This window comes from Mesoplodon mirus, assembly GCF_964341445.2.
Source record: "Mesoplodon mirus genome assembly, chromosome: 11".
Lineage (NCBI taxonomy): Eukaryota > Metazoa > Chordata > Mammalia > Artiodactyla > Ziphiidae > Mesoplodon > Mesoplodon mirus.
Genome location: NC_138987.1, coordinates 92,928,307 through 93,072,485, shown reverse-complemented (window position 1 = coordinate 93,072,485; position 144,179 = coordinate 92,928,307). Strand labels below are relative to the sequence as shown.

The following is a 144,179-nucleotide window of genomic DNA, read 5'->3' as shown; positions in this document are numbered from 1 at the left end:
CACGGGCCTTGTACCTGGTGTTGATTATGGACATGTTCCAGCCTTCAGGAGACGCCCCCTCCCTGCCCATCACAGTAGTGCTGGTCTCACCTCTGTCTCCTCTTAGAGAACAGTGTGTGATCAGTTCCACAGACATGCATTCTCCAGGGAATCACCTCCTTTCATTTTTCCTTCCAGATTACAAGATGAAAGTCATCTCCTTTAATTTTCAATGCTTCTTCAGGTCTGGTTTGTGTAGTCTTAAATTCATTTCACATGTTTGTTTGCTTGTTTATTTTTAAAATTGAAGTATAGTGGATTTACGGTGTATTAGTTTCAAGTGTACAACAAAATGTTATACATATGTATATGTCTATTCATCTTTAGATTCTTTTCCATTATAGGTTATTACAAGATATTGAATATAGTTCCTTGTGCTATACAGTAGGTCCTAGTTGTTTATCTATTTTATATATAGTGTGTGTATCTGTTTTTATAACACTATAAAATAGTGTTTGGTACACACTATTTTATATATAGTGTGTACCAAACTCCTAATTTATCCCTCCCCCAACCTTACCCTTTAGTACCATAAGTTTGTTTTCTATATCTGTGAGTCCGTTTCTGTTTTGGAAATTAGTTCATTTGTATCATTTTTTTTAGATTCTACATATAAGCTAAATCATGTGATATTTGTCTTTCACTTAGTATGATAATCTCTAGGTCCATCCATGTTGCTGCAGATGGCATTATTTCATTTTTTTTAATGGCTGAGTAGTATTCCATTGTGTATATATATCACATCTTCTTTATCTGTTCATCTACTGGAAGCAACTTATGTTGCTTCCATGTCTTGGCTATTGTAAATAGTGCTGCTATAAACATTGGGGTGTATGTATCTTTTCAAGTAAGAGTTTTCGTCTTTTCTGGGTATATGCCCAGGAGTGGGATTGCTGGATCATATAGTAGCTCTATTTTTAGTTTTTTAAGGAACCTTCATACTGTTCTCCATAGTGGCTGTACTAATTTACATTCCCACCAGCAGCATTTAAGAGGGCTCCCTTTTCTCCACACCCTCTCCAGCATTTATTATTTGTAGACTTTTTGATGATGGCCATTCTGACTGCTGTGAGGTGGCACCTCACTGTGGTTTTGATTTGCATTTCTCTAATAATTAGCAATATTAAGCACCTTTTCATGTGCCTGTTGGCCCTCTGTAGACACGTTTATTTAATACCTGCTATGTTCTCAGGTAGGCTCTGGGGTTATAAACTGTAGCAATGAGCAAAACAGACAAAAATCCTTGCTTTCTTGGAGTTGACATTTCAGTGCAGGAGACAGGCAGGACATAAGTACACTAATAAATATATAATAGGTCAGGAGGTGTGGGTAGAGACACAGGTGTGCCAGCATATGCCACTTTAGTTGGAGAGGTGACATCTGAACCCAGACCTGAAGAAATGAGGGTATAATCAAGGAGATAGTTGGGGGAGAAGTTTTCAAGTCAGTGAGAAGTGCATGTGCAAGGTCTTGTGGCGGGAGGATACTGGTATGCTGAGGAAAGTGGGGAGGCTGGTGTGGCTGACGTGACAGAGAGGGAGAAGGTAGTAGCAAGGATGGCTAAGCCTGGACCCTGGAGCCTAGCTGCCCGGGAGCCAAGCCCCAGTTCTACTGCTTATGAATCGGGAGACCTCAGGCAAGTTACTTGCCTTCTCTGTGCCTCAGTGTTGTCATCTGTAAATGAGGATAATGATAATATCTTCCTCATGGGCTTGTTACGAGGCTGAATACTTGTAAAGCCCTTGGAACAGTGCCTGGCACATCATAAGTCAAGGAAGATCTGTAGATATCTATGTATCTCATGTGGGTTCATTTCTCCAGAGAGCCCTGGCTAATACAGATGGGGTGCAGGGCGGATCTTGTAGGACCTTGTGGGTGTGAAAGGAAAATAAACATGGAGTTGGTATTGCTAAGAGAGCTCTCTCTCTAAAATGGAGCCAGGAGGCCATAGAGGAAGTATGACTTATGCACGTCAGCCTGCATGGAATCTGGCCTTTTGACCACTTATTGTCCCAAGGCAGGCATCCAGAACAGCTGGAAAATGTTCCAGAAGCTCAAGATACCTATCAGACCCTTACCCTAAAGTAACTTGTGAACTGTCACAAGTCCTTATGACAACTTATGACAACTGTCATAAGTACCTGCTTATTAGACCCTAAAACAGCTCGTGACAGCCTATCCCTTAGGACAAATATTTCTTTTTTTATGTCAGGCTATAGCTTTGTGGCTTAATAGGCCCCCGACTCTTCTCTTCCCTGGAACACTCTTTCAGTTTTACCCTAATCTGTGTCTCCTGAATTGCAATTCTTAAGACCCCAAATAAACGCTTTTCTTATTTGCAGCTTTCTGTGGGTTTTGGTTTGTTCGTTTCGTGGTTTTTTTTGTTTTTTTGTTTTGGTTCACATAGGTCATTCATAAGGACTTTGGCTTTATTCTGAGCAAGATAGGAAACCACTGGAGGGTTTAAAAGGGCCTCCCTTACCCGCTAGGTGGTCGGGGCAAGGGCAGAAACAGAGAGACCAGGAAGCCGGCCCTTGGGTGATGCAGTGAGAGACACTGATGCTCCGACAAGGGTGGGGTCTGTGGGGATGGTGAGGAGTGGTTTTGCTCTGGATGAACCGGGAGGAAGAGCTAATAGGCTATTGCTGGCGAAATGGGCTGTGAGGTGTTGCGGGTGACTCCAAGGTGTTTGACCTGAGCACCTGGAAGAATGAAGAACTTTAAAAATCCAGCAGGTGGGACAGCAGCGGTGGGTGATCTTTACAGCCCTTCCTCAGGAGTGGGTGCCGGTGCTGTCTGTCCATCTGCCTCTCCTGAATTCTTCTTTGCCTCCCATATTCACCTCTGGGTTGCAATTGTTCAAATAAGGACAAATAGATCTCCCTCAAATAGCCATTAGTTCTTAGCTACAGTACAGTCTAAAGGGACACTTTTTCCCCCCCAAAGAGATGGCCTGCAGAGCCAGCCTCGGCTCACACACCAACCCATGCATTTTGTCAGTGCTCTCACCTCTGGTTCCTGGGAGTCGCAGACCCTCAAACACTGTCATTTCCCACCACGGTTTCTGCTTCACATTTGCTAATCTAAGTTGCCCATTTGAGCAGTTTTCCCCAACATAACAGTCTGCACCAGGAAGGCATTTGAGCCTCTAAGGTAACACACACACACACACACACACACACACACACGCACGTTTGCACTGTTTGTAGTGAGTCTTTCAGTACGTACCATTCCTGACAATGGTATTTAAATATTTTATAGTCAGATTTCAGCCAGCGTTCAGTCTCTGCTCCACACCAGCGGTCATAGCAAGGAGCACTTTGTCGTGAGTAGCTCAGCCCTGAGGTAATGACTGAGAAGGCCACTTCCTCCCTGCCACTCCCTCTCCATTTTACATCTTTGCCCCCTGAGTCGGTGGCTTGGATACTTCGTGCCGTGAGCAGGCTCAGCCCAGGACTTTGGCTGACTCGTGTTCTGGAAGTCTGCCCAAGCTCTAGTCCTCACTCAGGGGTGACATTTCTGAGTCTGGAGGGAACACAGCACAGCCACGACCTGCTGCAGAGGGAGACGATGTGCGTACATGGTTGGAAGTGAGGACCCAACAATTCGAGAAAAGTCGGTGAGCTCCATGTGCCAGGTGCTGGAGTAGAATCACCAGCCTGCATGTGTGTCCAGGAAGCTTCTCGATCCCGGAATTTCATGCTTGTAAGAACTGGCGAGGATTTATGTTCCCTCGTCATAGACTGAAAGAGACATGGCAGCCAAATGCATTGTAAATACTGTCTTTGGACCCTGATTTAAACAAAAAGTTTGAACATTTCCCCAAATAACCCAGAAAATCGAACCCAGGAATTACTGTCTGTTTTGTTGGGTATAAATTAATGTGTTTATGTTTAAAGGGCTCCTTTGATGAGGAGTAAGATATCCACATGCTCTCAAAGTATCATTCCACAAAGAGTAACAAGGCGGTGGAGAAACTAACAATACCTTCCCACAAATAATCACAATTAACATTACCAACACGGGATAGCATGCCTCTGGATTGATGCTCTGAGAACACAAAATCACCCATGGGACTTTCCAGCCATAGATTTGTAACCTGAATCTAACCATAAAGACATCAGAAAAACCCACATAGAAGCAATGAACTTACTTACCAAACAAACAGAGTTACAGTTGTATCAGTAGAAAACAAACTTATGGTTACCAAGGGGGAAAGGGGCAGGGGGAAGGATAAACTGGGAGATTGGGATTGACATATACACACTACTGTATATAAAATAGATAACTAATAAGGACCTACTGTATAGTTTAGGGAACTCCATTTAATACTCTGTAATGGCCTATATGGGAAAAGAATCTAAAAAAGAGTGGATATAGGTATATGTAAAAAAAAATTTAATAAACCCAATCTGAGATAAGCTAAAAAAAGCAAATTCTATGAAATTACTGACCTGTATTCTTTTAAAATGCCAATATCTTAAAAAACAACTGAAGGCTGAGGAATTGATTCAGGGGGAAGGAGCCTAAAGAGACGTGACAACTAAATGCTGTCTGTGATTTTGGACTGGACCTTGGACCAGAAAAAATGCTATAAAGAACCTAGTGGAATAGTTGTTTACATTGGAATAAGGACTGTGGATTAGAGAAATTATCAACGTTAAAGTTCCTCCTATTGATTACTGTATTGTGGTTGTGTAAGAGAATATCTTTGTTCTTAGGAAATACACACAGAAGTATTAAGGGGTAAGAGGGCATGATACCTGTAAACTACAATGCAATGGTGTAGAGGTGAGTTATAGTACATATATACACACGCAGCCGCCTTCTTTTATCTAATATTTTAGTATCCTCCTCCTAGTTTACTGTACTCCACCCGTACTGATCTTTGCACTCCTCAAGAACGTAAGCATGCTCGAGATCAGAGCCTTTGCACTCACCCTTCCTCTGCTTGGAATGTTCTTCCCCCAGAAATTCACGCGGTTAGCTCCTCGTCATTTCAGGTCTCAGGTCACCTCTTCAGAGAGACTTTCCTTGACTACCCAACCTAAAGTGTTCCGTCTCCCCCAGAGCACGTATTACTATCTGAAAATATATAATTTATTTCTATGCTGTTTTCTTTTGTTTGCCCCCTTCCACTAGAATGTACACATCATGGGAGGAGGGACCTTGATCAGGACTCTGTCCCTGGTAACTAGAAGAGCGCCAGAAACATAAGTTCTTGGTATATGCTCGTTGAATGAATGAAGGCGGGACAGGATGGGATGGTGTGGGAGAAGCAGGACGCTAGGAGGAAAGTTAGCACCATGTACTAACATGGTTATTGGAGAGACTCTGTGTGTGTGTGTGTGTGTGTGTGGTGTGTGTGCCGGTGTCTACCACTCCATCCTACACCAAGTACAGTTTTTAGAAGGGAGAAGGAAAAAAGTTGTGCACAGTTCTTATTTGAATCTTAAAGGTTGATCGTCATCAGCAATTTTGGAGAAAAAGAGGAATCCAAAGAGAGGAGCTCTGTTGACATGTCTGTAACTTAATTTGTCACATCAGCCATTTCTTTCTGATGACACAGTCTATATTAAAATTGCAATCAGAATGGAGAAAGGATCTAGTTCTCATTTACATCTGCCTGGATGGATTGTCCTTTATTTTGGAAAATTCCCCTTCCATCTTATCCTATTGAGGACAAGGTTATAATTTCCCCATTCTGAGGGACCAGAGCCTGGAGGTCATCTTTGGCTCTCTTCATCCTCTTTTCCTTGTGCTTCCCCTTTTATAATAATTTTATACGTGGACCTGTGAGGTGGATTTATGTTACTCACAGTGTGCTCCTTGCATCTCCTGTATCACTTGGGAAACCCGTTAATAATGCAGATTCCTTGGCCCCAAATCAGAATCTCTGGGAGGGGACAACAGGGAAACTAACTTTTAAAATTCCATATATTTTTGGAGTAAAATATATATTTAAAAAATTAAAAACATAGTGAAGGAGGTGTAGTAAAGAATTTCCATCTAGCCTCTGTTTTCAACCACCCATTTCCCTTTCTCAGAGGTATGTCTTGTTATGTTAGTTTCATATATATTTTTCCGAAGATTTTTTTGTACATAGACAAGCAAATACATGCATATGTTCTTCTCCCCTCTCCCTATTACACAGATGGTAGCCTACTATACTCATGGTTTCTGTACATTGTTTTCTTTCCATGTGCCTATATGTCTTAGAAATTATTCCATATTGGTATATGAGAACAGTCCTCATTTTTTCTGCAGCTGTATAGATTCGCATGTGTGGATGTGCCATACCTTCCTGAACAAGTAGTCACTCAATGGACATTTACATTGTTTTCAGTCTTTTGATAATAAGAACAATGCTGTAATGAATAACCTACTACATATATCATTTCCCTTGTTTGCAGGTTTATATAAATAAAAAATTTCCTGGGCTAAAGGATAGGGACATTCTAAGTTTTGATAGATCTTGCTAAATTATCTTCCATATAGGTTGTTAAATTCACCAATGAAGCCATCTGGGCCTTGTGATTTATTTTTTGGAAGGCTACTAACTATTGATTCAATGTCTTTGAGATAGGACTCTTCAGGTTATTTATTTTTTCTTGTGTGAGTTTTGGTAGTCTGTGTCTTTCAAGGCATTGGTCCATTTCACCTAAATTATCAAATTTGTTGGCACACAGTTGTTCATCGTCTTCTTTTATTATCCTTTTAATGTCTATGGAATCAATAGTGATGACCTCTCTTTCATTTCATTTTTAAAAAATTTTTATTGAAGTATAATTTATTTACAATGTTGTGTAGTTTCAGGTGTACAGCAAAGTGATTTAGTTATACATATACATCTATCCACTCTTTTTGAGATTCTTTTCCCATGTAGGTCATTACAGAGTACTGAGTAGAGTTCCCTGTGCTATATAGTAGGTCCTTGTTGGTTATTTTATATATAGTAGTGTGTATATGTCAATCCCAATCTCCCAATTTATCCCTCTCCCGCTTCCCCCCTGGTAACCATAAGATTGTTTTCTATATCTGTAACTATTTCTGTTTTGTAAATAAGTATGTACCATTACTTATATGGTATGTACCATACCAATAAGTATGTACCATTTTTTTAGATTCCACATATAAGTGGTATCACATGATATTTGTCCTTCTCTTTCTGACTTACTTCACTCAGTATGACAATCTCTAGGTCCATCCATGTTCCTGCAAAAAGCATTATTTCATTTTTTATGGCTGCGTAATATTCCATTGTATATATGTGCCACATCTTCTTTATCCATTCCTCTGTCGATGGACATTTAGGTTACTTCCATGTCCTGGCTATTGTAAATAGTACTGCAGTGCACATTGGGGTGTGTGTATCTTTTTCTTTCGTTTCTGGCATTGGTAATTTGTGTCTTTTTTCCGTAGGTTGGCTAGAGGATTATCAATTTTACTAATCTTTCAAAAGAACTGGTCTTTGGTCTTGTTGATTCCCTCTATTGATTTCCTGTGTTCAGTATTATTTCTTTCAGTGTTCGTATTCAGTATTATTTCTTTCTGCTTTGTGATCAAATTGCTCTTCTTTCCCTAGTTTCCTAAGGTGGAAGTTCAACTTACTGGTTTTAGAGCTTTCTGCTTTTCCAACATGGGTGTTCCATTTCCCTATAAGCACTGTTTTTGTTGCATCTCTTAAATTTTGATAAGTTGCAATTTTATTTTCATTTAGTTCAAAATATTTAAAAATTTCTCTTGAGGCTTTGTCTTTGACTCATGTGTTATTTAGAAGTGTGTTTAATTTCCAAGTATCTGGGGGATTTTTCAGCTATCTTCCTATTGTTAATTGCTAGTTTAATTCCACTGTGATCTGAGAAATTCTTTTGTGTGATTTTTAGTCTTTTAAATTTGCTAAGATGTGTCTTAGGGCCCAGAACGTGTTCTTTTGAGGTGAATGTTCTTTGTGGGCTTGAGAAAAATGTCTGTTCCTGCTGTTTTTGAAGGCAATGGTCTATAATGTTAATTAGATCAAGTGATCGATAGTGCTGCTCAGGTCAACTATCTCCTTATTAATATTCTGCCAGCTTGATCTACCAATTGCTAACAGGAAGATGTTGAAGTCTCTGACTATAATAGGCAATTTGTCTGTTTCTCTCTTCAGCTTGGAGTTGAACAGCTTTATGATTGGTATATCTTCTTGGAGAATTGATCCCTTTATCATTATGCAGTACCCCTCTTTATTGCTGAAAATTTTCCTTGCTCTGAAATCTGTTTGTCTGAAATGAATAAGCTCTTCTAACATTCTTTTGGTTAATGTTAGCATTATCTATATAAATATATCTTTCTCCATCCCTTTACAGTTTTTTTTTTTTTTTTTTTTTTTTTTTTGTGGTACGCGGGCCTCTCACTGTTGTGGCCTCTCCCGTTGCGGAGCACAGGCTCCGGACGCGCAGGCTCAGCGGCCATGGCTCACGGGCCTAGTTGCTCCGCGGCATGTGGGATCTTCCCAGACCGGGGCACGAACCCGTGTCCCCTGCATCGGCAGGCGGGCTCTCAACCACTGTGCCACCAGGGAAGCCCCCCTACAGCCTATATTTTTATGAATCAACCTGTACATCCCATTCCCCACTGTTGTAAACTAATTATTTTGATTTTGCACTTCAGTGTGTTCCCTTAATCTTGGTAAAACGCCTTTGCCAACTCTTTCTGAAACCTGTAGCCCAGGGTGATCTCTCCCTCTCTGAATTTTCTTGAATCCTTGCTTAATCCTTTCTACTTTTGGCATTCTTTGGCCTATTTAGAGGTTCACGGTTTCAACTATTTCTTAATTTTATTGAATATTATGTTTGTGTTTGTGTTTCTCCTTCTCCTTGCTGTTTTGGGGTAATTTTCTGAGAGTCGATGGATAAATTCTGCTTTTACACCATCATATTTAATTAAAAAGTTGGTGTCCAGGGACTTCCCTGGTGGCGCAGTGGTTAAGAACATGCCTGCCAATGCAGGGGACATGAGTTTGATCCCTGGTCTGGGTCTGGGAAGATCCCACATGCCGCAGAGCAACTAAGCACGAGCACCACGACTAGTGAGCCTGTGCTCTGGAGCCTGCGAGCCACAATTACTGAGGCTGTGTGCCACAACTACTGAAGCCCGCGCACCTAGAGCCCATACTGTGCAACAAGAGAAGCCACTGCAATGAGAAGCCCGCGCACCACAACGATGAGTAGCCCTTGCTCGCTGCAACTAGGGAAAGCCTGCGTGCAGCAACGGAGACCCAATGCAGCCAAAAATAAATAAATAAATAAATAAATAATAAAAAACATGAGCAGTAGCTTCTAGCATTCATAAAAGCTGTTTTAAAAAAATAATAAAATAAAAAATAAAAGTTGGAGTCTGCATTTTGAAAGCTCCTCCAGTGTTAAAGCTTTAAAGATGACCACAGATTCTTTGATAGTCTTCCCACTGAGAGGTGAGGTCTAATTTGCCTTCCCCTTGAATCTGGAATGGCTTTAGTCAGTCACATAGAGTAACCCACTTTTAATAGAATTAAGCAGAAGTGACACTACATGACTTCTGAGGTAGGACAAAGAGCTTCTGCCTTGTTTGCTGGAGCACTTGCCCTTGGATCCCTGAGCCACCGTGTAAGAAGGTTGACTACTTGAAGCTGCCATGCTATGAGGAAGCCCACACCACATGGAAAGGCTCCATGAGAAAAACTGGCTTGATGATCCCAGTTGAGCTCAGCCTTTGAGTCATCCCAGCCCAGGTAGCAGACATGTTGGTGAAGAAGACTCCAGCTTATTCCAGCCTCCAGCCATTTGCGACATCCCCAGCTATAAGGCTTTTCAACTGAGTGACCCAGACATTGTGAAGTAGAGACAAGTTATCCTCACTGTGCTCTGAATTCTTGATCCATAGAAGCCCTGAGAATAATAAAATGGCTGTTGTTTTATGTCACTAATTTGGGGGAATTTTAGTCTGTAGAAGTAGACAATCAGAATGCCTTATGATACTTTTGCACAATAAAACTTGAGGACTATTGTTTATAATTTACATGGAACTCAAGAAAGTTGGTGGGGGTGTTTGAACCTAGCTAAGCTAGAACTGCATTTCTTAGAATTTCTTTCCCTGTGTGGTTCCAGGTTGGGGTTGGTGACAAAAGGAACTTGTGCAAGTTTCTGAAAGGTGGAAGGGAAGAAGCAGCCATTTTTTAATGCTCTCAAGGTCAGTGTAGGGCATCAGTTGCTACTGCAACTCAGATGTGTTATCACTGATCTGCTGGTTTACCTTGTTGGCCTGGAGCAGAAACCTGTAGCTCCTTCACCTTCTGATGGACCTTTTCCTTTGACTTCTTTGTGTTTTGGGCAAAGGAAAAAATGCAGCTCCATGATGAAAGATGCCAGAAGCTGGGAGAGTGAGCATACCCCTGGGACAAAACAGTGAATGAGTACTGCTGTCCATCCCACATTAAAAAAAAAAAAAGCTTTTGGTCCTCTTTATTGCTAGGAATTGAAACAAATGTGCTTGCCAGGTCAGTAGTGTATACCAAGTGACAGAAACTGTGTTGTTCTGGGACTACCCCTTGCTTAAGTTTATATCAGTTTATGGTAGTGAACCAGCAGCTGTCAATCTTTTTTCTTTTTCTCTTTTCAGGATTAGAAAGGTAAATTAAACTGGGATGTGATGGGGACCACCATCTCTGCTTTCTTTAATACTTTGAAGGTGGTACTCATTTCTGTAATTCTTCCCAGTATGTGGTATTCCTTCTGATATACTATCATGGTGTTAAGAGGAAGCAGGTAATTTCAGAGGCGTTCACTTGGCCCTTTCTACCATAATGACTCTTACTGAACAAGTCAAGGAATAAATATGAGGGGTTTTCCTGTTTTTAAGTATATCCATCCCAAGGATGCACTCAGGGACCTGACAACGTTCATGCCCACATTGTACCCACCCGAGATGAACTTGGGCTAAGACACCATTTCTCTCCTCGCTTTCATAAGCTTCACTCTCACTTGGGAACTATGATGGCATCACTGTCAGTCCAGACTGTGTATCCAGTAGGTCTGGGTATTCCCCTTTCCCTAGTGTGTCTAGAAAGTGGCTGCAGATTCCTTTGGGGAAGGAATAGGGACGTGCTTATGTATGTACTTGACGTGGCATTGCAAGGTGTTTTATCCAGGGGATTAGGCATCCTTTTCAGTCAGTAGGCTCTAGGTCTCAGAACTGTCCTAGAACTGATAAATGAGATTGGAAGTAACTATTGTAGTGACTGATAGCAACCTTTTTCTCATTAGCTTTCAATTTCCGTGTGGTTACATAAACCAAGTAATATTCTAATCTGTTGTCCATCTGTAGTGTTCCTAGTAACACCCTGGTCTATTAGCCATTGCCACAGGTCGTGGTAGGTCAAGGGACCTTGACTATCATCCCAAGCTTGGTCTGTATTACAATAATCGTGTTCATCTTGACTCTTCAGTTTAGGTGTCATCATCTGGCCTCTGCTGGTCTGGAATCCCGTCACCCCATTTGATAATAGAGAGTTTGACTCCACGGCAGAATCTCCTGCAATCAGTGGTGTCTTACAGAGGCCACTTATTGCTGGACTTCTCGAAGATGCTGGCGCCCCATGACCAGTGTCATCTCTTGTTGCTCTTGTGATGGGAGTGCCCTCTGGGACTTCCTGGGGGACCTAGTTAGGTATCAGGTTCTCCGAGTCATATAGCAACCATTCTAACATTTCTACTTTCCTGAACCTTCCTCCACACTCTGTCAAGGCAGTTCTAGCATTTCTATCTCATGGCCAACCAACATTGTGTTCAAGCTTGAAGGAGTCATCCCAACAGCACTTGAGGACTGATTCAGGTGTCTTTGTCAGGACAGTAAGCCCCAGGTCATGAAAGAGTGCTCCCATGTCAACAATTGCTCCCTCATCCTGCCTTTTACTTTTCCCTCTCTGTCTAACACCCTTGAGTTCCATTTCCATACATGCCCCAGCTCCTGTTGCTATATGCTGGCCAGGTATTCATGTTCACAGAGTGCATATACAATATGCTTCCAGAGGAGTAATTCCCCACTTGGGTTCCACTCTGACCTGCCCCTAGTCATTGGTTTGAAGGCAGGTAGGGAAGATGGAGCCAGATCTAGAAGAGAACAAGCATCATTTTGTGAACTACCTGTCTCAGGTGTGGTCTTTTGGGAGTCTCCGTTTTAATGGAGGCTGTTCTCCTTTAGCAAGGGGGGAGGAAGTTGCTTTTGCCAACCTGGAAGATTAAGAGGTATCTGGGTTCAAGGTGGTTAGGCTTATGCACCCAGACATCCCCATGGTAGGTCTCTGATTCTCAGCATCATGATATCAGGTCCTTGAGCTTGATGTGAGACCTGTTTAGACTGTTGTTCAGTATTCTTTGAGCTCTGCTAGCCTAGCAGTTAAATCCTGGACTTGATTTTCAGGCCCCTGTGAAAAAGGGTAAGAACCTCTTTAAACACTGCCATGGAGGCTTTCTCACTTTCACAGTATGTCTAGAGCTGTCTGGTTAACCTGAGCCCATCTTTTTTTATTTTTTATTTTTTTTCTTCAAGGCCTTTAAGGCCATGAAAAAAAGTCAGCCAAATCCATAGTCTTTCTTACTTATCACCAGTAGTGGAGTCATTACTGATGTTTGACCTATCAGTGACCCAGTTCCAGAATCTCTTCCTGAGGGAACAACTTTTGAAGAACCCTAGGTTCTTCAAAAAGGCAGAGCCTGCGACAAGGACTTGCATGATGGTCATTGTTTTGGAAAATGCTCCTCCAAGGAGCAGAAGAAGGGAGAATGAAGCAGGAAAGGAGGAAAAGATAACCTGAGAGCACCTCACTGAGTTGATCTTGCTGTGGGGAACTAGAAGTTCATCCTGCTAGGGACACCCTGGGAAGTCATGTAGAGTGCCCGTGAAGAACTGTTGCTTGAAAGACAAGAAAGGGGTATTTACACTGACTCCTGTCCTTGTAGGAGGCTTGCTTCGTGGAGTATTAATTCTCTTGCATTTCCAGTTTTTAGAAAAATTATTTGGTTCTTTTGTATCCTCTAAAGGTGATCAATGAGGCTTTTAAAAAAGTATCATTATAAACTTGTGGATTTTAACATATTTTATATGTTTCACTCTACTATGATCATTATTCTTATTGATAATGTTGCATCTTTGGCTATTGGGAGCCCCTGCAAATTGTTTCAGTTTTGACCATTGGCAACTCCTTCAAACTGGTTCCCGTGGACTTTTTTACATGACCCCAGTGAACTTTAATAGCTTCCTTGTTTTCTAGTATGACTAGGTATTCCAGGCTCATTCCTGCTTCTGACAGGAATTCATCCATTTTCCCAAGGAGCCCGGGTTCCTTTTCATGGGAAAAGGTATTTAGAGAATACAGTCTGGGCACTAGGGGTCCTCATTGGGCTGGTCATTGCTTCTAGGTCGTTTCCTTGGGCAGAGCTGGAAACATTTATTCTTGTATTCTAAGTTAATACTTGAATTTCCAATTCAAATAAAATATCACATTGTCAAAACCTAACTTCTTTGATTTTGTATTTGTGTCTCTTTATGCTTACTCATTAGCATAATTACTTAATTTGCCTTAGTTTATTCTATGTGTATATATAATAGTTTCAAACATCATTAATGGATTACTTGTTTTATCCTATTATATATATGTGTGTGTTTAACAGTTTCATACTTTTGTTATTAGCAATATGACTCCTGAATACAATTTAAGATTACTTTGCAATTCTATTTTTCCTTTAGACTACACCTTACAAGGAAGGTACAAATCGCTGTGTTTTGAAGTTATTGAATTAATTCTTCTCTGTATAGTTAAGCCATCAACTTGATATATTTGATTTTTTTTGTTTTCAATTTTCAGGATTAATATTTTCCTATCTTGATTTATTTTGGTTTTATAATTACCTAAACCATTTACATGGTTTCTAAGTTAAAAGCTATAAAACAAAGTATATTCAGAGAAGTTTATCTTCTAACCCTGTTTCCTCAAACCTGCTTCTTCCTTCCTCTTAAAAGTAGTCATTTCCATTACATTTTTTTTTTTTTTTTTTTTTTTTTTTGCGGTATGCGCCTCCCACCGCTGCGGCCTCTCCCGTTGCGGAGCACAGGCTCCAGACGTGCAGGCTCAGCGGCCATGGCTCATGGGCCCAGCCACTCCGCGGCATGTGGGATCTTCCCGGACCAGGGCACGAACCCATGTCCCCTGCATCGGCAGGCGGACTCTCAACCACTGCGCCACCAGGGAAGCCCCTCCATTACATTTTAATTTGTTCTTCCATTTTTGAAAATATATGCACTTTCTCATTTTGCCTCCCTTTTTAGGTAAAGGTACACTGCTATACACTTTATCCTGCACCTTGCTTTTTTCACTTAGCTATGCATCATGGAATCACTCCATAGTGGTACATAGGAATCATATTTTTTCCCCCACAGCTGCGTAGTTCTCCATTGTATGAATTTATCCAGGTATAAATGGAGGACAGCACCAAGAGATTTGGAATCAGTATCTAGAAGAATAGAATTATCGCTTACTGTAATGGGGAAGACAGCAAAAAGAAGAGGTTTTGGGGGGGATATCAAGAGTTTGGTTGAGGGCACATTTTGTTTGAGGTGCCTATTAGACATCCAAGGAGAGTTATGAGTAGACTGTTTTGGATAGACAAGTCTGGAGTTCAAGGGCAAGGTACAGGCTGGACATATAATTTGGAAGTTAATAGCCAGGGATTATGGTGAAGTGGTGGAGGAATAAATGCTCCAGGCTGGTCACTTCACCCCTGTTTTTGTTAACTCCTAACTCTAGCTGAGATCTTGGTTGCCTGATTTTACCCCCTGGACCCCTATTTCACTGATTTCCCTGACGGACAAGAAGGCAGTCATTGCCTCAAAACAGAGTATGGAAGAGGCAGGAGGGAATGTCAACTTGTTTTCTCTAACGTATTTCTCCCAGCCAGTCTTCTGCCCCAGGCTCTAGCCAACCCATATGTCCCCACCCCTTTCAGGTAGATAAACCACGTAAGTGGTTTATGTAATTATAAAACAAAATTAAATCAAGATAGGAAAATATTAATCCTGAAAATTGAAAACAAAAAAATCAAATATATCAAGTTGATAGCTTAACTATACAGAGAAGAATTAATTCGATAACTTCAAAATACAGCAACTTATACCTTCCTTGTAAGGTATAGTCTAGAGGAAAAATAGAATTCCCTTTCAGGGGCACTGCTTGTACCTCCCCAGAGGTTTCTTACTGTCGATGTCATTAGTTCCTGGAATTCATGTTCTCTTGAAGCTTTTCCTTGTTTGACTCTGGGGAAGAGAGCCAGCCATCTGTGCCAGTTTACCATCTTTGCAGGAACCAGAAATTCTATTTGAGTTTTAAAATTAAGCAAAGGAAAAGAATATTTTTTTAAGAGGAAAAAATATGGGGGAACTCTAGTTTATCACCTCTTTTCAAATAGCCTGTGAAAACATCCCAAAGAGATTGAACCTGATTAGAGTCAGGTTCAGGAAAACAAGGATTCAACAAACCTAGGAACTGCAAACTGAGTGAAAATATAAAAAATTGACTCTTTATGAAGAAATGTTATAATATAAGAACTCTGAAGTTCTACTATGGGTAAAGGTGTAATGTCTCCTTAAGAAGTATTTCCCTGATCTATAGTATGCATGGGAAAGATGTCGAAGTTCATCACTGACTACTTCATAGAAAAGTTACAATCAACCTTAAATATGATCACCATTAAAATAACAAGATGTAGATTATGAAATTAAACTAGATGACATAATTTGAGGTTAATAAAATGTAAATAGTTATTAGAAAAGAATTTCAATGGAAATTAACATCTACATTTTATATAATTTCTCTTGATTGATTCTAGGTTCTTAGTATATTTTCTTTTTTCTGTTCTATTCTGGTGGCAACTTTAACATTTTTTAGAAGAAATATATGCTTATTATCCACTTATACAAGTGAATATGGAGTCCAAAGTGAAAGTTCTCCTATTACACTTCTCTCCTTTCATGGATGCAATGCAACACACCTCCCATAGATAATCATTCTTGACAGTTTTGTGTTTATCTTTCCTTAGTCCATTTAGGCTGTTCTAACAAAAATACCATAGATTGGGTAGCTTATAAACAACAGAAATTTATTTCTCACGGTTCTGGAGGCTGGGAAGTCCAAGAACAAGGCGCCAGCAGATTTGGTGTCTGGTGAGGGCCCGCTTCCTGGTTCATAGAAGGCCGTCTACTTGCCATGTCCTCATGTAGCAAAGAGGCAAGGGAGCTCTGTAGGGCTCTTTTTTTTTTTTTTGTGGTACACTGGGCCTCTTACTATTGTGGCCTCTCCCGTTGCGGAGCACAGGCTCCGGACGTGCAGGCCCAGCGGCCATGGCTCACGGGCCCAGCCTCTCCGCGGCATGTGGGATCTTCCCGGACCGGGGCATGAACCCGTGTCCCCTGCATCGGCAGGCAGACTCTCAACCACTGCACCACCACGGAAGCCCTGTAGGGCTCTTTTATAAGGGCACTAAGACCTTTCAAGGCCTCACCTCCAAATAACATCACATTGGGGATTATGTTTCAACATATGAATTTCAGGGGGACACAAATATTCAGCCCATTGCACCTTTTATACACATTAATCATTTTTACACGCACACACACATACACATGATAGAGCATTATAGATTTATTTCTGAAATTTATGATGGGCATGTTCTCATATTAGTACATTTAGATCTATGTCATTAGTTTGAGTAGCTAAAATTAATTTTGTACACATATTAATAAATTATATTGTTATTTCATTGAAATGATATACACAAAAATCAAATTGAAATGAATTATACCTTCTTTTATTCTTTAAAATTAAAACATTGTAAATATAAACTGAAGTAGTGGGACTTCCCTGGTGGCGCAGTGGTTAAGAATCTGCCTAATAATACAGGGGACACAGGTTCGAGCCCTGGTCTGGGAAGATCCCACATGCCGCGGAGCAACTAAGCCCATGTGCCACAACTACTGAGCCCCTGTGCCACAGCTATTGAAGCCCATGCACCTAGAGCCCGTGCTCTGCAACAAGAGAAGCCACCACAATGAGAAGCCCGTGCACCACAATGAAGAGTAGCCCCTGCTCGCCCCAACTAGAGAAAGCCTGTGCACAGCAATGAAGACCCAGCGCAGTCAAAAATAAATAAATAAATATATAGTTATTTAAAATAAATAAATAAATAAATAAACTGAAGCAGTTCCTGGTCATTGGTGCCAGTTGTATCACTTTTTCTCTAAGTTGCCAGTTTGTAACTTTCGTCCCTTCATTAAAAGGGATAACAAATCCACAGATCTATAAGGCTAAGGTGTGGAAAGCAATACTTTTGTAACGGAAGCAAATAGACTCTTGCATCCCTGATCTTTAAGACTGGGGAGTGGAAGAAAATATATTCAACAATTTTTCAGATAAGAAAAAAGAGATGCAGGATTAAAATTAAGGTTAAAAAAATTTTGTAAGGTTAAAAAAATAGTTTGTAAACAGAATTTATATGGACTAGGCAGAAAAAAGAATTCATATGGACCAGGCAGAAAAACTTCCTGCAAAACCCCTTTCTCTAAGGTGCTTTCTCTTATTTAAGGTTGGTCTAGTAAAGAAGAAAAAGAGCTTCATTCTTAGACATGAGAACAAAACCTCAGGTCTTTATGGTTAACTCAGAAAAAGAAACAAAGAGAGAGTTCTCTGATGTCATAGGTAGCAGTAGCTCCAGGTACATTCTCCTCTCTAAATAATCCATTCTTGCTCTTCACTGGGCATTTTCAGCTTTTAGAATACATGTCTAATGTCTAATGTCTTTAAAGATTTAAAGCCCAAGCAGTGAGAGAAAACATTTCTGAGGGGAAGGAGGAATTAAGTCCATAAAAAAACCTTCTCTCTAAGGAATGTGAGTGTTGACTACTGAAGGAGAAATTAATGTCAAAGGAAGCCTCTTGCGTTGGGAGACAAAACTTCATGTGCTTAAGAGAAAGAGCAAGGAGTGGGGAGAGACAATATTTTTGATAGAAAGGAGGAAATAACTTCCAGCAAACGTGCTTCAGTATTTCAGGCCTCTTAAGGGTCGCCATATGGAGCAGGGATTAGGCCTTGTTCGTTGCGGCTTTGGGAGGGAAAATTAGCTTGCAGGCTGGTGAGCATGGGCAGCAGTCACATCATCCAGCAGTGGATTTCGGCTGCATATCACGAGCTCTCGGGAGCTGATGTTGTCCAAGCAGGGGGGAGGTGCCGGAGGATTACAGAAGCCATTCCTACTCAGCGGGGATTAGATTTGCAGACCTCTGAGATCCTGTCCAACATTGAGATCCAGCGCTATTAAAAGGAACAAAACACCCACTCTCAAATCCCCTTCAGCCAGGCAGACACTGGACACCGGGGTGGGAGTGACATAGGATGGCTCTGTTGCCATGGAGAGACTGTTGGCGGATGGGGGCAGAGGGATGACCTCGGGGAAATATTTCTAGCAGGGCTTCAGCAATATAAAGAGTTTAATTTAAAACGAATGGCAGGGGCTTCCCTGGTGGTGCAGTGGTTGAGAATCTGCCTGCTAATGCAGGGGACACGGGTTCGAGCCCTGGGCTGGGAGGATCCCACATGCCGCGGAGCAACTGGGCCTGTGAGCCACAACGACTGAGCCTGCGCGTCTGGAGCCTGTGCTCCACAACAAGAGAGGCCGCGATAGTGAGAGGCCCACACACTGCGATGACGAGTGGCCCCCACTTGCCACAACTAGAGAAAGCCCTCCCACAGAAATGAAAACCCAACACAGCAAAAAAAAAATAATAATAATAATTAATAAACTCCTATCCCCAACATCTTAAAAAAAATAAAACGAATGGCAGAATTCGTGGACATGTGGGTGGAGGCAGGGTCAGAGAGCTCCCCTAAGGACGGAAACCGGAGCTGGCACGGGCAGCTGGGCCTGAATGGCCCACATGCTGGAGGAGATTTAGAGCATTTCTACACAAAGACACTTCAAAGCCTGAGGTATAAAGCTCCCAACAGAAGCCCCCTTTGCCCCCATGTGAAGGCTGTACTGTCCTTTCCTCTGAAATCGCCATTCTGGATTTGCATAGCAGGCATGAAATTAAAGTTGGTCAATGGGGAATTCCCTGGCGGTCCAGTGGTTAGGACTCCGTGCTTTCACTGCTGAGGACCCGGGTTGGAGGACCCGGGTTGGATCCCTGGTCCTAAGATCCCACAAGCCGTGAAGTGTGGCCAAATAAATAAATAAATAAATAACAAATAAATAAATTTGGTCGATGAACAGCATCTGAGGCAAATATATTGAGTGTGATAGTGATAAAGATTTTTATTTATCATTCCAGTTTAAACTAAATTTTTTGACACATTTTTTTCCTTTAAATTAATACTTACGAATATCTAGTTTCCCATGTACTAGAAACTGGAAGAGACGGTGTGTCATCAATGAGATTAATATTTTAAAACCTGGATAATGATGTAATGGAAGACAGATTGGAAATTAAATTGTCACTCCACTGGGAAAGGATTACATAATATAAAGCCAAAGGTAATAAAATGAAATTCTTCAGCATCTAATATTTCTATCCCTAGTTTCAAGGTGAAAGAGAAAAGATGTACACAGATTTTCTCAGTAAGAGAACTCGATCATTATGTATTGAAGGCTAAAGAAGAAAGAAATTTGTCTTCTGAAAGAACAAGTTAATATTGTGTGAAATGTCTTCTATCAGAAATCTACTTGTCTTTAAAGATTTTGTTAGTGAAGGAGAGAGTAGTTTTGTGTAAATAAAAATCTCTGGAATAAGACAACAGAGTTTCACAACTTTAAGGCCAAGGTATTAAAGGGAGACATAAAAATAAACATTTTTCACAGGAATGAGAAAGTCTAAAATAATCATATCTTACCTCTGAGGGTGGTAGAATGAAAATGAAGTGTATGTAATGGTAATAAGAAAACAGCTTCCTGTAAATCTCCCTAAGAATACTACTAATAGTCTTTAAAGCTACTGACAAGGCAAAAAGTACGACAGAAATGCCCAAGGTCTGTAACTCCAAGGAGAAAGAGAGAATGAAGAAGAAATACGTCTAATGTCGTGGACGAGTAACCCCATGCCATATCATCTCTCCAAAAACTCCTCCTTGGTTTTATTTTTAGCCTCTTCCCAAATTAGGACAAGTGCTCTTTCTCAGCTGGACTGTACCTTGATGCTTTTGATCTTGAGATGGAAATTTCAGACCCTAAGAGCCAGAGGCCATCAGAGGATTTCTCATCATCTTTGTGAGCTTTGTGGCTCCTGTCCTCTGCCTGAGGTTGTCTTCCTTAAAGTTCCCCGTGGTCCTCTGCCCAGACTCAGTGTCTTTGTCCATCAGGATGTGAACGAGAGAGGGCAACTGTCTGCAGGCATGACCCGGTGACATTTCCAAGGACTTAGATTGTTTTTCACTCCATGTGTTACTGTGCTCAGAGCAGATCCTGTGGGCATGGAGATACCCATATTCTCTACTTCATTTGGGTCACCAAGGGGCAAGTTTATTCCTATCCTCTGAGAAACATGAAAACATACACACATGGTTTTTCCATAAAGAGAGGCTTTTAATGGCGCAGTTGTAAAAAAATTCTGATGCTTGTGTCAGATGTTCAGCCTGGCTTCTGGGAAGAGGTTTATGAATCCTGTTGTACCTTGTTTAAGAACAATAATTAGGAATTATTAGGTCTGTTAATCCCATCTGCTTCCCATGAGAAGAAAGAATCACTATGGGGCTGGATTAGGGTCCCTGGCTTCACACTGAGGTATCACTACCTCCTACGGTGGGTGTTAAAAGCCGGACTAGAGAAGAAGAAAGTAGCTTGGGGGAGAATCTTTCTAAGACAGGGCAGAAAGAAGAGAAAATAATATTTTGGAAAACTACTATATATAACAAAACTTCACATCTATCAAGCAGAGATACACAAAAATAATATTTGAGATCGTTGAAGCTTTGGGGGGCCAATAAATTAATACCCATCTTCCCTGCATAGCTCCCACTGACGGGAGAGTAGACCAAAGAGATACGCAGATGAAGATAAAAATATCAGCTTCACTATCGAAAGCGAGACTGAATAACGTGGCTTAGATTTGTGGCCAAGAGGGCTTGCGGCTTCTTTCTTTGAATTAGAGAGGCTTACTCAGTCTGGCATAGCAGGAAACCTGCAGGCTCCTTAAGCCACAGCAGAGGAGACCGAAATGCACGCGCTGAAAGCATGCAGATCACTCCTAGTCTTTCCTTCCTCGACCTCTCTGTAGCATTTAAACAATTGATTAAATACCGCCCCCCTCATCCCCAAACACTTTTTTCTCTTGGTTTCCCGGCCACCAAGTTCCCCCGGTCATTCTTTGATCTCACTGGCTACTCCTGCTGGTTTCCTGCTGGTTCTCCCTCTTCCCTGTGACCTGTGAATGCTGATGCTTCACGGCTCACCCTCCCCTCCCCTCCCCTCCCCTCCCCTCCCCTCCCCTCCTCTCCTCTCCTTTTAGTGACCTCATTCAAATGTGGACTATATGCTAATACCTCCCAAATTTGCATCTTCCCCTAGGACTTCTCCCTGAACTCGAGGTTCTTATAGCCAGCTGCCTAGTTCCCACTTCCACTTGCACGTCCGATTGGATGTCCACTTTAGCACATCCCAACCCAAACCCCTGACCTCCCTTTCTAGCCTGCTTCTCCTCCAACTCCCCTTTTCCAGTTTTCCAGGTGCTCAGGCCAAAGCCTCAAAGCCTCCTTGGTTCCTTTTTCTCTCACATTCAGTTCATCAGCAATTCCCATGGGGTCTAACTTCAAAATAAATTAAGAATCTTACCACTTCTCCCCACCTCCAAAGCCACCACCCACGTCTGAGCCACCATCAGTTCTCGGCTGGATTATTGCAGTGGCCAAAAGCTATTCATCACCGCTACCATCCTGATCCAAAGGGATCCCTTTAAAATCTAAGTCTTACTTATTTGTTTGTTTGTTAATTAATTAATTAATTAACTTCTATTGGAGGAGTACAGTTGATTTACAATGTTGTGTGAGTTTCTGCTGTACAGCAAAGTGCATCAGCTATACATATACATATATCCACTCTTGTTTAGATTCTTTTCCCATATAGGTCATTACAGAGTATTGAGTAGAGTTCCCTGTGCTCTACAGTAGGTCCTTATTAGTTATCTATTTCATATACAGTAGTGTGTATATGTCAATCCCAATCTCCCAATTTATCCCTCCCCCTGCCCCTGTCCCCTTTGGTAACCATAAGTTCATTTTCTATCTGTGACTCAATTTCTGTTTTGTAAATAGGTTCATTTGTTCCATTTTTTTTAGATTCCACATATAAGTGATAAAATCTAAGCCTTTTAAAATCAACACTTCTGTGTTCTCAAACTTTAAATAGCTCCGTATTTAACATAGACTAAAAGCCAAAGTTTTTGCTTATACCTGCAAAGTCTACATAACCTGTTTCTGCTCTGGCCATATCTGAGCTCATCTTTTGCTAATTTCCCCCTAGAACCATCCTTTCTAGCCACATTCTTGTTGGTCTTCAAACAGTCCAGGCATGCTTCTGCCTCAGAGGCTTTTCGTTTGCTATTCATGCCCCCTCCATAAATCTTTGTTCAAGGGTCACCCTCTTACTGAGGCTTTCTCTAGACATCAAATTTAAAATTGGGGGCTTCCCTGGTGGCGCAGTGGTTGAGAATCCGCCTGCCAATGCAGGGGACATGGGTTCGAGCCCTGGTCTGGGAGGAGCCCACATGCCGCGGAGCAACTGGGCCCGTGAGCCACAACTACTGAGCCTGCGCGTCTGGAGCCTGTGCTCCACAACAAGAGAGGCCGCGACAGTGAGAGGCCCGCGCACTGCAATGAAGAGTGGCCCCCGCTCGCCGCAACTAGAGAAAGTCCTCGCACAGAAACGAAGACCCAACACAGCCGAAAATAAATAAATAAATAAATAAATAAATAAATAAATGGGAATTCCCCTCCCCCATTGCCAGCAACTTTCACACTTCATTCCCCCTTCCCTATTCTATTTTTCTCCATGAGATTTATCACCACCTGATACACTATATATTTTATTTATTTATCTATCTTCTCCCCGACCTGGCTCCACTATTTTGTTTGATCTTACATCCCAGCATCTAGAATAGAGCCCAGAAAGTAGCAGTCACTCAAATATTTGTTGAATGAATAATTTAAAAAGTAAATGAATGAATGAATGAATGAGTCCCAAAGAGGAAGCAGCTATGCTAACATGCCCTCCTTCCTTCTTCTGATCTCACCAATCAGAAAACTCACTTCTTCCATGGTGCTGTAGCAGAAATGCCTCCATGTGGAAATATGGGACTGGGAAATAAGTGTTCCCCAAAAAGTGATGGGGGAAAATATAGAAACCCATTACAAAACATCTCCTCAAATCAGACCAGTGCTGGCTTTTAAGACTGGGGAAGTGGAGGAAAGATTAGCCTCATGCAAAATCTTCCAAGTGAAGAACAAAATTCAGGTTTTTTAAGATTAACTCAGAGAAAGAAATAAAACGAGACAGTTGTGTTGGGAAGGAGGAAACAGCTTTATGCAAAATCTCATCTAAGTGCCCACCTGTGGTCTTTAAGACTGGGGTAAAGGAATTTAAAAAAAGTAATTACTTAGATGAAAGAATAAAATTTACAGGTTTTGATGACTAAAATAAAAAAGAATATTTATGAGAAGGAAGAAGTAAAATAAATGAATGAGATCTGAAGAACTGGATAAATAAAAGGCAGCTTTATATACACAGTTTCTGGAAATTTTCTCAGAGCCTTTAGTTCTTTAAGGACAAGCACTTGGAAGGAAAACAAAGTAAAAGAAAAAAGAATGAATGAAAATATTTGTGGAGGCAAATGTCGAGTAGATTTATTTGTCTCACAACCTCCGACCAGTCTGTGGTTACATACATCCTCTCGACTCTGCCACTGCTCCTCTCAGAACCTCAGATAACATCCTAGTGATGAACTAAGCATCACATCAAGTACTGTGTTACATTAAACCCCAGGCTGATGAACCAGGCTTGCTGCCAAACCTAGAAGGATGGCCAGAAGTACATGGTGCTCAGGTTTTGTTAGTTTATTTTAGAGGCACTATTATCATAAAAATATTTAAGAAATAATTAGATGATGAAAAGTATGAAATAATTTTTAGGTCAAATATTTGAGAAATAATTTTTATTCAAAAGTTACATTATTATAATGTGCTTCAAATAAGGAAAACAAAGTGTTAATTGTACAGGAATGTGAACAATGGCTAGTATTTAACATGATTGTATGTTAGGGAGAACTTACTTTTTATATAGTATATCTCATAGGATGGCCCTTCACCTTCCTTTTGTGACAGATTTCCATACGTTGTGTGTTGGGCTGTAATCTAAGGCGATAGTTCCACCTAGCCGGGAGCATCCCTCAGGGCAGAGAGGTCCAGGGAGCCTCAGTGTCTGTGTGTTATTAGGTCCAGTCCTCCAAGGGATAAGAGCCACCTGTGGCTGCAGGGAGCCTGGCTGTTGGAGCCGCAGGTATGCGTCAGACTGGGGGTAGGTAACTGTCCCATCTACAGCCAGGCTCACAGGAGAAGGAATGTGAGTTCTGTAAGCTTCAACAGGGTGTATGATAAGAGGAAGATAAACAGCACCCATATTTTCTTTTTTGCCAGAACAGGAAAGCAGGTGAAAAGTCAGAATTTGTGCATACACTGTGTCTGAGAGACAAAGCATGAGTAACTGAATCCACCATGATCTCTTTTCTTGTAGGTGGTCTCCCCATTTCCACTTTTGGTTTCTTTCAGTTTATTCTCCACATAGCAGCCAACTAGATCATATCCCTTTTTGATCAGAGTCTTTCTAGGTCAAGGCCTGGAGGTCGCTTGCATGATCTGGCTGCTGTTACCTCTTGTTTCTCACCATCAGCTCTCTGCACAGCTGTCCTCCAGGCCCGCTGGTTCCCGCCACAGAACCAAGCTCTTTTCTGACCCGGGTCTTCCCACAGCCAACTTCTGCCCATTCTCCGGGCCTCAGGTTCTCAGAGAGCCATCTCCTCGCCCCCTCTGCCCCCCGCCTAAGCTATGTTCTCCCCGTAATTGTCTCTCATGGTACTGGCTTCCTCTCAGTCATAGTGGTATTGCCATTCGTAATACTACGCTATTCATAACTTGCTTCGTATCTGTCTCCCCCACTAGATTGCAAGGTCTTTGAAGGCAAGAATCTTGTTGGGTTTGTTCACTATTTTATACGCAGCTCTGCGGAAACAACTGGCCAGGAATAGCCCTTGAGAAGGATATAACCAGCGGACTCCAGGGCCCTTGATATCAAGTGTCAGTGTTGCTTATTCTGTGTTCTGATGCCCATGGAGACACAGAGATGAGGTGACCAGAGGAAATTATCAGAAAAGCTGAGTCCATCTAACTGGAGGGCAACCAGGAGGCATGTGTGGAGTGTATAAGCATTCCTGGGGGATAAACATTCAGAGGGACTGGGTTTCCTGAGGTCAAGTAGTCTGGGTGCTTGGACCATGGCACTGGTATGAAGAGGTGCAGCGAAAGAACTTGAGAACATTTGGATTACAGGAAGCAAGGAATGTGACCTTAGAAAAAGAAAGTCTTATAATTATAAAAAGGTCTCCCCCCTGTTTAAAAATTTTTTTTTTCTAAATGATTTTATTCTTCTCTCATAATGTGATAGTCATTCATTTATGAATTCAAATTTATCCAACAGACATCTGGGGCAATGTGCTTTGCATCAGATAGGGTTAAAAAAGATACAAAAATCTCACTTTTTTTTTTTTTTTTTTTTTTGGCCATGCCAGCATGGCTTGTGGGATCTTAGTTCCCAACCAGGGATTGAAACCATCTCCACAGCAGTGAAAGTGTGGAGTCCTAACCACTGGACCGCCAGGGAACTCCCTCACTTGTATTCTTAAAGAACTCAGCATTTAGTGTGGGAGTTTTAATATGGTAGACATATCTTCAAATCATTACAACACACAGCTGCCTATGACAAGTTCTCTAAGAAGGGCAGAAAAATCAGGTGTTCTAATAGTATGTCGGTTACACAGTCAGCAGTACCCTAATTTATTGACTTTCAGAGCATTACTTAGGACTTAACCAGTGAACTAGAACTGCAGAACCAAAAAGACTCAACCAGGGCTTCCCTCGTGGCACAGTGGTTAAGAATCCGCCTGCCAATGCAGGGGACACAGGTTCGAGCCCTGGTCCGGGAAGATCCCACATGCCGCGGAGCAACTAAGCCCGTGCACCACAGTTACTGAGCCTGCACTCTAGAGCCCGTGAGCCACAACTACCGAGCTCGCGTGCCTAGAGCCCGTGCTCCGCAGCAAGAGAAGCCACCACGATGAGAAGCCCGTGCACTGCAAAGAAGAGTAGCCCCTGCTCGCCACAACTAGAGAAAGCCCACGCACAGCAACGAAGACCCAACGCAGCCAAAAATAAATAAAAATAAAATAAATTTTAAAAAAAGTCTAAAAAAACAGAAAAAGACTCAACCAGGGTTGTAATCCAAATATTAACAAATCAGTACATGTCCTGGCCAATCAGAACATGTCTGACTAATCATCTAGGACTCCCAACCAATTAGAACAAATGTTGGCCAAATATCAGCCACACTCAAACACTGAACACCTATCATGAATCAAGTACCGTCTTTTTAAAAAAATAAATTTATTTATTTATTTTGGGGGGCTGCGTTGCTGCACGCAGGCTTTCTCTAGTTGCGGCGAGTGGGGGCTACTCTTCCTTGCGGTGCGCGGGCTTCTCATTGCGGTGGCTTCTCTTGTTGTGGAGCATGGGCTCTAGAGTGCAGGCTCAGTAGTTGTGCCTTGCGGGCTCTAGAGCGCAGGCTCAGTAGTTGTGGCTAGTGGGCTCTAGAGCGCAGGCTCAGTAGTTGTGCCTCGCAGGCTCTAGAGCGCAGGCTCAGTAGTTGTGGCTCACGGGCTCTAGAGTGCAGGCTCAGTAGTTGTGGCGCACAGGCTTAGTTGCTACGGGGCATGTGGGATCTTCCCGGGCCAGGGCTGGAAGCTGTGTCCCCTGCATTGGCAGGCGGATTCTTAACCACTGCGCCACCAGGGAAGTCCGTCTTGAAGGGGTTTTTAGTCTGGTTAGTATGCTATAAGTGAAGCAGGGATTACAAACAGTTTTAAAATTTTAGGCTGAATCAAATTGATAGATAGTGGCTCCCGGGAAAGCTGGGTTAAGGATTCTAAAGCTGTGTGTAGGTTCACGGTGCAGGGTGTGTGATTGACATGTGCCATGGATGAAGAAAGCACAAATTGTATCACATGTGCCATGTTCTTTCTTATGATGAAACAAACCTGCATTCAAATCCTCCTTCAAGCACTTAGCAACCCTGTGCCTTTGGGCAAGTGGCTTATTCTATCCATGCTCACATATCCTCATTGTAAGAATCGGGTGGTAATACCCACCTTGTAGGATAGTTGTGAGTATAAACCAACATTGTGTGAGAATCCCCTTGTATGAAGTGACAGCTTCCATGAACAGATTTTGCCCACTGGAGGATGGGGGTGAGATTCCAGCCTCCTGTGGAGGCGAAAGGCAGCAGGAGGCAGGAAAGGGAAGGGGGGAAGGCCTAAAAGTGGGATAGACCCAAGAGGGTCCTCGTGGAGGAAGACATGGTGGTGGAGTGGCAGCAGAGACCTGGGAGAAGAGACGCGCCTAATGGTGTTTTCGGTGAAATGCTATGCGCCCTGTGACCCCTTCTCTCCCCCCTCGAATCTTCAGGAAAACGACACAAGTCACAATATGCTTGGTCCACTGGATTGTTTTTTGGAAGCTGGTGAAGGGCTGGGTTTTGGATCAAGTTTGGCAAGGGTCCAAAACAGTGTCTTCTCTGTAGGTGATAAGTGCTCAGTAAATGGAACACATAGGGACAAACTATGATGAGGGCCTAGAGGAAGGAGGGCTACAGTGGCCTGGGTAAGTCTGTCCTTAATTACACTGTCATTCATTCATTTTTTTTTTTTACATCTTTATTGGAGTATAATTGCTTTACAATGGTGTGTTAGTTTCTGCTTTATAACAAAGTGAATCAGTTGTACATATACATCTGTTCCCATATCTCTTCATTCATTCTTAAATATACATTCCAGTCAGAGACTTGTTAAGCAGCATCTGTTTCAATCTCAGGGCCCGGAAGACGTTTTATAGTCTAGGCTAGACTAGTCTAGCAAGTTTTATAGACTGGAAGTCTGTATGAGTCTAATCTGGATGAGCCCTTGTGTTTTATGAGAGGATGCTCTGGGAACATAAACCCGTTTGTCTTCGTGATAAGCCACGCCACTCCTGGTGGTAGAGTCAGGTTCTCTGTGATGAGAAGTGAATATGCCTCTTGTACCTGCCCTTTTCGAACTTCCTGATCCAAATGCAAGGCTGATGTCATAGGATCCTTGACATTTGCATCTCACCCCCAAATCTTTGCTAAGCTCCTCTTTTGCTTTTCTCCATCTCCCTGCTGTCATTGCTATTTGCTACAGTATTTTCGTTTTGCTTTTTGATCTCATACGTAGTGCTCCCTGATTCAATCTCTTTGGCACCCCTGTAGCAGAGGGTACCACTCTGAGCCTGAGGTGGGTCTACCAGTGAGTTCAGACTTGTCCAGGCCCTGCTGACTGATAGAGGAACGGCCACCCTCGGAGGGGCTGAGGAGCCTCCCGGGAGAGCTTAACTTTAGACACATGGCAAGTCCTAACTCAGGACAACAAGCTCAGCTCAGGAGCTGAAGAGGTCCCTAGAAGAGGAGGGCAGTTCCAAGTAGAGCCGAGCCTGAGGCCCCTCCCCTTCACCAAGAACTTAGGTCTGTATCCTATAAATATGTGGGGTGACTAGTGTAGCAGAGACTGGCTTGATGCTTACCAAACTTTTCCTTTTCTTCCTGGGCCCATACCTCCCTGGCACACATATTTTGTGTCTAAGTTCTGGCCAAATAAGTGTGGGTAGAAGTCACATATACCACCTCCAGGCCTGGCCCGTAAAACTTCCAGCATGATCAGGAGATGCAATGATCCAGTGGGGGAGTTGAAGGCCCTGGGATGAAGAAGCGCCAGGCAGAAGGAGCTGGGCCCCTGAAGGAACTGGAGGAATAGAGAGTCTCAGGGCTGCCTGTCCCTGCCCTCGCCTTGACCGTGACATGAGCAGAAATGAACTCTTATTCTTTAAAACCACTGAACTTTTGAGGTTGTTGATAACAGCAATAACCTTGCCCCGATTGACTCACTGGGTAAAAATAAATAGCACTGTTTAATGAAAATACTGCATTTGACCTTGAAGAACAGGCAGCACAGCATTTATTTTTCTAATCAAGTGTAACTTAAAAAGAAGAAAGAGACAGTCTTCCCCAGTTGTCACTGCACTGAACAGCTCTGACATTTCAACAGCACTCAAATAGGAAGTGGCAGTGACTGGTGGGAGATACAGGAAGAAGTAACGGTTTTTGAAAGGAGGCAGAAATGCCCATGAGGCTTGGCGGTTATGGCAGTGCTGGGAGGGAGGGGTGGCCGCTGTTGTGCACACAGTGGTACTTGTTCCAAGAGGAAGTGGTAAAAGCTAGTGGGAGGGGCCGGACCAGCAGAAGAGGCCACGGTGTCTGGGGAATGGGAAGTACCAGATGATCAGATTTGCTTATGAACCCATGTAGGACATTTGGAGATTTTTGAGCAATAATTGGGGCATCACAAAGGTCATAAGAACCAGCAAATATGGCTTCCCACCACAAAGCATCGGAAGCTTGGAAGGTTAGGGAAGAACCATCCCACTGCAGATCCTTGTAGGGAGAAGAGGCTCTTCTGGCTTCAGCTGTGATCTTCAGATATAGAGTTTCTTCTCTTCATGGCAGGCACAGCGGTCAGGCAGGGTAGGCTGTCCACAGGCTTGTCTCCCCAGCCCACCCTTGTTTCACTCCTCTGGGAGGTAAGCCAAGTTGGGAAGTCAGGAAGCCTGGGCGTCCTCAGCGGGTGTCTGTGCAGCAAGGCACTCAGTCAGCCAGGAGACTAGAGAGGATGTCACAGCTTTTCTTTAGGTTAAAGGCTAGGATTCTGATTTGTTGGGTGGCTGCTTTGAATTTTTTCCTTTAATTGAAGAAAAGGACATCAAATGTGAGAATCACTGTTTTAAGCTGTGGTCCCCGTGTTAAAATGGAAAAAAAAATGTGGAGGGGATGGGAGAGATTTCTGGAGGGGGCCAGAGTGTCAAAGAGGAGGAAAGGTCAGGGAGCCAGAGGGAGGGATTCCTGGCATCTGCTTCCCCCTGAAAATCATTTGGGCAAAACTGGGGTGATGATTGGGGGCGGGGAGAGGAAATGCCATAAAGATTAGGCATAAAAAGGGGCTAGAGATGTCACATCTAGGGGATGCATATACCCTTACACATGTTTATGTGCACACATGTAGGTGTGTGTACTACCCACACGGGTGCTTTGGGTGACGATACAGTTTGCAGCAAAGTTTTTTTTTTTTTTTTTTTTTGCGGTACGCGGGCCTCTCACTGTTGTGGCCTCTCCCATTGCGGAGCACAGGTTCCAGACGCGCAGGCTCAACGGCCATGGCTCACAGGCCCAGCCGCTCCGCGGCATGTGGGACCTTCCCAGACCGGGGCACGAACCTGCGTCCCCTGCATTGGCAGGCGGACTCTCAACCACTGCGCCACCAGGGAAGCCCTGCAGCAAAGTTTTAATCAGACTTTGTACAATTTTATTTTACTTTCGTCACATAAGAAGGGACTTTCCCTAAGAAAAGTGGACAGATTTTTCTCCTTTCCTTCTCTCCTGTGTAACCTGGCTGTTTCAGTCCACCTGCACCCTCTCCTAGAAACCCAAGTTCCTAGCCTACAGCAAAAACGGATCCTACTCACCTTAAAGGTTATTTTTCTCAGGCTTCATATCTCAAGAATGTGTTCCACTTAGCTAATCTGATTTAGACAAGCCTCTACTGGTTTATTGTGACCTGTAATGGTGCTTCTCTTAGATGACCCTCATAGATATAAAATGTGTTTGTTTTTTTTTTTGCGGTACGCGGGCCTCTCCCTGTTGTGGCCTCTCCCGTTGCAGAGCACAGGCTCTGGACACGCAGGCTCAGTGGCCATGGCTCACGGGCCCAGCCGCTCCGCGGCATGTGGGATCTTCCCGGACCAGGGCACGAACCCGTGTCCCCTGCATCGGCAGGCGGACTCTGAACCACTGCGCCACCAGGGAAGCCCGTAAAATGTGTTTTTAATCATACCTCCAGAGAAGTGCAAAACAGCAGAAGCTTCAGGTATTGTAGTATGCAGAAAGAATAAACAAATAGAATATTAACCCATTAAAGTGTTATTAAATTTATTATTAAGTTATTAAATTGTCAAAAATAATAAATTGTTAATAAAAAGAAGTGCTAACACTTATAAAACACGAGGTGCCACACACTGTTCTAAGTGCTTTGCATGTGTCCATTTAATTCTCAAGACTACTCTGTGGAATAGCAACTATTTCATCCCCAATTTGCAGATGAGGAAATCGAGGCAGAGAGAGATTAAGCAACTAGCCCAGATCTGGCAGCTAGGAAATGGTGGAGTCCATTTGAACTCATGTGGCCTGGCTCCAGAAATCTGCGCTCAGTCGGAGTGAGTGACATTTTTGCGTGGGGAAAAGGGTGGTGAGGGTCGCTGTTAGAATCTCTGGGACTGTAACTGCGGCACTGTCCTAGGACAGTTTCTCACGGGAATGAAGCGGTCCAAGTGACAGGTATCTTAGAATTTTTGTTTGACACTGAGAAGTCACATCACCTTTATAGATCTCAGTTTTCTCTTTAGTAAAACAAGGAGCCTCTAAGGTCCTTTTCAGTTCTAAGATGAGTAATATCTTCAGCATTCCTGGAGTAAAATGCCGATCTCCTGGTGCCTGCGGGGAAGAAGCAGGTCTGTTCTTGCTTCCTTAGACCCTTCAAGCTAGAAGCTGCGGGGTAGGGTGCTGTGTGGATTACCTGGAAAGAACTGGTAACCAGAAATGAGGCTTAGAGCTCCAGGAAACCTCGACTTTTACCTAAGAAACATAGAGAAACACATTTACTAGGTGCCTACTGTGTGCTGCGTGTTTTAAACAGATTATATAATATCATCCTCACAATACGCTCATGAAGTAGGTGGTACTATCTCCATTTAAAAAATGAAGCTGAAGCTTAGCGATACCGAGTGACTTTCCCAAGATGGCCCAGCGAGTGATGGATGCAGGCAGGATTCAAATCCCGTCTGACTCCAAAGCCCACACGCATTTCACAACCCGGCCCTACTTTACTATCTATTATCTCATTCCATGCTCACTGCAAGCCTTTGCGATGTATTATTTCCCCATTTCACTGAGGAGGAGAGTGAGGCTCCGAGTGACCTGCCCAGTAAGGGGTCTGTCCCCGAGGAGGCTGAGTAAAGCGGAAGGAGTGCTCACGTGGGCGCGGATGCCGCAGCCCGGCCCCTCCTCCCGGCCCCGCCTCGCGGTCCGGCTCCCACCTTTCCAGGTCCTGACCCCGCGCACACCGACTGCGAACTACACTTCCCGGCAGGCCGTGAGGGCGCGCACGCGCACCGGGGCCTCCGCCATGGCGACCGTGCTGTCCAGGGCGCTCAAGCTCCCGGGTAAGTAACCGCAGCCCCGCGACCACCCCGCCCCTGCCAGGCCTGGGGAGATGGGGCGGCGAGACTCCGGGGGCGAAGCCGATCGGGGTCTGGCCCCAACCCGGGCGCAGCTGCCGGCGCGGGGAGGCGAGGCGGTGCAGCCCCCCGCGGGCTGGGGTCCACGCGCCACCAGGGGGCAAATGAGGCGTTCGGCGGTTTGGGGGTCGCCGGCGCTGGGCGAGCCTGGGAAACACGGAGGGAGGGACGCTGGAGGCGCGTGTGGATGGTGGCTCGGCGCTGCGGCGGCGGCGAATGTCAGGGCGCGCGTCGCCACTGTCCTCAGGGCAGGGCGGTGAGGTTAGCATCCTTTCCCGAGCTACGCGAAGGAGGTACCGCAGGGTCTCCAACTCCTTCCGTCTTGGGCTGGACTTGGGCGGGGTCAGGGAGCGGCAGGATGGCGAGTGACCCCTTGGAGCAGCCTCTGCACTTAATGACAACATTGATGCTGCCTTGAGGTAGGTGGGACAGGCATTTCCCCTCCTAAAAAATGAGTTATTTGGCAAATTGACCTGTCCAGGGTCGCACAAGCAGTGTTGGCAAAGCTTGGACTTGAACATGGGGGGGTCTTCTGACTCTAGATACTGGGCTTTTGGTTCCACTTGTTCGGCCTCTGGCTCTCGAGCCTGAGCATTTATGAGGGAAATTATTTGGCACCTGCAAGTTGCACATAATGGATGGAATATTCTTTCAGGAGGCACTCATGGTGATGTCAACTTCCAGAGCTAATTCAGTACTTTGGGCAGCAGCTCCAAGTTTTTTGTTTTTGTTTTTCCTCTTAAACCTCCAGCATGGGACTGTGCTACTAGAAACGTGCTATTTTAATAAAAGTATATTTATTCTGCCCAAATAAATTTTAGACGTTAAGGCTTTAGAAAAATTTATGGTTTAACCTAAATAAGTTTTAAATATTAAGCTATAAACATTTGTTTGTTGGTAACTTAAGATGTTAGTGGGAAAAACAGTTGTTTTCCCAGCTTGGGTAGAAAGTGCTAGTTGGGTTTCTGGCGGACATCCAGCATAAGGCTTCAGGGGGATTACCGGGTCCTGTTTCTCAAGGATTTCCCAGTCTGCTACATTGTGCCACGGATGACACTGGGTTGCTATGAATTTGGTATGAATTTTCATTTCTGTTCCCAGATTTCATGACCTCAGACACCTTTTTTTTTTTTTTTCCACATGTGCTCATTAGAACATCGGAAGGAACACTGATAATATCTCGCTTGGAATGTGTATGTAACATTGGAATGGAATGGGGGACATGTCCCTCTGCCTGCAGGATTAACTTTGAAGAGAGTAGCCTTGTGTATCCTTAGTGTAGGATGATATCCTCCCAAGGGGTAATGGGATGTCAGACATATTTAGCTTTATTTCTTGTTTTCTTTTAGATTCCTTGCCCGCCTGCTTCCCCTCCAGCATAGGTAATTGTCATTCTCAAAGACTGGGAATGCAGACAGAATCCTGCTTTCGAAACTCTTGAGCTCTTTTGCATGCGGAGGCTTTGGTATGATTACTCCTGGAGTATTCAGTTGCAGTAACTTGGTCAGCCGACAGGGTAGGGGAAGCACAGTCTGGTCGTTGGGCCTGAGTTTTGGTGGCAGCAAGGCCCTGAGCACTCAGAAGCGTTTGATACTTTTAGGCCCAGGTACAAAGGCCATATGTTCTTTTATGTGATGTGGGTTTTTTTTGTATTTTGCTTGTGCTTTTGCTTTTCTCCCTCTTGCCCTTTTCTCCCCTCCACCCCAAATACAATTTTTAGGTAGAAGTTGCTTTCTTATAGCTCTTTTTGGATCCCCTGTAATTGGGTCTGTGAAGCTACGGTCCTGTTTGGGCTACTGTGTCATGTTACCTTCGTTAACATTCTCACTATTTTTTTTTTAATTGAGTATCATTGACATATAACATTATACTAGTTTCAGGTATACAGCCTCATGATTTGATATTTGTAGATATTGCAGAATGATCACCACAATGACATCCTCACTATTTTTACGTGTAGGGAAGCAGAGTAGAATGGTGGTGAAGAGCATGCAACAGACTTGGGTTAAATCCACTCTTATCAGATTAGTTACTTATTCTCTTTAACCTTTAGTTTCTTCATATGTAATAATGTTATTGTGGAACATTCACTGTATGCCACACAGTAGGGTTATTTGGCATAGTAAAAGAGATGGATGTCCTTAAGAAGTTTGTTGACATTTGACATGTGTTAAGTATTCAGTAAGTGTTAATTAACCATTCTTATCTTCGTCATTAGCACCATGATCTTTACAAATGTGTCACCTTGAGGAAGACCTGATGTAATGTGCATATGACAGATGTCCATCAACCTGGTGAAGAAAGAAAAGTTGCTGGGGACGTATTTCAGTCTCGTAGCCTTTCACCAAGCTCAAGATGGAAAGATGTTTGGTCCACATGCATAGAATGAGGTTAATTAGTAACAGAAGGGCAGTGTGACAGTCATAAAGCAGGGGGTGGGGTAACTTATCTCTTAAGAATATATATTTTTAGTCCATTTAAAAGTTTAACGGTCAGGGCTTCCCTGGTGGCGCAGTGGCTGAGAGTCCGCCTGCCGATGCAGGGGATGTGAGTTCGTGCCCCGGTCCGGGAGGATCCCACGTGCCGCGGAGCGACTGGGTCCGTGAGCCATGGCCGCTGAGCCTGCGCGTCTGGAGACTGTGCTCCGCAACGGGAGAGGCCACAACAGGGAGAGGCCCGCGTACCGCAAAAAAAAAAAAAAAAAGTTTAAAGGTCAAACACTGAAGGGAGTATAAGAGCATAATGTTATTGTAATGGTTTGTTTCATTATATGTAACTTGGAAAGATTATGTGCCCTGGATAAACTAATTCATGATGCGAATGATTTACCTTTAGTTGCAGTAGAGTGTATAGGATAGTCTATGTAAAGTGTAGTGTCTTGGAATAGTATATATTATAGTATGTTTTCCTGAAAACACTTGGGGGTGGTACAGTTGCATGTCTTTCCTACTGATGTTTTCCTCTATCCCATTTTGGGAATGCTATTTACCTAGTAACCCCAGTCTTCCTATAAGGAAAAGTGACAACCGTGGAAAGCTCATTTACGTTGATTTATTCTGAAATCAGTGTCCTCTCTTTATTCTTTGAAAACCTTTCATTGACTAAAAATGTGAGTGGTAGCTGAAATCAGCAGACGAGAGGGTGGGAAAGTTGAAGCAAGGATTTGGTGTCTACTCCTCAGCCTGAATATAATTTTAGGCAAGTCAGCGTACCGTATACCTCTTTTTCTGTGAATAGACAGAAAAAAAAATATTTACTTAGGACTTCTCTTATTAAAACTTGCAGTCTAATAATTAAGCTGAGGCTTGTCTTTGCAGTTTCTGGAAAAATATATATTAATAGTGTTAAAGTCAATATTTATCTTCCTCTGTAATTTGGGCACGAACATGTAGCAATCTTCTGTGATCCCTTAAAGAAAGCCTCTGCGTTCTTGCATGCTTGCCTTTGTACTTCAGAAGTGTCGTGTGTGGGTCAGTTCTTGGACTTTGTGGCCCCCTCTTCTTTCTCTGAGGATTTTTCTGTTTTGCCACAGTGTCGTTTAGAAACGTATGTTACTGTGGAGAAGGCAGCCTGATTTTTGTCCCATCATTAGTGACTTGATTCTTTTTCCCTTGGCCTGCCTGCTCATATGATTCCGTCTTTGTCCTTGAAGTTCAGTGCCTTTACTAGGATATGTTTCAATATTGATTATTCTGTATCAGTTTTTCTTGGGACTCCGTGGACCCCTTATTCTGCAATTTTAGGTCTTGCTTTACTGCAGAACCTTTTTGGTATATCTTTTAAATGTCATTTTTGGTTCCATTTTCTTTTCTGTTCTCTTCTTTAGTTATGCATATATTGGATCACTTTTGTTCTTTATATCTATCCCTTTCTCTCTAGTCCTTTTTTTTTTTTTTTTTTTTTTTGTATTACGTGGGCTTCTCACTGCTGTGGCCTCTCCCGTTGCGGAGCACAGGCTCCGGACGTGCAGGCCCAGCAGCCATGGCTCACGGGCCTAGCCACTCCGCAGAATGTGGGATCCTCCCAGACCGGGGCACGAACCCGTGTCCCCTGCATCGGCAGGCGGACTCTCAACCACTGTGCCACCAGGGAAGCCCCCTCTCTCTAGTCCTTTTAAAAGCTTTGATCTTTCCCATGGGAAGCACAGAGATAGTTAGTCCCGGCTTCAGGCCAGACTGCCTGGGTTTGAATCCTTGTACTATCACTTACTTGCTATTTAACTATGGGCCAGGTACTTAAACTTCCAAACCTCAGTTTCCTCATCTTTAAAATGGAGATAGTACTGTGTCTACCTTTAAGAGTTGCTATGAAGATTTACTGAGCTAAGACAGTAAAAGGGTTTGGAAGAGAGCATAGTAAGTGCTCAAAACTGCCAGCCACTGTTGTTATTTCCATTTCATCCTGCTTGATTTTCACAGTCTATTCTTTAAGTCTCTGACGCTGTTTTTAGCCATGTCGGTTCTTTTTGCTGATCCCAGTAAGGATATCCTTTCTAAAATTGTTTTTTAAAATATTTATTTATTTATTTAGACTCTGCCACGTCTTAGTTGCGGCACACGGGACTTCGCTGTGGCACGCACGTGGGATAGAGTTCCCCGACCAGGGATTGAACCCGGGCCCCCTGCATTGGGAGCGCGGAGTCTTACCCACTGGACCACTAGGGAAGTCCCTAAAATTGCTTTATTTTCTTCCATCGTTTTCCTGAGCTCTCCTTGTTTACTTTTCACCTTCTCTATTGCATTGTCATTTCTTCTTAGAACTACTATGTTTTTCTTATGAGCCCTTATTTCAGAGAAGACTATTTCTTGAATTTCTTGGATCCCAGGGGGAAGTATAGGTTCATTACCTCTTCCGTTTCGTGGTATAATTTGTCCAGCATTCATTCTGTAGCCGGTTTCGTTCACTAGGTTTTGCTGTAACTTCTTTCTTAGGTATTTGTAGAACTTTGCAGTAGCTTATGGACCAAGTACTAGCGATGGCTCCTTTCTGATTTCTCTTCATGTCTAAATGGGTGGCTCTTTTACAGCCAGCCATTGGCTGACCCGTGGGCAGAAGCTGAGGGAGCTGGGGCAACTGGAGGCTGGAACCTAATTTAGGCTGTCAACTCAGATCCCTTTCCCGTCGGTGCTCTTCCTTTGCAGATGTTTCTCTCCTGGCTGGCGTTCGTCACAGGGCCTTAGAGTGCTGACTTAGTGTTTACTTCTCTTTGCTTCTTGTACCAGTTATCAATTTATTGCCCCTGAGCTGCACATTCAGTTTTGTTGCCTGATCTGTGAAAGTGGATCTGGACCCTTTAAATACCAAGTTTGTCCTTCCCGGGATACAGTCTCCCCATCCTAGGATACCTTTTGGATTTCTCTTCCCATATTTATATTTACTCTCCTATCACTGTCTAATAATTCTTTATATGAAACTGCCCTCTTTGAATGACTGTCTGCTTTCTGTCTCCCTGTTGGACCCACACTGTCCAAAAAATCCTCCTCTCGAGAACTGACAGTGCTCCAGCGCTTTTTCTAACCTGCCGTGCTGCCAGCCTGCTTCTCATAGAGACAGAAGCTTGTGCTTTTTCTCCTTCAGTCTTAACCTCGCTTTGACTCTGTGGTGTTGAATGGGGCTCATTGGTGCTTCTGGGACCCCAAACTTTGTCTTTCTGAGCAAGAGATTATTTGGTTTGGCTTCATATCCGTGGAACAAGGGAAGCAGCATAACTGATTGGTTAGGACTGTGGACTCTAATCAAATTGCCTGAGGTTGAATCCCGGCTTTTCTTGTTAATTCTGTGATCTTAGGCAACTTACCTCTCTATATTTTCATCTTTTTGATGAAAATGGGAATAATAATAATACCTACCTCTTAGAGTTGTTGTGGGGATTAAATGAGCTAATCCCTGTAAATGCTTGGACCCGTGCCTGGCATAGTAGCTCTCAGTACATTTGCAGTTGTCATCCGCGTCATCACCATTATTAATTCTGTGAACTCTGCTCATTGCTGGAGACTTGAAATGTATGTCCCTATTCTTACTGTACTTACTCAGTTGGATACAAGTTTCACTGCCTTTGGCAACGGTTTTTCATAAATTCTAGTTTGGGAATGTGGCTGTTTCCCTTTTTCTTTTTTTCATCCCCCTAATTTTATTTTTTTTTATCCCCCCGCCCCCTGGTTTTAGGAAGAGACAGACAGAAAGGCCTTCCTTTGCCATCATTAACTAGAAGCACATAATTTTGTTAGAGGGGTCAGTTCAACAGTGGCTTTGTTTTTCAAAGAATGACAAAGTGAGAGAGTGGCATGGACATATATACACTACCAAATGTAAAATAGATAGCTAGTGGGAAGCAGCCGCATAGCACAGGGAGATAGCTCAGTGGTTTGTGACCACCTAGAGGGGTGGGATAGGGAGGGTGGGAGGGAGGGAGACGCAAGAGGGAAGAGATATGGGAACATATGTATATGTATAACTGATTCACTTTGTTATAAAGCAGAAACTAACACACCATTGTAAAGCAATTATACCCCAATAAAGATGTTAAAGAAAAAGAAAGAAAAGAAGAATGCTTGCAATTTATTTTTATAGATTTATTCAAGAATTTACAGATTTCTGCAGCGTGTGCAGTCGAGCTTTCTTCCTGCCTGTGATAGTATATCATATAATAAAAGTGCATTTCCTTTAAACCGTTTTGTTCGCCAGTATTTCATTCATGATTTCACTTTGGCAAAGGGGCTGTTGTAGGCTGTGTTTGTTGCAGGGTGGAAACTGACTAGCAAGATTGACTAGCAAGACTGAATTCAGTAAGTGTCGATGCTGAATTTTTCACTAAAAATTGTGCAATTATAGGACAGCTTGAGTGTGTGTAGAAAGTGCGTGGGAGCTTTAGTTCAGTCAGTTGTGTGATGGGGCTACCAAGGAAGCTGGCCTGATCCTAGGTTACAGGAATTGAACTGTAGTGTCCTCTCTGACTAGGGAGGACGCCGTGCTGCTCTTCTCTGCCCTGGTCACACTGCACCCTGGGGACTGTATTCACGTCTGGGAACCATCTTTTTTTTTTTTTTTTTTTTCCTGTACGTGGGCCTCTCACTGCTGTGGCCTCTCCCGTTGCAGAGCACAGGCTCCGGACGCGCAGGCTCAGCGGGCATGGCTCACAGGCCCAGCCGCTCCACGGCATGTGGGATCTTCCCAGACTGGGGCACGAACCTGTGTCCCCTGCATCGGCAGGCGGACTCTCAACCACTGCACCATCAGGGAAACCCCTATATGTCTTCTTAGCAAAGGATTTAACAATAGAGTTTACATTAGTGATAGCTTACCAGGTAATTTCCAAAACCAGAAACTTTTTCTTGGTTTTTATTTGGCTATAGCCTAAAATAAAGGCATAAACTCATCTAGTCGCTGGCTGCAAGGGCCAGGGGTGGCTCAGGAAGAGGTGGGCTTAAGCCTCCCGTAATGTCCGCCTCTTGCCACCCCTGCAAAGATATGGTCTAAGTCAAACCATGGTGCTTATTGTGTAAACCAGCCTCAAGACAAGTCCTCCACCTCCTTGTGCCGCCGGATCCCAGTCCTCTCGGCATGCAGGCTCAGAATAGCAATTTTAAGATAACCACTGTTTACTGAAACATGTACTGAAAGGGCGATAGACTTGCAGGAAGTAAGTTTTTGGTAAGACATCTCCAGATGACTTTCAGCATTTGACTTTCTATGTGGTTTCCATAGCGACAACAGGGAAGCCACACATATTGGCCTGTGAGGAGCCATGTACAGAGAACAGTTGTTCTAAAGGTTTAGTGGAGGGAATTACCTGGTGGTCCAGTGGTTAAGACTTCGCCTTCCAATGCAGGGGGTGTGGATTCAATCCTTGATCAGGGAGCTAAGATCCCACATGCCTGGGGGTCAAAAAACGGAAACATAAAACAGAAACAATATTGTAACAAATCAATAAAGACTTTAAAGAGGGACTTCCCTGGTGGCGCAGTGGTTGGGAGTCTGCCTGCCAATGCAGGGGGCACGGGTTGGAACTCTGGTCCGGGAAGATCCCATGTGCGATGGAGCAACTAAGCCCGTGCGCCACAACTACTGAGCCTGCACTCTAGAGCCCGTGAGCCACAGTTACTGAGCCTACGTGCCACAACTACTGAAGCCCGCATGCTTAGAACCTGTTGTCTGCAACAAGAGAAGCCACCGCAATGAGAAGCCCGCGCACTGCAGCGAAGAGTAGTCCCTGCTCACCACAACTAGAGAAAGCCCATGTGCAACAATGAAGACCCAATGCAGCCAAAAATAAATAAATTCATTCATTTAAAAAACTGTTAAAAAAAAGTTTAGAGGAGTCGCAGGAAAGATCGGCATATCACCAATCTAAGGTAATCGAAGGAAATATGCACATCAGGTGTATGGAAGAGCTTTGATCTTTTTCGTTAGTGAGAGTCACACAAATTAAGAGAGGGCTTTTTAAAAAAAAACAGCTAAAATGTATTTGAAATTTGCTACTTTCTCTGTTTCTTTTCCAATGTTCTTAAGCTCATGAAAGCAATAATTCTAGAGCACTGATTTTCTTTTTTTCCCCCATTCTTTCCCCCTTTTCGCTGGAATCTATTTTATAGACGGCTCCAAGGTTCAGGCTTGTCAACGTAGATTTGTTCTGTTCTGTTCTGTGTGTTCTCCTAGGTGTTTACTGTTGCTGTGGGTTTGCCGAAGGTCCCTCCTTCCAGGTTCTCCTTGACCGGCTGGCTTTCTGTGTTTTCAGGGAAGAAGAGCCCGGACTTGGGGGAGTATGACCCCCTCACGCAGGCCGACAGCGATGAGAGTGAAGATGATCTCGTACTTAATCTGCAGCAGAAGAACGGAGGGGTCAAGAACGGGAAAAGTCCGCTGGGAGAAGCACCAGAGCCCGACTCGGATGCTGAGGTCACAGGGGCTGGGAAGCCCCATCTCTCGGAGGTCACCACAGAGGGGTACCCCTTGGAGCCCCTGGGGGGCCTGGAGCAGAAGGCGGCCTCCTCCATCGTGTCCTACATGCGCACATCCGTCTTTCTGCTGATGCTGGTGATCTCCATGGTCCTGGTGCTCGTGTGTGCCTTCCTGATCCCCTGTCCCCCCCGAGACCTGCACAGCACGTGGAGCCGCCACTTGGGTCCCCAAGGAGGTGAGCTGCGGGATTTTTAGCTCTAAGTCTGTAAAACTTCATGATTGCATGTCATTCCGGCAAGCTTCTGATTATGTTGAAAATTTCCTCCAAGTCTTTACAGATTAACGTGTGTGTCATCTAGCATTTCTCCTCCTGTGTGTGGAGGTGGTTAGGAGGTTAGGATTTGAAATGAGACAGAAAGATGGATCTGTATGGCTCCAAAAACTTGGGAGGATCGCTGCGCTGTGTGTCTCTGGGGAAGGTCTTAATTGGGCTCAGGGAGGAGAGAACCCTGGTTTGCTGAGTCCTGCTGTGCAGCCGAGGCTACATCAAGGGAGAGCAAAGCTGTGGGAAGGGCGGTTTACAGAGAAAAGTGAAGCTCCAATCCTGGCCAGGCCAGAGGCCACAGCTCCTGTAGGGCCCTTGGGGTTTTGTTGATTGTAGAAGCCTGATCTAAATTGAATTTTCAAATAATTTCTTTTTATTTTTTATCGAAGTATAGTTGATTTACAGTGTTGTGTTAGTTTCTGGTGTACAGCAAAGTGATTCAGTTCTGTACACATCTTCTTTTTCATATTCTTTTCCACTATGGAAAAGATTTATTACAGGATATTGAATATAGGTCCCTGTGCTAGACAGTGGGACCTTGTTGTTTATCAAATAATTTCTTTTCAAGGAAAAGAGAGTTGCTTCCTTGCTGCAACTTTTCTTTCTTGCTCCTAACGGTTGGGATGGTGCTACCCAAGTCATTTTGGCTATTTTGTCTCATTTTGGAGCAGGTTTCTTTATTTTTTATTATTATTCTTTTTATTGAATGAAAGAGTCTTTAAATTTTACCGTGCTTTCCAATTTTCAAAAGTTTCACACACGTAATTTCTTGTAAACCCTTTTTTTTAAATCCCCTACCCCTACATTGCCCCTCCTCCTTCCCTCTCCCCACTGGTAACCACTAGTTTGTTCTCTGTATCTGTGAGCCTGCTTCTTTTTGTTATATTCAGTAGTATGTTGTACTTTTGAGATTCCACATATAAGTGATGTACAGTATTTGTCTTTCTCTGTCTGAGTTAGTTCACTTCGGATAACACCCTCCAAATCCATCCATGTTGCTGCAAATGGCAAAATTTCTTTCTTTTTTATGGCTGAGTAATATTCCACTGTATATGTGTACTGTATCTTCTTTATCCATTCATCTGTTGATGGACATGTAGGTTGTGGAGCAGGTTTCTTTAAAACAGCTTGCTCTGGGTCAAGATAGGGGATCTCATCTAACTGTCGGTGCTGCATGGTCCTGTCCCTCGAAAACTGCACCAGGCTGAAGGGGCTCAGAACACACCAGCCCACCGTGGTGCTTTGGTGTATTGACTATTTTGAGTTAAAGGCATTTGACCAATAGCAGGTGCAAGAGGGCCACTCTGACCTTCGATTCTTCCTGAAAGCAGGAGATGAAACTCCCAGGTGAAAGATGCCCTCCCTATTCCAGGAGGAAAGAACACTGTTATCACCAGAGACAGGGGGTTGAGGCAGAGAGACATTTGTACAAACAGACCTTGTTAGAATAACTCTCATCTTCCTGTAGTTCCCTCATACATTTTAGTTACTTTTCCAGTCTCCACTCTTCGTGCTATGCGGGATATAAACACTGCGGCCTAGCCACTTCTTTGGGTCTTCATTTAACTGTGGGAACTCCCATGCACATGCACAATTTTATTAAATAAAGTTTGAGTGCTTTTCCCTTGTTCATCTGTCTTATGTCAGTCTCAGCTAGAAACCTTAAGAAGGCAGAGGAAAAATTTTCCCTTCCCTACAGTATGCCCACACCCCTGCATCATCTTGATCTAGAAACATTTTCTCTCTGACCCTTCTCTGATCCCAGCTGAATTAGCTTCTGATGAGTTCTTTGTTCTCATCTTTACTTTCTCTTAAGGCAGAACTGGGTGGATATGTCTTACGATATGTTCCTACACATAGAATGTCTCTCCCTCTCTTCCTTCCTTTTTTGTGTTTTCTAAGTTAGCTCTTGTAATATTTACATACAGCGTAAAGACTAGTAATGAATTCTTGGTGTATCCACCACCGAGTTTGAGAAATAAGACCTTGTAAAGATCTTTGCAATTCCCCATGTGTCGCTACTCACCGTATCTCCCTCTCGCTGCCAGAGGGTTCTCCTCTCCTGAGTTTTGTGTCGTTATTCCTTTACTTGTGTTTAAAGTTTTACCACATAGATATGCATCTCTAAATGATATATTCTTTAATTTTGCCTGTTTTTGAATTTCATATAAATATTGATATAATCATGTAGTTGTCTGTGACTTGCTTTTTTGTTCAGCATATTTAAATAATATGTCTGAGGCTTATCCGTATCAATGTACTGTCACTGGAGTTTATTTTCACCACTAACTTTCCATGGTATGAATGTCCTATGATTTATCGATCCACTTTACTGTCGATGAGCATTTAGGTGACTTCTGTTTTCTAAAAAACAAGTAATGCCACTAAGAAGATTCTTGTGCATGTTTCCTGTTGGAGTGTGTAAGGATTTCTCTAGGGCATAAACCTGGGGGTGAAATGGCTGGGTTACAGGGTATGTGCACGTCCAGCCCTAGGAGTTTCTGTTCAATTATTTTCTGTGGTGGTTGTACCAGTTTACACTTCCACTAGCCACGTGTGAGTTCTCTCCAAATTTGGCAAGCATCCTCTGACTCCACACTGTTTGGAGGTGTGTGGGGGCATGACACTACCTACCTTGTCACTGCCGGGTGGAGATGGAGGTCCAGGCTCCCATCAGGCCTCTGCTGACACCAGGGCTGGGCGGCTGCCCCGTTTATGCTTGGTGGAGATAGAACCATAGGCTTCCCTCATGTGTGGAAGCCTGAGTGCTGCTAGGTGGGGATGGGAGTCCAGCCTCCCCACCCGGCCTTCTCTGACCTGACCCTGGTGGGGTGAGGGGGACCTTGTTACAGCCCGGCAAGGGTTTCCTCTTGGCCTTTGCTATGGGGCTGTCTGGGACCACAGTTTTATCTGTGGCGTTTGGTTGGACTAGAGCAGTTCTTGTGGAAAACTTTTCTGTCTTGCTAGGCTGTGCCTTTCCTGTCCTTTGGCTGGGGACCAGCTCTTCTGGGGCCTTCTGTGTGTCCCTGTTGTCTGGGTTGCCAGCTTCTGCAGCACCCTGTCTGGGATATGAGGCCAAAGAAAACCCAGGGGAGCCACCAGCTTGTCCTTCCTTGGGTCTCGCCATCCCCAGCCGGTCTGCCTTCTCTCTGCCTTCCAGAGTCTTCTCATGTTGGTTTTATGTTTAATGCCCAGGGATTCTAGCTGTCCTTGCACAGGCAGAAGTGGGTATCTTAGCTAGGACCCAGAAGTCTGCCTGGTTTTTATGGAGTGGGTCTGTGTATCTTATCTAGGACCCAGAAGTCTGCCTGGTTTTTATGGATCATTCCCTTTCCAGCCTGGAGCAGGGGGCTGGTCTGTGTAACTTGCTGCGGACCCTGTGTTTCTCATGTGTCCATCAGGTGGGGACCTGTCTCCACTGGACCTGGCGGACGTGAACGGAGACGGCCTGCGTGACGTGCTTCTCTCCTTCGTGACGTCAGGGAACGGGAGCACCGCTGGTAAGAGGGTGTCTTGGGAGGCCTCGGCGGGAGAAGCTGGTTGACTGGAGGGTGTGAGCTCAGAGGATGCACTGGGGCTGCCTCCTGAGCGGGCTGCAGTGAGGAGAAAGCCCTCGGGGACCCGGCACACACGATGGGCCTCGTCGGGAGGCTCCTGCATGTCCATAACGCCTGGTTCAGGGAATCACAGAGCACGAGAGCTGGAGGGCGCCCCGGTCCAGGGACCAACCTGAGACCCAGGGAGGAGGTTCCTTGGCCGCACGCCTGCCCTGAACAGCACCAGCACTTAGGTTGCTTGAGTTTTCTCTGAGTCGGTTCTCCCTGGCCTCTTAGATGATGATAAACATAGACTCTATTTACCTTCCCCTCCCTGGCAGAAAGCTTTTGCTCACGTTCTAACATATCTTTATACACATACCTCTTGGCTGGGTGTTTTCCTTTGACTCCGTCTGTTTGCTCTTCCATCTCCGCTCTCCATCCTGCTCCCTGCGGGACGGGAGGCTGACCCATACGCATCACGTCAGGTCCCAGGCCTGCAGACTTCCACTGGGTTTGGCCAATGGGGAGCACAGGCCAGAAGCTGGAGGAGAGGAAGAGAGTGACCAGAGGGTATTTATTCCCCTGGCTCCCCTCTGCCCGGGCCACCTCAGGCTGGCTACATCCTTGATCAGAGGTCACAGCCTCTCTCAAGGTGGTCCTCTTACAGGACTTTCTTTTTCTGGTTTCCAGGAAATGCTTCCTCCCCCTGTCTCTTTGGGCCTGGGCGTGGCAACAGTTCTGAGGGGCTGTACTGTCTCTTGTGGTTTCCCTACACCTCGACCACATCTTTGTAAACAGTCTCTTTATTAAACCTCCACAGCTTACCCTAATTGAGTGAGCTGGGGTTTTTTGGGACCCCAGCCGATACATGTCAACTGCAAAAAAAAACAGTTGCATTTTCATTATAGGTACATGGGGGCTTTGGGTTTGTCCTTCAGCCTCCATGTAAGTGCATTCGAACTGAAGTCTGTAAACTGATACAGGAACTCTGGTTTGAGGCTGAGGATGGCCTACCAACTGTTTTTTAATCATTCAGGCCTTGGAATAAACATTTAGGTATGTTATAGAGAATTCTAGGCTGCATGCCTCTCTGACGTGATTAGAAATACCTTTCTGGGGCTTGTGCAATATGCAGAAGCAATTTGGGCATAGATTTGTTTATGGGAAGAACCTCCAGCCTAGAAATTGACTTTTATATGATTCAACCTTAATTATGTTTTTTTTCTGCCTAGGACTCATTAGCCTTTGAAGTAAAAATTTCCCCTGTCCACTTTTAGAGATTTTTTTTCAGTCATTTGGTATTTTACATGGTTTGCTACATATCAGGACTCAGGATGGCAAGGCCATGAGTTTGGACACAATATGGACCAGCCTGATTTGGTTATAGATTATAAAAATAATAATAGCGCTAACTAACTGTACTAACATGGTACTTTGTATGTGCTATGCACTGTTGTAAGTACATAACATATTATGAATGAATTTATCCCTCAATGTACCTATAATGTGGACTAATACTATTATCCCCTTTTGCAGTTGGGGAAACTAAGGGATAGTGAGGTTAAGGAACTTGATCAGTCTCACAGCTGGTAGCGGTAGAGCTGGGATCCAAATGGTATAGCCGGTAGACTCTGGAGTTCCTGCCCTTGACCCTTGTGTGAAATTGCTGTGCCCATAGCCCCAGCCAGTGGGTCCAAAGATCTGTGCCACTGAACATGAGGATTGTGTTTCTTATTTGTTCATTTGTTCATTCATCCAACAACCTGCTGTGCACCTTACATAGAGCTGCACTGGTTCTTTTGAGCTAAACCAGAGGAGTGTGGTCTCTGCCTCAAGGAGTCGTGGCGTGAAGGGAAAGGGATGACCCGTCACCACCGGGAAAAAGACGAGTCACGCAGTTGATGTGGAGTCGATAGGGTCATGAAGGAGGAAGGACAGCACAGTCTATTAATCAGAACATCCCTGGGAAGTCCGGGGGGTAACATACATCGCTGAGATTTGTCATGTAAACCGCTGCTTCTGGCAACAAGGTCTGAAAGGGCAAACCAGTTTGTCACTTGTTTTTAGGTTGTATGTTTAATTAGCAGTTCTGAGGAATAGGTACAATGAAGCTCTAAAACCTACATGTCCTTATCCTTATTAGCTGTTGCTAGAAGTGAAAAGCGGAGGTGTGTGAGGTGGGCTGTATCCCTATCCTGATAGTGAATGTGAAACTGGCAAGAGAGAAAGTTATTATTCTGATAGGTTAATTGAGTGACATAAAGGATTGTTTGTTAAAGAGGTGAGCTGCTCGGATCCTTTGCCAGCTAGGTATTAAGTTTGCACAAGTATTCTTTCTTGACTGGTGCCAGATCAGCTGATTCTCTGGAACTCTAGACCAGGAGGACCTCCTGATCTTTGCTAGGTATAATCGTCAGGGATTTTGTTTGCTTGTTTCACTTTTTTGGCTGTGCCACTCGGCTTGTGGGATCTTAATTCCCTGACTAGGGATCGAACCCATGCCCACTGCATTGGAAGTGTGGAGTCTTAACCTCTGGACTGCCAGGGAAGTCCTCAGGTTTATTTTATTTATTTATTTATTTATTTTAACATCTTTATTGGAGTATAATTGCTCTACAATGGTGTGTTAGTTTCTGCAAAGTGAATCAGTTATACATGTACATACGTTCCCATATCTCTTCCCTGTTGCGTCTCCCTCCCTCTCACCCTCCCTATCCCACCCCTCCAGGTGGTCACAAAGCACCGATCTGATCTCCCTGTGCGATGCAGCTGCTTCCCACTAGCTATCTATTTTACATTTGGTAGTGTATATGTGTCCATGCCATTCTCTCACTTCGTCCCAGCATACCCTTCCCCCTCCTCATGTCCTCAAGTCCATTCTCTAGTAGGTCTGTGTCTTTATTCCTGTCCTGCCCCTAGGTTCTTCATCACCTTTTTTATTCCCCAGGTTTACTTTTTAAAGAGATTGTTTTCTGCTCTCAGGGAGCATTTGCTAGCGATGATTAGAATTCAGGTACTTTGCTTCCTGCTCTATACATATTCTAGATCAGTGTCAATTTTCTGAGCCTAGCTTTGCTTCCCATTTTTTTTTTGTTTGTTTGTTTCCAACCACTCCTTTTCCATATTCTTTTTTTTGTTGTTTGTTTGTTTTTTTTTGTTTTTTTACGCGGGCCTCTCACTGTTGTGGCCTCTCCCGTTGCGGAGCACAGGCTCCAGACGCGCAGGCTCAGCGGCCATGGCTCACAGGCCCGGCCGCTCCGCGGCATGTGGGATCTTCCCAGACTGGGGCACGAACCCGTGTCCCCTGCATTGGCAGGCGGACTCTCAACCACTGCGCCACCAGGGAAGCCCTCCATATTCTTGATTTTGCTCCTTTTATTCAGAAAGCACTTGGCTGCTAGATGTGCTCGGCGCTTTGCAGAGCACGGAGGATGCAGAAGTGAACGTGACAGGCTTTAGCCTGAAGGATGTCCCTGTTCAGCGGGGGCTAAGGTGACAGACACGACAAGTGTGTTGGGAGAGTAGAGGTGCACACGGGTTGCCTGGAGGATGTCGTCCTACATGCGAGATGTGTTGAACAGGTGTGACAAGTACTCTGTTTGCAGACCTCGTTGCCAGAAATACAGGAGGGAGCTGAGCACACAGGTCTAAGCTGCTGCCTTACCTCTGTTTCCTTTTGGTTTTCGAGCCCCGCCTCCCGCTCATCTCTCCTCCTTATCTCCTCTGCCTCCTGCCCTTTCTTGTCTCTTATGTGCTTTTAGGTGTCTCAAGGCCACCTGCTGTCCTCGTGTGCCTTTCGGGGATGAATGGCAGTACGCTCTGGTCTAGTCCCCTCCCCGAGGAGGCCCGAGATATTACCTGTCTGGATCTAATGCCAGGGAGAGTGGCCGAAACCATCTGCCTTGTGACGGGGACACACAAGATGTTCAGCGCATTCAACGCGACATCAGGTAAACATCACTGACTGCGGGGCTTCCCTGGTGGCACAGTGGTTGAGAATCCGCCTGCCAGTGTAGGGGACACGGGTTCGTGCCTGGTCTGGGAAGATCCCATGTGCCGTGGAGCAACTAAGCCCGTGTGCCACAACTAGTGAGCCTGTGCTCTAGAGCCCACGAGCCACAACTACTGAGTCCGTGTGCCACAGCTACTGAATCTGCGTGCCACAACTACTGAAGCCTGTGCGCCTGGAGCCCGTGCTCCGCAACAAGAGAAGCCACCGCAATGAGAAGCCCGCGCATTACAACGAAGAGTAACCCCGCTCGCTGCAACTAGAGAAAAGCCCACGCGCAGCAACGAAGACCCAACACAGCCAAAAAAAAAAAAAAAAAAAAAAAAAAAAATTACTGACCACGAGAGATCCCTGTTCCTGGGAGGCCTAATCTCAGGTTAGAACAGTCTGGTAGGGAAGGGACCGTTCCACTCTCCCATGGTGGGAGGTCTGATTTCCTCTCTGCAAGGTGGATATTAAGGGAAATAAGGAGAAAGGGTTTGAGCAGCGTGAGTAATAGATCCATGGTTCAACCTGCTTGGTGATAGGATGGGGCTAAACTCAGTTATCCAAACAGAACCTATCCCAAGGCTTTCAGTTTCTAAGTAATCTCCCTTCTCTGTTCTTTGTATAGAAGACCATGGAGCTTTTTCTCTTTGTATTCAATATTTGACACACAAGGGTTCATATGTAAACTTGGGCGTTAACCACTGAAAAATATGCCAGTGAAGAAACTAAGGTTTGTGGAGGCATGTTGATTTGGCCTCTTTTATCTTTTTATCACATTCAGACATACGTGACAAAAGGAATGGAAGAGAATCAAATATAATGAAGGCTCCTTACAGAGTCTTATACTTCCAGTATGCTCATTAACCTTCGACTTGAGTGAAGCTGAGTAAAATAGCCTCCTTCCTAGTTGTAAAGGTTGGAATTTGGGAGTGGGGTTCTTCTGAGTGAAAAAAAATTGCGTGTGAGTTAGCTCCAGCACTGAATTCATCTTGAAACCCTTTTATGATTTCTCTACTTATATGAACATATGGTAGAAGCAGCGAGTTGAGCTTCTGTTTGGCTGCCCAAACAGAACCCTGGATGGTTCCTTAGGAGTTGGAATCATCTCTAACAGATCAATTCCTCCACCCCAGACAAGTGGGCTCTTCTTTCTTAGAGAGTCTTCAGCATGTCCATGTTACCTAAAAAATTCAGGTGTGAAGTTATTACATGGGCTTGTTAGCCAGATACTTGAGGATTTCAGTTCATACTCCCTGCTCCATTTCTCCCCAGTAAGATAAAAATGAAAGGAAAAAGTATGTAGGAGTTGCTGTCTGTCATTCAGCCTGTTGAGTCTCTTTTCTGGCCTGGGAGCATTGCATCTGCCTTTTGCAGAGGCAGAAATCCCTAATTGTGATGAGTGTACTTATCTTTCCCCAGGGAAAGCCATTTGGACTTTAGACCCACACTACTTACCCAACGGTACCCTGGCTGCCCCAGGCGTGGTGCTGCCAGACCTGGATGAAGATGGCATTAGAGATCTCGCAGTTCTGGTCATTGGGGAATTGCAGGTATGCTCCATGTTAGGTGGTCCTTGTCTCTTACAGGGAAAGTGTCAACTTTGGTCATTTCCTAGTATCATCATTAGAAATGCTGCTTGAAACCTTCCCATTACAAGGGCTTAGGTTTAAATAAATTCTCTTTGTGAAATTAAGTGAATAAATTACCATTATGAACCCATTTTCCAGGTTCCATTGACCGACATGGCAGAGCTTGGGAGCCAGATAGGTCTATGTTTGAATTCCTGCTCTACTGCCCTTTGGCCTTGGGCAAGCCATAGAGCCTACCCCAGCCCTGGTTACTTCGTATGTAAAGCAGGGATGTTATTCTACTTGCAGGATGGTTATGAAAATTAGAACTAACATATATGAAATGCCCAGAGTGGCGCCTGTTTTTCACCAAGTGTACACATTGTTGGTTTTACTATATATATTTAACTTTTATTGCAATTATAAAACAATGAGACAGACGGATAGAAAGCTCATAAGATATATATAGAAAAAAAAATATAAGTCAAACAAGTAACAACTACAGCAACCAAAGAAAGAGTTGTCGTTTAAGCTGTGCCTGCAGATTTTGGTTCTGGTACAGTGGTCCCTAAATCATGCTTCTCAGTTAGGCTTTGCTGGAACTCCAGTGACCTGGAACTAGTTATTCTCTGCACAGATAAAATAATAGTAGGTTTTTTTTTCCCCCATAAATCACAGGAAAGAATATATTAATGGACAGAATTATCTCAATTTTAAGTTTTTATTCCTGAAGCTTTCCTCAGAGCTTCTGTCAAACTTTCTCTTAGACTTTTTCTCAGACTGTCTAGTGTGAGTCTGCCAGGAAAGGCTCGTGGACAACGATCAGCCAGGAATATTTGTGGGAAAATGTGGCTCCCGATCGTTGTGCCTCATTTGATAGCTTATTTTAATGTTAGTAGACCTTGTTGTGATGTTTGTAGTGTATATATGGAGTGGAGTTACAAAATCTGCAAGTAAAATTATTTAGAATGGAATTAAATCTATCAGTACTTTATGGTTTTCTGTCAAGAGCACCACCAGAGAGCTCCACCAGTCACAGGTGTCAGGAGCCCTGCTCTAGTACCTCAGATGAGGCTTTACGTTTGTGAGGTGAGAGAAAAGAAGATAGACAGTGAGCGACATTTCTGAAGGCTAGTCACCTTTAGGGGTCCTTTCTGTTTGTTTTTCTTCAACTGGTCTCAAAGTAGACCGAACCAAAATGTCAGGAATTCTTCACATAATCTTTTTGCATTCCAGTCACTGTGAATAAAGAGACCTGGGAGTAGGGAACATTTTAATGATGACATCCATCAGGGAGTGATTCTCAGAAGGTCCCAAAGTGGAAAGTATGGGGAGTTTCTTTTTTTTTTTAATTTAATTTTTATTTTATATTGGAGTATAGTTAATTTCCAATGTTGTGTTAGTTTCAGATGTACAGCAGAGTGATTCAGTTATACATATATATTATATCCATTCTTTTTCAGATTCTTTTCCCATATAGGTTATTATTATTTTTTTTAATCTTTATTGGAGTATAATTGCTTTACAATGGTGTGTTAGTTTCTGCTGTATAACAAAGTGCATCAGCTATACATGTACATATATCCCCATATCTCCTCCCTCTTGCGTCTCCCTCCCACCCTCCCTATCCCACCCCTCTAGGTGGTCACAAAGCACCAAGCCGATCTCCCTGTGCTATGCAGCTGCTTCCCACTAGCTATCTATTTTACATTTGGTAGTGTATATATGTCCATGCCACTCTCTCACTTCGTCCCAGCTTACCCTTCCCCCTCCCCGTGTCCTCAAGTCCATTCTCTATGTCTGCGTCTTTATTTCTCTCCTGTCCCTAGGTTCTTCAGAACTTTTTTTTTTTTTTTTTTTTAAGATTCCATATATATGTGTTAGCATACGGTATTTGTTTTTCTCTTTCTGACTTACTTCACTCTGCATGAGAGACTCTAGGTTCATCCACCTCACTACAAATAGAGGAGTTTCTTTTTTTTTTTTTTTTTTTTTGCGGTATGCGGGCCTCTCACTGTTGTGGCCTCCCCTGTTGCGGAGCACAGGCTCCGGATGCACAGGCTCCGGATGCACAGGCTCCGGATGCACAGGCTCCGGATGCGCAGGCCCAGCGGCCATGGCTCACGGGCCCAGCCGCTCCGCGGCATATGGGATCCTCCCAGACCGGGGCACGAACCCGTATCCCCTGCATCGGCAGGCGGACTCTCAACCACTGCGCCACCAGGGAGGCCCGAGGAGTTTCTTTTTAAAGGAATTATGGTTTTTAGCAGAAGCGTAGCAAGACAGTGAACAGGTTTATGTGTCCCGAACAAGTTTAAAAATCTTGGCCTTGACATCACTCTGTCTTCTAGCCAGCGATGGTGGACGGGATGACAGTTCAGGTCTGACTGAGGGACCCTCCCTAGCAAGGGGGCTCTGTTACAGGAATGGCTTCTCACCTGCTTCTACTCTGTGCCTTTTTTGGTGGTGGAGGGAGGGGATATGGTGGTGCAGGGAGGGGATATGGACTAGTCTCCATTCTGCCTGGAAAATGATAGGCAAGACTGGAAAAATCTTGGAGAAGTGGTGGGTTCAGAGCAGTAGCTTCACCTTCATACTGACTTTTCTGACCTCTATACCAGCAAAAAAGAACCTGAGGAACGTGTTTGCTCTGAGCTGCAGATGTGGAAGGAGGAATGAGATGTATTAGGTCTATGATATAGAGGGGCGGCATTCTTAGATCTGGGGCTGGAGTGAGGTGGGCTTGGGACACCTGGACATGGTTGGGGTTAGAGAACGGATCTGGGCTAGCATGTCAGTGGGAAGGGACCTTAGAGGCCGTGAAGTTAACCCTCTCACACTGCGCTACAGTCGCTGATACACTGTTCCAAATACATTGGCACCCATTCCCTCTGAGTCCTCAGGCTGATGGCAATAGTGCTCATTTGTGAGACAGTCCAGTTTGTTCTTGGCCCACTCTAGAAAATTCTTATTGGTGAGAAATTTGCTTTCTCATAGCTTCCATTCATGGTGCCGGCTTCAGCTCCATAGAATACTCTGAATCTAATCCTCTTTCTACATGAAAGCCCTTTTGCTGGAAGCCTGGTCTCTCTAAAGCCTGCTATTCTCAAGGCTAAACAGTCCCAATTTCTCACACTGTTCCTCATGCAAAATGATCCAGACCCCTCTCTTTCTTGATTTCTTTTTTCACTACACTTTGTCTGTATCTCTTTTATAATATGGTACCCATAAATGAAAACAGTATTCTATTTGTAATATAACCAGTTATATCAACATAAGGACATTGTTGCTTCTTTTGATATAGACTCTGTATATCTATAAATGCAGCCAAAGGCTGTGATAGCCTTTCTAAGAATCAGTTTTTGTTTATAACCTGTTAAAATGCCGTCTTTTTTCCCTACTTCTTTCATTTTTTCCTTCCAGTTTTATTGAGATATAATTGGCATACAGCACTGTATAAGTTTAAGGTGTGCAGTATCATGATCTGACTTATGTACATCATGAAATGGTGACCACAGTAAGTTTAGTGAACATCCATCATCTCGTATTGATACAAAATTAAAGAAATAGAAAAACATTTTTCCTTGTGGTGAGAACTCTTAGGATTTACTCTCTTAACTTTTGTATATAACGTACAGCAGTGTTAATTATGTTTACCATGCTGTGCATTATATCCCTAGTACTTATTTATCTTATAAGTGGAAGTTTGTACCTTTTGGCTGCCTTCATCCCATCCTCTCTCCTACCATCCCTCCCTCTAGTAACCACAAATCTGATCTCTTTTTCTATGAGTTTATTTGTTTTTGAAGTATAACTGACCTACAACACTGTGTTGGTTCCTGGCGAACAACTTACTGATTTGATATTTCTATACATTTCAAAATGACCACCACGATAAGTCTTGTTACCATAAAATACCCACGTCTTAATTAACGGCCTAATCTTTTCTTCCAGATTTTGACCCATCTTCCAGTCTAAGACTTTTGGGAATTTTGAGTTTGTCAAACAGCATATTACCTATCGCTCTCAGCTTTGTGATAAACTTGAATTCTGTTCATTCAGGTCTTTGATAAGAATGATTAATAGGAATGAGATAATAGCTGGGTGCTGTGACATTCCACTGAAACCTCCGTCTGGGTTGGCATTGGCCCTTTCTCAGGGTACACTGAGAACCACATTTCTTTATCTTGTCCATAAGAATTCATGATGATAAACTCTGTCAAAAGCTTTACTGAAGTCAAGATATCGATGTAGTCCTTATATGTCCCAACCAGTGACTCTATTCCCAAGAGAAAATCCTCTAGTGCAGGGGTTGGCAAACTATGGCCTGCAGTTTGTTTTCATTAAGTTTTATTGGGACGCAGTCACGCCTGCTCATTCATGTATTATCTATGGCTGCTCTCACGCTAGAGTGGCAGAATAGAGTAACTGCTACGGAAACCATCTGGCTGGCAAAACATAAAATATTTACTGTCTGGCACTTCGCAGAAGAGGTTTGCTGATCTCTGCTTGATAGTGAGGTTGATAGTGGCCGGGCCAGACGTGTGTGTCATGATGGGGGCACACTGCCTGCGCTGATTCTGCTGGGACCAAATGTTACTGGGGATTTCTGGGTATGGGGGTAGAGACCGGGGGTCGGCTGTACTCTGTTCAGCTCTAGGCTAGAGTTCTTTGCCTCAGGAGACTGCTTGTCAGCAACAACTGTGCTTTGGAGAACTTGCCCGAGCTACCGTCTAACAAGGGAATGGGGCATTTGCCCCACTTTCCAACTTCCAGGGAAATAGAACGAAGTGGGCTTGGCTTTGGGTTTTCCAGCTTTGGGAGGTGTTTCTGACCTCTTAGCTAATAAGGAAGCAATGACTATCTAGAGAAATGATTTGATTCGGAAACGATAAGGCTTCTATGGATTCAACACGTGTCTTTTACTTCGTCAGCCAGATCTGTGCTTTCTGCTGGTGTCTGGCCGGACAGGGAGTCCCATGGGCCGACCCGTGAAGTACAACATCGTCGGAGTGGGGAACCTGATCGGCCCTCAGGTTTACATCACCACCAGCGGGGCTGCCTACGTCCTGTTTGGCTTTGGTAAGAAGCAAGGCTCATTTTTGCTACTGTCCGCATGGGTGTATGGTGAGGCCTCCCTGTGTGACGTAGAGAAAGGCTGGAGTCACTGACACCGGCCCTCTGTCACCTTCTCTGCCCGGGCCCCCTGCCGCAGGGCATTCACTCTTCTCCAATGAGAAGCTCTGCCCAGCGTCCACTTAAGCACTTCCCCACTCATCCCCTGCTGGGCCGGGCGGGCTGTGTTGGACCCATCCACCTGCCCAGGCTCTGGGTCTCTCGCTCCCATCCTCACCCTGGGAGAGTGCTGTAAAGTTCACCTTCTCCGTGTTGGTTCTTCTGTGCTGCTAGGAAATATCCAGGCTGTCGCCCTGCGGGACATTTTTGTTCAGGCCCAAAATCGAGACCGCTTACCACCTTCCCTGCAGATAGACGAGCCCGAGTGGGAGAGGCGGAGATCCACCAACCTGTCTGAGCTCATTGACATTTACAGGTGGGCAGCCGTCTGGCCCCGTCCCAGTGAGACCAAGTCATTGTCTGGTTGGGCTGGTGAACACGTGGGCAGAGGTTTGGGGGGAAAACAGTGCTGGCCTTCATATACCACCTTCTGATCTGGTTAAGGGGAGTTACTCTTCTCTTGGTGAGATAAAGCATTGACGTCTACCTGTGGGTGACCATGGCGTGTGATCACTTCGCACCTGGGCGGCGAAGAAGGATATATGTTTGGCGTGGCAGTCAGAGCAGGTCAGGGTGAGACTGGGGAACCTCAGGTAGGGAGATAGATTTATTTAACACAGCTGCTTGTAAAACTGTGCTGAAGGATCGGCCTTACTTTTCTCTTAGTTGAAGAATCACTTTGGCAGAAGCAAGGGCAGCATCCATGAAATCTTATTTTTTTTTCTTGTTTATTTCTTAACTAAAAGCATGTTGTTTGTTATCTACCGTGGATTTTACTCATTTCACCCCGGGCCTGGGTAATAATTGTCTTCGTTCTTTTCCTCCCAGAAGCTTCAGATCATTTTCTAGCATTTTCTTAGGCAGTATCACATTGTGTCAGTGCATTTGACAGATGTTAAATAGAGTAGTCCCGGTTGTACAGAGGGAGAAGTGATTGGATGCAGTGTAGAGCCTGAGCAGCTGTCCGAGCTTAATGACAGTTTCAGGCATCCTGTCCCGACCTCCGTCTCCTTCCCTGCCCCTGTCCTCAGCTCTGTTATCTTTCCCAGAGCATCCAGTGTGAGATGCACTTCTCCTGTCAGTTCCTTCTGAACTTGCCTGAATTTTCTAGGGCTCCTTGGTTTCTAAAGAAACCAAGAAAAGCAGATTCAACCGGAATGACTGAGTGCCCTGCTTGACAAGACACGGGTGGAAGACACATGCAAGGGTCTATGCAAACATGTACGCTGAGAGCAAAAGCCAGAATAAGCAGGGCAGGAATCTCATCCAAGCCTGAGACTAACTGTCGGGGTCTTGTTTAACTCAGTGATGGAGTGGAGCTCCTCCAGATAGTGAAGGTGCCGGATTCCAACAGCAGCAACCTCCTGATCACAACCAGACAAGGCCTTGTCCTGCTTCAGGGGCAAAATCTCACACCTTCCTGGACCTTGAGCCTCCAAGGCCTGCGCAGGTTGGCAGTGTGCTCCTCCTCATGTCTGCTTTTTTGTTCCACTTGCCCACGTTTCAAAGTCACCCAGAATGCTTGCTTGATATCCGGGGCTAGTGCAAGGGAAGGGGGCGGGAAGGAGTTCGGTTCTCCTCTTTTCCTCCTTTGCTTCTGATCACTCACGTTGTTCTCACTTGCAGCCAGCCTACTCCTGGGTATTTCACGGATGATGAGACGTTAGACTTCCTGCTGCAGATACCGAATGGAGTTGGGCTGAAAAAGGTAAAACCTGGGGACTCAAGATCAGTCAAAACATATATCCAGTATAAACTTGGTGTCCAGCCCTGCGCTAGGCATCGTGAGAGATAAAAGGAACCTAAAATATGGTCTCTTCCTTCAAAGAGCTCCAAGTCTAGCTGAATGGATAAAATGAAAAGTCACAATGCAGTGCTAAACTCTACAGCATCAGAAGCTTTTCTAGTTGCCCTCCTTCCTATGCAGGCATTCCTCCTGGATTCTCAATGTACAGGAGCCTTCTGAAGTCTCTTGATGGGGAAAGGCAGGTATAAATAAATGTACTACTTCAGTACACATACTCCTAGATTTCACAGAAGGTGGGCTAGCCGGGGTGGCTAGGCTGTTACGGAGGACTTCATAAAGGCAGGAAAGGTGAGCAGAGCCTTGCAGCTGAACTGTGTTTCTGGAGGAGGGTGGGCAGGCAGGCAGGCAGGCAGGGGCTCCAGCTTCCTGAGATAGACGGTAGGGTGTGTTCCAAGGACACAAGTAGGTCATTCTGATTTTATGTCAGGTTGTACATTGTGAGGATTTAATGACTGGATAGACAGTTTTCATTCCTTTAACATTACAGGCAGAATTCGAGTTTTTAAAATTTCTTTTTTTTTATAATCGACTGAGCGTTTTGGTTCATCTTCAGCATGAAATATGTGTTTATATACGATCGTACCCTGTTCCCTGAGAGTGACTTCAACAAACTCTTAATCACTGCCTCTCACGTATGCGAGATTCTGTGCCAGGGGCGCAGATGATGGCTGTGGAGACACAGCATCAATGAGAACAAGCCACTGCCTCGTGTGGTTCAGTCACCGGGGGGCCTGTGCCGCATATGTCGTGGTAAGTGCTGGAACGGAAGTTCGCACGACGCCACAGGGATGTGGGGAGCAGGTGGAGGGAAGGGTGTCGAGAGATGCTTCCCGTCGGTTGGGCGTTAGATGTGCAGAGTCACGAGAGGAGAGAAGAGGTTTGCTGGATGGATATAGGAGGCTGGGCGGAGGGGCCTTGCTAACAGAGCGGTCAGGACGCGCTCAGCTGCTGGAGGGCCTGAAGGCCAGGCTGCGGAATTCAGATGAGGCGTAGAGCCTAGGGTTATTTAGTCCTGAGTAGGGGACAGATCTGAGGACACAAGTACCGCTTCGGGGAGAGCCTTCCAGCAGTGCTGGACAGGAGGGAAGCAGTGCCTGAGTGTGTTTCAAAGATAATTCAGGTAGAGACTGAAATGTCCGTTGGCTTTCCCAGCAGGATGAAGGAAGAAGGGTACATACGGGTTGGTTTAGAGCTGAGATGCTGAGGGTTCAGGCTTGGGTGTTAGTCCCTGATCCACTACTAATTGGTGACCTTGGGCAGATGACACAGTCTCACCCAGCTGTAGTTTCCGCATCTGTGAAACGGGAGTAATAAGGGTTGTCTTGCCTTCATAGGGTTGTCGTGACAGTTAAATGGAATAATATGTGTCACTGGCTAAAGTGTTTTAGTGCAGTGTCTCTAGACTTCTTTTCTCCCCGAGACTAATGAAGGGAATCGTGGACTGCTGGCCTGCTTCCCCTCTGCTTGCTCGCGGCGAAGCAGGGTCTGATCCTGGGCAGAGAACGGCAGGCCCAGGACACTGGGGGCACAGGGAGGGGACTGTCGAAGGAGGTGCAAGGCAGAGACACTGAGGAGAGAGGCCGTGGAGATGCTGGGGCTGGAGGTGGTGGGGGAGTTTCTTGGGGAGTTTGGCAAAGGAGAGGCTGTTTTGTTCTAGAACTGTTCGGTGTGAGGTATTTGGAGTGACAGGAGACACAAGTGTTGCCAGGGATTATAAATCTAATCCCCTTAATTATCCCTTGAGAGATGCAACTAAGGAGTGAATGTTTCTCTTAATTTTATGTTTTTGTGCCTGTTCAGACTATGCTCTTTTAAATTTGAGACTCCCTTTAGGCTGAGCTGCACCTGCCAGGACGCACACGACAGAGTCAAACTTGTAAATCTTTTAGCCCAGGGGACGGGACAGAGCTGTCACCGAATCATGTTCCCCGTAATCATAATCGTGGCAGCTGCATCGCTGGAGGGAAGGGATGAGGGTCGGGTTTCAGCCCCTCCACGGTGGGATGGCTGCTCCATCCAGGACTGTCCCGAATGCAGAATAATCAGCGTCAATTCCTGTCCCTGAGCCTCCATCTCCTCATCTGAGGACACGAGGAGGCCTAGATGACTTATAATGTCCCTTCTCACCTGGGAAGGCTGCAGTCCTTTAGACTCTATCTAGGGTCCTGGGCTTAGCTGCTATTTAGCGCTCTCTGAACACCCCGTTGTTTGCATCTGGTAAGCTCCGCCTGTTAACATATGTGGTATTTGCATGTCCGTGGGTTTTTGTTTGGGTGCGCCTGTGTTTTCCGCTGTCTCTCTGAGGATGGCCTGTGCTCACCGTCTTCTCTTCTGCAGGTGATGGTGGTGGATGGGGACTCTGGCATGGTTGCTTGGAGTTACAGCATTCCATGTCACATGGAAGAAACCCCGGCCACCTCAGCCGCCGCTGTGGACCAGAAGTCTGTCTTCCTCTTCTGGGCTGAAGGGCTGTCAGCTGCATCGCCCAATCCTGTGAGTGAGCCTGGGAGGGTCCCTCTGTCACTTAATCAGATGGCAGCAGCTGTCGGGGCTGACTGGGTCCGGAGGTGCTATTAGACCAGCCGCGCTTCCAAGCAGTTGTGGGTAGAGACGAAACAGCCCTCCCGTGGGCAGGACAGGAACCTGCTTCCTTCTGAGCTGTGCTCCGTCTGCTTTGCCTTTCCGCTGAGCAGCGAAAGCTGACAACGGCTCCCAGCTACTGGCTCCTGACGGTGGGAGGCGTAGGTAGAGGGTGAAGTCTAGACTCATATTTACAGATGATTCCTATGTGCTGCAGCTGTTGAAGAGAAATCACCATGCCTGGTCCGCAGTGGGCAGGGAGGGTTTCATGGGGGCTGAGGCTGGGCTTTGAGGTGAATCAGCTGAGATTTCAGAAATGGGCGGGGCCGCAGGGTGGCAAAGCAGAGGTGGTGGGGGACGCTGGGCTGAAGGTGAGGGTTCACCTGGGGGATCACGGGAGAGAAGCTCCGATACACGGAAGGCAGGTTTGAGAATGTCTTAAATACTGTCCTGCAGCACTTTAACGGGGTTGAGGAGGCACGGGGCCACCTCTACAAGGTGCCTGGGGATTTTGAGTAAGACTCATCCTGATTTAGTCCAGTTAAACACAGCTGACCAGCACCTACTGTGTACCAGGGACCTCGAGGTAAACTAGGAACAGTGCTGCCCTCTGCAGGAGAAGACGGATGGTCCCTGGCGATCCGGTAGCCTGACAGAAGGAGAGTCCTGCGTTCATTAGCCCTGTGCTCGAGGACTTAACTATTTTGAGTCTCATGCTCTTTATTCGTTAATGAAGATGCTAACATGGTCCCTTGCTTTCGGATCAGATTTCCATAAATGGTTGTCCTAACTCTGCAGTTCCCTGACATGTGAATGTGGGCAATCTACCTAACATTTAACTTCCCGGTTTCCTCCTTTAATAAAATGAGGGGCTCGGATCAGAGGACTGTCAAATGTAAGTGTCTATACATGACCACAAAACAAAGGCATGTTTCCAGTGCTGTAATAGAGGTGCACATAGGAAGTTTAGATGGACGCACAAAGGGAGGGGGGTAGTCATTTTGTTGGGGGCGATTAGGGAGCTTTTCTTGAAAGAGGTGGCATCGAGTTGGGGACCTCCGGACAAGAAGTGTTTTCATGTGTGGAAATGGGCTCACGAGGAAGACGTCTAAGGGGGAATAAGATTGGCCAAGGTCAGGTAAAGTCAAGTGAAGCATGTGTTTGTTTCACAGACGTTCTTAGAGCATGGGGTGCATAGGCATATAATCGTAGGAGGCCAAGAAAGGCAGATTGGGGTTGAAAGGCATTAGACCTTGGTTTTCACGCTAAGGAGTTCGGGCTCCGTGCCACGGGCAGTGAGGAGGGCGTTGGGCTATTTCCTTGTCGTGTTAGCTGAGCCGGTGCTGGGATCCTGAGGTGTGTGGGAAAGCCCTCTTCTGCTCTGTGACAGCGGTGGGAGCGCACCGCGAGCTTCCCGCACACATGTCCCCTCCCCTGCTGACAGTGTGGAAGCAGGGCTGACACTCACTTCAGTTGTGTCGAGCGGGGGCTACTCTTCGTTGCGGTGCACGGGCTTCTCACTGTGGTGGCTTCTCTTGTTGCGGAGCACGGGCTCTAGGCGCGCGGGCTTCAGTAGCTGTGGCTCGTGGGCTCAGTAGTTGTGACTCACGGGCTCTAGAGCGCAGGCTCAGTAGTTGTGGTGCACGGGTTTAGTTACTCTGCAGCATGTGGGATCTTCCCGGACCAGGGCTCGAACCCATGTCCCCTGCATTGGCATGTGGATTCTTAACCACTGCACCACCAGGGAAGTCCCTGATGTGCATTTTTTTCTGCCGTCGGGGGTCAGGAGATTGACACTCAGGCCTTGGAATTTTTATTTTATGATTAGTGAGTTCTGTTTGGTCCATTCCTGTTTATTTCAGGAACAGATAAGATTTTTGTGATTTTTTTTAACCTGACTCTTGCGATTGGCTTCAATATCCAGTGAAAGCAAATGTCTTTGGCTCAATATATTTTTTTTAATATGCAGAGTTTGCCTCCACGAAGCCCCCCTGCCTGCTGTCAGGGAAGAACCTGTTCCTAACACTCCGTTGGCACCAGACTGCGAGGGCCCCCATCAGTTTCTCTCCTGGGGCATGCCCATTTTCTTTCTTCCTTTCTTTTTCTTATAAGCGAGAAAGCATTTTCTAGCTCTAGTGGTTTGAAGAAGTTAGTGTTTAATCGGTGTTTTCTGCTCTTGGAAATGACATGTCTCTGGTATGTGGGAGTTTCTCTCAAACACACCCTCATAGCTGGGATCGCAGGGGATGAGTAATCACCACCGTCTCCACCACCCTTTCATCTGAGGGACATCGTACGCCGGTGTGTGGACTGACCTTTGCTCTCACTGTTGCTCGTTTTCAGGATGTCGTCCTAGGAACCGAGCCACCCAGCCTTCACCACCTGTACCTCCTGCATCCAGCCTTCCCCTCCATTCTTCTGGATCTGGCCAATGCCACCGGCACCGTGACGGCTTCAGAGGGTAAGTCCCGGGGACGGTGGGGTCTGTGTACACAGAGGAGGGGGAGGGGATGTGCTGGCCGTGGTGAGGGTGATACCATCATCCCACCAAGGGGAGGGTGTGTGCCTGCAGGTGACAGCAGGATGAGTGTGCCGAGCTGCTCCCATGCATTTCCCCTGGTGGCCCTGGTGCCCGGGGCAGTCGCCTGAGAGCGCCCTCTGGGGGGAGCACCCGGCTCACGGGGTGAGGGCCCACAGCCTCCAAACATGCTGGAAGCTGCGGGGCAGTGTTATCCCATCCCCAAGGGTCCACGGAGCTACTGTTTCAGCAGATGTTTACCGAGCATCAGCCATACACCAGGCACTGTGCCCGGTGCTGGGAATACAAATCAGACTAGTTTCTCGACCTTGTAGAAGCTTAGGACCTGGAATTCACTGCAAAGGATAAAGCAGAGGCAGGATGTTTCCTCAGGGCATTCTTTTAGGCTCAGTAGAGACTTTCTTTGGACTAAAGTGCACATGACCATCGCATAGAAACCGGCGCCAGGAGAAAAAGGGAAAAAGAAAAATCACCCATAATCTGATCACTCATAACCGCCGTTAACATTTGGAAGTGTTCTGCGTTATATGTGCATCTAAATAATATCACAGAGCAAAACTGGGATCACATATTAGAGACCTGTAATGCAAAGCCCCGGAAAGTCGGCCACCGCAGCTGGTCTGGGATCGTCCGATGGTCCCTTCCTTGGAGGGTCCCGTCCCACGCTGGCCTCTGGGAGTCTGCAGTCCTGCTGGGGCCGGCCAGGCTGGCCATGGTTCCTTTCTTTACTTCTTTTCCGTATTCGCTTGCCATTCAGAGACTTGCTGTCTCCTTACAAACTCGTTTGCCTTGAAAGTGAGGTTGGTGCTGTGACTCTGGGCCCACTGGGCTGCACTGGGAAGAACAGCTCATCTGGAACTTGCAAGTACTCCTGCCCACCGGCTTTGTGCTCAGCAGGGCCGCGGCGGGGAGGTGTGAGTTTGCAAAATCCTGTGACTGGATCTAAATGACCTCTTTTTCAATAGTAGCATAAATTGTTATTCAGTGAACGTTTCGTAATGGTAATTAAGAATCAAGACCATTTTTATTACAATACCTGGTTTATAGATGAGGCACAATAAACACAGGCTATGTCCATAGCTTATGCCGCCAGGTACTGACAGTCTAGGAATTCTCAGAATTTCTAGTTTGTTGTGCTCACTTTTCTACCAAATTGTCGCCACAGTTGGCCATTCCTCTCACTTCCTGATCTGGGGCTTTCTTAGAAGTAGCTTCAGAGAAGCACAGGTACAGAGGCTGAGAATTTGCTGCTTTGCACCCCTGGGCACCCATGGTCTAGTCAGTGCCTTGCGTTGATTAAGTGCTCAGTCAACTTCTTCTATGAATTAGCGAAGGAGGAAATGAGTGAATGAATCCAGTTGCCGAACCAAACCAGTCTCCTGTCCTTGTTAACTGCTCTTGCTTTTGTCTTTCCTCAGTTGGGATCAACGACCTCTGGAAAGATGCCTTTTATGTTACCAGGACAACAGGGCCAAGCTCTGAAGGGCATCCAGCACCCCTGGTGGTCAGCAAGCTTAGTCTGCGGTGGGCACTGATGGAGGGCCAAGTGGTCCAGCTAAAGGAGACGGCCCCCAAAATTGGCCGCGGGGAGCTGCGAAGATTCCTCTCTAGGATAAAGTTCGTTGACTCTCCCTACCAGGTGAAGAGCTTGTGAAAGAAATGTTTGGTTACTACTGAGGGTTGAAGGCAGATAATACCAACCCCGAGTCTGCTCTTTAGAAGATGTGGGGAGTGGGAGCCTTCTTGAGTAGCTGGGTATCAGGAAACAGTTATTTTCAACCAGTGTTATTTTGTAAGGGTACCTCATGACCATGAACTACTACTCAGTTGTTTTGAGCTGGAAATGGTACCGTCTCTCTTAGGAGACATTTGGAGGTGTGGGATCCTGGCTTTTACCGTTAACCCCTGGCCTTTTCCGGGTGAGGGCTCGTTGCGCCAGCATTGTGCAGGGCTTGTGACAGTTACATACCACGAAGAATTATCTTGCTCAAAATGTAGCGCTCCCTCCCACCCCTCTGAAAATACTACGGTCTAGTTCAGTGTTCAAGGGCGTATCATGGCAAAAGGTAAAGTCTCTGGGCCTCTCTGGAGGGACACTTACAAACCACTGAGGCTAGACAAAAGGACAGGAAAATAGAGGGATATTCTGACATTTAGGGTCCCTCCATGTCTCTCCCGTGAAAAAAATTAAAGTCATTGGATATGGGGAGGGGGAAGGGTAAGCTGTGACAAAGCGAGAGAGTGGCATGGACATATATACACTACCAAACGTAAGGTAGATAGCTAGTGGGAAGCAGCCGCATAGCACAGGGAGATCAGCTCGGTGCTTTGTGACCGCCTGGAGGGGTGGGATAGGGAGGGTGGGAGGGAGGGAGACGCAAGAGGGAAGAGATATGGGGACATATGTATATGTATAACTGATTCACTTTGTTATAAAGCAGAAACTAACCACTGTGAAGCAATTATACTCTAATAAAGTTGTAAAAAAAAAAGAAAACTTGAGTTAGGGCACAGGTTCAGCCACCTACTGGTTATCCAAAGTTATACCTATCAACTTCCCTCTTAGTGCCAGCGTTTCCTCATCTATAACATGGAAAGCATACCTTTCTCTCATGGTGTGAAGATTAAATAAAAGTCCTACCACAAAGTCAAAAAAAAAAATTAAGGTCATTGCTACTTGCAATCTTCTCCCTAGATCTAGGCTGCTGGACTCTGCAGTTTCAGAAGAAGTGAACTGAATGGTACCGTCTCTGTCCAGCCGGGGACGATGACTTCTGTCAGCCACTCCACCACGTCTGCGTGAATGTTGCCGAGCACTTGGGAAGGCACGTGGAGGGTCTTGGATAACAGCACGATCCGTTCGGCTGGGGTGCTGCCCTGCCAACCCACCAATGAACCCCTTCTAGGTGTTCTGTGTGGATAGTTTGGAAATGTGAATCTTGTGTTATTTTTTGTGTGTCTAATTTATGAACCCTTGCTGGGAAATTCCAGTGAAGTCCTTCCCTGGAACATTTTGTCGTGCGTTACGCCCTGAGTGTGTATCTGTTGGTGTGGTGACGAAACCTTCTCTAGATAAGTATGTCCTAAGCTCCAGGGACCCAGGTTCTCATCCGTCCGAAACACATCTGGTTGGTTTGGGCCTCTTGAGACTCCCAGATAGCCTACCTCTGACTTGGAGGGCCCCTTGGCATTTCTCCTGTTCGTCTCCCCCTACCTGTACCTTGGCTGCAGTAGCGAGAGAGGCTGACACGGGGATGGTGCGAGCCACCCAGAATCCTCCTCTCTTCCTTGCTTTGTGGCTCCTGTCTCCTCTCTCCTCACATGTTTCTTTGCTCTGTATTCAGTGACCATAACAACGACCCTGTTCCTATCAGAAGGGGAACAGGAGAAGTTTAAACGCCCCACCTCTGACAAGGTCCATAGGTTATGACGTGGTTCGGGTATTTCCTCCAGTCACGGCCATTTTACCGTGGTCACTTCGGACGTGCTCAGGTGTGCACCGTCCACAGCTTAGAGGAAAACTCAAGTCAGGAACGCCTGCGGCTGGCAGCCTCAGCCCCTTTATCTCCACCCTGCTTTCTCAGCATCTTCTGGTGGGCCTCCTCCTTTCTGCCTCTCATTTTGCTCTTTTTATTCAGGGATGTTTTTGCTTTGATCGCATGAGAGCAAAGCTGTTTCTGGACTTTGGCTCCTTGAGTCCAGCATGCAACCATTCTGCCCTGTAGCCCCCCTTCCTTGTAGAGCCTTTGAAGCAGAGTATTTTGAGAATATGGCTGTGTAAATACTATAGCTTTTATGAATGGAGAAGTTCTTTGCGATTATCCCCAGAGCTTGCTTCTTCCTTCTTCTGTGTGGATATGTTACTTTATCAGGTTCTCCCCTAAACTTCTAGGTCATTGTTTCTATTTTGAGAAAATGTCTATGTAAATACTATAGCTTTTATAAATGGAGAAGTTCTTTAGAATTACCTCCAGAGCTTATTTCTTCCTTCTTCTGTATGAATCTGTTACTTTATCAGGTTCTCCCCTAAACTTCTAGGTCATTGTTTATATAGCAGAGAATCCCACGTTAGCTGGGGGAGAACCGCTGTTCTTCTCGAACAGTTTTGATAGGTCATCCCTGAGTGCACTCGGTTTCTCTCCTTACTTGAGCCTGTGTCTTTTAAGCTTGTGTTACTAAAGAGATTCCAGAAAATCGGGGTGCCAGATTTAAAGGGGTATGTCTGAATTGCCCACTGGTAGGTGTTGTGACGTAACCGAAGGTTGGTAGCCAGAGCTGTAAGCAGGCACGTTGCCTGGCCTGTAGACTGGCCTCGCCAGGTTTCTGCCCCCTTCCCACCCCCCTCCCCACCTGAAGTCCCTGAAAGCAAATTTGGTTTCAACACTTTGGAAGGCACGTGTGGGTCCAGCTTATTCTGAACTTGGGAGAACAATCAGGAGACACCCAAGAGTCTGGGATTGATTCCGGATTCACTTCTAGGGTTTGAATCTGCCTGGCTAGAAGGGCATAGGATCTAGTTTAGTCTAATAGAGAATTCTAAGGACTGATTCACAGTCCACCGAATACCTGAAGCCTGAGTGGCGGCCTGGGCTGGGCCACCTCGTTCTCTACCACGTGGAGGCTTTCAGGGCTGCCAGCCACTTCAGGCAGGAGTCAAATGCAAAGTTGTTTACGGAAGATCTGGTTTCGGAGGACTGTTTGGGGCAGGAGACTATATTTATGCTGGGCGAGTCCCAGAAACACCTAAGCAGCAGCCAGGGAGAACAGCGGCGCTACATTCTTTGTGGTGTGTTTGCAGACTGACTTCACATAGGTTGTCTGGACTCTGATCAGTTTGAATCTCTCTTGCTAAACACAGGACACAAGCTCTAGGTTTTCCTTCTTCCTCCTGCAGCCAGTACAGGGGGAGTAAATGGTGGCTGAAGATCGAGGAAGCTTCACCGGATCGGTGTGCGTGCTGGTCTCTTGTCAAATGTGTCCCTAAACTTCCTTCTCCTCGCAGGCAACCCCCCAGCCAGACTTCAGAGATAGGAAGTGCGCCTCTCTTTTGGGGTTGCCAGCAGAGCCAATCAAGCACTACTTAGAAAGCGTATTGACTTCAGTGAATGCCAGGGTGTTCCTTCTCCCAGTCTCTCCTCTCTCCTTCCCGTACAAGCCCTCTACCCTAGACGACATCCTCCCCACCCCCAGAGGGACTTTGCTCCCCTTCTAGTGCGGTTCCCCCCACCTCGAATGTGAATGGCCGCCCTTACTGCCTGTGTTAAATAAGAGCCAGCTGGTACATTGTCAGGAAGCGCTGTTTAAAATGTGAATCGTTACAGAACAAATAAACACTGTGTATAGGAGCATACGTGTGTGCTGTTCTCATTCTTCTCAGCCATCAAGGATGGTGGCTTTTCCCTGACGGAAAAGAGGAAGGGCGAGTGGATGGATGCAAGGTGGGGCTCAGAGGGGAGGGTAGGCTGCAGCCTGGTCGCTGGGGAGCCGCCATCCTGTCCGCATGGCCTCAGTGGGCCGTTCTGGGGCTGGCCTGTCCCCGCAGGCTGCAGGAGCCTTGTCATGTGTCCTAGTCTGATGGCTCTGAGGATAATGTGTAATTAACGTGATGTGATATGTTCCCTATCGCGGGGATGCAGGACACCGTGGTAGGCAGTGCGGAGGATTCCCGTTCTACAGGTCAGGGCTCCTAGGAGAGACTTCCAGTGTGTGGCTTCCAGGAAAAGTCAAGTGCACCACGGAAAGCTGAGCCACCACCAACCACCCACCTCCATTCTTCCAAATCCAGGGCAGATGAGCAAGTTGGTTGGCCTCTAAAGGGCAGGAACTATATTTTACTCCTCTTTTTATCTCCCAGAACCTGGCATATAACCGACAATCAGGCGAGAAGGGACTTCTGAATGAGTGACACGGGGGGTGGGGGTGGGAGGTGGGAGTGAGACCAAGCTGTGACAGAAAAGGGAGCGAGGGCACCGGGCACCCGGGCACACACCCCCTGGACTTGGACTTGAAATACCCTTGTTCTTAACCTCTGAAAATCATGCTCAAGAAACAGCCTTTGGCTGAAGCGCATGTTGATAACAAAGCAACATGTAAGGTAGGGCTCAGCCTGTCTCCAAACCCACCAACCCCTAACACTGTTCTTCCTCTACAGATAACCCGGCCGCCTCTTCCTGAGGCTCCCAGCTGGTCCCGTGTTGAAATTCCTTGTGTGTAGCTCTGAGGAGAAGTCCACTCCTCCAGAGACGGAGCGGACGGGCTGATGGTGGTACTGGGGGTAGCTGGTCAAAGGCCCCTCGGGTGGGCTGTGCACGCCAGCTCCTGAAGGAAACACAGGTGGTGATGCAGTAGGCAGCTCAGCGGGGCTCCTCTGAAGCTCTTACTGTGCTTGCACTTGAACCGCAGCACCAGCTGGGTGTATGTGTTGAAGGTGGTGACAGCTGACGCCATGCAGCAGGTGAAGGAAACCCAGGCCGTGCTAGGGACAAACATACAAAGAAAAAACCTGGAATGTAAGACTCTGACTTTCTTACGGGTTTGAAAGAAAAATACCGGGATCCCTTCCTACTAGTCAGCTAGGCCGATGCCGCCTTAGGGATTTAAGGATCTCATGGTGTTGCCTTCCACCACGTTGCAGGTAAAGAGCTGTGGGCAAGAGGACTGAATTTGGTCTGTCTTAGGGTAGGTTCTGGATGTTTCCTAGTAAAAGACAATGACTCGTATAGTGTTAAAGTCAGGCTAGGAGTTTAACGGATTCATTTTCACTGCACTGATGAGTGTAAGTGCTGTGTTCTTTTATGCCTGGTGGCTTATTTTATGTGTTTGTGTACACACACACACACACACACACACTCCCGCCCTGCCACACAATTTTTTGGATGGTTGTTTCCCAAGCTACAGTTACCCTTGTATAATCTCCAAGATTCCATAGAGCTGTAGCTCAGCTGGACACAGTGGACACAGCCCAAGGCACGACATCCCTCCTTTCCCTGACACACATACTTCCTGCCAGGTACCTCTTCCATCTTCCTTGGCTTTGCACCTAGCTGTCTTAGGGCCCACAAAGTTGAGCCTCTGAGAGGCATTCAGGAAACACTGACCACACATCTCGAGGTATTATTATAGGCTGCTCTAGTGGAATTTGCCTACTATGAAAACAGTGTGGTTCTTGGCTTACGGGAGTTTGTAAAGGATGGAAGAGATGCTGGAGATGAAGAGAAGCTGGATGGATTCAACAAAGAGAAAAAGACACCAGGGAACTGTATCAAACACATTCCTAAAAACTGGGGAAGTCAAACCCCTAAGTCTTCCATGATCATGGGAAGCCCAGGACACCAGGAGTGGTTTAGGTTGTGTGTGGGGGGTATTTCGCGAGGCCAAGTGATGCTTAGAGGCTACGTGCTGCTACTGCGTGTTCCTCTCTGCTGCCTCTGATGGACTAGACTCAGGCTGAGGATGCTTCTGATGGGAGTTTTGAAGTCTGAGCTCTGCAGTTGAAATGCCCAGAATGGCTTGAAAATGGATAAAAGGTGAGAAACGACGAGTCTGGAAAATGAGCTAAACTGATTGGGTGGCTGATGGAGAGATCAAAGACCCCTGAATCCAATAGCACAAATCACACCATGAGAAAAGGGGATGAGATCCTGTGACGGACACATATAGGCTTCCATATGCCTCTTCGGCACGGACCGTCTTTCCAGCGCTGTTAAGTGCTTAGCACTCAGCCCAGACGGTTCATGTAGGTCCAAGTCGGCACCTGTGCAGTGAGTGGAGAGCGTTCCTCAAGGGAGAAGGTAAGGAACCCAAACAAAGGGGGTGTTTCCCTTGAATGTGTGTGTTTCATCATGGTTGCTGCTTCCCTCTTTTTTAACAGAAATCTAAACTAACCGAGCCCTTAGTTCTTTAAGGGTTAGAGAGAGACTGGTAGGGGAAGTTTCATTTCTAACACAGTTCGATGGAATAAGAATGGAAGCAGGATGAAGCCACTCTTCGTCCCAGGAGAAGAGTGAGCCCCTCACAGGAATGGACTCCAATCCAGATTGCAAGGCTAATTCTTCATTTCTCTGTCTCCCAATACCTTGAATCATATAAAACAGACAGCATCATTTCCGTAAGCCATGCAAAAGTAGTTTCATTTCCCAAGGGCGTCATACATACCAGGTGAAGAAGCACTTGTTACAGCTTTATCAGCAGAAAAAACAAGCCCGAGGAATCCACTCTGTACCTCCTCAGAAGGTGGGGAGAGAATGGGCGTGGCCTGCTGGTCCAGCCCTCTGGGTGACGAATGGACATCTGGGATGAGGGATGAAGAGAAAGCAGAAGGACACAGAGCCAGCATCTAGTGGAGGTGGACCAGGGAAGGAAGAAAGGTGGAGGAGCACCTACTAAAAGGCCCAGCCATCATTCCAAGCATGGGACCTCCAGTCTTCTGGACCCAAGTTGGCCGTTGCTTGGAAGACTTGTGAATACATCATATGGCCCACCATCCCCAGAAGTCCTACAGAGGAAACAGGAAGGCAGTTCCCTTAGAGACAGGCTGGCATTGCCATGTACAGGGAATACGGTTTGGGAGCAACCTCCTCATCTGGCATCAGGTACAACCTGTGTCGAGGCGTTCCATTACCCCGATGCCACCACATTCCAGGGGGACTACTCTGCAATGGGGGCTTCTCCTTGAAGGCATATTTGCGATCGCTTCCCCAGATGTTTGGTTTCAACCTGTGGGAACATTTCTGAGTCAATGCTGCACACAGGCTGCTGCTCCCTTTACTTCTTTCCCAGCTGTATCCCCAGTATGGGCCCTATCCTTCGTCTACACGCATCTCTCACTTTATCCAACAGAGTGTGGAAAGGCTGTGTGTATGTCACGACTCAAAAGTGAGCCAAACTGTATTGTACATAATGAGAAAACTTGCAAATGAAAAGAACCTAGAGAGGAATCATTTAGCAAAGGACATAATGATCTAATATAACATTTCGCATGTTATTTCAACTTAAAATTAAGGACGCCGGTGCTGTTATCCCCTGGCTCCAGTCTCTAGACTGCCTTGGGGCTCCTTCTTCCCTTGGGACAGAGACTCCAGCCTTCCCGCTAGTGCTTCAAAGGCAGCAGAGGACACCCACCCTCCTCTCCAGCTCTGGAGATGCTCACCTGACAAGACGGAGAAGATGGCGGTGAAGGTGCTCAGCTTGAGGCCACAGCTGGGGTTCCCCGTGAATAGCAAGTCCATCAGTAGGAGGAGGAGGCTGATGAGTTCAAGTCGGATGTAGGCGAATCGGACTCCCAGTGGTAACCTTAGGATCTCTGTCAGAAACCAGAGGAAGAAGAACCCTCACCCTGACAGTTAACTAACTGAACGGGCGGTGAACAAATGCCCATGAGAAGTGGAGAGCCTCGTAGTACCAGAGGAGAAGACAGAGCTGAAAGCAGCTGGGACAGCCCTTGACCTGGGGCTCTTTGTTCTCACTCTGCTCAGTACCCAATACATAGCCAAGTACACCTGACTGACTGTAAATACTCTTAGGGAGGTTTGAGAAGCAATCATCCAAGTTTCACCAAATCTTGCAGGGATATGACTTTGCTAGTGATCATTTTTGTTTCTCCTTTGTTTTAAAGTTTAATTTTGGAGCAATCCATTTTGTTTCTCTTCCCTCCATCCTTAACCCCGCCTTGCCCTCTTTGACTCCCTTCTTTCTATGTTACGATAAAATTATTGGGGGGGGGGAAAGGAAAAACCCAAGCTTTCTACATGGTTACTTGGCAACTGGAGTAGGTTAGAGCTGTTGGTGGATTTCTATTTGTGGACTTTATTTGTCCCTGCTGTTCCTTTTTTGCATTCCTGCATAGGAATGAGAGTCAGCCCAGCAGGAGTTTGTGTCACCCTGTGGGGCTCAGAAGAAGAGAAAAGCAAGAGATCACAGTAGAGTTTAGATACTCAGAGGCCCAACTCAATGGCAACTAAATTTGTTATCGAAGCCACATACTTGCCCCAAGCCCCAAGGGAACGTGGGGGACGAAAGGCTTCTCCATCAACCGCTTCCCTCCAAATTGGAGAGAGGGGTGACATGGGCCTTGCAACGTGGCAAATTCCAGTAGTCCTTTCTCACCTCTCTCGGTTGGTGGTGTGAGTTCAGGGAAACTTTGGCACCTCTCCCCTGAAACAGACAAGGTACAAGGTGATGAGGTGCTGCCTTGGACGAGGGATGCAGGCTTTTCCCCAGTCCCATCCCAGCTACTGCTCCATTTGGTCCTACACAGGCCTGCCCCGCAGGTGGTAGGCAGGCAATAAATGTCTCTTTGGAAGCAGGGAAGGATGCATGGATGGATGAACAAAATAGGCCAGAGTCATCCTAGATTAATTTCTCTCTCAAGTCCCGATAATGAAGAGTACACTTCCTGAGTCACCCCGGGGAATGTCCCCAGCATTGGTTCACCAGCACCTTTTGCTCCTGTACCACTGGGCTGCAGGGCTCTGAACTGTTTCCGGGACTGGAGTTGCAGCAGTGCTAAGTGACACAATAATAACTCAAGTAAAATGTAAATACACACGAATTATAATCCTGTCCCATCTCCTTTTCCCCTTAGCCTAAATCGGGAGAAGCAGCAGATTGCAAATTGTACACAGTTCTGGGCTTTCGAAAAACTTCACGACCAGGGGAATCTTTGCATGCTTTGAGCAGGGAGGAGGGGGTGTCCTCAACCCCACTGCGCCCCACCCGAGGACGACCCTTACCTAACGGGCTGGCACAGCGCCTGCCTTGCGAGTGTGAGACCCAGCGGCGTGAGACCTGGGAGGGTCTGTCTGGCTCCAACTTCCACAATCTAGTGATCCTCTCTGGGCTTCAGTTCCCCTACCTTTTCAACTGTAGCAGGAACACTTAGAATGAGAACACCCTTTTGGGGTCTTATTTAAAGGCGATCTACTCTGATCCCTGCATCTCACACATGGGAAAATCAAGGCCTGCAGGAATGAAGTTCTTCCTATAAGGTCACAGCTGGGCAGAGCCCCGGCTTTTTCTATGATATTCTCCTCGTTTTGTCTAGGCAACTCTAGCTCGCTGGGATGGAAATTCCCATAATGCTAAAAGTCTGCATGGGCACAGGGAACTCTATTTCACTTTGCTGTACGGTAGAAACTAACACAACATTGTAAAACAACTCTACCCCAATTTTAAAAAAAAGTCTGCATGAAACCCTTTAAGGGTAATGCTATTTGAAACCAGCGAGACTGGAGGTGAAACGCCAGATGGATGGACTTTGGACCTTATTGGGGAAAAGATATCAGGTGGGTGGGGTGAGGGGCCACCTGCGTCTTCCACGATTTCCTCATAGGAGAGCCACATGCCACTCTGGAAGGCATGCAAGGTGAAGCGGTCATCCCCAGTCTCCCAGCTGTATTGCACCACGTCCAGGGATGATACATTTGTGCTGTTCCCATCCAAGGGCACCGGCACATCAAAGCACTTGGCTGGCAAACCTTTCCCGCACAGGGGCTTGGGCACCTTCTGTATGCCCACAAACCAGTAGCTGCTGAGCAGCGATGCTGTGGAAAGGCTGAGTGATAGCATGTTGAGGAAGGCAGATAGGCATGTCCATTGCTCAGAAAAGGCCTTCGGGAGCTCCATCTGTAACCGACAAACACAAGAGCGGAGCCTGATTTCAGAGCCTCCTCGGAGATCAGTGCCCTCCCCTGCAGCTCCCTAAGCTTGAGCCCCTTTCCTCCAACAAGACGGACACGATGAGCCACTGGGGGTTTTCTCCAAGTAGCCGCGAGGAAGCTCGGGCTCCAGGAGTGGCCCAGAGCAGGCACCGTAGTGATGATGTTTATTTAAGCCGGACCTTATTATATTAAAACGCTTATTGGGGATAATCTGAATAAGCATCAGATAATAATGAGACTAAGCCACTGAGCTAGTATATATCTGGTTGAGAAAAAGAATTGGGAGCTCTCCAAATGCTCCTGCTGGTAATTTTTGGCTTTGTCTTCCTTGAAAGGTAGCAGCACTGACTTGTGGAGGTATTTGTTACTGTGACAACGTAAGTTTTGGATGTCTTCCTCCCTGCATTCGATTCCTCTGAGAGGAGTAAAGGGGCATATATCCTATCAACGAATGTTAGAGTGGATCATCCCTGGGGGAGCAGATAGAGGCACTGGGCCCTTGAGGATAAGAGGGCAGTGGACCAACTGGGATGTGGGGATGCTGCAACCTTTGGAGAGGAGATGAAGCTATGGGTTCTCAGAGAGGTGGCGATATGGGTCCAGCTTCCATCCACTGCCCCTGAGATGACAATCTCAAATGCCAGGTGGCTGCATGGTACCCATGAAGGCTGGATGCCGAGTGCTGTGATCTTGGAGACACGGGAGGGTGTTCTTGGTGGGTGGACAAGGAACGTGCAGGGACGGGCCCACAGCCTGATGCAGCCGCAGTGCCTGACTCCCCGGGGGTAACCCAGTGCGTGGCTGCAGAATGAATGTGGCCCGGGTAGCTCTGGCTGGAGCCCCTGACCTCGTCATTTTTAGCCTAAGAGAAGAGAAGGGCGAGCTGAAAAAGTCCACTATTAGATATTTCAATGTTGGGGAGTGGTGGCTTGGAGCCAGATTTAAGCTGATTTAGAAAAATAAAGAAATCTGACAGGTCTCAGATTTTGAGACCTCTGCATTACGAAACAGTTTGTACTGTTATATTAATACATACTGAATGGAGAAGAAGCCCATACTTAGCTGCTGACAGACACTTCTTAAAGTAAAGCATCTTGAGCTTCCTAGGCGATCGCTCATATCAGAATTAATCAGACCCAAATCTGCTTAGCTTAAGAGATGTAAATAAAACCATAGCTAAATGAGACAGGCCCATCTCCTCTCATCATCTCCAGCTTAACGTTTTCTACATTAAACAGGGAACAAACATAACAGTTTGTTCTTCAGAATTTCCAGGCACTAAAACAGTGCATACCACAAAGTGCAGGTTTTCTTTTTTTTTAATGGCAATAAGAAATATACCAGATTCACATGTATATAAAAAGCCAGTAAGCAAAACGTATGATGAAACAGCTTCTGAAAAGCAATTTGCTAATATGATTTTTTTTAAGCACTCGACAAATTAACTCCACCAAGAATTTTCTGGGTGACTCTGCTGAGGACTCAAAAGCCATGGCATCTGGAAGGGAGATGATCTTATATCGCCAGACATGGGAGTCATGATGAGGCCCCCTGCTTCCTGCAAAAGAATGTTTTATTCTTGTGTTTAGTTATGAAAATCCTATCGGTTTTTGTCATTGTTCTGTTACTATGAGTTAGTTATCCTTTCTATTTTTATATCCATTGCTTGACGAGGAAATAGACTTCAAGGTAAAACATCTGCATCAATCATCCTGTATAAAGGTAGAACTAAGGATTTATGCAATTCTACATTTTTGACAACTTTATTTTCAATCACTTGGAGATTTATCTACTATCACATCACATCAGATTTTAATTCTACCCTCAATCCATTTCAGATCATATATATTTGTAAGTTATTCTTCAGGTTATTCCAAAATGAGAATAATGAACCCCTGGCCACAGTACAACCACTTTGTAGCAGCACTAAGGTGACAACCAAATTAAGGAATTGAGAAACAGAGAATGAAAAAGAGCTTAGAATGAAGCCCAGAGAGGTTGTTTCCAGGAGTGTCCACCAAGGACAGACTCAAGGAGCCTCACTGAAGAATTATCTTGGGGCTTCCCTGGTGGTGCAGTGGTTGAGAGTCTGCCTGCCGATGCAGGGGACACGGGTTCGTGCTCCGGTCCGGGAAGATCCCACATGCCGCAGAGCGGCTGGGCCTGTGAGCCTTGGCCACTGAGCCTGCGTGTCCGGAGCCTGTGCTCCGCAACGGAAGAGGCCACAACAGTGAGAGGCCCGTGTACCGCAAAAAAAAAAAAAAAAAAAAAAAAGAATTATCTTGATCATCGAATGAGAATCCATTCAAAAGTATTTTCAAGAATTATCTTCAACACCCACAGTGCCATGCCCTTCATCACATATTTTATTCCTCCTCCCAAAATATGCCTTTTCTCACTAGGATCCAGATACTTTTTGAATTGGAAGAATGATCTAATTTGGCAACAGTTTCCTTAAGGGGATCGTGGAGAAGTAGCAGCCAGAAGACAAGTTCTGTCTTTGCATGTACTCATAAGCCCCAAGCCAAGGGGACTCTTGACTCTCTAGAAAAGGGATAGAGTGTGGCTTCCCTGCTCAGATCTCCTAGGAAGTACATAGATGTGAAAATGTCAGTAATTCTTCCATTGACGTTGGTTAACAGAAAACCCTCAGATTTAACACAGGCTAGTAAGGAGAGCAAATTGATGAGACTGGCATGTCTCTTAAAAGAATCAGGTGCAAAACAGCTATGGAATCTATGTTCTGAGTAATGAGAGAGGGAAGCTGGTTACCTTGGCCATGGTCAGCCTCTTGTGGCTTGTCCAGAAGGACTGCAGATGCCATCTGTGCTCCAAATCCCTTTGGTTTAGTGTTGAAAGAAGGAAAACTCCCTTTCCACCCTCCTCCCTCCTCCCTTCCCCTCCCACACCCCTCCCCTCTATCTCGTATGTTTTTGGAGTGCCTCATGATTAAATGGTGCCTTGCAGGGAACTCGGGCATTTAATAATTGCCAATGCAATCATGACCCAGCTGTTCTGGGAGATGACACAGGAGAGCTTGCCACTGGGGATCTGGGATTCAGCATGAGAAGCAAGGACCTGGACCTCTGCATGTGCAGAGGGAAATTTCTTTAAAGAGTACATGATCACTGAGTTTCCATCTCACTGCCATCCCCTAGGTAACTAGCGCGAATGGACTGGTCTTGATTTTATGGCAGACAAAATATTCCAGAGTCACCATTACTACAAAAGCTCCCATTCCCTCGTGTTGGGTTTTCCATCCCTTTAAGAAGCTCTATGACCTGCAGTGTCAGGGCCTCATGAGGCCATGGGTATGAAAAGGCTTTTTGGCATCGTGGGTGGTCTCCACCATCCAGTTAGCAATAAGGATTATTACAACATCCTGAGACCATCAGAGTGTTAGGTAGGGTTGGGGGTGAGGATGCAGTTGGAGGAGGGTTGGAGAGAAATAAATCCCAGGGTCACCAATGCTATAGCCATCTACCATTTCTCTCCCAATCTTTGGGCAAAGGGATAAAATTTTTTATTTTTTTAAAAATGATTTCTAAAACTTAAAAAAAAAAGAACCTGGCCAATCAGTAAGGGTTTGATTGCATCTCTTCTTGCTGTCAGTCCCCTAGAAGTACAAGTTGTGCTTTCCGTACTCAAAACTTGTACCAGTTGGGATGAGAAGGCGGGAAGGCTGCTGTGACTTCATCCTCCTCGTCTTGACAGACACCCTTTCTTCTTGGAATGTCTTCTCTTTTACCTGCTGATCTGCTTCTCATCAAGATGAATAAAAGTCACTCATTCTTTGAAAATGTTGCTTCCTAAGAACAGTTCCCTTTTCTTTGTCCTTGTCACACTGTACCCCTCCCATGACGCTTTCTATATTCCATTCTGATTGTAAAGTCCTCAAAGGTTGCTGCCTGTTCAAAGCCGTAGGTCTCAATTCTGACTGAGCATCAGAACAATCTTTGCAACTTTGGAAGATATGCAGATTCCTGGGCTCCATCCTGAGCTGCTGTCGTGGTTCTGGGGTGAGGCCCAGGAAGCTGTAATTTTAGAAAGATTTGGGTACCCAACCAGGGATGGACTTCTGGTTTCCGGTTCTGCATGTGAGGACCTTGGGAGCCACCACTCTGACCAAAAAACAAGTAAAAAGCTGAACAGACTGAAAACTATATAGCCAGGGGATTCATGTACCATAAACTCACACCTCTTTGATTCCCTTTGGGCTGACATTTCATGAAAGCCTCTCTACCCTGCCCTGCCGTTCTGCCACCGCGTCCAGATTTGCCACCAGCCAAGTCATGGTCTTCCCATCCTATGTTTGTGCAGTTGGTTTAGGGAATCGAAGGCAGGCTTCCCTCGGAGCATTTGAATTGGTCCACACTCCAGCCAAATGAGTCTGTCACCGGGCACGTTCTCTACTCTTTTTTTTTTTTTTTTTTTTGCGGTACGCAGGCCTCTCACTGCTGTGGCCTCTCCCATTGCGGAGCACAGGCTCCGGACGCGCAGGACCAGCGGCCATGGCTCACGGGCCCAGCCGCTCCGCGGCATGTGGGATCTTCCCGGACCGGGGCACGAACCCGTGTCCCCTGCATCGTCAGGCGGACTCTCAACCACTGCACCACCAGGGAAGCCCTGTTCTCTGCTCTTAACAGCACGTTTTACACATGTACTTCTGTCCAGGCGTGATGTCTGTATCACCCAAATGGCCCTTTCTTCACGGTGACAGAACTCCCTCTCCTTTGGGAGAAGGGAGCAGGGATGCTCGTGGTCACTTTTTACCCCTGAATTGGCTGTTGGTCTCTAGGCTGCAGTTTTCATCTCAACGCTGGGTGGCACTGTCTCCCCATATTTTCCCTCTTCGGACACGAGCTTCGCCCACCAGTTGGCAAAGGTGGGTGGAGGTGGCTGCCCGCTGGGCAGGCTGGCGCTCTTGCTCTTTGTTCTTCCCTTGGCCTCCTCCCCACACACGAATCTATAGAAGCCGTGCGTCAGCCTTCTGGAATTCAAGGCTCAGAACGAACTCTGGGGCCATCCAGCTGCTCCCTTGAGGGCATCTTGTAAGACTGTGTGTTGTGGCACATTTTTTTGGTGGCCAGTTTTAGTTTTCGGTAACTCAATAGGTCCCCCTATACTTCCCATGGGAAATACAACTCCGCAGGAACAGAAAACACAGTTAGCCAATGTTTCCTGACGAGTTTTGCGCACATTTTTCTCTACTTAATCGTATCCTCATTCCCTCTCCACCCCAGAACAGTGAGCAATTCTTTTCCCTTCTCTCTGCTTCCACCCCTCAAATACTTGGAGACACTTCTCATATCCCGCTTGAGTCACCGTTTGGCACGTGCTCTGTCTTTGGGTTTTTATTGCCTCTGCTCATAAACCGTGCCCTCTGTGTCTTAATAGCCCGAAGTGTGCCTTCTCCAGGGAAAAGGGGGTGGGAGTGGCAGAGTCTCAGGTGGGTCACATGAGGAGGTCTACAGGTGGATTTCGAGAGTGTAGCTGGTGAAACTTCAGCTTTGTGGTCCCCCACTGACTCAGGCCCCTTCCAAGATGCTGTTACCTAATTTGTACTTGTCATTTTGTGTTCTTTTTCTTAAAGAGGGCCTCTCAAATTATATTATTTTACCCCTTCCCAAAGCCTGAATCTACCCCTTAGGAGGCTGTGCATTTAGTGTGTGTGCTTGGCTGGCTGCCTCCTCGCTGTGCTCAGTGCTGAGACCACCCCCCCTTCCCTCCCCAAGGACCCTGGGCCACAAGGTCTAATTTCCTCTTTTTGACAAAACATGAGTTTCTCTGCCTGGCCACAAAAATCAGAGCCCAGCATCCTACTCACTTCCTTTCATTGTAATTTGGGCATGCTAATATATTGTTTTTCTTCTCTTTCTTCTCTTAGGACAGAAAAAGTAATCACTAGTCCATGCCACATAAATATAATTTGGTTAGGCTCAGAAGCTCATGATTCAAGACAGACGAGAAGAGTCCACGTCTCAAAACAATATTGAAGGGCTTCCCTGGCGGCGCAGTGGTTGAGAGTCCGCCTGCCGATGCAGGGGACACGGGTTCGCGCCCCGGTCTGGGAAGATCCCACATGCCGCGGAGCGGCTGGACCCGTGAGCCATGGCCGCTGAGCCTGCATGTCCGGAGCCTATGCTCCGCAACGGGAGAGGCCACAACAGTGAGAGGCCTGCGTACCGCAAAAAAAAAAAAACCCCACAAAAAACAGAAAACAATATTGAATTTTGGTGTGCTGGACTTTTACCATCTCAGGATTGACCTCACAGGGATGTCTGTGCAACTGAACATTTATGACATCACAAAGCCAAGGGCTGGGACTAACCTAGTCTTGCTAAGGTCTTAAGTCACCGCGCCCTGCACTGTGCAAAATGACATTTACTAGGTATGAATGAAGAGAAACTGGTCTTGGGACGGGCACACTTACTTTGTAAACAGGAATTCAATTTGCTTTGTGACCACACTGAAGATTGGAAGTGATTAAAACAATGGGTAAGAATGCTGAGATGCTGAGCAGTGGAAGATTGTATAGCATACCACTTCCCTCAGGTCCAAGCCTGGGGCTACAGGATCCCCCATTTTTATTTATTTTTTAAATATACCCATTCTGGCATTTTGTCCCAAGAGAGGTTTGTTTGGGACAGATAGTAGTATCTCTGTCCTTCTTCCAGGAGTCAGATTTCTGACCCAGGCCCTGTTAACTAACTCCTTTCTGTTACTCAGTAGACAAAAGGCTGGAATGGAGAGTAAATGTTTCTCGGTTGTCACTGGCTCTGATCTACACCACCCTGTTCTCTGTTCCTGTGCGTGTTCTACTGCGTGCCTCTCTCATGTAACTCATCATATGGTTTACTTGGCTGTTCTGCCCACTTGGCTAAGTTTCTAGATACAGTAGCAACTATGCTTTATTCATTGTTAATCCTCAGAGCCTAGCCCTAACAGCCACAAATGAATGGAATGAATGAATTAAGTGTGAAATGGAAACCAGGCTCATGAATACAATTAGAATACAATTAGGAAGACTATAGGTGAAGATAAGATAATGAAGAAAAGTGTCCAAACAGCCTTCTATTGTAGAGGAAACATGAATCCTCCTGCTTCACATACAGAAGAGCAGTGAGAAGCTAAAAAGAGGGTCCACAGGTCCACAGAAACACCCTATGCCTTTCTACACAGATGCACCCAGAGTTTCATCACACAGACCCTCTGCCAATACATTTCCTCCCACCTGTGGAAACATTCCTGCTGTTTGACCAGCCAAGCCCAGAAAACAGCAATGATCTCATGAACCAGTATTATCTTCAGTCCACAGACACCAGGGTACAATCAGATTGCTCACAAGCCAGTGACAGATTGGAAATGTTATGTCCTTTCCCAAGCTCGGTGATTCCCCACTGATAGGAGCCCTTTCGGCTGACACATCTTGAACCATCCCAGCTTTCGAAGCTCTAAATTACAATTTTTACTTCAATGCCTGACCTGTGACTCATTTATTAACGAAGATAAAGAAGGTTCACACTGGACATTTTTGATATCTGCCTCCCAGCCCTAAAGGGAAGACTAATGCCACTAAAATGCCCATGCCGAGTATCCAAAATACTAACACCACTCTAGGACACTGAGCTCTGGGATTTCCTAGCGCCAGGTTAATTCTCATGGAACCACATGACCCTATGATCTCACAGAATAAAAAACGACTCCTGTCTTCCTAACATGGGTCCCGGAGTTTTGGGAACACCTACTTATGTGCAGTAGGAAGGCCCAAAGAAAAGCATCTGGGGGCCTCTCCCCTCTGTGCCTTTTCCCTTTCCGCTTTTTAATGGAATTGTTTGAGGGCTTTTGCTAACGCAGTCATTTCCAGGAGAGGAAGCCGCCCTCCTTCCATGCCGCAAGCAGCTGGAGTGAATCAGGGGGGGCAGCCCATCTGCACATCCTGTGGGGCAATCGCTCACGCTGGGGTGACAGAGCCCTCGTGGCCTGCTTGGGGCGGGGGTGAGGGTGGTGGTGGTGGGGTGGGTCTCGGGGACCGACGGGTGGGGCGGGGGTCTAACGCGAGAGGCCTCTTGAGGGGTGCTTAGGGCGCGGCCCCGGGCGGGCAGCACTGGGCTGCCCCGTTTCCATCCCGCCTGCGCCCCCCTCGTCGCTTCCTCTCCTGGCCTCTCCTCCTCCGCCCCGGCAGGCGCGAGGCCCGAGCGTAGGCGAGTCCCCGCCGCCACCCCGCAGCCCCCTCCCTCCCGGAGTAACACCCCAGCCCAAGGTTTACTACGCCTCCCGGTCGCCTAGCAGCGGGCGCGCGTTGCCATGGCGACGCGCGGGAGCGTGCTTTGGATTGTTTGGCTAGGCTCCGCCCAGCGGCCGAGCCCCGGAAGGTCCCGAGCGGGTGGGGCGCCCCGCCAGGCCCTTCGGGCTCTCCATCTTCCTGCGGGGACGGGAGCGGCGTCCCGGGGGCCCTCCCAGGCGGGGCGGGCGGAGGGAGTGCGGAGACCCTGCCCATCCCCTGAATTCCGAACACCGGCTGGTGGGCCGAGGGTCGGGAGGAGCCGGGTGCCGTGGAATCCAGAGTCAAGGCTTTCCCCGCCCCCTGCCCTTCCCCTGAAGTTACTCTCCCGGCTCCAGTTCTGCAGGAAGGCCGTGCCTTTGTCTCATTTCGTGGGTCCAAGAGGCTGAACTTCGGGGTCACGAACCCTCAGCAGATCTGAGTTCTAGTCACTGCTCCACCCACGACCCCAGGACGGGGCTAAAGATTTTGGCCAAGCTCCCTAATCTCCCCGAGCGACTGTTTTCTCAGAGGCGAATTAGAAAGAGTTTGACCTTCACGGTTCTGCTGTGAAGATCGAAAGCGGTGGAGTGAACGTGGGAAGGAAGAGGAAGGACCCCGTCCGTGTCCTGGACGGCTTACCCTTCACAGACATTTAATCCTCACAACCAGCCCGAAGGAGAGGCGGCCGCTCCGTTCTAGACGCCAGTCAGATTCCCAGAGTCTGACTCGCTCAAGGCCACACTGCCTGTAAATATTGGAGACGTCCTGAGCCATGGCCTGGCCGCCCCGCAGCAAAAGGGAGGCCCAGTCACCTTAACCATTGCCCAGATTGAGGCCCAGTTATGAGAACGCACACAGAATGAGGCGATGGATTGAGTACTTTAAACTTCACGGATTTATACCGATAAACAGACTCTCCCATATTTCCTCTGTATCTCTCCTCATAAACCAACAATATGTTTTTTCACTGTGGCTGGCTTTCCTGTCTTATGCCTGTCCACTTCTGAGGGTTCTCATATTTGCGCTCTATTCACTTAGGGAGCTTCTGAACCAGGCAAGTGGGCTGAGCCCACCATGAGCTCTTCTCCGCGGCCCCAGAAGGGTCTCTTTCCTAGAACCCGTCCTATCCTTTCTTCTGAGACCCCTAAATTCCAGCCCATGAACAGCACACCACAGTGCTCTGTGTGTTTTATTTCTCCGGCTAATTGTAAGCTTCATTTTTCTTTCCTGAGAAAGGCAAGATATAGGAGAATGAACGTTGCCTTTTGTTTTTAGTAACCCTGAGAGCTGCAATTTGGTAGTTCCCAACTTTCTCAAAATGGGAGGCAAGTCTCTTCCAGATGTGGGTTCTACCCTAAACAAGCCAAGACATCTTTGCTGGCTGTGAGTGTCTTTCTGGGTCTGGAAGCATCTCTGCAGATTCTTTGAGACCAGAAAGAACCTAAGGTCATGCTGTCCTCCTTAGTTGCAGCAGATTTCCAATCAGAGCTGGCTTTCAGTGGGACCATAGGGCTACCTCATCATCTCTTTCTGTTCACTAGAGTGATACACATCTTTATTGCTGCCATGGTCATTGGGCCTTCTACCGGGGACCAGATTTTGTAACAGGAATCATACAGATGGAGAGGAAAAAAGAAGAGCTAGAAGACACTAAGCTGGGCTTCCCTGGTGGCGTAGTGGTTGAGAATCTGCCTGCCAATTCAGGGGACACGGGTTCGAGCCCTGGTCTGGGAGGATCCCACATGCCGTGGAGCAACTAGGCCCGTGAGCCACAACTACTGAGCCTGCGCGTCTGGAGCTTGTGCTCCGCAACGAGAGGCCGGGACAGCGAGGGGCCCGCACACCGCGATGAAGAGTGATCCCCGCTTGCCACAACTAGGGGAAGCCCTCGCACAGAAACAAAGACCCAACACAGCAAAAGTGAATAAATTAATTAATAAAAGAAAGTTGTTGTATGCAGAAAACTTAAAAAAAAAAAGAGAAGAAGAAGACACTAAGCTGCCCTGGGAGCAGAGAGGGAAAGTGTGATACGAGTCAAAGGAGGAAGAAATGGAAGTTTTAATGGAAGATGAGGAGAAAACAAGAGGCCAAGGTAGGGACATCACCAGGTTTATCAATAGAAACTGGGCTTGAGTAACAAATTTTTACTGCATTTCAGATAATCCTACCATGTGTTCTCAAGCTCCTTACCTTGAGCATGTGAAATAAATTGATGAATTTGTATAACACCTATTACCAATCCAACAGTAAGAGTCCTATACATGAGATAGTCCTGAGATTTCAGAATTCAAGGTACCTACCTTCTGGGTGGGACAAACATTTTGAGTCAGCTGAGAGGAATTGCTCGTTCACTTTTGAAGTTCTGAGGCAAAGGGGTTTCAGTGTTTCTTCTGCTCTGGCTTAATCGGTTGCATGGGATGAGTATGGAGTTGAAGATGAATCAAGGCCCCTCTTGCCCCCAGAGGGGTCAGGTGGTGTGAGGTGGGCTGGAGATGATGAAGAGGATATCCTGCGGCCAGGACACCCATTAGGTGGGGCTGGCTGACACAGGAGGCTGCCTCTGTGACATCACAGTGGCAGCAGGGGTCTCCCTGCTGCTCCCTCTGCCTCATCCCCCCACTCTCAGAAGGACTGGGGCCACTCCGGGGGTACCTGTTGGAGGCCTGGGTGTCTTCTCTGTCATCTGGATCAGTGCTTTGATTACTATGCATAAGAATCACCTGGGCATCTTAGTAAACGATCAGATTCTGAAGGTTGGGGATGGGTCCCACGTGAAAGTGACCAGACCACATGGGGTTGTAAGACCCTAGACCAGTGCTGGCAAAGAGAAATGAGATATGACATAACTAACAATTTTCAATGGACATACACCCTGCAATACAACAATGATATCTTATGCAGTGCTGTCGTCAAAGTCAAGTGCAGTCTTCCCCCAAACGATAAAGTTGGGTTCAATGGAAAAATAATTTACACTGTTTCCATTTTTATTTATTTATTTTTATTTATTTATTTACTATTTTTGGCCGCACCTTGTGGCATGCAAGATTTAGTTCCCTGACCAAGGACTGAACCCATGCCCCCTGCACTGGAAGTTCGGAGTCTTAACCACTGGACCGCCAGGGCAATCCTGCTTCCATTTTTAAAATTTAAATTAAAATGAAATAAAATTAGAAATCCAGTGCCTCAGTTGAACTCCGCCGAGGGCTTTGAGGACTGCGTAGCTGCATGTGGCTAAACTGGGCTACTGGACAGCTCAGCTCTAGACCATTATTCCCAGAAAAGATAGTGATGTACAGAAATTAGCACTCTAAAGGACTAGTATCTGGAAACTAGTAGATGTTCACTAATATTATTTTAATAAGTACATAATGAGGATTTGGGGGCTGTTAACACTGAGATGTAACTCTGAGGCTTGAAGAGAGTTTTCCAGCCAAGGGTCTGGCTGGGGACTTTCTGCCCTGTGAAGTGTCATGCTCAGTCCACCTCTGAGCTTTTACTTGGGTGCCCCTCGCTGGGACTCCTTTTTCTTCCTTGTCACCCCACGTAAATCCTACATGACCTTCAGGGCACACAGTTCCAGCCTCAATTCAGCCAGAAGTCTTGCCTTTTTATTCTAGCCCTCATTTCTCTCCCTTTCCTTTGAGCTTGCATAGCATGGATGGTCCAGCTGCACACTATGGTCCAGCTTCTTTCCATGGGCTCTTGCGCTGCTTGCTACGCCTCAGGTGTGTTAGCCTGTCTCTCTCATGAGATTCTAAGCTGCTGGCGGACAGACCTACTTCTTTACTTTTATTGTGCTTAATATAGTGTTAAGGGTGTAATAGCTGCTCAATAAATATTATTTGATTTAATGAGCTAAGATACCTGAGTAAATGTCCGAGAGAGAACATCAGATCTCAAAGTACCAATAACTTGAACAAAAGGAATAGCATGCCTCGTTCTCAGAACGTCTCAATTTGATCAAGATGTCAGTTCTCCCTAAGTTAATTTATAAATGTAATGGAACCCTAATACAAATACCAATGAGCATTTAAAAAGACACAGATTGATATTAAAGTTCCTGTGAAAAAACAAATGCCCAAGACTAGCTAGGAAAACACTGGAAAGAAGGAGCTCTGAGGGGGGATTAGCCCTAACATATTAAAACATGCTAAGCCTCTGTAACTAAAACAATATGGTATTTACCGGTGCATGGCTAGACAAACAGACCAGTGGAATAGAAGAGAAAGTCCAGAAATAAACACAGCTACAAGTAGACATCCAGTATCTGACAAGGGTGATATCTATAATCACTGGGGCAAGGATGATCTTTTAACAAATGGTGTTGGCACAAACTGATAGCCATTTAGAAAAATATAAATTGGATTCATTTTTATACCCTATATAAGAACAAACTCTAAATGAACTAGAGATCTGAATGCAAAAATGAAATTATACAAGTACCAGAAGAAAGCATGGGTAAATTCCTCTACAACTTGGGTGTAAATAAAGGCTTCCTAATGATCTAAAAATCCAGATACTAGATAAGAAAAGATTGATAAGTTTGACTACACTGAAAAACCAAACAAACAAAACAAACTGGGAGAAAATATTTGTAATACGTATGACAGATAAAAGATGAATATCCCTAATATAGAGAGTAATTTTAAAAATTAAGGGGGGAAAAGGACCAAAATTCCTATAGAAAAGCGCAAAATTCAGAAATAGGTGGTTCACAAAAAGAGAAATATAAATGGTCCTAAACATATGAAAAGATGTTCAACTTCATGTAAGAGCCATGCAAATTAAAACTATAAAGAAATCATTTCTTATCTGTCAGATTGGCAAAACTATAAAGCTTGACAATATACTCTGTTGATGAGGCTGTGAGGAAACAGGTCCTTTCATTCATGGCTGGCAGGAATCCAAAATGGTACCACCCCTGTGGAGGAGAATTTGGCAGTATTTAACAAAATTGCATGTGCTTTATCCCTTGACCACAGAAATCCACCTTCTAGGAATTCACCCTGAAGGTGCACCTCCAACAGTATGAAAAAATATACGCACAAAGTTATTCACTGCAGCATTTTTTGTAATTGTAAAATATTGGAAACTACCTATATTTCCAAGCATAGGAGATGGGTTGAATAAAATATGGTCTATACATGCAGTGGAGTACCGTGCAGCTGTATGAAGAAAACCCAAAAAACAAAATAAGGGAGTTTTCTCTGAACTAGTATCAAAAAATGATTTCCAGGAAATACTAACTGAAAAAATGCGAAGTACAGAAGAAGATATATCCATCTTTTGTGTAAAAAAGGGAACGGAAATGAAACATACATATATCTTATTGTTACCAAAAGAAGCACAGGAAAGATAAATCAGAAAGCAATAAACTTGATTACTTACCAGAGGGAGGGGATGGAAGTGATTCAGGAGGGAGTGACCCTTCTATGTGAATAATACTTTTTGTATAGTTTGACTTTTGGAAGCATGTTAGTCTTCCGCATATTCAAAAATAAAATTAAAACAAGATGGGAAGGGAAAGAAAAGCCTAAAACAAAACAAACTGAAACGAATGAATCCAATTGTATTTCAACCACACTGAAGGAGAAAAAGCAAAAGAAAGAACAAATCTAAGTAATTCATGAACACGTTGTTTGACTGTTTATCTTCTGTCTTGGCTGAGGTTGAGTGGAGGAGAATTGTAATCAACTCCCGAACTCTTCTTAGTATATAATCTTATTCATCTCATGGTAAGATGTGTCAAGAAATTTGGAAACTATTTTAGATGTACTGTGGCATTGGGCAAATGAAGGAATGTGTTGATGCTATTGGGAGTGAGAAGTCCCATATGGGAAATGGACATCAAAATGTGGAATGGGGAAGGCAAGAAGGAACCCTGTGGGGCTGGATTGGAATTAGAGGCATCAATGTGAACTCATGATTTCATGTATACATACACACATATGCGTATGTATGTATACATATACAATACACACATATGCATATGTATGTATACATATACACGTGCACATAAATATGTATACATGTATATGTGTTGTGCATGTGTATGTATATATAATATAATATGTATATGGTATTATGTATGTATGTATATAAATACATGTATATTTTTTCTAGCTTTGTCTACTGAAAGGGCCTAGAAGCAGAGACATGCCAGTAGCAATGAACACCTACAGCTCAAATCTTGGCCTCTATTTCCAAGAGCTCCTCAAAGAAATGGCCAGTTCCAGAGCTGGGACAAGGTAGGTACATGATGAGCTTGGAACATTTGGCCAGAAAGTAAAGAAAGGCATGAAAAAAAAATGATGAGGGGCATTCACAAGGACACAGGAACCACCTTGAAGGGATTTCTACTGGTTAAATCTGGTACAGTTCGAGCACCAGAATAATTAAGAATAGCATTGAATGATAAACCATTGAAAAAAGCAGGAATTAATAAGTCCCTACTAATAAATACGTAGGTAGATAGATAAACAAATAAATATATAACATTCTACTTAAAAAAGTTGAACTGTGTTCCTAAAAAATGTCAATGTCACAAAAATCAAAGAAAAGCTAGGGAAATATTTCAGATTAAAGGAATTAGACACATGACATTGCAGCTCTATTTACAATAGCCAGGACATGGAAGCAGCCTAAGTGTCCATCGACAGATAAATAGATAAAGAAGATGTGGCACATATATACAATGGACTATTACTCAGCCATAAAAAGAAACGAAATTGAATTATTTGTAGTGAGGTGGATGGACCTAGAGTCTGTCATTCAGAGTGAAGTAAGTCAGAAAGAGAAAAACAAATACCATATGCTAACACATATATATGGAATCTAAAAAAAAAAAGTGGTTATGAAGAACCTAGGGGCAGGACAGGAGTAAAGACTCAGATGTAGAGAATGGACTTGAGGACACGGGAAGGGGGAAGGTTAAGCTGGGACGGAGTGAGAGAGTAGCGCCGACATATATACACTACCAAATGTAAAATAGATAGCTAGTGGGAAGCAGCTGCATAGCACCGGGAGATCAGCTCCGTGCTTTGTGACCACCTGGAGGGGTGGGATAGGGAGGGTGGGAGGGAGACGCAAGAGGGATATATGTATATGTATAGCTGATTCACTTCGTTATAAAGCAGAAACTAACACACCATTGTAAAGCAATTATACTCCAATAAAGATGTTAAAAAAAAAAAACCACATGACAACTAAATGAAATACCTGATCCTAGGCTGGATTCTGTACGGAGGGAGGAAAAAAACTAAAGATAAAGGATTTTATTGAGTCAATTTATACCAATTGACTAAATAAAAGTATTGTATTAGTGCTAACTGTTTACTAAAGTTGATAATTGCATTATGATTGTGTGAGAAAATATCCCTATTCTTACTATATAAACAATAAAGTGTTTAGGAGCAACGGGCCCTGATGTAAGCAATTTATTACCAGAAGGTTCAGAAAAATTTATCTATCTGTGAGAGAGAGAATGGGAGAGGGCACAAATGATACAGCAAATGACATAAAGTTGTAACAATAGATAAATTTGGGGAAGGATAATAGTTCTTTGTATTATTTGTATTGCAATTTTCCCATGAATTTTAAATTATTTCTGTCCCCTGCCCTCATTGTTTGGAGAAACAATACTAAAAGTGTCTAGAGACTCCTAAACAGTTCTCAGCTATGCTGAGAACACATCCAGAGCTGGCATTAAGTCCTTTCGGGACCAGGGCTTTTGTCCCAGTGTGGCTCCTGGTCTTCGTTCTTATCTATCTCACGTTTACTGTGTTATTGTTCATAAAGCAAAGTGGAACCGCAGTTTCTTCTAATTCACCTGGTTCATTCCTAGGGGCAAAGAACAAACCTTACTCATCTCTGAAATCCCCACAGTGTACTTGCTCAGTTATCATTTGCAGACTTGAAATGGATTGAACAAACCCAGCTTGCCGTAGTACCTGAGACTTCTGTGTGGTGGTCTGGAGAAAAACCTCTTCGAGTCAAGGAGGATACTCTAGTCTGCAGCAGCTCCAAGATCTGGCAAAAGTGGTGTAAACAGTGCTGGGGGCAGTGTTCAGCAGATAAAGTGGTTGTGATCGCCTCAACATGCACTCCTCCCCCCAGAAGAGGATATTAGATATCCTAATCTCTGGAACCCGTGAATGTTACCTAGTATGCTAAAAAAGAACTTTTCAGGTATGATGAAGTTAAGGACCTTGAGATAGGGAGATGACCTTGGATCATCAGGGGGGCCCTAAATGCAATCACATGTATCCTTATAAGAGGGAATAGAGGGAGATTGGACACAAAGAGAAGAGGAGACAATGTGACCGTGGATGCAGAGACTGGAGTGACGTCCCACAAGCCAAGGAATGCTGGCGGTCACACCAGGAGTTGGAAGAGGCGGGGGAGGATTCTCCCCTGAGCCTCCAGAAGGAACGTGGGCCCCTGACATCCTGATTTTGGCCTAGTGAAACAACCTTCAGACTTGTGGCCTCCAGAAATCTGGGCAAGTAAATCCCTGCTGTTTTAAGCTCTCAAGTTTCATGTTAACGTGTTAGAGGCGTCTTAGGAAACTAACACAGTGGTAGAAACGGAATTTTCTTCAACTTTTCTCCTCACCCTCCAGCCCATTACATATTCTTTCAGGAAGGTGTGTCCTGCCTGAGCCTTATTGCTTTTAATTTACAACAGAGAAAAATAGGATAGGTAGGGATACTGAGAGTAAAGGAGCAAAGGTCTGCAAAATACAACCTCATCCTGCAAGCCTTTCCTCCCTCTAATACAGAAAGGTAGGTTGTTCCCAGCCTTGCCATCTGTCTCTGATCCATCCAGATATCACAGGCACAAGGTGATCCAAATTGACGATATGAATAATCCTACCTCTTGTCTTTTTCTTTCTTAAGTCATTATTTGGCTGAGAAAGGATCTAATTCAGAATTTAAAAAGAAATCCAATTGCATGTACTTATTAGTCATACTCCCCTTAATAAAATTTAATGCACTTAAACTCCTCATCATTAATTTGGTTCATTGTCTCATTTAATCCCCATAATGCAACCAGGTAGGTTCATTAATATTATTTTACTGATGAGGATGACCTTGAGGATGTGACTTTACAGACGATGATTCATGACTTTCTGATAAGTTATGGTAGGATGGCAGATCTAAAGGGAGTTCTATGCAAGCATGTCCTGGACACACATTTTGCCCAACTTACTGGGGTGATTAGCAAATATGGCAGAAGTTCAGAGAATGTGAATCTCCATGGAGGCAAACAGAATTGACAGGGCTTGCAGACAGGAATTCTGGTGGAATTTGGAGTTGGTGGAGTCATCAGTGATTCCAACATAACTAAGTCTGCTTAGGTTTCCAACTGTCTCTGGTATCATGTGACTTTGAGAGAGTCCAGGACAGGAGTTTTCTTGAATGTAGGTCATTTCTATCTTGGCTGTGAAGATTCTAAACCATCTGCATTCTCTGCTGGGTAACGGGTAGAATTTGAACATTTGGAGGTGATATTACCCATGTGGCAAAGAACAGTTTAAAAAATGCAACTGATACTTCAGTCTCCAAGCCAATTATAATATTCTGGCTTTCTCTCTTGATATAAGTAGTTGCTGGCACTATATAAAGATGACGGGATGGATGGTAGGTAGAATGGAATTGCAGGGTTAGTGCCAAAACTCTTAGGTTAAGTCATTGAAACTTTGAAGAAATCTGTTTCCTCGTCTCTAGAATGGGGTTAATCAAATCTTTCCTAGTTATTTCATGAGGATGTCGTAAAGCTAAAATGAGGAAATGTGAACTTCTTAAGAGCTTTGGATTTAGGCAGATCTTGGTTCTAATCTACTTTTTCCACTTAGAGAACTTTGAACTAGTTTATTCAAAATCTCTCTAGTTTCTATGTCTGAACTGTGGAGATAGCAGCTACTTCATAGGGTCTTAGAGGAAATTAAACGAGGTAACAAGTACAAAGCATTTAATAGTGCCAGGCATAGAGTAAACATCTCATTCATAGAAGCTCTGATTATTAAGAGTCATAATTGACATACAAGTGATTTAAAAGGATAAAAGGAACTGTGCATCATCTTACTGATAGTTGCAGTAGTAGTTGGTACAAGGCTCGCAAAATCTAAGCATGCCTGTGAAATATGCAAATACGTTTTTACTTATTAATGACGGTGAGCAAGGCAAATATGCTTGTTCGGACAATTAGCTTTAGACATAGAAGTACGACCAAGCCCTAATGATTTTTCCCCAGTTGAGACATTGTCCACCAATATTTCGATTTCAGGTATTCCTACTAATCCCGGCATTTTGTGAAGCCTTTTGCTCCATGTGTAACTTGATATGCATCTTCTACTTCCTAAGACTGTAAATTCCTTGAGAATAAAGACAGCATTTTCTCGGTGGCCATTGAGCTGGGTGGGCCTTGGTGAGGACGGTGTGGGTGTTCAATACATTAAGTACTAATCGGTGTTGGGGCAGGAATGGTTCACATTTCCACCCAGTGTGATTCTGGGGCATTGCGCGTAGGGGACGTGGAGCAGGGGAGATGCTAATGATTTGCCAGGATTGGGAACCTCTTATTCAGGAGAGCCCACGTGCTTTTCTCCCTGGGGCTTACATCCACAGCAGTATGAATGAAAGTAAATTCTGAAGCAAAGCCCAGAGGACTGGTTATGGCTCCTTTCTTTCTCTTTTGGAGCAGTGGCTTACGTTAATGTAGACACCAAAGTCTAGGCTCTGATACTTCCTAGCTGTGGGAGCTGGAGTGTGTGATTAGGTCACTTTGAGCCTCAATTTTCTTATTTTTAAAACAGGGGTTGAGAAGCTACTGTATAGCACAGGGAACTCTACTCAGTGCTCTGTGGTGACCTAAATGGAAAGGAAATCCAAAAAAGAGGGGATATATGTATACATAGAGCTGAGTCACTTTGCTGTACAGCAGAAACTGACACAACACTGTAAAGCCACTATACTCCAATAAAAATTAATTTTAAAAAATTTAAAAGAAGGTAAGATGGGGTGATAATATCAGTTCTATTTGCTTCACGGGGTTGCCCTAAGCACCGACAAGAAGGCATACATAAAAGCTATGAACACTGATGCACGGGATTGGGTGCACACAGGTACTATTATGATGTCACCCCTCCCCTACGGGCATGGGTCTTTTTGGTGGCTTCTTGCCCAGAGATGACAATCAGCTACATCTGAAGCACCGAGTACTCCACTGCCTTCCAGGAGAGGTTGCTGTCCAGAGCACTTCAGGGGCTGTGCCCCCTTAGTGGCTCTCGGCCTCCAGCTCACAGACTGTGCTGTCAATTTCTCCAAAGCAACCAGGGCCCAAACCTGGCTCTCCAGAAGCAGGAGGTGTGCATGAATCTGTTCCCCTAGCTCCAGCGCTCATTTGTCAGCACTGACCAGTCACGGTTCTGCCCAGAGTTGCCTGTGGCCACGAGCAGACATTTAGGCAGCAACTGGCTGTATTTGGTGTGCAGTCGAGGACCCCAGAACAGAATTTCTTTGTGGGAGGGTAACCATTCCCCCACTGTTCCGGCTTCCTGGTGCGTCCAGAGTCTTCTATAAGTATTTCCACATTTTGCCAGACTTCTCCTTCCAGAGTCTTTGCTTTAACTCTTGTGGGTTGAGTGACCCCCTTGTACACCTCGTCCTTGGAGTATGACACCTGACCTGGCCAATGACGAAATCCTTGGCTGATGCATCATAGGTCAATTATGTCTCCTCAGGTCCCTCAGGAGAAGGGACATTATCAGTTGTGACCATTACTACCCATCACCTCATTTTTTGAGGAAATTGCCGAAAGAGAGGCGTATATCTGAGGTTGCTTTTGCCCCTCGCATTGGTAATCATCAGACGTGAGTAGATGGAGGTAATTGACCCTCTGGAAAAGTCTAGAGGCTTCCCTGCTTACATTTCTCATTGGCTCTGTTCCTTTTTACAAATACTCCAAGACGCTCGTGGACAAATTCCCTGCCTGCTACTCCCTCTACTTCTCACTTTACCTGGAGAAAGACATTTCCAGGGCAATTATAACTTCCTTTACAATTTAATCACAGAATCACCGAACTTCAGAGTCAGTAGAGGCCTTGGAAACCGCTGTCCTAAGAGTTTCATGTGGACACACGTGGACCTGGGGGCTCAAAGGGATGAGGGGCTTTAAGGGACAAGGTGGCTCCAGCTACATGCTCCCTGCTCTCTCACACTGCATGGGGCTGAAATTCCTCTTTGCAATAAACAAAGTATCATAACCTAGAAGGAAACTTGAGCGAGCTTCTGCTCTAGCCCCCTGATTGAGGCAGCATTGACCTGGCACCCAGACTGTACGCAAATCTCTTTACTTCATCTTCCTACCATCTATTTACTTCATTTTCCTACATGATGTTCTTTCCCTGAGGTCTCTTGTAAGTCTGTCTTTCACTGTCTTTTGTGCTTGTTTTTTCTCTTAATTCCTCCCTCCCTATACACTATAATTAAATATTACTATTTTAGTCCCTAGGCTTGTGATGTATTTTCTTTTTTTAAAAAAAAGGCACAGGGGCTTCCCTGGTGGCGCAGTGGTTGAGAGTCCGCCTGCCGAGGCAGGGGACATGGGGTCGTGCCCCGGTCCGGGAAGATCCCACATGCCGCGGAGCAGCTGGGCCCGTGAGCCATGGCCGCTGGGCCTGCGCGTCCGGAGCCTGTGCTCTGCAACGGGAGAGGCCACAACAGTGAGAGGCCCGTGTACTGCAAAAAAAAAAAGACACAAAGGGAAACAAAGCAGGGCTGCCACGTGGCAAGGCAACTGTATCCCAAACGTTGTTTTCCGCCAGGCACATCGGGACACCAGGCTGGTCCCTGCTCATCCCTTCTGCTCTTCCCTCCCATTTGTTTTGAACTTAGAGTTTTTCACCAAGTTCCCTAGACCCCAAAGAACACCCTGTTCAGCGAGCCCAGTCTGTCCTCTACCCTGTCTGCCGCATGTTATGGAATTCCAAGTCAAACAGTGCTTTCCTGCCTTTTCCATTCAGCACAACATTCCAGGACTGTTTTCTCTGCTGGCAGGGGACTCACAAAAAGAGGAAAATGGAGCGAGCCTGTGAAGGAATAGGCTCAGTTACCACGATGGAAACGCTGGAAAAGTAGATACGAAGGATAATCCTTGTCGTTACAAATCATTCATAGGATTATTATCTCAAAAAATTATGTATGTGCAAATTTAAAAATGACAGCTTGGAAATGTTTTGGAACCTGCCCAAGTTATCTGGGAGCCAAAGGGCTGTGTTCCCTCCTTCTGGTGACCAGTAATTTTGTTAGGGAACCATTGACCGAAACTGCCTGCCTTGGCCAGGCACGATAATAACTGCTTTCATGAGCTGTCTCACAACAGAAGGTCCTGATAAAGAACATGATGCTACTGCTGGGAAACTAGCCAGGAGAATTCAGGAGGGGCCCAAAGGAGGGAGGAGACGCCAGCCCATAATATGTCCTGCCAACCTTCCAGAAACCCTTGCGCTGGAAACCGTCTTGACTGAGAGATGTGTGCACCACCAGGAAGGGTCTTGAATTGGACCAAATATGGGCATGGGCAAGATGGTTGGCCAGAGACAACCAGGAAAACTAACTGCATTACCATAAACCCTGAGACCGTGAGCCACGTGCCAGAGCAGTTCTCCTGGGTTCTCTTACCCCACTGCTCTCTGCCTGGGCGCCCCTTCCCAATAAAGTCTTTTGCTTTGTCAGTACATGTGTCTCCTCAGATAATTCACTTCCGAGTGTTAGACAAGACCCCACTCTTGGGCCCTGGAAGGGATTCCCCCTTCTGGTAACAATTAGACCCAAACCAGGACTCATTTGAGAGTGAAAGGATGCATTACTAACAAGGATGCCAGTGGTCTTCTAGTTGGTACTTAAATACCTTTACTAAGACTAGGCAGTGTTGTTGAATGCAAGTTTGTGTGCTTGACGCGTGGTGAGGCCAAGCAAACCAAAATGTCAGAGTTTGGAGCAGAGAAAGTTTTACTGCAGGGCCAAGCAAGCAGAATGGGCAGCTGGTGCTCAAAAAAACCTGAACTCCGCAATGGTTTTTGGAGAAGAGTTTTTACAGGCAACATTTGGAGTGAGGGCTGCAGGGTGTGTGACTTTCTTCTGATTGGTTGGTGGTGAGGTAACAGGGTGGTACTCTAGGGATCGTGCACTTGTGCTCAGCCTGAAGTGACTACCCTCCACCAGGGCGGGGACCTTAGTTCCTGCAGAAGGACTCAAAGGTATCATTATGTATATCCCTTGAGGAGGGCCTGGATCCTGCCCCATCATTGCACTGTTGTTTCTTGACTGCTTCTCCTTTGTTTCTATACTCCCTTACTTCCATAATTAGTAACTGCTTGAATTTGCCCTTTGGAACTCAGAGAAGGTAGGAGGCTGAAGCCTTTCCCCTACAAACAAGAAACTGAGACATGGAAAGTCTTTTGTACCCAGGAGGGCCCCACAGGGTCCTGCTCGGTTTCAGCAGTGCATTAGTCTCTGGACAGCTCTGAGCATTAGCTGAAATCAGCTTCTTTGCCTTTGTGTGGATTCTCTCCATTGAGCCATCAGGCAGGACCTCATCTTCTTCCCACAAGAACAGACTGATGTTTGAAGATAGTTCTCCTGTCTACTGAGTCTTTTCTTCCTCAGGCTAAATCTCTCTAGTTCCTTCAGCAATTCCTTATTTGGTGTAGTCTCTTGGTCTTTTGCCCTCCGAGCTGCTCTTCTGAAAGAGCTCCACTTTGTCTGTATTTGAAAGTGTCTGCCCGGAGCCAAAAGCAGTCCTCCTCTGCCCGAAGGCCTGACACAGCAGCTTCTTAGACAGACCGGAGGAACAGATGCTCAGCAGATACCCTCTTATTTTCTTGAGCTTCTTTCCACAAACTTTCTTGGACATGGTGGGCAAGGATTGGCAGGCATCAGTGATGAGACCACAGGTGCAGAAGGAGGAACAGGGGCCAAAAGTCACCTGAGCTGGTCAAGCCTTTTATGAAATGGACAGGATTAAATAGTTTTGGCTGACTTTCTGTCAAGGCTTAGTTTCCAGACGCAGACGACTTAGATTCAAATCCTGTCTTGTACCACTGATAAGTTACTTAATCTCTGTGCCTCAGTTTCCTCATCTGGAAAATGTAAAATCAAATTGCTGTTGTCAGGATGGAATTAAAGGTGCTGGGGACAGCCCCTGGTGACAAGTAAGTCTCACCCATGCTGTTATTTTTATAAGTGTTGTTACTTTCTCTGCTGTCCTTTTTTCTTGGTGCTGCTGGTCACTCCTGGAGAACTTTTCTGAAGCAGCAAAAACTACAACTCACCTGAGTGCTTCAGGCTGGAGACTCACATTTGCCTTCCAGATTGCAGATGTCTCTGTGGGAGGATAATAACATGGAAAGCCTGTCATTAATCCCTTTCAGGCTCCTGGGGCCTTTCCTGCTAAAGAATTCCAAGGCCCTTGAATAAATGAAGCCAAAACAATCATTAAAACTCTGGACATTTGTATGGCAAGTACAAGAAGTCATTCTGATACAGCTCATTATCTGTAGTAATTGCTCATTATCTGAAGTTTGGGCTTTAAGGGCTTATTCTAAGTAAACTTTAAATGTCAAAGCTCAACCCAGAGTCTCCTTTCCATTCTTTTTTTCCTTCCCTTCTGGCAAACCAGAGGCAAAGGCTCTGAGCACTCCTTCCAGCTCCATTTCCTCAGACGGGAGAAGAGGAAGGCACAGGCCAAAAGAGGAAAAAGGCAGTAACATGGGATTCCTGCAAAATCACATCACAAACAGCAAGGAGAATTGGACCTTTCATCTTAAGATCTCACAGCTATTTATACTTGGCATTTCTGTATCTGCAGTCAGACATAATTGTACTTAATTTATGTAGAGAGTGTTTTGACTCGCCCATAGTTAGAATTTCACCTCTTAGGCATAAGCAAAAACAACAACGATATATTGGTTTGTGAGATCAGTCCCATTGTTTCTGATTTTTAATTAACTCTGCAAAGTTCCTTAATTAAGGAGGTGCTGGAGGTTGTTCTGGTCCCAGCTCTGGGCAGCATGGTTGGCCTGTCTGCCTGCATGGGCGTGACTGCATTGTTGGCGAGGAAGTTTTCCTCCACCCTTCTAGGTTCTTCTGCCTGGTCTAAGAATGAAATTGACATGGAACAAATTAGCAGGAGAAAATCAAACAAAAGTTTAATAACAAGTATACATGGGAGAGACCCAGGAAAATGGGGTAACTCACCACAATGTTGGCCAAAGCCCTCCCCTTAAATACTACCTTCAGCTAAAGACGAAAGAAAATGTTGGGGATAGGGGTTTGGGATTTGGAAGGGGAGGAAAGCAATTCACACGGAGTTAATAAAGTGAACGTTTGGTACATGAATGTTTGCTGGACCATCCAGAGACAGTGGAATACAGTGTGGACTCTGATCCCCAGGCCCTGCTGAGCTTCCCCACTACAATCAGCCCATAGTCTTTGCAGAGATCTCTGGTGACAGCTCTATTCCAGGAACAGTCCTTCTATCTAAATTCTTTTAGGAAATTATGGGGAAGGTCAAAGTTCCTGAGTCTTTTGTTTCTTAAAAATAATCAGCCTAGGGCTTCCCTGGTGGCGCAGTGGTTGAGAGTCCTCCTGCCAATGCAGGGGACATGGGTTCGTGCCCCGGTCCGGGAAGATCCCACGTGCTGCAGCGGCTGGGCCCGTGAGCCATGGCCGCTGGGCCTGCGCATCCAGAGCCTGTGCTCCGCAACGGGAGAGGCCACAACAGTAAGAGGCCCGCGTACCGCAAAAAAAAAAAAAAAAAAAAAAAAAAAAATCAGCCTAAATTAATCCTCAGGCCCAAAAGGCATATTTTGGGGTGGCAAATTTTGCTTCCCTACAGCATACATAGTGGGTGATTTAGAGATTGTCACACGCACAACCGTGAAGGGTCAAAGGCTGCATTCAATCACATTCCAAATCCCTCATGCTCTGGTGACAGACAGAGATGCTAACGTTCCGTTTCCTGATGGCCACACGCACACTCTCAATAGGGTGTGACATCTGCCTAGGGATGACCTGAACCTTGGTGCAGGTATCACAGTTGCAGGAACTCCCGACAGCGACCTGCCTACCAAGAGCTTTGTGCTGTCCTTCCTTCTACGAAGGCTACTCTGAAGGCCTAGGTGGGCTTCAGATATCCTCTCCTGTAACATCTCCTCCCATGTGCTTGTATGACCATGTCCAGTGTGTTTTGTTTCTGGGTCATCGTCCAGTTGCTTACTTGATTTCATTCCAGTGGGAGAGGGAGGAGGTGATGGGGAGATCGAAGATGAAGAATATGAGCAGAGTGCTGCCGGGGGATGGCAATACTGGGCCAGCCCGGAGGCCAGTCTGATTAGAGCCAAGGGGAAGAGTGGCACAGAAGAGACTCTGAATGCCAGGCTGAAGAATACTGATGGAGCAACCGCTAAATCATAGAGCATCGTAAAACTTGATGATAGTGTGCTCGGTTTGATGGAGAGAGCATGGATTTGGGAATCAAACAGAACTGGGGTTGAATCCTGGATCTGCTGTGTACTCGAGCATGACCTTGGAACTTTTGCTCTCTGTCTCACAGTTTCTCATCTGTAAGATGGTAGTAATAACACCTATTTCATGGGGCTGTGATAAGGATTGTTGATAACACACATGTAACACCTACCAACATGACCTCAATTTTCAAATGCTATTCTGCATTTATCATTACGGAATGTTTGCCCAGGGTAGACCTTAGAGCTTATTCAATCCAACGCTCTTATTTAATTAAATTAATTACTTTATTTATTGAAGTATAGTTGATTTACAATATTGTGTTAGTTTCAGCTGCACAGCATAGTGATTCAGTATTTTTGCAGATTATACTCCATTTTAGGTTATTACAAGATAATGGGTATAATTCCCTGTGCTCAACAGTATGTCCTTGTTGCTTATCTATTTTATATATAGTAGTTTGTACAGTCTAACCCTCTTATTTTACACACAAGAAAAAACGAAGCACAGATCGGTCAGAAAAATGACCTGTTTGCCCAGCCTTGCCAACTAGTAACAGCATCTTATTCATTGGACACTTATTATCTCTCAAACAGTGCGTGAGAGTGTGCAGTCCCACATTTATAACTTGACTTTGCTGCAAGAAGTTAGGAGCATCTTCTGGAGACACGGTGCATGGGTTTGATTCTGGCTTACCCTGTGCAGGGGAACTTTCCTTTCTTAGCCATAGACTATCTACATGTAAACCAGTAAAGTGCTCCTGTGGCATGGCCAGTCACCTAGCACTTGAGCCTCACTCCCTTTCCCCCATTCCTCAAAAATACCTCATCCTTTGCTGCCACTCAGGGTCACTTCAACCAGCTAATTCCTACTCATCCTGCAGGGCTCAGCCTAAGTGCCATTTTCTCAACGAAGCCTTCCCAGAGCTCCAGTGAGGCAAGTTTGCTTGTCATGTGCTCCTGTAACACCCTGTGATCTCCTTCACAGTATTCCTTCTGCTCCTTAGGACATCACCAGCACCCTCCTTTTCCGCTGGGTGAGCTCTGTGAGAGCAGCAGTTGGTTGATCTTGTTTTCCGGGACATCCCCAGAGCTCGGCAGACAGTAGATATTTAATGAATGTTGGTTAAATGATTAAACAAGGTTTGCTAACTGCAATAGTTGTTCCAGAATCTTGGCGTTGCTGCTTGGAGTGTAAAAAATACTCTCAAAGTTGGAAGATAATAGTCTCAGAAGAAAGGAGAGTTCTTCCCAAGAAAGGCAATTGGAAAAGTTATGCAGACATGGATACATTTATGTAATCTACATAGTATACGTCTCCACATACACAAGCATATTGCATTGCCCTTATTTTTCCCATTTCATCTTGCTGTGACACTTCATCGTGGACTTACTTGGCCCAAGGACTGGCATTTGGAAACTGCTATGCTAAAAGTCACAGCCATTAATTAACTGTAGCAATTTTCGTTGCTCCACATAGCTGAGGAAAGCAAATTTCACAGTCCCAAAGGTTTTCATTACAAAGGCACCAAATATACATCCATCTTTTATTTCTTTTGGTCCAATTTTTACCCCTAGTTATACTTTTTTTTTTTTTTTAAGTAAAAACCCCACTTTGTCGCCAGGGCTGATTTAGTTCCCAGGACAGTGCATCCCATCCAGACAAGGGAAGTAGCAGTATGTGCAGAAAAGGAGCACTCCTCTGGGAAGTGTCATTTAACCAGAGTGAAACATGACCCTTATAGCTGCTGAAATGTCTTCATGGATTTATGGTGTCCTCAGATGGGCCCTATCCTGCCCCAGGGTGACAGCAAGGGAACCGTGCTTAGGAAATGAAGCACAGGGACCCCATGTTCAGCTGTGCAGGTTGCACCATGCCCAGGGGTCCCCAGCTAAGGGGAGGGAGCTCTCTCTCCTAGCTATGCATCCAGATGGGGACTGGCTCTGCTAGGAAGACAAGACCATGTGTCTCTAGGTCACACAGAGGAGAAAGGGCCAGAGGTGATGTTGATTCACCGCATCCGTGGTGTATTTTGGTTTAGGGCATGTGGGTTTTGCAGTCAAGGAGACAGGGGTGTAGATCTCTGCTCCACCACTTACTGTGTGACTTTAGGCAAGTTTGTAAGCCTCAGTTTCCTCCTCTGTAAAAAAAAAGGATAATGACAATATCTCTTTCATAAAGTTGCTGGAAGGATTAAATGAGATGATGCAGGCAGAAGCCTCGCAGAGTCAGGGCCACGTTCAGTGCTTCCTGAATCCTGCCTCTGTCCATCATCGGTGGTGCCAGGATGGCCACGGCCATCCAGCAAGTGCTCAAGAGCAGAGAACTCTTATGCCCTTTGCTCACTTCCCCCCATCTCACTGCCCGGTCCCAACCCGTGCCTCCTCTTACGGACCCCATCATTCTTGTTCACTAAAACCAGAAACCCAAGACCATCCTAGCTGCCTCTCTCTTCTTCTCCCTCACCTCTAACACCTAAGCGGTCTCAGAAGTCTATCAGTGCTACCACTTCAGCCTCCGTTCCCACTGCTCTCACCCCTGCCGCCTGGCCCAGAAGAGCATAATTCCTCTCTTAGACCATGGCAGCAGCCCCGGGGCTGGCTCCCCTTGCCAATCTTCCAGAAATGCACATCTGATCTCATGGACTCTCTTGCTGAAGACTCTCCCTGTTTAGGTTCAGGATGAAGCTCCAAGTTCTTTGGGGGTAATTATGGTTCGGCAAGACCTGGGTGGTCTCCTCCAGCTCTTGCCCCCATTCGGGTGTACCAGAGACGTGACACGGTTTGTGAACTCCCAACAGCTTTGTGTGGTTTTCTGTCTCTGTGCCTTAAACACATTCCCCCTTTCTGGAATGCTGTTAATAATGAGGAGGAGGATGGCGAAGCAGAGGAGGATGGTAATAACAGCCAATGTGTACTGGGAATTTACAATGTACTATTCTCAAGGCTCAGTGCTTTACATTCATAATCTGCCTTTCCCCAACTCATCAAATATAATTATCATTTTTGTTGTTGTTGTTGAAATCTCAGGACATTTATCTGTTTATTCCTTTTTTTTAAAAAAACTTTTATATTGGAGTACAGTTGATTAACAATGTTGTGTTAGTTTCAGGTGTGCAGCAAAGTGATTCAGTTATACATACACATGTATCTATTCTTTTTCACATTCTTCTCCCAAGTAGGTTGTTACAGAATATTGAGCAGAGTTCCCTGTGCTATGCAGTAGGTCCTTGTTGGTTATCCATTTTATTTTATTTTATTTTAGAAAAAATTATTTATTTATTTATTCAATTTATTTATTTTGGGCTGTGTTGGGCCTTCATTGCTGTGCACGGGCTTTCTCTAGTTGCAGTGAGCAGGGGCTCCTCTTGGTTGTGGTCCACGGGCTTCTCATTGTGGTGGCCTCTCGTTGGGGAGCACGGGCTCTAGAGCGCAGGCTCAGTAGTTGTGGCTCGCGGGCTCTAGAGCGCAGGTTCAGTAGCTGTGGTGCACGGGCTTAGTTGCTCCGCGGCATGTGGGATCTTCCTGGACCAGGGCTCGAACGCACGTCGCTGCATTGGCAGGCGGATTCTTAACCGCTGTGCCCCCAGGGAAGCCCTGGTTATCCATTTGAAATGTAGCAGTGTGTACATGTCAATCCCAAACTCCCTAACTGTCCCTCGCCCCTCCCCCCACCGAAACCATAAGTTGGTTCTCTAAGTCTGTGAGTCAGTTTCTGTTTTGTAAATAAGTATCATTTTTCTTGATTCTACCTATAAGCCATATCATACCATATTTCTATTATAATTATCATCTTTTAAAATCAATCTTTGTATTTAGTCACAAGAGTGCTTCATGTGTAATCCAGAGGGCTTGACTTTGCCTGGGTCTCTCACATACTGGAGGAGCTCAAGTTGGCACGTGTAGTAACCAGTGCTGCACCTCCTGCTCGTGTTTTTTTCCTTTTATTTACTTATTTTAAAAATATTTATTCATTTAGGCTGAACCAGGTGTTAGTTGCAGCATGCGGGATCTTTAGTTGAGTCATGCGAACTCTTAGTTGCGGCAGGCATGTGGGATCTAGTTCCCCGACCAGGGATCAAACCTGGGCCCCCTGCACTGGGAGTGTGGAGTCTTATCCACTGGACCACCAGGAAGTCCCATTTTTTTCCTTTTAAATAGACTTTATTTTTTAGAGCAGTTTTAGATTCACAGCAAAATGGAGTGGAAGTTATAGAGAGTTCCCATATACTCCATGCTTTCCCTTCCCAGCCTCCTCCAGTATCAATGCCCCACACCAGCATGGTACATTTATGATAACTGATGAACCAACACTGATATATCATTATCACCCAAGGTCCATAGTGTACATTAGGGTTCATTCTTGGTGTTGTACAATCTATGAGTTTTGGCAAATGTCTAATGACATGGATCCACCACTGTAGAATCATACAGTGTAGTTTCACAGCCCCAAAAAATCCTCTGTGGGCTTCCCTGGTGGCGCAGTGGTTGAGAGTCCGCCTGCCGAGGCAGGGGACACAGGTTCGTGCCCCGGTCCGGGGAGATCCCACATGCCGCGGAGCGGCTGGGCCCGTGAGCCATGGCCGCTGAGCCTGCACGTCCGGAGCCTGTGCTCTGCAGCGGGAGAGGCCACAACAGTGAGAGGCCCGCGTACCGCAAAGAAAAAAAAATCCTCTGTGCTTTGCCTATTCGTCCTTCTCTTCCACCAAACCCAGGCAACCACTGATCTTTTTACTGTCTCTAGTTTTACCGTTTCCAGTATATCATATTGTTGGAATCACACAGTATGTAGGATTTTCAGATGGGCTTCTTTCATTTACTAATATGCATTTAAAGTTCCTCAATGTCTTTTCATGGCTTGATGGCTCATTTCTTTTTAGTGCTGACTAATATTCCATTTTCTGGATGTACCACAGTTTGTCTCTCCCTTCACCTTCTGAAGGACATCTTGGTGGTTTCCTGGTTTGGGCAATTATGAATAAAGCTGCTGTAAACATCTGTGTGCAGGTTCCTGGGTGGACATGTATTTTCACCTCCTTTTGGTAAACACCAAAGACTGTGATTGCTGGATTATTTGGTGAAAGTATGTTTAGTTTTATAAGGAACGGCCTAACTGTCATCCAAAGTGGCTCTACCTGTGGGCTGTGGTGTAGTGGTGACAGGCTAGGAGAAAGGCCCTCTCCTCAGTTCTGCTATACTTGCACCAAGTTTCACAAAGGCTTTCATGAACACAGCTAAAAACCTCAATAAATGAAGCAAAGTACAAGTAACAAAACAAAACAACAAAATAACAAGGTGGCTGTACCATTTTGAATTCCCACCAGCAATGAATGAGGGTTCTTTTGGCTCCATATCTTTGTAAGCATTTGGTGTCAGTTTTTGATTTGAGCCATTCTAATAGGTGTGTAGTGGTATCTCATTGTTGTTTTAACTTGCATTTCCCTGATGACATATGATGTGGAGCGTCTTTTCACGTGCTTATTTGCCATCTGTATATCTTCTTTGGGGAGGTGTCAGGTAAGATTTTTTGCCCATTTTTTAATCAGGTTGTTCTTTTCTTATTCTTAAGTTTTAAGAGTTCTTGGTGTATTTTGGATAACAGTCCTTCATCAGATATGTCTTCTGCAAATATTTTCTCCCAGTCTTTGACTTATCTTCTCATTCTCTTGAGCGTATACTCATTTTTAAAGTGCAGCTCAGTGCTCACTTTCTGTGACATTGGGCTTGTCTCTTCCCTTCCCCAGCAGTTGATCTCTGTTGACTTTGTACTGGCACCGGTACCTTTTACAAACATCCATTGTATTGTAAGTATTTACCCAGCAGACTGTGAGATTCTTGGGGAGAGGGTCGTGTCACTCATTTTTGCATTTCCACAGCAAAGAGCAGTGTCTGGCATTAATTAAGTCCCCAATACATGTATGTTGAGTGAGTGAACTGAGGTTTAACATGAGGACATACTGACCAGGGCACCTCTGCCTCCCTCAAAAGTACAGGGGGAGTTTTTCCTTCAGCAGAGATAATGAGACATGTGCTCTGGGAGTGGCATTCTGGTACCGGTTACATTACCTCTTCACCTGGACACAGGTATTTTTGCCAGATTCCAGATGCAAGCCATCTAGTCTGCTCCAGAGAAGTCACAGAGGGGCAAGAAGCTGAATGTCCTCCCTACTCATGACAAAATATTTGTGGAAAGCTCTGAGGCTCTTCGTGGGCAGGGAGCCTGTTCGTCGTGGGCACGTAATCTTTCAGAGAGTGTGTCCCAACTCAGCTCAGGTGCTCCTCTACCCATGTCTGCGTATCTGCAGAGCTAGAACCTTCACTTAAATGATTTACCATTCTGTCTGCCTCCAGAAAGTCTCTTCTGGTTTCCTGAATGGAGCCATATGTGCAAATACACATGCGAGCCTAGGTGGTGAAATTCCTCTTGAATTTTTTCACAGATCAGAATGTTTCAACCTTTAAAATCAAAACCCTTTCCTCACTCTCTTCTCTCTCTACTTCCATCTTCTTTCTGTTTCTTCTCACATACCATCTTTGCCTCTCTTTCCTTTGGCTTGTAGTGTTTTTGTAAAATTCTCCCTCCCTGACCCATCTACTCTTTGGCATTTAGCTCAGAATACGTTCCATTATGTTTAAGAACCCTTTTCTCTCAACGGAGCTTCTATTGGGAACAGGCTCTGTGTCCAGGGTTGGGTTAAACCCTCGGGCAAAGTAATTGGGAGAAGAAAGAACTTTCACATGGTTTATAAGCTTGTGACCATTTGGCTTAATAGACTATGAATGCTAAAACATTCAGAGGAAAAGAAAAGAAAAATCCCTTAAAAGATCACCAGATGTTTTGTCTGAAAGACTTCAGGCTTTTGATGTTAGACAGGAAAAATATGTGGCTTCTTGACCGAATTTTGCAACTTCCACAGGGTGTTTTAGGAATATTTAGATAATAGTCATTACTAGCATCTTGGATCAATTTAAGTAATTTAAAAAGTTACCAAAGTATTGCTTACTTGTTGTAAAAAGTCCAGGTAAGATGGGAGTCTACAGGGTAGAAGCTTAAATATCCTTCTAATGTCTTTTCCCCTCCCTCCAGTTTCACTGTTTCCTAAGATGAATCAGAGATTGACCATCTTTTGGGACATTTTTTTTCTGTGCATCTTCATATATTCATAGTTCTATTTTTTTAAATGTAAATGGTCATTTTATACAATTCTCTCTGTGATGTTCATTTCTCCGATGAACAATAGACATTGGAGATCTCATGTCAGTACACCGTAAGCTACCTCACTCTTCTGTGCTGCTGCCTAAGGTTCTGTACCATGGACACATTGTCATTAATTTAAACATTTCCCCAGGGAGGGGTGTTCAGCTTGTTTCTTTTCTTTTTTTCCCTTTCTTTTAAAAAAATTTTCTATATTAAACAAAAAATCAATAAATGTCCTTACACATATATTTTTTCCATATGTGTATATTTCTGTTGCATGTTATCAAGCTTTATAAGTTGTTGCTGATTCCAAGTGAGATTGAACATCCTTTTTTATTTGTCCATTTGTTTTTCTTTGTTTCAAAGAAATTATTTCTGTAAATTTCCTTGTTTACTCTTCTTAGGAGTTACATGTATTTTCTTATTCCTTTTTAAGGACTTTCCCCCAACATTTTATTATGAAAAATTTCAAGCATACAGACATGTTGAAAGAATTGTGTAGTAGACATCCACACACCCACCATCTAGACTTGATAATTAACATTTTGCTATATTTACTATATTTATCTTTCCATCTATCCATCCCTTTATTCATTTATCAAGCCACCTTATTTTTGTGCATTTCAAAATTAAGTTGTTGATATCTATACACTAAATACTCCAGATGTTTATCAATAACAGACTTTGATATTCATTTACAGTCCTTTCTGTTTTTTTTTTTGCGGTACGTGAGCCTCTCACTGTTGTGGCCTCTACCGTTGCGGAGCACAGGTTCCGGACGTGCAGGCTCAGCAGCCACGGCTCATGGGCCTAGCCGCTCCGCGGCATGTGGGATTTTCCTGGACCGGGGCATGAACCCGTGTCCCCTGCATCGGCAGGTGGACTCTCAACCACTGCGCCACCAGGGAAGCCCGTACAGTTCTTTCTATTATTTGAAGTAAAATTTACATACAGTAAAATGCACACATTTTAAGGGTACAATTCAACGTAGGGAGCTTTTTATATATTAAGAGTAGCAATCTGGGGCTTCCCTGGTGGTGCAATGGTTAAGAATCCGCCTGCCAATGCAGTGAACATGGGTTCGATACCTGGTCTGGGAAGGTCCCATATGCCGTGGAGCAACTAAGCCCGTGAACCACAGGTACTGAAACCGACGTGCCTTAGAGCCCGCGGGCCACAACTACTGAGCTCACGTGCCACAACTACGGAAGCCTGAGCACCTAGAGCCCATGATCTTCAACAAGACAAGCCACTGCAATGAGAAGCCCACTCACCACAACAAAACATAGCCCCTGCTCGCTGCAACTAGACAAAGCCCACGTGCAGTAACAAAGACCCAACGCAGCCAAAAATAAAGTAAATTAAAGGTGCTGCATGTTTCATTGTTTAAAAAAGAAAAGAGTAACAATCTTTCCCCTTATATATATATATTGCAAGTATTCTCTCCCAAGCTGCCTCTTAATTTTTAACTTTGTTATATCTTTCACATACAGAAATGGAAAATTTACATAGTCAATCTATCAATAATTTTCTTTTTTCATTCTAAGTGTTATGTTTGCTTAGGAAGACATCTCCCAACCTAATATTACCTCATTTTCTTAAGCAGAAATATTTTCACTTTAAAAAAAAAATTATTTATTTATTTATTTATTTGGCCGTGTTGGGTCTTTGTTGCTGTGCGCAGCTTTCTCTAGTTGAGGTGAGCGAGGGCTATTCTTCATTGCAGTGCAAGGGCTTCTCATTGGGGTGGCTTCTTTTGTTGTGGAGCATGGGCTTTAGGCGTGTGGGCTTCAGTAGTTGTGGCACGCAGGCTCAGTAGTTGTGGCTTGTGGGCTCTAGAGCGCAGGCTCAGTAGTTGTGGCACACGGGTTCAGCTACTCTGCAGCATGTGGGATCTGCCCCGAGCAGGGCTCGAACTCATGTCCCCTGAATTTGCAGGCAGATTCTTAACCACTGTGCCACCAGGGAAGTCCCCTAATATTACTTTTTGAATTCCATATTTTCAGTGCTTTGGTAGTTCTATTTAAAAATTTTAAAATCCACATTAAATTATATTTTTGTGTAGGGAGGATTATAATATAGCTTTTGCAGTGGGGAAACCAGTTGTCCCAAAGCCAAACACTCTTTTTAGAATTCTCTCCTATAGTCTTTGAGTTTTCTCCAAACCTTAGAAGAAATTGGAAGAGTGAAGAGAGAAAAGGCAGCAAAAAAGCAGAAGGTAGGGCAGAAGGGGATGGAGAGAGAGTGGATGAGATTGTTGGAGTGATGATTCTAAAGGTGTCACAAAAATTTTCTACAACAATTGAGTGGAATGATTTCTAGCATAAAACAGTGAACATGCAAGGCTAGTTTTTGACAGCATCTCCCAAATAATACTATTTTCTAACTTAAACAACATGGTAAGATGATTCAGGGTTTGGGAATTGCAGTTTCTCTATCTTCTTAGTGGAGATATCTGTGAATGAGTTAGAGTCCAGATATGAAGTTTGTAAGATAAAAAACTGTAGCATTAGCGATTGATGAGTCTCTACAGACATGGAAATGAGAGAGATAGAGAAGACAGCAGCCAAGAGCAGGCATATGGGGGATCTGGTCTACATCTTGCTGATTCACTTTTGAGTTGGGGACAATGTAGCCTTTGGTAAGGGGGCATGACCTAGGGTTTGAGAAAAAAGGGAGCAAAAGCAATTTGAGGGCTTCCCTGGTGGCGCAGTGGTAGAGAGTCCGCCTGCCAATGCAGGGGACACGGGTTCATGCCCCCGTCCGGGAAGATCCCACATGCCGCGGAGAGGCTGGGCCTGTGAGCCATGGCCGCTGAGCCTGCGCGTCCGGAGCCTGTGCTCCGCAACGGGAGAGGCCACAACAGTGAGAGGCCCGCGTACCGCCAAAGAAAAAAAAAAAAAAAAGCAATTTGAGCATGTAGTTCTTTTTTTTTTTTTTAAACTTTTTATTATGTATTTGGGTATAGCCGATTATCAATGTTGTGATAGTTTCAGGTGCACAGCAAAGCGACTTAGTCATAGGAACATGTAGTTCTTTTGAGAACACGTCTAGAATATTTTATTCAGCCTTGGAGATGTTACTGTTGTGTAGGGAGAGATAATCAATTGGAGTGAATCAGAGAAACAGAAGAAGAAATTATTTGTTAAGAGAATATGTTAAGATAATATATGCAAAGGTATTTTGTACATTCCCTTTTTTTTGGTTCCATGATAAACATTTACAAGCATCAAGAGACCTATATGTAGGGGTTCACATATATCATGCTTTTCTCCAAACACAATCTCTATTTGTTTAGGATCTACTCAGAAGATAATATTGTACCATATGACCTAGCCATTCTCCACCTCGGTATTTGCCCAAGAGAAGTGAAAAGATATATCCAGACAACGACTTGTACATGAATGTCCATAACAGCTTTATTCATAATAGCCCCAAAGTAGAAACAACCCAAACGTCCATCAATATGTGAAGAGATAAGCAAATGTGTTATATGCATACAATGGAATACTATTCAGCAATAAAAAGGAATGGACTATGGTAGACCCAAGAGCATGGAATAAATTTCAAAATAGTTACACTGAATGAAAGAATCCAGGCAAAAGAGAGCACATACTTTTTGATTCTATTCATATAAAATTCTAGAAAATGCAAACTATGGGGCAAGGGGAGAGACTGAGGGATTACAAAAGGGCACAAGGAAAGTTTGGAGGTTGATGGGTATGTTCATTATCTTGATTGGGGTGATGGTTTCACAGACGTATATCCTTGTTAAAACTTTTCAAATTGTACAGTTTAAACAGTGTACTTTATTGCATGTCATTTATACCTTAATAAAGCTGTTAAAAAAAGAGAATATCAGAAGGTAGCTATTCACTTTGAAAAACATAATCATTTCTAAAAGATTCAAAATTAAAAATTTTTAGCAAGCACAATTTACTCCTGCATTCAATCCACGATTTGATTTAGAAAAATCCAGTTTATACCACATATTTTTAGAATTAAAATCTTTTAAAGAATTTTTCTTAGAGTTTAAGGAGTTTGTGTTGATCATTTATGAGATGAAAAATGAGTCCGAGGGAAACATAAGAGGTTTGTAAATGCATCTGTTCACCATGACACTCTTAGGGTTATAGAATTAGTTCTCCAGAGGGAAATTATAGAAGTCCCATTTACCATAGTCAAGAAAATCCAACTGTACAGAGACTCAGCTAAGAACAGAGCTCAAAACTTGTAAATGCTTTCATCCAATGACATAAGCTTTTCCAAACACCAATTAACAAAGTCTCACACCATCCTGGGAGCAGAGTGGTACAATCGTCACTCCCTTTATAGACTGAGAATTGGACTCCAAAAGCGCTAAGACAGCCAGCTCAGGGTCCCCTGGTGGGGCAGCTGCTGACACAGGGCAGAAGCTTGAGTTCTGCCTCCTGGCCCTTCCCTTGCATTCTTCAAACAACAAGAAATTCTCTGGCCCTAAACCAGACCATGGAGGGGGAAGAAAACTCATGCCTTGACCAGTTTGCTTTGGAACCAAGACGGTATTTGAGGCACAACAAGGCTGTGATCTACAACAAGTGTGATGCTAATCTCACTTCCTCCCTCACTATTTTGGACCAGTTCTCTTCTGTCTTCATTGAACTCTTTGTGAGTGAAAGAATGTGTTATTGAAAGCTAAATGATTTCTTGGTAAACTCAAAATCAGGATTTTCACCCATTTGCTTTTCATCTGTTTTGTGTTTTCACACAAAGTAGAGATTCTCTCAATTCTGTGGAAACTCTGGGAAATGCTCAATCCTGCTGGATTGATGACACAATAAATTTGGAATCTCCAGGACCCAGGGAGGGAAAGCCTGGTAGACTCAAAGCACCAGCAAATGGAAGATTTGGTTTACTTCTGAATTTTGAGGAATTATGTAGCCTGATACCCCTCGTTGTCTGGGGTGTGAATTCTGTTGGCTTTGGTTCACAAAGGTGGAGGAACCAGTTAATTTAAATGTCAGATCCTATGATCAGAAGCATTCTTTTCCTGGATGACAAGGTTTGAGGTTCTAGCCCTTGTAAGACTAATTTACCATGAGTTTCTATCGTAGCCCTTCTGGTAATGCTTGACTTACCTGGGAGCCACTCATACAGCAGACGCAGCCTTCTGAAACACAGCTGAGAAAACAGAAGGGAGCAAAAAAGCCCTTTGGGTGGCCAACATGGGCATCAAAAGTCCACAGAGCGATGCCTTCTGTCTTAGAGACTACTTCCTTTTATTTCTGGCATGACCTAATAAGTTTAATTCTACTCTACAGCAGATTAGAATCAGTGCATTAATGGGGCATGGAGGAACTTTTGGAAACAGAAGCAAGAAGCTGGCATCTTTATGGTGAGGGAGCAGAAAGAAGAATTATAAAAGCACAAATAAAAATGCAAGAAACATAGTCTGAAGTAAGGGCAAATAACTCTCTACAATTCCAAGGCCCAAGAGTTCATTACTTTTTGACATCAAAGTTCAGTATTGGAGGTTATAATTATTTATTTGTTCTACAAATGTATATTGGGAGCCTGAGTACACCACCAGGTACTGGGTATGTAATGACAGAAATGGTTCTGTTCTTATGGAGGGTAAATAAATTATGTTGGGTCAGTTCTGTTTAGAAAAGTAGAGAATGCTCCACATATTTAGAAAGAGTTCCATACCAATGAAAAATGTTTAAATGATTTGATTCCCCAAATTTTAGGCTCCAGGAATCTGGGAGAATCCATTATGTAAAACAGTTCATTTCCCTCTGGACCTAATAAATGAGGCATTAATCATATCACCATGACATTGTTATTAGTTTGAAATTAAGAGCAGTATGCATATGTATTATTTTCTGAAGACACAGATGTCTGCTTTATCCTTTAATTATTATTGCCAACGCCTGTGACATTATACACATTATACATTTCAGCTCAATTAAGGCAGCCTACTACTCCTGGGGGTGTGGAGACCCGTGCACAAGCTTGCTCTTTGATGAGAGGCAATGACACATTCCAGAAAGGAGAAAGTAAAGAGACAGCACAGGGTACAAGGGATCCCCAGTTTTCATTTGTTTATGGAGGACCCTCTTTTTTTTAGCTTCTCTCCCTACCTTTCTCCCGAGCTCCCCTTTTATTTTTTTTTAATATCTTTATTGGAGTATAATTGCTTTACAATCGTGTGTTAGTTTCTGCTTTATAACAAAGTGAATCAGGGACCCTGAGCCAAGGTGGCGGAGTAGAAGGACGTGCCTTCACTCCCTCTTGAGAGAACACCAGAATCACAACTAGCTGCTGGGCAATCATTGACAGGAAGACACTGGAACTCACCAAAAAAGATATCCCACATACAAAGACAAAGGAGAAGCCACAATGAGACGGTAGGAGGGGCACAATCACAGTAAGATCAAATCCCATAACTGCTGGATGGGTGACCCACAGACTGGAGAACACTTATACCACAGAATTCCACCCACTGGAGTGAAGGTTCTGAGCCCCACATCAGGCTTCCCAACCTGGGGGTCCGGCAACAGCAGGAGGAATTCCTAAAGAATCAGACTTTGAAGGCTAGTGGGATTTGATTGCAGGACTTTGACAGGACTGGGGGAAACAGAGACTCCACTCTTGGAGGGCACACACAAAGTAGTGTGTGCATCGGGACCCAGGGGAAGGAGCAGTGACCCCAGGGGAGACTGAACCAGACTTACTTGCTAGTGTTGGAGTGCCTCCTGCAGAGGTGGGGGGTGGCTGTGGCTCACCATGGGGACAAGGACACTGGCAGCAGAAGTTCTGGGAAGTACTCCTTGGCATGAGCCCTCCCAGAGTCCTCCATTAGCCCCACCAAAGAGCCCAGGTAGGCTCCAGTGTTGGGTTGCCTCAGGCCAAACAACCAACAGGGAGGGAACCCAGCCCACCCATCAGCAGTCAAGCAGATTAAAGTTTTACTGAGCTCTGCCCACCAGAGCAACAGTCATCTCTACCCACCACCAGTCCCTCCCATCAGAAAACTAGCACAAGCCTCTTAGATAGCCTTATCCAACAGAGGGCAGACAGCAGAAGCAGGAAGAACTACATTCCTGCAGCCTGTGGAACAAAAACCACATTCACAGAAAGATAGACAAGATGAAAAGGCAGAGGGCTATGTACCAGATGAAGGAACAAGATAAAACCCCAGAAAAACAACCAAATGAAGTGGAGATAGGCAATCTTCCAGAAAATGAATTCAGAATAATGATAGAGAAGATGATCCAGGACCTGGGAAAAAGAATGGAGGCAAAGATCGAGAAGATGCAACAAATGTTTAGCAAAGACCTAGAAGAATTAAAGAACAAACAAACAGAAATGAACAATACAATAATTGAAATGAAAACGACACTAGAAGGAATCAATAGCAGAATAACTGAGGCAGAAGAACAGATAAGTAACCTGGAAGACAGAATGGCTGAATTCACTGCTGCAGAACAGAATAAAGAAAAAAGAATGAAAAGAAATGAAGACAGCCTAAGAGACATCTGGGACAACATTAAACACAACAACATTCGCATTATAGGGGTCCCAGAAGGAGAAGAGAGAGAGAAAGGATCAGAGAAAATATTTGAAGAGATTATAGTCAAAAACTTCCCTAACATGGGAAAGGAAATAGCCACCCAAGTCCAGGAAGTGCAGAGAGTCCCATACAGGATAAACCCAAGGAGAAACACTCTGAGACACATAGTAATCAAATTGGCAAAAATTAAAGACAAAGAAAAATTATTGAAAGCAGCAAGGGAAAAATGACAAATAACATACAAGGGAACTCCCATAAGGTTAACAGCTGATTACTCAGCAGAAACTCTACAAGTCAGAGGGAGTGGCATGATATACTTAAAGTGATGAAAGGGAAGAAACTACAACCAAGGTTACTCTACCTGGCAAGGATCTCATTTAGATTCGATGGAGAAATTAAAAGCTTTCCAGACAAGCAAAAGCTAAGAGAATTCAGCACCACCAAACCAGCCCTACAACAAATGCTAAAGGAACTTCTCTAAGTGGGAAACACAAGAGAAGAAAAGGATCTACAAAAACAAACCGAAAGCAATTAAGAAAATGGTCATAGGAACATACATATCGATAATTACCTTAAATGTGAATGGATTAAATGCTCCAACCAAAAGACACAGGCTTGCCAAATGGATACAAAAACAAGACCCATATATATGCTGTCTACAAGAGACCCACTTCAGACCTAGGGACACATTCAGACTGAAAGTGAGGGGATGGAAAAAGATATTCCATGCAAATGGAAATCAAAAGAAAGCTGGAGTAGCAATACTCATATCAGATAAAATAGACTTTAAAATAAAGAATGTTACAAGAGACAAGGAAGAACACTACATAATGATCAAGGGATCAATCCAAGAAGAAGATATAACAATTATAAATATATATGCACCCAACATAGGAGCACCTCAATACATAAGGCAACTGCTAACAGCTATAAAAGAGGAAATCGACAGTAACACAGTAATAGTGGGGGACTTTAACACCTCACTTACCCCAATGGACAGATCATCTAAAATGAAAATAAATAAGGAAACAGAAGCTTTAAATGACATAATAGACCAGATAGATTTAATTGATATTTATAGGACATTCCATGCAAAAACAGCAGATTACACTTTCTTCTCAAGTGCGCATGGAACATTCTCCAGGATAGATCACATCTTGGGTCACAAATCAAGCCTTGGTAAATTTAAGAAAATTGAAATCATATCAAGCATCTTTTCTGACCACAACGCTATGAGATTAGAAATGAATTACAGGGAAAAAAAAGTAAAAAACACAGACACATGGAGGCTAAACAGTACATTACTAAATAACCAAGAGATCACTGAAGAAATCAAAGAAGAAATAAAAAAATACATAGAGACAAATGACAATGAAAACACAATGATCCAAAAACCTATGGGATGCAGCAAAAGAAGTTCTAAGAGGTAAGTTTATAGCTATACAAGCCTACCTCAAGAAACAAGAAAAATCTCAAATAAACAATCTAACCTTACACCTAAAGGAACTAGAGAAAGAAAAACAAACAAAACTCAAAGTTAGCAGAAGGAAAGAAATCATAAAGATGAGAGCAGAAATAAATGAAATAGAAACAAAGAAAATGAGAGCAAAGATCAATAAAAGTAAAAGCTGGTTCTTTGAGAAGATAAACAAAATTGATAAACCATTAGCCAGACTCATCAAGAAAAAGAGGGAGAGGACTCAAATCAATAAAATTAGAAATGAAAAAGGAGAAGTTACAACAGACACCACAGAAATACAAAGCATCCTAAGAGACTACTACAAGCAACTCTATGCCAATAAAATGGAAAAACTGGACAAACTGGAAGAAATGGACAAATTCTTAGAAAGGTATAACCTTCCAAGGCTGAACCAGGAAGAAATAGAAAATATGAACAGACCAATCACAAGTAATGAAATTGAAACTGTGATTAAAAATCTTCCAACAAACAAAAGTCCAGGACCAGATGGCTTCACAGGTGAATTCTGTCAAACATTTAGATAAGAGCTAACACCCATCCTTCTGAAACTCTTCCAAAAAATTGCAGAGGAAAGAACACTCCCAAACTCATTCTATGAGGCCACCATCACCCTGATACCAAAACCAGACAAAGATACTACAAAAAAAGAAAATTCCAGACCAATATCACTGATGAATATAGATGCAAAAATCCCCAACAAAATACTAGCAAACAGAATCCAACAACACATTAACAGGATCATACACCATGATCAAGTGAGATTTATCCCAGGGATGCAAGGATCCTTCAATATATGCAAATCAATCAATGTGATACACCATGTTAACAAACTGAAGAATAAAAACAATATGATCACATCAACTAATGCAGAAAAAGCTTCTGACAAAATTCAACACCCATTTATGATAAAAACTCTCCAGAAAGTGGGCATAGAGGGAAACTACCTCAACATAATAAAGGCCATATATGACAAACCCACAGCAAACATCATTCTCAATGATGAAAAACTGAAAGCATTTCCTCTAAGATCAGGAACAAGACAAGGATGTCCACTCTCACCACTATTATTCAACATAGTTTTGGAAGTCCTAGCCATGGCAATCAGAGAAGAAAAAGAAATAAAAGGAATACAAATTGGAAAAGAAGAGGTAAAACTGTCACTGTTTGCAGGTGACATGATACTATACATAGAGAACCCTAAAGGTGCCAACAGAAAACTACTAGAGCTAATCAATGAATTTGGTAAAGTTGCAGGGTACACAATTAATGCACAGAAATCTCTTGTATTCCTATACACTAATGATGAAACATCTGAAAGAGAAATTAAGGAAACGTTCCCATTTACCATTGCAACAAAAATAATAAAATACCTAGGAATAAACCTACCTAGGGAGACAAAAGACCTGTATGCAGAAAACTATAAGACACTGATGAAAGAAATTCGAGATGATACCAACAGATGGAGAGATATACCATGTTCTTGGATTAGAAGAATCAATATTGTGAAAATGACTATACTACCCAAAGCAATCTACAGATTCAACGCAATCCCTATCAAATTACCAATGGCATTTTTTACAGAACTAGAACAAAATATCTTAAGATTTCTGTGGAGACACAAAAGACCCCGAATAGCCAAAGCAGTCTTGAGGGAAAAATACGGAGCTGGAGGAATCAGACTCCCTAACTTCGGACTATACTACAAAGCTACAGTAATCAAGACAATATGGTAATCACACAAAAGCAGAAACATAGTTCAATGGAACAAGATAGAAAGCTCAGAGATAAACCCACGCACCTATGGTCAACTAATCTATGACAAAGGAGGCAAGGATATACAATGGAGAAAAGACAGTCTCTTCAATAAGTGGTTCTGGGAAAACTGTACAGCTACATGTAAAAGAATGAAATTAGAACATTCCCTAACACCATACACAAAAATAAACTCAGAATGGATTAGAGACCTAAATGTAAGACCGGACACTATAAAACTCTTAGAGGAAAACATAGGAAGAACACTCTTTGACATAAATCACAGCAAGATATTTTTTGATCCACCTCCTAGAGTAATGGAAATAAAAACAAAAATAAACAAATGGGACCTAATGAAACTTAAAAGCTTTTGCACTGCAAAGGAAACCATAAACAAGACAAAAAGACAACCCTCAGAATGGGAGAAAATATTTGCAAACAAATCAACGGACAAAGGATTAATCTCCAAAATATATAAACAGCTCATGCAGCTCAATATTAAAGAAACAAACAATCCAATCCAAAAATGGGCAGAAGACCTAAATAGACATTTCTCCAAAGAAGACATACAAATGACCAAGAAGCACGTGAAAAGCTGTTCAACATCACTGATTATTGGAGAAATGCAAATCAGAACTATTAGAGGTATCACCTCACACCAGTTAAAATGGGCATCATCAGAAAATCTACAAGCAACAAATGCTGGAGAGGGTTTGGAGAAAAGGCAACCCTCTTGCACTGTTGGTGGGAATGTGAATTGATACAGCCACTATGGAGAACAGTATGGAGGTTCCTTAAAAAACTAAAAATAGAATTACCATATGAGCCAGCAATCCCACTACTGAGCATATACCCAGAGAAAACCATAATTCAAAAAGACACACACACCACAATGTTCACTGCAGCACTGTTTACAATAGCCAGGTCATGGAAGCAACCTAAATGCCCATCGACAGACGAATGGATAAAGAAGATGTGCTACATATATACAATGGAATGTTACTCAGCCATAAAAAGGAACAAAATTGGGTCATTTGTTGAGACGTGGATGGATCTAGAGACTGTCATACAGAGTGAAGTAAGTCAGAAAGAGAAAAACAAATATCGTGTATTAACGCATATATGTGGAACCTAGAAAAATGGTACAGATGAACTGGTTCGCAGGGCAGAAATTGAGACACAGATGTAGAGAACAAACGCATGGACACCAAGGGGGAAAGTGGTGGAGGGGTGGTGGTGGTGGTGTGATGAATTGGGAGATTGGGATTGACATGTATACATTGATGTGCATAAAATTGATGACTAATAAGAACCTGCTGTAGAAAAAAATAAATAATATAAAATTCAAGAATTAAAAAAAACCAAAGTGCATCAGCTATACATATACATATATCCCCATATCTCTTCCCTCTTGTGTCTCCCTCCCACCCTCCCTATCCCACCCCTCTAGGTGGTCACAAAGCACCGAGCTGATCTCCCTGTGCTATGCAGCTGCTTCCCACTAGCTATCTAAGCCCCCTTTCTAATGCGCGAAAATAAAGGGCCAAAAGGAATCGACTGAATGGAATTAGAACAGAGGTTAGGGGGGCCTGGGGATGTACCGTGCATTTAAAATGAAACGAAACCTAATGCCTCTCAGTTGCCAAGGCAGGAAATTTCTGCCCAGCTGGAAGGGCTGGTTGCTGGAATGCTGGAATCCTTGAGGTGCCTTTCTGGAAGGGCTGAAGGAGGCGAGGTTGTGGGACAGACCCTTTGGGCATCCACACCCTGCTGCAGTCTGGCTGGAGGAATGAGTCAAGTACATCAGGGGTGTCAGGGCAGCTAGATGAGTCTGGCCCAGCAGAGAGATCATTCCAGAATGGGACAGCAGTCTGGCGGGATCATTTCTGTGTCAGGGAACCCTGGGCCCAGCAGGCCAGAGATGGTTGAATTGAACAGCTAGCATGGAGCCAGCATTAGAACCAGAGCCAGAATCAATCTAAACTATATTTCTGAAACTACTTGCCATTCCTGATTTAAGACACACACACACACACACACACACACACACCAAGAAACAAAGCAAACAACACCCCACCTGTTCTAGACCTCCTCACACAGTCAAATCCAAGAAATCAATTAGATACTAAAATTGGGGGAAACTGGGCAAATTATCCCCATATTATTACTATTGGCCATCACGTCACAAAAGTTTCCATAGAATAAAAATAAATATTTTTTGGGCTTCCCTGGTGGCGCAGTGGTTGAGAGTCCGCCTGCCGATGCAGGGGACACGGGTTCGTGCCCCGATCCCGGAAGATCCCACATGCCGCGGAGCGGCTGGGCCCGCGAGCCATGGCCGCGGAGCCTGTGTGTCCGGAGCCTGTGCTCCGCAACGGGAGAGGCCACAGCAGTGAGAGGCCCGCGTACAGCAAAAAAAAAAAAAAAAAAAAAAAAATAAATATTTTTTTCCTAGTAAGGAGTTTGGTGGTTTCCTGTCATTAACTTATTTACCCTTAGTAATGAAGTATGCACTCAGAAGTTTATGGTTAGACAAGTTTTACCCTGAGGAGTTAGCAGTCTAATTATAATGAAGACAGACAAGCATAAATACACATAAGTGCTCCTCTCATCAAAATAACCTCCAGGTAGGGTCTCTGCTCTGTGGCTTCTGAACACCCCAATCTTTTAAATATGGCGTCTAGGATGGCAGGGTGTTCTAGGTGTCTGTAGTGCTGGGTGACTGCATTTATGGGGTTAAAATGGTGTTCTGCCTCCTTGGAGCCTCAGCTTTGAACCCGCACGTGGGCAGTAGCGGCCCTTGCCCACTGCTCAGTTGACGGCACTTCTCAAAGCATCCACAGTGGCTAGTCCACATAACCTTAGTGGTCGTGGTCTACCACCAGTGAAGGAGCCTGCACCAAACCATCGACCACCCATGCCACTAAGCACACTGTTAGGTTCTACTGCCATTTTAAAACAAGACCTCTGGATCAAAGGTTGGCCAGCTTTCTCTGTAAAGGGCCAGATAGAAAACATTCTAGGCTTTGCTGGACAGTCTCTATCACAACTAGTCAATGCTGCTGTTTGGTAGCGCTAAAAGAGCCATAGACAACGCACCTCGAATGGGTGTGACTGTGTTCTAATACAACTTAAAAAAAAAAAATTGTATTTATTTATTTATTTATTTATTTATTTATTTATTTTTGGCTGTGTTGGGTCTTCGTTGCTGTGCACGGGCTTTCTCTAGTTGCAGTGAGCTGGGGCTCCTCTTGGTTGCGGTGTGCGGGCTTCTCATTGCGGTGGCTTCTCTTGTTGCGGAGCAGGAGCTCTAGGTTCACGGGCTTCAGTAGTTGTGGCACGTGGGCTTCAGCAGTTGTGGCTCATGGGCTATAGAGTGCAAGCTCAGTAGTTGTGGTGCACGGGCTTGGTTGCTCCATGGCATGTGGGATCTTCCCAGACCAGGGCTTGAACCCCTGTACCCTGCACTGGTGGGTGGATTCTTAACCACTGTACCACCAGGGAAGTCCCAACTGTTTTTTCTTAAAACAAAAATTGGGGGACTTCTCTGGCGGTCCAGTGGTTAGGACTTCGCCTTCCAATATAGGGGGTGCTGATTCAATCCCTGTTCAGGGAGCTAAGGTCCCACATGCCTTGCGGCCAAAAAACCAAAACATAAAACAGAAGGCATATTGTAACAAATTCAATAAAGACTTTTAAAAAAATGGGTGATTAAAAAAATAAATGAAAAAAAAATAAATAAATGAAAATAAACAAAAACTGGCACAAGCAGGAAGTGACCAGTGTGTTGGATGTGGCTTGGGGGTGGAGGAGGGGCTGCAGCTGGCCAACCTCTGCTCTAGACGAAGGAGGCTGTTCGTGATTACATTCTGGTGTGAGTTCCTCACTGCTGGACTAGACAACATATGGAGGCCACACGAGGCAGGATCCCAGGGCCCATCCACCTGTTGCTGGGGAGACCACAGACAAAGATGTTCTCTCCTTGGATACTGATTTGATCAGAGGAAACATCTACCCCTTGGCCACCCTGCCTTTTCTCCAAACTCATCCATGGCTTTAGCACCATTGCCAGTTCTTATAACTTCTCTTAGTAAATGCCCACCCCCTCTCCCCAGTCTCCTTCTCAGTCTCCTTCCGCACTACTCCCCACCTTCTTGCCTCTCTCTCACTTCTAGTTCTCTGCTCTGGTTAACCTAGTTTGGGGCCAGTTACCCCAAGTTCCACCCTCTGCTACGAACAGTGCTGCTTCTACGAATGTCTAGTAAGGCAGATCCTCCTTTTCCCACCTGTAGTCGCCAAATGATCAGGGCCAGGCTTTTTGGGTCATATTTCTTCTTGTCTAGATGTCCAGATCCTCCCTCTGGAGTTCTATGCTAGAAAGTCTTCTACCTCTTGCTTCCCTGGACGCTAGTTCTTAAAGACTTCCTTGCATTTGTCGTCAATAAGACCCTATGCTCCAAGAGTAAGTTTCTGTGCTATGCTGCTTTTTTTTTTTTTTTTTGCGGTACGCGGGCCTCTCACTGCTGTGGCCTCTCCCGTTGCGGAGCACAGGCTCCGGACGCACAGGCTCAGAGGCCATGGCTCACGGGCCCAGCCGCTCTGCGGCATGTGGGATCCTCCCGGACCGGGGCACGAACCCGTGTCCCCTGCATCGGCAGGCGGACTCTCAATCACTGCGCCACCGGGGAAGCCTGGATCTCCTAATCTTGATGAGCTTCTCTGGTCCCTTCAATCTTGCCTCAGGTGGTTTCTTGGCTTCTCCTCCCTTGATTAGCAACTGTTCACATCTGCCCTTTGGAACTCAGGGAAGGTCATGGAAGCTGGAGTCTTGCCTACAAGAAACGGGGGACAAAAAGGCCTCCGTGCCCCGGAGCCCCACAGGGCCCTCTCGGTTTCAACCATGAAGGACCAAAACACACCATGTGGCTGGCGTAGCCAGAGGGAACACTGTGTTCACTCCCTAGCAGCCCTGCAGTCTCCACCCTCCCTTCTCATCACTGGTCACTTCCCTCCAGTGTTAACTACTTCCTGAAGTGACCAGAGAGACCATTCTAGGCCTCAGTCCTGCTGTGCCAGTTCTGACTCACAGAGTGTTGTTTTCTAGCTGAAAAGGATGTGTTTCTATTTCCTAAGCCTCTTGTCATCTAAGGATCATCAAGTCTTCTGGAGACTTTGCATCACTACTAAGCTCACTCATGACCCTAAATGTAGGTGGGTGTTGTGTGCTTATTTAGTAGTTAGACTGTGGCACAGCTGCTCTCGGGGAATCCATGGACTAGACTTTGGCCTGGATGGAAGCCTAGATGATACACTACTTTCCACTTTGTCATTCAGACTATGAGATGGGCATCTTGTGGAATCATGGAAATATTGACTTTTTCATTTCCCTGGAAAGAAAGGGAAGTGAGTTTCATATTTAGAGCCTCTGGAGAAATTAAGAAAACAACAATGGAATTTTTGGACTAGAATTTATTCAAGATAACTTAGGTGTTCTAGCTAAAGCCTGGAGGGAGGCTTTATCAATTAGAATCAGATCAGGTCACATATAACAAAGAAACCAAAATAACAGTATTTTAAACAAAATAGAAATTTATTTTCTATATTTTCTTCTATATAAGAAGTCTAGGGGTAAGCTGTCTAAGGTTGGTACAATCATGCACAGTGTCAGGGACTCAGACTTCAGTGTTCATACTCTGTTATCCTCTGCATGTGGTTTTCCTCTCAAGGTCCTGAGTGGCTGCCCCAGCTCCAGCTATCACATCCATACTCCCAACAGCAGAAATAAGGAAGGGACAATTAAGAAGGGGGTTAAGTGGCACCTGACAACTGTCCTATATAGAGATTTCCTGGAAGCTGTCACACATCACTTCTGCTTATAACACATGGGCCAGAACTTAGTGGAGCCTGGGAAATGTCATTTCTCTAGTTGACAAGGTGAGAATAGACGCTACAGTAGGCAACTAGCAGCCTCTGCCACAAATCCCACAAGCAAGAAACCAGCACTGTACATGTGATCAGAGAGTGAACACACCCTTGCCTCTCCCCTCTGCTTCTTAACAAAGAGGCCTGTGCCTCAGAGAATCATGTAACAGCTGTAGGGGCCCTCCAGAAAGTCACTAAGCCTCACATCTGTGTGATATATTTAGCACTGGTCTTAATTAAATGCCAGGGAAAGGCAGGGTCACCCCATTTGCTACCACCCTAGCCCTCCAAGTTTCTTGAGAACATCAGTATGGATGTTCCTAACTTTTCCCCAGACCTTCAGCTGTTTGAATGCTACACAAGAGGTACCCAACCTCCTTCTGAGCAACCGTGAACGTGCACTTCCTCTGTCACCTAGACAATACATATATGAGTGGCGACCGAGGACACAGGAGGGAAGAGGAAGTAGCGGTTCAAGCGGAGAAGGGATGGTGGGTGAAGAGGAGGAAGGGAAGGGTGGGCCAGCCCAGCCCTGTACAAACATGTGAATGAATCCAGTTTCTTTCCAGGGTCCGTCCCTCTCTTTGGACATGATTCCCTTCCTTTGTTCTCCATGTCCTCACTCCCCTCTAGTCACCCACCCTCAGGTCCTCCTTTGCTCTGCCTTGACCAGTCTCTCCCTCCCTTTGTCCCACTCCAAAGCTGCACTACGTCATAAGGGAGTCCCATAAGTGATAGCACTTAAATAATGGCTAATAAATCACAGGCTCTCAAAATACGTTATATTTATTCACTCTCCCCTGTAAGTCTGATAAGCTTGTTCACTGCCAGAATGGTCACAATAGGAGTGTGCTCCTCCCAGAAGCCATATTTACCTTATCAGAGAGATTTCTAAGCCTGAACTCAAAGATACATTTATCACCTTCCAAAGAATCCTAGTAAAGCGAAAGGAATTAGGGGGTGACCCTGTGGGACTAGGGCTGGGGCTCTGGGGCCCTAACAGGAAGGAGGGAGAGGTAAAGTAGGGCTCACTTCCAGCCCCAAACTGGGGTGTTCCTAGCAGTGTCAGTCCACACCGTGACTGATCCATAATGAATAAATACGCAAGCAGAGATTTCATGAACGGACAATTTGCAAAGTTGTGGGATCACATCGAGAGGACCACAAGGATAAACACGGTGGAAAACCCACGCAACCTCTCAGCCTGGTGGCGCAGGGGAAAAGGGTGGCTAGCCGCCCTGGAGAGAGTCATGACTCTCAGAGAAGACAGGAGTTTGACGGGAGTTGTGGCGTTGGGTAGAAGACCACAGCCACTGCCTGAACATGGCTCGGCAGGAGGGAATGAATCCCCAGACCTCTCTCTTCCCTCCCCCCAGTCTCTCACCTGCGCCTCCCATTGGCCAAACCCACTGGAAGGCAAAGGTGCAAGGGAGTCTGGGTAATAGTCTGAAGAGTTCAGCCTCTCAAGGGCAGGGTGGAGAAAGATGGAAAGTGGACCTGGAGGGGCAGATAGAAAATGTTTTAGCACATTAGCCTCTGGAAGCTTATATTTTAGTGCAGGAGACTGGTGTGCACATAATTCTAATTAGACAGATCTGACCTGGTGACTTTGCTGGGGAAGAGGGTTCCCTGTAGGAGCTAAGGAAGATAAAGTTGGATTGTTATTAGGACCACTTGGTGGAGAATTTCTAGACTTAAGGTTGAAGAAAGAAAACAGTACAGAGCAGCCATCAAGGTCATAAATAGAATGTATTCTTTGACTCATTTTATACTTTTCAGGGGTTTCTGTCAGTCCCTTAGTACAGTCTGGAAATCCTCAAATCAGCTGTAAGTATTAATCAGAATAACCCGTCTTTCCTCCCTCCCTCCCTCCCTTCCTTCTTTCCTTCCTTCCAACAAATGTTGAGTCCTTTGCACATGGCAGGCACCATGTTAGCCATCTGCTTCTGCTTGGTATCAGTTCTGGGGTGGCTCTTTGTCATCATGGACCCTTTCTCTCTTTCCTGCATACTAGTTTTCCAGACCCTTTTCTTTTCTTTCTTTCTTTTTTTTTTTTTTCTGCGGTACACGGGCCTCTCACTGTTGTGGCCTCTCCTGTTGCAGGCCACAGGCTCCGGATGCGCAGGCTCAGCGGCCATGGCTCATGGGCCCAGCCGCTCCGCAGCGTGTGGGATCTTCCCGGACCGGGGCACGAACCCGTGTCCCCTGCATTGACAGGCGGACTCAACCACCGCGCCACCAGGGAAGCCCTCCAGACCCTTGCTGAGAGGCAGTGATGCTTCATTGTTGCTAAGGTTGGAAAGAAGCAAGAGGTGAAGGTTTTTCATGAGGAATAAGCCATGTGGACTATGTATTTAAGTTCAAGCATGGACAGAGGAGTAGAGGGAAAGAATGGGATTCCGGAAACTCTGGACTAGAAGGTGAAGGCTGTGGGGCAACAAGGAAGGGAATGTCTTGGAAATTCAGTCTGATAGAGGGAATGTCTTGGAAATTCAGTCTTATAGAGGGAACGTCTTTAAATGCGAACTCATGTCACTTTCCTTTCTCCCTCTCCACAAGAAATCAGCACAAATGTGGAGGAAAAGCTACCTCAGCAGGTGAAGAGAGAGCCCTCTCTCAGCTCACTTGATCCAGAACTGACCCTGTTTTAGATCTCAACCGGGAATTCAGTAGTGTACAAGTTCCATTCAAATAGTCCTAGAACCATTAGGCAATGCAGACAGACTCTTGGCCACTTGGTGTGAATTTCTGGCAATTCCCCTTGCCAACATGCCTCCCTCACCCTGTCTGCCGGCACCTGCCTATTTATCTTTCTCTCATTCTGCCAATAGTCAGTGACCTGATTTCATCATTTCCCTGGAGAACTCCTTTTCAGTCTGTCTCTCCTCTGTTGCTTGGAGCCACTGCTCCTTAATAACTCAGTATGTCTGGCCAGCCTATACTGAAGTATCTCTGAGGCATCCCCCCAAGGATCCCAATTTTTACGGAAAATCAATTTTTTTTTTTTTTTTGCTGTACGCGGGCCTCTCGCTGTTGTGGCCTCTCCCATTGCAGAGCACAGGCTCCAGACGCGCAGGCTCAGCGCCCATGGCTCACGGGCCCAGCCGCTCCGTGGCATGTGGGATCTTCCCGGACTGGGGCACGAACCCATGTCCCCTGCATCGGCATGCAGACTCTCAACCACTGCGCCACCAGGGAAGCCCCCTGAGAATCAATTTTTATTGATTATTTTATTTATTTTATTTCTTTGCTAGAAAATGTATTTCATTGCTTTCACAATGTCTCCTCCCTTCTCTGATGAGTCTTCAAATGTCAACAGGGTCGCCATCTTGGTTTCCACTTTGAACAGCACAGTTGTCAAGAGCACTGATATCAGACTGCCTGGTGTTGAAGTCTGCTCCTGCTGTTAGCATCAATGTGATCTTGGGTAAGCCACTTAACCACTCGGAGCCTTAGTTGTCTCATCTGTAAAATGGGAGTGCGAATCGCCCTAATTTTGTAGGACTGTTGTGGGGATTAAAGGAGTCAATATGTATAAGATTCTGGGCCCCATGTTTGATCCATTATGTATTCTCAATAACAGTATGCTTATATCATTACCATGTTGGGGTTATTACCATGGCCCAGGGTACAGTATAGTGCTCTTTAGGGTACAGTGTGCTGATTCCATCTGTAAACTGAGTTCTGTGCTCGGTTACAGGGGTCTTCTAAGCGAAGAGATGACTTAGTTCTCAGGCTTATCTCCATATAAAACTCCATCTTCTCAAGAAGGGGAGACTAGGGTAGGGTTCCAGCTCTGGTCGTTAAAGGCAACTGTCGGCTTCTTCTAGAGCTTCCTTGCAATCAGGGAATCAACTCATGTTGGAGCTGAAGGTCCTTAGAGAAATTTTAGCCCACATTGGGCATTTCTCAGTTGAAAAACAGATGAGACTTAGAAGTTATGATCACTTGCCTAAGGTCAATAGGGACCTAGTGGCAGCCTGGGCTAGAAGCCTGGTCTCTTAACTCCCAATGCAGTGTTCTCTCTACACAAGAGGGCTTTTCATGTTTTATAGATTTCATCTATATCTACCTATCCATCCATCCATTTCATTTATCTGAATCGTTTCCTCTTAAATTACATCTTTTCCTGAGTCCACGTTTATGAAGAGGGAAAGCTGTGTGCTCTGGCTGAAGGGGGATGTAGGACCTGGACCCTGCACACTGGCTTTTCCTTTGCCTTCTGCAGCAGCCTTGAGTCTGCCCCCACCTCTATCTTATCAGTACTTGTGCATCTGTTTCTTTGACATGGTGTCACATTCCATTTTTCAAACCAGTTTTTCTGGTATATGGAGTTATGGAACCTATTCTGTCTTAAAAGGGGGTTGTTAGCTAATACTCTCCATATAATATATTGTAAATGGAGAAGTTTGGGGGCAGATTACCTTGAACTTTGGTCGTTGCAAGGAACCTGGAAGCCAGCCTGACTCCATTAACGTTGGCCAAAGTTCTAGAGGATGGGAAGGACCCTAAAGAAAACAAGCCTACACCCCACTTTCATCAACCTGAATATTTCTGTCCTTAGCTTGCAGCACACCCAGTCTCGAGTTCCAAAAATTCCATTTAATTTTTTGGCTTCTATATTCACTCAAGTTACAAGTGGACCAGAAGGAGTCTTGGCACTAAAAGTCTGCAAGGAAAAGGCTGTTTCTTTTAACTTCGTTGCCCAACTCTGCAGACATTTTAGGTTCAGATAAGGTTTTGGGTGGCCAGTCAGTTCTTTCTACATGTTGTTCTGAAATGAACCCAAACTCTGCCACTTTTTGAGAATCCCTGGTCAAATCGTGGCAATAAGAAGCAGACACTCCTGATTCCGAAGCCAAGTTTTCCTAAAGGTTGTTTCTCCTCTGTGGCCCTTCTCTCAGCCTTTTTTTTACCTTCAGGTCATGGGAGGTGGGGGTGGGGGGTGGGTATAGTCTGAGCCTTTCCCTCTGACCCTGTGAATGGCTGCTTGGCGGCATCTGTGTGTATGGTCTGGTTGTTCACTTGAGAAGTAAGAGGAAGATTTTTTTGGAAGCATTATCTCAGCTTTCTGGGCTATTGCTTATTTTTAAACCAGCAGTGTCTGCCCTAGTCAATTGAGCCTTCCACTGTAGGGGTTATAAGGAGAGTTAAGTGTGTAGTTTCTCACTACTTGGTTAGCTGTGTGTGTGTGTGTGTGTTTTTCAGTGAAAAGGGGAAAGGGCAAGTTCAAGGGGCCCCATTATCTTCTAAGGTCCGGGAGGGCAGGGAACATATCTGCCTTGGTTGATGCTGTTTCTTCCGCCCCTGCCACATACTTGGTACATAGTAAACACTCAATAAATTGGTTAAAAGAATGAATGAGCATCTGTCTTCCTGTATCAGTAGATCTTCTCTTCTGTTTCAGACTTAAAAAGTACATTAGCCTCTGAGATCCAGGATATGGACTTCAGTGGATTGTCTGGATCTGTGGAAACTGGTCAGTAGGGCAAACTTCAAGTCAAGGAGGTAACTTATGTGGTATGTTTTGAAGGGTGTTGTGAGTTCTTAATGCCCAAAACAATCCTATAATTCAGCGCTCGACAGTCTACCATTTAGGATGAATTTATTTGAGTTTTGAGTGTTATTTATTCAGCAGAAGTTCTCTATGAGAATTTTAGTATTCCTGGTGGGACACCTCCTTTAGATTTCTTTGTAAATTTGTGGACCCGCAAGCTGTGTGGGTGGATCATGGGTTCTGGAGCCAGAAGAGCCTGAGTTCTAACTTCATTGCCACCATTTACCATCTGTGGGACTTGGATACATTATTTGACCTCTCTCAGGCTTTCCTTATCTGTAAAATGGGGATAATAATATCTTCCTCTCATAATTATGAACACTAAATGATATTGAATATAGAAGGTGACCAGCCACATGTTGGCTCACAGGAGATACTCGGATAATATGAGGTCTTTTTCCTGTGCTTCTCCTTCCTAAATGCCAGGTCCTAGGGAAGAGATTTTGGTGGGGAAGGGGGTAAGAGAGGGTGGTGAGTACAAATCTTGTCACAGATTTAAAAAATTTGTCTGGCACCAGTCCCATTGACTAATATTGCCTAATTGGCATGCAAAACTAGTAAACAGGGAAATATGAAACTTTTGCCAGTTATATAAATTTTATTGGAACAAACTAACAGGCTTGTACAATACCTTTGTGCAAATTAGAAAAAAGTGCCAACATGTGGGTATCAACCCTCTGGGCATGAGGCTTGACAACCAGACTATATGCCTTCAGACACATTTGAAAAGGGGCCATTTCCTCTGGGCAGATGCAGCCCTGAGTCGGGGTGCACAGCTTGGTAGAAAAAGCACAGGCCAGATATTAGTCCCCATCTGCCCCTCAGCCGGTTGCCCCTTTGCAGTGAACTACCTGCTCGATCATATGAAATGGGCTTGCCAACGAGAGACAGCATTCTGCCGTAAGCTGGGTCTTGGTCACCAAACATAGTAGAACTTTGTGGAGGAAGCCCTGTTATTTGAAGCAGAAGACTGGGTTCAAATCACTTCTAATTCTGTAACCCAGGCCAGAAATATGAAGCAGACAAACACTCCAAACCTCAGTTTCTTCATTTATAAAATAGTTATAACTATATTGTATTAGTTATCAATTGCTGCATGACAAATTATCCCACAACTTTGCAGCTTAGAAAAGAATTAACATTTATTATCTCATACAGTTTCTGTGTGCTGGGAATTCAGGAGCAGATTAGCTGGTTCTTGCCTAGGATCTCTTGTGAGGTCGTGGTCAAGATTTTGGTAGGTCAATCAACATAATATGTTATATCAATAGAATGAAGAACAAACCCCACGTGATCATGTTTATGGATACAGAAAAAGCATTTGACAAATCTAACACACTTTCATGATGAAAACACTCAATAAAGTAGGAATAGAAGGGAACTTCTTTAACTTGGTAAAAGAAATCTATGAAAAACTCATAGCTAACATCTACTTAATGCTGAAAGACTAGATGATTTTCCCTGCAAATCGGGAACAAGATAAGGATGTCACTCATACCACTTCTATTCAACATTTTATTAGAGAATATAGCCAGGGCAGTTAGGCAAGAAAAAGAACTAAAGAGTCATCCAGATTGGAAAGAAAGAAGTAAAACCATCTGTATTTTTAGATGACATGATCTTGTATATAGATAATTCTAAGGAATCCACAAAAACTATTAGAACTAATAAATGAGCTCAGCTAGGTTGCAGGATATATTTGCAATGAAAATGAAATTAAGATATCAATTCTATTTACAATAGTATCAAAAAATAAACAGAAATACATTTAACAAAAGAAGTTTATACTGTGAAAACTAAAACTTGAAATCAATTAAATAAAGTTCAGATAAATAGAAATCATTCTGTGTTCATGGGTCATACTGATGAGTATGTACAGAAATCAGAATCTTCATGTACTGCTGTTCGGGACATAAACTGCTTCGGCTACTTTGGAAAACACTCTGTCTGTTCCCCAAATGGTTAAACGCAAAGTTACTATATGACCCAAGAATTCTACTCCTAGGTATATACCAAAAAGAAATGAAAACATATGTCCACAGGAAGAGTTGTATATGAATATTTATAGCAGCATTATTCATAGTAGACAAAAGTTGAAAATAACCCAAATGTCCATGAACTGAGGGATGGATAAACAAATGTGGTACATCCATACAATGGAATATTATTTGTCCATAAAAATGAATGGTGTAATGGTACCTGCTACAACATGGATGAACCTTGAAAACATTATGTTAAGTGAAGAAAGCCAGTCACAAAAGACCACATACTAGATGATTACATTTATGTAAAATGTCCAGAAGAGGCAAATTTATAGAAACTGAAAGTAGATTAGAAGTTGCTTAGGGCCGGGGAGTATGGGGTCATAGGGAGTTAACAGCTAAAAGATACGAGATTTCCTTTGAGGTGATGAAAATGTTCTAAAACTGACAGTGGTGATGGTTACACATTTATGTGAATACACTTAAAAAAACACTTGTACACTTTAAATGAATTGTACACTTTAAATGGGTGAGTTGTATGATATGTAAATTATATTTCAATATAGCTGTTATTTAAAAAAAGATGTTGGGAGAGGCTGCAATTACCTGAATTCTTGATGGGGACTGGAAAATCCAGTTCCAAGTTGCTTCTGGCTGTTGTCAGAAGGCCTCCGTTCCCCATTATGTAGACTTCTGCATTGGGCTGCTGAATTAGGCAGCATTCTCCAGAGAAACAGAACCAATAGGATATATAGATATAGATATAGATAGGTAGATAATTTATTTTAATACAGGAACTGACTCATGCATTTATGGAAACTGAGAAGTCCCAATATCTGCTGCCTGCAAGCTGGAAAACCAAGAAAGCCCATGATGTAATTCAGAGTCCGAAGACTTGAGAATTCGGGGAGGCAACCATGTGAGTCCCAGTCTAAGCCTGAAAACCCAAAAACCAGGAGCGCCAATGTCCACAGGCAGGAGAAGATGGGTGTCTCAGCTTAAGCAGAAAAAGCAAATTTGCACTTCCTCTACTTTTTTCTTTTATTTGGGCCCTTGATGGATTGGTTGATGCCCACCTGCATTGGTGAGGGCAATCTTCTTTCCTCAGTCTGTTGATTCAAATGCTGATCTCCTTCACTCTTACAGATACACCCAGAAATAATGTTTTACTGGCTATCTGGGCATCCCTTAGCCACGTCAAGTTAACAACATAAAATTAGCCATCAGAGCCATTGGGTGTCATCGCAAGATGGCAGCTGGCTCCTCCCAGAGAGAGTGACCCACGAGTGGAGTAAGGTGAAAGCTGTAATGTCTTGCTGAAGTGTGACACTCCATCATTTCTGCAATATTCTAACAGCTATGCAGGTCAGCCCTGTTCCATATGGAAGTGGCTATAGAAAGGCATGAATACTAGGAGGCCAGAATCACTTGGAGCCACCTGGGGGTACCTACCCCAAATACATGCCTCACCTGGGGAGCTTTCATCAAATGAGACAATGGGGGACTTCCCTGGTGGCGCAGTGGTTAAGAATCCACCTGCTAGTGCAGGGGACAAGGGTTCGAGCCCTGGTCCGGGAAGATCCCACATGCCATGGAGCAACTAAACCTGTGCGCCACATCTACTGAGCTTGCGCTCTAGAGCCCGCGAGCCACAGCTACTGAAGCCCACGCACCTAGAGCCCGTGCTCCGCAACAAGAGAAGCCACTGCAATGAGAAGCTCATGCACCGCAACGAAGAGTAGGCCCTGCTCACTGCAACTAGAGAAAGCCCACGCGCAGCAAAAAAAGACCCAATGTAGCCAAAAATAAATAAGTTAGTTAATTTTTTTAAATGAGACAATGGATGTAAAAGATTTTGTAAACTTTAACCTGCTATTTATTTATTTAATTTATAGTGTATTTTATTTAACTCTATGTATCCAACTAGTGATCAGTATTTTTAAATTATTAATAAGTTTTACCTTATTTCTGTACCAAGTTTTCAAAATCTGCTGTGTGTTTGCCCTTGGAGCACATTTTAATTAGGACTGGCCACACTTCCAGTGCTCATAGCCACAGCATGCCTGGGGGCTTCTGGATCAGACATCGTGGGCTGGAAGATAGTCTTAATGCTGCAGGATGGGTGGAGGGAGTGATGAGGTTCTGGGGTCCAGAGATGCCCGGGGAACATAAGTACCACAGTTTGGCTCAAGTCTTTGGACTTAACATGGAGAATTTAACCTGCTATTTAAATATTAAATAGTACCACTTTATTATTGACCTGAATTAATTGTCCAAAGCTAATTGCAGTTTGCTTATTAACGATTCCTGCTTTAGTTGTTCAAAATTCTTACAGTGTTTTGGAATTCTGCAGCTGTCTGCAAAATAGTAGTAAGTTTTTTGAGACTATGTGTCCTTGTTGGCATTTAGTTGACAGGAGGAAACAGATGTAAGGGAAAAGCTGGTCATTCTAGGATTTACCAGGAGTGAGATTCAAATGACAATTTTAGCTCAGTTCTGCAGCCCTCTTTGTCAGTTCAGCACTGGTTTCCTCACAGCTTTTATTGTGTGGACTCAAAAGATGCAACAGGGTAAAAGGCAAAATTAAACAAAGACAAGGGGGAAAGAAACCCAGGACTGGGAACCAAGAAGTAACACCAAGTCTCCCTGGATTGTCCAGGGAAAGGCACTTTGCATCCCAATTTACTTGGAATCTGGTCCAGCTTCAGGCTGGCCCCAGGAGGGCAGTTTCAGACAGGATGGAGATGACGGTGTGGTGGGACTATAGCCAGGTTGCTGTCAGTGGCCAGCTCTCTTCCGCCCATGTTCAGGGCTTCTAGAACACAACACTCCCCAACCTCTAAACCCCTTGATAGTGGTGGATTTTAGGCTGCCTTCTGATGTTCTTTGCTTATAATTCTCACAGACAGCATGTAGAGTTTAGGCTCAGTACGATTATACAAATATAATCCCAGGTTCCCAAATTACAGAGCAGAGTCTGATTATTTGGATAGCTTCTGTCATGGATGCATCAAGCCAGATGCTTCCTTCCAGCTTTCTGAGTCTAGTCCTTTCTTTGTCTCCAGAGGCTCTCTTTGAAGTCTGGTCCCTCAAGTTCACTTCCCCTGCTGTTAAGAAACTGATTCTTTCACCTATTCAGATATCTCTCTCGTAACTTTATAAATGTTAATTACCATCTGTGTTAGACATTTGCAGAATGTTCAAGTCTCTTATCTCATTTAGTCATCAATATGACCCTGTGACATAGGTAATATTGTCATCATTTGGAGTTTGAGAAAACAGAGACATGAAAAGTTGAATAATTTATTTAGTAGTGAGTGCACAGGTAATGACTGGCTCCCAAACCCGGGGTCCCTAGCTTTCCCCAGACCCTATGCCTCCTTTCTTCAGCCCCAGGCACTATGATTTCCCTTAACTTACAGCACCTTTGTTCTTTCTTGGGGAAGAGAGTAACCTGCCACAAGTAACCCACCTAGACATAAATAACGCTTTGTACATTCTCCCTAAACATTCTGTTCTGGTTTGAGTCATTTCCCAAAGCTCCTATCTAGCTGGTTTAGAAGTTAGTGAGAAGACAGAGCGAATTGTGAGAATGGCCAGAGACCACTTTTAGAGTGGACAATAACTCAAGATTAAGGTCGACTCTGAAAGACCCAGATGAATTCTGGAATCATTCCTCCCTTCTGAGGCTCCCCTGGATTGGTCTTGCTCAAAGGGAACTGGCATTGGTTTGGGCTCCATCCTGCTGTGGATTCCTGCCTTGTGATGGGGTAAAATCGGGACCATCCTTTGTGAGCATGTGACAGTGGGAGGAAGACATGGTCATCTCTTATGTAGAGATCTACTCACTCCGGTTATCTCGTGACACTCCTTGGCACCTAGCACGAGTAAGCACAGAGCAAGTACTCAATAAATGTTTTTTTGAATTTAATCAAATGGTAACCAATATTTTGTCTTGTTATTTTCCCCCCTCCAGGAAACCGATTCTACAAATGAAATACACTTAACTGAAATTCCTTCCTGTCTTTCTCCCTTCCCTCCCCCTCTCTCTTTCTTTTTTCTTTTTTTTCGTACCTTCTTCTAAACATTGATGCATATAGAATGTTACTATTTTCAGAGTGACTACCAGTCTCCTCAAGCCCTAGACAGAGAGGCGCAGAAGACAATGCGCCTCCCTCAGATAACCTCATGTGATCTGTCCGTTTCACGACTTTTACCCACAATGCATAGGAAATATAAATTATCATTAATTCATTCCACCCCAAATCCAAGCGTTTCTTCTATTTTACTTTTCCATTTCCTGCATTAAGAAGCTATTATTCATAGTCTTCCTCCCCCACCCCTGAGGGGAGAAAAAAGGACGCTCTTGTTTTTTGTGGGTGGCCTGTGAGCGTTCCTGAGCAGATGTTCAGAGTTAGATTTCATCTGTAAATTTGTGTCTGAATCGCTTTGGTAAGCTGTTAGTATTCAGTAGTATTCGTTAGTATTCAGTAGGCTGCTACCTGAGTACCTCCCCCCAGCACCTCTATTACTTTTTCCCTTTCTGTTTATTTCTATTATTTAAATGAACTCTTCTATTTTCTGAGTGTGTCGCGTCTTACAGTAATGATATGTAAGGAATATATCATTCCTGATATACAATCTATTATATTGTATATATTATATGAATATATATATATCTCCTGATATATAAGGAAGATTTCAACATTATTTAGCTTATACATATATTGACAGTTCTTTTCTCACCTAACTCAGGGCTTTTAAGGATATCAAAAAAGTGAAATTTAGCAGTTACACTCAAGAAAAGGATACACCATCTCTTGACCAAACTCCATTTTTCTTTGTACAACTGAGCCCAAAATGTTCAATACAGAATGCAGAAGTGTAGCCCAACAATTTCTGCGTCTCTCTCTGTGAAAGGAGATAGCAGGGAAGTGATGCAAAATAAGTTCTTGGGCTGTTTTTTTTTTTTTTTTTTTAACACTTTTCCATCCACTGACCACCACCTTTGTTTTCCTTTTTTTTGTTTGTTTTTTTAAAATATTTTATTTTTTAAAATATTTTATTTATTTATTTATTTTGGCTGCGTTGGGTCTTCGTTGATGCATGCAGGCTTTCTCTAGGTGCGGTGAGTGGGGGCTACTCTTCGTTGTGGTGCACGGGCTTCTCATTGCGGTGGCTTCTCTTGTTGCGGAGCACGGGCTCTAGGTGCACGGGCTCAGTAGTTGTGGCGTGCAGGCTCCGTAGCTGTGACTTGCGGGCTGTAGAGTGCAGGCTCAGTAGTTGTGGTGCACGGGCTTAGTTGCTCCGCAGCACGTGGGATCTTCCTGGACCAGGGATCGAACATGCACCCCCTGCATTGGCAGGCAGATTCTTAACCACTGCGCCACCAGGGAAGTCCCTCTCCGGCTCTTTTAAGGAGAAATAGGCTTTTATGGCAAGAGATGGAGAAGTTAAAGCACTGGATTGAAAACAGAACTTGATGTGATACTCATGTTCAGGGAAAAATTATTTCAGATTTTAAATTTAGCAACCTGGTTGAAAGTGACCAGGCATTTATACATTCTAAAATGTATGGTTCTGAAGGACAGAAGGGAGTAAACCTGCAAGGAAAAAAGAATGAAAATCAATGAAGTGGATTCCAGTAGCTTAAAGAGTCTGTTGGGAAGGGTCTTTTTAAAGACAAAGAAGTCTAAGAGGGACTTCCCTGGCGGTCCAGTGGTTAAGACTTTGCCTTCCAATGCAGGGGGTGCAGGTTTGATCCCTGGTTGGGGAGCTAAGATCCCACATACCTCAGGGCCCAAACCCAAAACATAAAACAGAAGCAATATTGTAACAAATTCAATAAAGACTTCAAAAATGGTCCACATTAAAAAAAAAAAAAGAAGTCTAAGAGACCTGCTTGTTTCATAAGAAAACAATATGGTTTCAATAACATATGAAAAAACTATCTTGGCCCATGAGAAAGAAGGGAAGGGTAGAAAGAAATTAACTTGGCAGGGCTAAGGGTTGTTTTAAAATGATCTCAGAAGTGGAAGTTTGCCAAGCCACTAGAGAAAAAGATGGAAAAAATATAAATAATTTGTTCAGAAAACCAGAGAAGCCAAAGCAGGAAAAAAAATGCAAGTAGCAAAGAAAAGAAGAAAAAAATAAGGGAAAAATGTATTATTTAAATACTGACCCATAAATGAGAGATACAGAAAAAATATTATCCTTTGTAAGTGAAAAAAGAAAGCTAAAAATATGTGATACTTGAAGCCAAAATTAATAAAAATGTTAATTAAGAAAATATTTTCTCACATGTAATCCCTCCATTTATACATAATCATTTTGTGTGCATTTTCTTCTAGACCTGAGCTATATAATGCTTGGCATAAGGTTTGTTCCCACTGAGATGCTCTTAAGTGTCAAATACACACTAGATTTTGAAGATTTAGTAAAAAAAAAAAACCCATTAATAATTTTATATTGATTATATGTAGAAATTATAATATTTTAGATAATTGTGTTAAACACAATATATTATTAAATCAATTTCACTGAAATCACACAAGTGGGTCGCTTTGTATTTCTATCTGATGGTACTGTCTACTTTTTATTTTCTGTACATAATAATCAGGAAGTCTTTGTTAACTAAGAATCATCTGAAGTTACCAACAAATAAAATGGCAGGAGAGGGGATGGGGGATAATTTTCCCCAAGAAAATGAAAGTTAATTTAATACTACATGTTTCACTTCATATTGGATTATTTTGTAACACAGTCATAAAGAGGACCAATTTTGCAAAAACATTTGAAGAGTTCATCAGTTTCCTCAATGGCCTCTCAGAATACTTTACTAGTCAGTTTATTCTCTTCTGCATGGTCCGTCTTATCATTACCCTTGCCAACTTTACCTTCAATTTTTTATGGATCTGACTCTCTGAATTATTTGCTAGTGGCTTCACACGTGATTTGTGCAGCTCTCCAGACTCCCTCTCATTTCATTAAATCTTGCAACTCTGGAGACTTGGATAATGAGTGTGTAGATAACGAGGACCCCTGCGTATGTTTACATAGTGGGGATAACACTGTAATACAGGTCTATACCCTATATTGCTACTTAACCCTACAGCACACTTATTTCACAATGCCTTTAAGAATTCTTTATAAACATCATTGTAAAGGAATGACTGCTAATAGTCTATCTTATAAATAAATTATAATCTATAATTTATTTAAACATTTCCTTATTTTGGACAGTTATGCTGTTTCTTTCTTTCTTTTCTTTCTCTTATAAACAATGCAGTAAATAACATCTCTGAACACAAATCTTTATCACATTTCTGTTTTTCCTCCTGATGGTTAACTAGAAGTATAATAACAAGGTGAAAAATTATGGACATTTTTATCCGAATTGCCAAATCGTTTTTCTGAATATTAGCTGTAATTTATACTTTTACCAGCAGCATATCAATGTTCATGGAATCATACTTTTGCCAATATTAAGTATTACCAAGAAAAATATTTTTGAGAACCTAATATGTGAAAATATCTTCTTACTTTTTATTTGAATTTCTTTGATAATGGGTTTTAAGATGTTTATGAATGATTTATATTTTCTTTTCTGCAATTCTCCCAATTTTCTTCTAAAAGTTGTGAAGTTTTCTTTTCAAATTTATGTTTTAATTCACTTGGAGTTTATTTCTGTGGTTGGTGGAAGACAGAGACATAATTTTGTGGGTAATTAATCATATGAGGATCATTGATTGATTAAATATGCCATCTTTTCTTTAAAAATCTCCATTGATTATTTTTAAGGTCATTTCTCTCATTTATCAAGTTTTAATTTATATGCGAGTCCATTTCTGAGTTCTCTATTCTCTTCTATTGGCTTTTTTGTCCATCCCCTACTAATACACTCTCAATAATTCGACTTTATAGTTAAGTCTTGATTTCTGGTAGGGCAAGCCTTGTCTTTTCATTTTATTTATCAGGAGTGTCTTGGATATTTTTAGCCCCTTTCACTTACTTGTGAATTTTAGGATCCAATAAATACTTGAATGGAGTTGCATCTCTTTTATAGACTTATTCAGGGAAAATTAACCTCTTTTCAATATTGAATCTTTCATTCACAGACATGTTTTATATCTCCATTCATTCAGGTCTTTTCTTATGTACTTCAATATTGTTATTTTCTAAATAAAGATTTTGTGCAACATTTATTCATTTTCCAGATTCTGTTGATTTTATGGATGAGATTTTTTTCCATTAAGTTTTCCAATTGTTTATTCCTTACAGACATCTTTTGACTTTTTAGCAGCTTTATTGAGATGTAATTCATGTATCATACAATTCATCCACTTAAAGTATACAATTTAATGTTTTTTAGACTATTCAAAGATATGGGCAACCATCACAGCAGTCAATTTTAGAAGGTTTTCATGACCTTAGCAAGAAGCCCAGCATCTTTTAGCTAGCCTTCTACTTTTCCATCCCTCCTCCAACCCCCCACAGGGGGGTTTGGACATATCTTTAGAATGAAACAAACATCCATCTAAGAGAGTGAAGGAAATTAATAAGGGAAAGAGAATAAACAGAATAGCAGAGGCCCTGAGAACAAATGTCCACATTAGGAGACAGTAAAAGGAAGAGGAGTTGACCAGGGGGACGTGGGATCCGGCACAGAAACAGAGATGAAGGTCGTTCACAGGAGCCATGGGGTGAATGAATCCCACTGACTGGAACATCAACATTGCAGAGGAAGACTGAGGCCTGAAAATCAGTCACTGACCTTTAGACAACTCCTTGGTGACCTTTGGGAGAAAAGTTTCTATGGGGCATGAGGTGGAGCAAAATTTCAGGAAAAGAAGGCACTGCTCCTATAGATCACTGATTCGAGAAGTGTGGCAATGGAAGGAAAATAAGAATAGGATTGAAAATAGTGGAGGAAGCATCAAGGAACACTTCTCAAGTTGTTAGAAGCCTGAATATCCTCATAGGCAGAGGGTAAAAATTCTGTGGAAAGGAGATATTGAAGGTGGGGTCTGCTATGCTCATTGAGAGAGGGGTGTTCAGGAAGTGACGAAACAGGTGTTGTAGTTAACTTGTATAAAAGAGGATGCTCTTTTCTTTCTTTAAAAAATTTTTCAATTTAATTTTTATTATATTGGAGTATAGTTGATTTACAACGTTGTGTTAGTTTCAGGTGTACAGCAAAGTGATTCAGTTATACATGTATCTATCCCTTTTCAGATTCTTTTCCCATATAGTTTATTACAGAGTAGAGTTCCCTGTGCTATACAGTAGATCCTTGTTGGTTGTTTTATACATAGTAGTATGTGTATGTTAATCCCAAACTCCTAATTTATCCCTCCCCCCACCTTCCCCCGTTGGTAAAAAGAGGCTGCTCTGAATCCCCATCATCGTCATGGGTAAATCTATACCATTGCTTCCAAGTTGAAAAAAAAAAAAAAAAGGGATGCTCTTTTTCTTGAAGGAACAAAGTCTTTGCAGATGAAGAAGTGGTGAGACATTCATGTTAGTTAGGTAGGAGACATTCTTGTCAAGACTGCTGAAGATAGTGGAGTGGGAGGGAGAAATCACTGCTTGAAGGACGTGAAGTAAGAGGGAAGAGGCATCCACAACCCTGATATTCTCCACTTGCACAAGCTCAGCCTGGGAAAAAAAATGAGCTGTTGCCTTAGAGCAAGCTGCCTGTCTGCCAGGCCAGCAGTGACACAGCCTCTTTAAAATGCTCCAGAAGCCATGAGAACCAAACACACACACACACACACACACACACACACACACACACATGCACACACACACACAGAAGCTTCAGGGGCAGACAGGAGAGGAGCCCCAGTGCATTCTGGGCTCCAGCCGCCCTGTGCCCCTGCTACGTCTCCTCTGAGGACGGTGGGAAGCGGCTCTTTCCTGGGTACACAGGTTGGGGAGACCACATTCTCAATCTCCAGGCCAGCCTCTGGCCCAGCCCAACTGCTGACACCCTTCCTCTGGGCTGTGAACTGTACTCGTGTGATCAGGCTGGGGACAGCTTGGAGGTAGTGATGAAAATCCCTTACGCTTCCTCTCATAACCATTTCAAAAGGGCTTTCCCAAAATATGATGTCATTTCATTCTCATGGCACCACGGCATTGCTGTTGCCAGTTTAAAATGTCAATCATTAAATGTCTTGAGTGAGGCCATGCAGCTGATACTAGTGTCTAGGCCTTTTGATTTGAAAACCCTGGCTCTTTCAACCACCCTCATTGTCTACACCCAAATGATCCACTTGAGTGCTGAGGAGGTGGGTTCTGGGAATTGGGAGGCAAGAATAAAAAAAAAAAAAAAGGTGAATGACAAGACTGATGAGACAAAACCTGCCACACAGCCTGAGCTTGCTGAGGATGGCACCTCCCTCTGTGGTCAGGAAGCCATTCCCCTTTCTGCTGGAAGGAAACGATGGTGCCTATATATTTAAAACCTGGAATTGAAAGACTCAGTGATTTCTTAGAAGCAGCAGGGCAGGCAACGTAGGCGTGTGTGTTTGGTGATGGTGGTGGTGTTTGGGACACGGACAGGTGAAGGGTACGGTGTTACTTGAAACACAAGCGGGAAATGGCCTCTTTACTCCTCCTTCACCTTGGATGTGGGCTGGTCCACTCCCAGGTGAACGGCATTGACCAGATGTGCGACCTGGGCGAGTTCCTCCATCTCTCCTGGGTTGGGCTTCCTTTCCTGGAGAACGAGATTGGGCTAGATGCTTCCTAAGGTCTGACTAAACCTAAATTGTCTCTGAGTCCATCACTCATAGGAAAACAGAAATCATAGAACAGGAGGAAATGTTCTTCAGGTGGACTTCCTGTTCAAGGCCTTTTCTGATTTCCCACAGGGGCAGTGAAATCATGAACGAGTCTGTGGAACAACATCATTTTCTTGGAGGTGGTTTGTGCCCTTGTGCTATTTACAAATGAACAAACTAACCAATCAATTAACCAACTAACCACACGACTAAATCAACTGACCAACACACACCTGAACAGGTAGGAATGGAAACATCCTCTTCTGTGAAAAACAGTGAATAACGCTGCAACAGGGAGTGATGCTGAGCTCTCCCCAGCAATCCCGGGCCTGCAGGGTCCAGCAGATGCCAAATGTGAACGACAATAAAATACGTGACTGACTAGACTGGTCTTGCAGCCAGGCCAGTGTGCCTTGGGACGAAGTATTTCCAAGGATGGTTTTTCTCTAAAGCTCTGATGGCTGGATGGCAGCCCCGGGGTGTTTCCTGACATGAACCTGTGTCTGGTGCTCCCTGGCTCACAGGGCACTGGCTATTTTGGTTTCATGTGGCCCTGCCAACAGTGGAGAGGCACCGTGTGCACTTTCAGTCACGTGACCCGGTGACTCAGGCCCTTTCTAGTTCATGCTTGTTGGAGTATGGGAACCAGGGAGGAAGGGTGAAAAGCTCCTGCACCAGCTCTCTGGGAGGGTCTGGGCTTGAATAATAGTTTATTGTTACGTGGCTCCCCCTGAACCCTTTTTATGCCAGTGTTATAAAGTTATCTTATAGCTGCAGAACTGTCATTTTCAGATGAGGTTTCCAGAGCTCATGTATCCTAGCTCCTGTCTCCAAACGGAGTAAGCCAAAATCATCCGAGGGAAAAAAAAAAATCTACATTTCACCACTTCCTTTAATGAAATGGTTTGGTATTTAACCACCTCGTCACCAGAAATATCTCTATGCTCTTGACCTGAATTTACCCTGCCACATTTCAGCGTGATTCCAGTTACTCAGGGAGACAGACTGGAAAATTCATTTCATAGCAGTAGGAGTGTCTAAGTAACCTTAAGGGAAAGTGCTTATTGCAACTTTATTTTCTCTTCCCTTTCAAACTAGATTTCAAATGTTGAACCCCCTTTCCGAATCTTTCACTGCTGAACCCCTCTCATCCAGAGAGACCAGAACACACAAGCTTGGGGTTT

General features: G+C 44.5%; 2 protein-coding genes across 3 annotated transcripts; one reads left to right on the top strand and one right to left on the bottom strand.

Moving 5' to 3' along the window:
* Positions 1–32,665: 32,665 nt before the first annotated feature.
* FAM234B (family with sequence similarity 234 member B) lies at positions 32,666–68,652 on the top strand. 2 transcript variants are annotated; one of them, XM_082635467.1, is made up of 13 exons: positions 32,666–32,749; positions 41,559–41,957; positions 45,449–45,547; positions 49,348–49,536; positions 51,003–51,133; positions 56,086–56,233; positions 56,561–56,702; positions 57,693–57,836; positions 58,013–58,094; positions 60,531–60,686; positions 63,117–63,234; positions 64,731–64,951; positions 66,008–68,652. In XM_082635467.1, exons 1-13 carry the CDS (start codon positions 32,713–32,715, stop codon positions 66,011–66,013), a joined length of 1,872 nt encoding a protein of 623 aa, XP_082491593.1. In that variant the 5' UTR covers positions 32,666–32,712; the 3' UTR covers positions 66,014–68,652. The 2 variants fall into 2 exon arrangements, with proteins under 2 accessions (XP_082491593.1, XP_082491592.1); XM_082635466.1 differs by lacking the exon at positions 66,008–68,652 and having other exon boundaries at positions 64,731–65,608.
* A 788-nt stretch (positions 68,653–69,440) lies between these two features.
* Positions 69,441–87,428, bottom strand: GSG1 (germ cell associated 1; the record flags this gene model as incomplete). The annotated part of the gene is given in 9 exon segments (XM_082635336.1): positions 69,441–69,520; positions 69,523–69,606; positions 69,609–69,787; positions 71,695–71,806; positions 72,461–72,613; positions 73,294–73,464; positions 74,616–74,934; positions 85,536–85,578; positions 87,421–87,428. Coding segments are annotated over 9 exon segments (1,149 nt in total).
* Between the last annotated feature and the right edge of the window lie 56,751 nt (positions 87,429–144,179).

Bases quoted from the DNA above. Each gene is read 5' to 3' on its own strand.
- FAM234B (XM_082635466.1), top strand. From the start codon at position 32,713: ATGGCGACCGTGCTGTCCAGGGCGCTCAAGCTCCCGG. The intron at 56,703-57,692 runs GTGGGCAGCCGT...TGTTTAACTCAG, and splicing joins GAGCTCATTGACATTTACAG to TGATGGAGTGGAGCTCCTCC. The intron at 63,235-64,730 runs GTAAGTCCCGGG...GTCTTTCCTCAG, and splicing joins CACCGTGACGGCTTCAGAGG to TTGGGATCAACGACCTCTGG.